Source organism: Pongo abelii, chromosome 20, assembly GCF_028885655.2.
Source record: "Pongo abelii isolate AG06213 chromosome 20, NHGRI_mPonAbe1-v2.0_pri, whole genome shotgun sequence".
Lineage (NCBI taxonomy): Eukaryota > Metazoa > Chordata > Mammalia > Primates > Hominidae > Pongo > Pongo abelii.
Window position 1 is genome coordinate 17,816,953 of NC_072005.2, and position 120,011 is coordinate 17,936,963.

General features: G+C 51.4%; 1 protein-coding gene across 8 annotated transcripts; it reads right to left on the reverse strand.

The window, feature by feature from the left end:
* Window positions 1-5,350: 5,350 nt before the first annotated feature.
* On the reverse strand, window positions 5,351-93,743 carry UNC13A (unc-13 homolog A). 8 transcript variants are annotated; one of them, XM_054538728.2, is made up of 42 exons: window positions 93,554-93,743; window positions 81,393-81,422; window positions 80,043-80,142; window positions 77,781-77,898; window positions 74,061-74,184; window positions 72,634-72,707; window positions 70,244-70,298; window positions 67,118-67,153; window positions 61,662-61,869; window positions 58,509-59,021; window positions 57,900-58,008; window positions 55,285-55,331; window positions 52,172-52,250; window positions 51,576-51,647; window positions 51,095-51,314; window positions 49,672-49,899; window positions 48,399-48,540; window positions 48,103-48,272; window positions 45,272-45,387; window positions 43,818-43,981; window positions 42,940-43,090; window positions 42,271-42,339; window positions 41,867-41,956; window positions 41,514-41,648; window positions 38,728-38,861; window positions 35,811-35,896; window positions 35,488-35,614; window positions 33,398-33,494; window positions 32,888-33,031; window positions 31,988-32,068; window positions 30,671-30,748; window positions 30,316-30,404; window positions 29,430-29,582; window positions 27,764-27,887; window positions 24,771-24,809; window positions 23,639-23,668; window positions 21,863-21,919; window positions 21,379-21,459; window positions 20,663-20,810; window positions 14,713-14,805; window positions 12,888-13,047; window positions 5,351-9,376 (listed from the first exon to the last, which is right to left on the reverse strand). In XM_054538728.2, the coding sequence occupies exons 1-42, from the start codon at window positions 93,573-93,575 to the stop codon at window positions 9,076-9,078; spliced, it is 5,094 nt and encodes a 1,697-aa protein (XP_054394703.2). In that variant the 5' UTR covers window positions 93,576-93,743; the 3' UTR covers window positions 5,351-9,075. The 8 variants fall into 8 exon arrangements, with proteins under 8 accessions (XP_054394703.2, XP_054394702.2, XP_054394705.2 ...); XM_054538727.2 differs by having other exon boundaries at window positions 31,985-32,068; window positions 93,554-93,742; XM_054538730.2 differs by lacking the exon at window positions 67,118-67,153 and having other exon boundaries at window positions 31,985-32,068.
* Between the last annotated feature and the right edge of the window lie 26,268 nt (window positions 93,744-120,011).

The window sequence follows — 120,011 nt, forward strand, 5'->3', positions numbered from 1 at the left end:
CATGCACCCTGTAGCCTTTCTGTCCAAACAACTTGACCTTACTGTTTTAGCCTAGCCCTCATGTGTGCGTGCAGCGGCTGCCACTGCTGTAATACTTTTAGAGGCCCTAAAAATCACAAACTATGCTCAACTCACTCTCTACATTTCTCATAACTTCCAAATCTATTTGCTTCCTCACACCTGACGCATATACTTTCTGCTCCCCGGCTCCTTCAGCTGTACTCACTGTTTGTTAAGTCCCACAATTACCATTGTTCCTGGCCCGGACTTCAATCCGGCCTCCCACATTATTCCTGATACCACACCAGACCCCCATGACTGTATCTCTCTGATCCACCTGACATTCACCCCATTTCTGCATACTTCCTTCTTTCCTGTTCCTCACCCTGATCACGCTTGATTTATTGATGGCAGTTCCACCAGGCCTAATTGCCACACACCAGCAAAAGCAGGCTATGCTATAGTACAAGCCACTAGCCCGCCTTTTAGAACCTATCATTTCCTTTCCACCGTGGAAATCTATCCTCAAGGAAATAACTTCTCAGTGTTCCATCTGCTATAATACTACTCCTCAGGGATTATTCAGGCCCCCTCCCTTCCCTTCACATCAAGCTTGGAGATTTGCCCCTGCCCAGGACTGACAAATTAGCTTTACTTAACATGCGCTGAGTCTGATAACTAAAATACCTCTTAGTCTAGGTAGACACTTTCACTGGATAGGTAGCGACCTTTCCTACAGGGTCTGAGAAGGCCACCGCAGTCATGTCTTCCCTTCTGTCAGACATAATTCCTCAGTTTAGCCTTCCCACCTCCATACAGTCTGATAACAGACCAGCCTTTATTAGTCAAATCAGCCAAGCAGTTTTTCAGGCTCTTAGTATTCAGTGAAACCTTTATATCCCTTATGGTCCTCTGTCTTCAGGAAAAGTAGAACGGACTAAAGGTCTTTTAAAAACACAGCTCACCAAGCTCAGCACCAACTTAAAAAGGACTGGACAATACTTTTACCACTTTCCCTTCTCAGAAGTCAGACGTGTCCTCAGAATGCTACAGGGTACAGCCCATTTGAGCTCCTGTATAGATGCTCCTTTTTCTTCACACGGACGCGCATAAAACCCGGGAGGCGGAGCTTGCAGTGGGCCGAGATTGCGCCACTGCACTCCAGCCTGGGTGACACAGCGAGACTCTATCTCAAAAAAAAAAAAAAAAAAGAATGGCTACTCCATAGACAGAGCAGCCCCGAGGGCTGCTGGTTTCCCATTGTTATGGTTATTTCTTGATGATATGCTAAACGAAGGGTAGATTATTCATGCCTACCCTTTTTAGACCAAATAGGGTAATTGTAAACTGTCATGGTGATGGGGGGGAGTGTAGCAGTGAGGATGACCAGAGGTCACTCTTGTCACCATCTTGGTTTTGGTGGGTTTGGGCCAGCTTCCTTTTTCGTTGTTGTTGTTGAGACAGAGTCTTGCTCTGTCGCCCAGGCTGGAGTGCAGTGGCGCGATCTCGACTCACTGCAAGCTCCGCCTCCTGGGTTCACGCCATTCTCCTGCCTCAATCTCCCGAGTAGCTGGGACTACAGGCGCCCGCCACCTTGCCTGGCTAATTTTTTTGTATTTTTAGTAGACACGGGGTTTCCTTCCTTTTTTTTTTTTTTGAGACGGAGTTTCGCTCTTGTCACCCAGGCTGGAGTGCAATGGCAGGATCTCGGCTCACTGTAACCTCTGCCTCCCAGGTTCAAATGATTCTCCAGCCTCAGCCTCCCGAGTAGCCAGGATTACAGGCACCTGCCACCATGCTCGGCTAATTTTGTATTTTTAGTACAGACAGGGTTTCACCATGTTGGCCAGGCTGGTCTCGAACTCCTGACCTCAGGTGATCCGCTTGCCTCGGCCTCCCAAAGTGCTAGGATTACAGGCGTGAGCCACCATGCCCGGCCGCCTCCTTCCTTTTTTATGGCTGAATCATATTCATTGTATGAATAGACCACATGTTGTGTTTATCCATTCATTTGTTGGTGGACACTTGAGTTGTTTCCACCTTTTGGCTATTGTGAATAGCGCTATTCTGAACACGTCCAAGGGTTTGTTTGAATATATCTGCTTGATTTTCTAAATAAGGTTTTATTGGCATGCAGTCACGCCCATCATTTGCATGTTGTCATGGCTACAATGGCCGAGTTGGTTGCAACAGAGACAGCATGGCACACACAGCAAAGCTATGTACTAGCTTGCCTTTTACAGAAAATTTTGTTGACCCCTGTATTGATCATGACCAAAATGAGTCTGGGAATTGGGTTGGGTTGCAGAAACTTTACATTAGGCCTGGATGACCATTCTCCTCTCCTTCTACCTGTTCAGAACAAAGGGGTTACATTTCCCAGCAAGCAGTCCTGAGCCTCAGTCCCCAAACCCCATGGGTAACACGATGGGTCCCACACACTGAAGGACAAGATCAAAGACTTGAGACCCTTTTGTAGCGAGGGGCAAATAGATCCACATCAGTCACAGTGCATAGCCTATGCACTTGGGTACAGAAACAGCTAATGAGCAGGCGTACTCAAGGACCTGCAGGCTACCTCTGCAGACATCATGTAGACAGCTGTGGTTTGTCCCCTTTTCCCAGCTATATGCTATTCTTTGAGAAGATACCACACCCCCACGTGCAAGTTTCTCAAAGGAGAAAAGTCCCCCAGGAGCGGGATTGCTGCGTGCTGGATAACTCCTGGTGTAAGCCACTTTCTGGACCCCCTTTTAGTCCTGTTGGCTGTTACTTGCAGCCAAAAGTACTCACTGAACCCACTCCTGGTGGTGGATCCCGCAGCCCCCAGTCCTGTCCGCTCAAATGTAGAAATAACCCCAGATATAAGGAGGGGAATTTCGGAATTTACCGAGGAAACTGGGCTGAATGAGATTCCATTTCTGCTTCCTCATGGCATGGAGACTCAAAACAGAAATTAAATTCAGCTGTTGGAAAATGGAGTTTCATTCCTCGCACATCTGAGTTTATGAAATGAGATTCCCAGCTGCTACTTTTGTTTTTCTTTTTTGAGATGGAGTCTCGCTCCATTGCCCAGGCTGGAGTGCAGTGGCACGATCTTGGCTCACTGCAAGCTCTGCCTCCCAGGTTCACACCATTCTCCTGCCTCAGCCTGCCGAGTAGCTGGGGCTACAGGTGCCCGCCACCGCACCCGGCTAATTTTTGGTATTTTTAGTAGAGACGAGGTTTCACTGTGTTAGCCAGGATGGTCTTGATCTCCTGACCTCGTGATCCGCCCACCTCAGCCTCCCAAAGTGCTGGGATTACAGGCATGAGCCACCATGCCTGGCCCCAGCTGCTACATTTAAAACAGACATGGCCAGGCGCGGTGGCTCACGCCTGTAATCCCAGCACTTTGGAGGGCTGAGGCGAGAGGATCGCCTAAAGTGAGGAGTTCGAGACCAGTCTGGGCAACATGGCGACATCCTGTCTCTACAAAAAATACAAAAATTAGCCAGGTGTGGTGGTGCACACTATTCAGGAGGTTGAGGTGGGAGGATGGCCTGAGCCTGGGAGGTTGAGGATGCAGTGAGTTGAGATTGTGACACTGAACTCCATCCTCGGTGACAGAGCAAGACCCTGTCTCAAAAACAAACAGACAAACAAGAAGATCCCAAAAAACCCAATAAAACCAAACAAGCATGGGGGTGTGGGTTGAATTAAGGGCATGTATTACTAGTATTTGTATCTTAACTTCCTTAAGGGCAACAGATGGCCGGGTGCGGTGGCTCACGCCTATAATCCCAGCACTTTGGGAGGCCAAGGGAGTGGATCACCTGAGGTCAGGGGTTCAAGACCAGCCTGGCCAACATGGTGAAATCCTGTCTCTACTAAAAATACAAAAATTAGCCAGGCAAGGTGGCTGGCGCCTGTAATCCCAGCTACTCAGGAGGCTGAGGCAGGAGAATCGCTTGAATCCGGGAGGTGGAGATTGCAGTGAGCTGAGACCGCACCACTGCATTCCAGCCTAGGCAACAAAGACTTCATCTCAAAAAAAAAAAAAAAAAAGGAATGGTTGCAAATGTCCTGAGTTCAAGTCCCAGCTCCATCTCTTCCTGGCTATTGATCCGAGCAAGATCTTGTCTCTCTGTACTTCAGTTTCCTTCTCTGTAAAATGGGGATGACTCCAGTTGCGGATGAGCCGCGTTCATGGGCAAGCAGTGTGTTCTACTGAGTCTGCGCCTACCTAGTAGGTGCTAATCGTATGTGAGGTTTTTGTTTTTGTTTTTGTTTTTTTTTGCTGATAAAGGAATGCAAGCAGGAGGCAACCATGCGTCTGAGGCTGTGTGTGGTTTTTCTTTTTTTAATGTCTGCTGTTAATAAAATATTTTTACAGAGACCAAAAAGTCAGAATAGTGCAAAACACCTCAACACCATGCGTTCATGACCACTTCTCGTTTGTGTTAAACATTTGTTCCAAGTCACGTATTTACAGAGAAATGAAGGCGTCTGTGCAGACACCGGACCAACGGGGTGGAATCAAAACAAAACAAAAAACAAACAACGTTTTGATTTCACATCTGCAATCACATGCTAAGAGAAGTTGTGTGGAGGGAAAGCCTCCCCGGACTGCTTGGCCGGTTTGCGGGGGTCTGAGGGAGCACGAGACAGGGGTGGAGAGGGGTCAAGTCCCCCTGGCTGTGTGGATGGGGATGATCAGGGGACCCTCCGCCTGTGACCTGTGTCTCCAGAGAGCCACTATGGCTGGACGGGGGTAAGGGGTGGGGTGTTACTTGACACAGTCAACTCGATTTTTCTCTAAAACAATAAAAGGCAAAGAGAAAAGCAACACATGTCAGCAAAGACAACTTTGGTCCTCAACGATTCTTAGGAAAGGATTCTGGGGAGCAGACGAGGTTGTGATCCGGGACCAAGGCCCTCCCCCAACTTCCCCAGGGTGGTACAGTTCCGGGAGGCCCCAGGTTGTCCCCATCTGCAAAATTGACAGCACATGGGGTAGGGGTTGGGGACAGAAAGGCTCTGAGATCCCAGCCGAGAGAGGTCCCAAGGATTTCTAGTTGGGTGTTTAGTTTTTTGCATCTCTGATGGGGGCATGGTGAGGTCTCAGGCTCTGGGGCCTGAGAGAGGAATTGGGGGTGTGGACAGGCACCTCCTCATTTTATGCAAATCATTCGAGGACAGACTGGTGAGAGTGAACAGATCTTTCTTCAGGACACCCTCTTTACTTCCCCCGACACCCCCTGCCTTGGTCTCTGCATTTATCTTTCTCTGTATATTTCCACCTCTATGTCTCTCCATCTCTGTCTCTCTCCATCCTCATCGGGGCGTGATCTCACCCTCTGTCTCTGTGTTTTCTACTCTTTCTCTATTCCTCTTGGTCAGGGGACTTTGACTCTGAGGCATCCCTCAATGTCACCCCTTTAACCCCTGCCCTGCCACAGGCCAACCCTCTTGTGCTGTTTCCTTGATTCATGGAAATCTGGGGCCAGCTCCTTGCATAAAGCGAGGTCCAGGGTTCAGAACCCTGGAGGTGTCATCCAAGGCTGGGCTCTGTGTCCACTTGCTGGGTGGCACTGGGGAAAGCCCTGCTCCTCTCTGGGCTTTGTTCTGCCAATACAGGAACTTCCTGATTTCAAAAGGCTTTCAGCCCCCTGGACTCCTTGTCTTTTCTCTGTCCGTGTCTCAGCTGTGTCCACTCTCTGTCCCATGTGTCAGGCTCAGACACCTCCTATGTGCCCAGGTCCGTGTGGAAGGGGAAGGCTGGTACGGACAGACATGGACAGACATGCATGCGGATGTGTATTCTCGCACTGACCCTGCCCCAACACATAATTCCACTAGGCGTAGACTCCCTGCCACCCACTTGTGCCCAGCCTGTGCTAGGTAAAATTGGGGGTCCTGAGAGGCCTCAGACGCTAGTCTGGGAGAAACAGAGCTGGACAGAGAAACCCCCAGTCCCATGGCATCAGGCTGGACTGGAGGAGAGATGGTGGCTGGGAAAGTCCTGAGGGGAAGGAAGGAGGGTTTTCTCCAAGAGGGGTTTCCGTGATGGGTTTTGAAGGACGAATAGGAGTTCTCTGGGGGAAAGAGAAGAGGGTGGAAATTGCAAAAACAGTTCTAGCCTGGGAGTCAGGAAAACTCATTCAACAAATATTCCCTGAAGAAGCTTGTTTCCTTCACATGCCTGTGCCATTGCTGGGGAACCCTAAACACACACACACACACACACACACACACACACGGAGGTCTTGACCAGAAAGACTCCTAAGGAATCTTTCGGGAAATATCTTGGCTCTCTCAGGCAGCTCAACTTCCCCATTTCCAGCCATCCAAAACTCTTCCAGATCACCCTCACCCCAGGTCACAGATCACTTCCCCTTTGGGCTCTGTGGGTTACAACCCTGAATCATCCATCCACCCGACCCCCACCCTCAGCCATGTCATGGTCCGAAATTCACATCTGCTCCTCAGCCCATTTAACAGTCACATAAGCCTATCCCTGGCTACAACTTCCCAATCCTGTATGAGAATTTGCATTTTAACCTTTGGTTCAGAACCTCCAGTTACCTGCACCTGTCTGAATTTAAGGGACACGCAACACCTTCAAGCAAATTAGAAAGTGGCGCCACTTATTCCAGACACTTGGGCCATTCACATGTCGGGAAACCAACGTCATAAACATACAACACTCATTATCTATGATTTGCACGTGGCCTTCTTAGCGATGCCAAACCCTTGGGCACTGTGCAACTGGGACAACTGTACTCAGCAGTCCTGGAGCTCATCTAAGGGCAGGATTTTTTTTTTTTTTTTTTTTTTTTTTTTAGGTAGAGGGGAGGGAATGGAGTATTGTTCTGTTACCCAGGCTGGAGTGCAGTTGTGATCTCAACTCACTGCAACCTCTGCCTCCAGGGTTCAAGCAATTCTCCCGCCTCAGTTTCCTGAGTAGCTGGGACTACAGGCGTGCACCATCGCACCCGGCTAATTTTTGTATTTTTAGCAGAAATGGGGTTTTGCCATGTTGGCCAGGCTGGTCTCAAACTCCTGACCTTAAATGATCTGCCAGCCTCAGTCTCCCAAAATGCTGGGATTATAGTCCTGTCCCCACAGCTATAGGTATCTTTTCAATATAGCCTTCAGAAACTTTCCAATAATCCATTTCAGTGTCCCCAAAGCACCTCCACCTCTCCTCACTGGTTTTAGTCTTCACAAAACAGCTTTTGCAGGCTGGAATCCAGTCTCTCCCCAGCTTAAACAGCTCCTGGAGCTCCCCAACTGTCTTAGAATAAAAGTGAAACTCCTCAGGACTGCGTACAAGATCCTGCCTGGTCTGATGCTTCTGCAGATCTCCCCAACCCCAAGGCTCCTCACGATCCCCCTTGCTGGCTTAGCTCCAGCCGTGCCACTCTTCTCGTTGTTTCAACAGTTCTCCTCTCCTGGCCTTCGCACGTGCTGTTCCCCAGGCCTGGAGCTCTTTTCTCTCTAGTAAGTGGTTCCCTCTCATTCTTCACCTCAGAAAGCCTCCCCATCTGATGTTCTATCCTCCAGAAACCCACCTACTCATCTCACCCCGTTTTCATTTCTCCCTAGCACAGCAAAATCTTGTCCTTCCCAATGCCATACACAGGTGGAAAAGCAGATCCCAGAGCAAACACAGTCCACGCTGAACTTTCCCCTAAGGTCCTATGTGTACGAGGTAACTCCAGCCAGGTCACTGTAACTTTGCTCATTGGAGAAAGAGCTTCCAGCAGGCAAGAAGGCCATCTGAGGTATCCTGTGCCTTGGGTGTTTGAATCAATGAATAGGAGCTTGGAGACTAAGCTCTCACTGTGTCACTGTGTTTCTCTCTCTCTTCTCTCTCCTCTCTCATTCTCTCTCTCTCGCATTCTCTTTCTCTCTCTCTCATTCTCTTTCTCCCCCCTAGAGTTTCTGGTCTCCTTCTGTTCTTTCCTATTTGGAAAATTCTGGAAAAGGAAGAAGGGGTGGAGAAACCTGGGACCAGGGGATCCCAAATTCTCTCTTTTGTGGTGGGAGGCCCTCATGGCATCCCCCATGGAGTCCCAGGAGAAAGGGCTGAGGGCAGAGGTCCTGCTTGGCAGCCAGAGAAGGAAAGGCGAAGTAGGGGTCTTGGCCTGGAACTCCCACCCCTTGGAGGAGGCCCCCGAGGGGGAATTAGCAGCAATAGGGAGCTGTGTCAGGTCATCCCGATCTCAGCTCACCCTTCGATGGGGCACACAGGCCTAAGGGAGGGGAATAGAGGGTATGGCACCTGGAACCTCGGCCAAGTCTCAAGCAGCTCTTTAAGCCTCAGTTTTGCCATCTGTCAAATGGGTGTGTTGAACTCTATGATGAGGACTGGGTTTGTTGGGGGAGAGGGAGAGGCAAACTCCCAGAGGGAAGCAGGGGCAGCGTGGGTTCCCCAGAGCCGTCCCCTCGGCCCCCAGGGTTTGGGCGCCCAAGGGCGCATGTGCTTTTGAAATCCCATCCTCCCCCCTCCCCCCCTTTATTTTTTGCACAAACATCTAAAGGGACTCCGGTATTCCGGGGCCCTCCAACCAGCATCCTGGTCCCTCCAGTCCCCAGGCCACCTAGAGGGGCGCTCCAGAGAGCCCTACCCCTTGCCCAGGGCTCCCCCTCGAGGGAGCTGAGATTTCCATACTTGGCAATTGGTCTGGGATCCCAGGGGTCTGGGTCCCGTCTTATGGCTTTTCCAGGGGACATGAGGTGGTGCCTCCCGGTACCAGAGCCCCGGGATGTGGCCTCCTCCATAGGGACGAGGTTTCCCCCATCCCAGCTCAAAATGCCCCCTAGATGCTGGGGGGTGTGGCCTCAAGTTGGGGATGTGGCTTCTTCCTTCGTCGCGCCCTTGGGCGTGGCCTCCCGAGAGGGCGGGGCATCCTCCATTCCTAATTCCCCAAAAGGGAAAGCTGAGTCAAGGGCGTAGGCGCAGCCCACCCTCGGCGTGGAGCCCCCCGAGCCCCGCCCCCGGGGAGGTCCCACCGAGGCGCAAGCCCCGTCCCTCCCCGCCCAGCGCCCTCCACGCAGGCGCAATGCCGCTCGGCCCACCGCCCCGCGCTAAGGCGCAGGCGCGGCACCGCCCTCCTCGGCGGAGCGCGTGTCCGACTTCAGCTTCACGAACTCCTTGGCCACCTCGTCGTTGCTGCGCTGCGAGAGGATTCGCAGCACCGTGAGGCCCGTGTCGTCCATGTGGATGCGGCGGCCGAGCGGCAGCCAGCAGGCGGCGCTCCCGCGCTGGGCCAGCTCGCGCAGCTGCAGCACGGCCAGCCCCACCGTGCGGTCCTCGCGCGCGAAGCAGTAGTCCTTGACGCACACCTGCAGCTCATAGCACTCGGGGCCCGCGTCGGCGCTCAGCGTGCTGCGGGGGGAGGGGCGGAACGTGAGACAGGCCACACCCACTGTGATGCCCCGCCCCCACCGCATTTGCGGACCACGCCCACACTGGGGTACCCACACTTGTCACCTCCCATGCTACGCTAGCCCCGCCCCTGCCCCGTTACTTGACCTACAACTCCGTGCTTGGCCGCGCCCACAGCAGCTGACCCCGAGCTGGGCCACGCCAACGCCTGTTTGTCCCATTTTTCCACCCACCGAAAAATGACCGCATAGTTTTACATCCAGCTCCCGCCCCTCTAAATAACCCTTTCCTCAGACACCGCCCCGCAAGCCCATGCTCCCACCCTGAGATACCCGCGCCTGTGCCCTCTGCCGGCTGAACTGCTGCCCGCACGGCCCTGCCCCTAATGTCCCACCCAGAAGCTCTTTAACCAAGCTCTCCTCTAGACCCACGACGTGGCCCTTTCCCCAGCCCCCCACACCCCCAGCCCACCCCTCTTACTTCCAAGATGCCCTCCAGACATGAGCCTGCCCTGGTGCCTCACCATGGGTGACACCGCCTCCCGCATGCCCCTCACCTGTGCTCCTGCCCCTAAGCAGTCCCAGTGACCTGACCTGACCCCAGCTGGATAAGAGCCCCGCCTACAGGGCCACGCCCAGTTGCTCCCTCTTGTCCGCCTCCCAGGTTGCACCTCTATCCCTGAAGTACTCCGGCCCACTCTGGCTGACATCTGACCTCCCACTAGACCATGCTTCTCCTCCTGAGTATCCCCTAAAGGGGCCAATCGCCCCAAAACCTTCTGACCAAGAGCCCTGTGCTGACACGACATGGAACTGGCTTCAATCTTGTCCCATAAGAGGTCCCAGACCCCCAGATGACACCAGCTAACCAGCTCTGATTTACCCTTACCCCTGTGCATTTTTATTTATTTTTATTTTTTGAGTGGGCATCTCCCTCTGTCACCCAGGCTGGAGTGCAGTGGCACAATCTCGGCTCACTGCAACCTCTGCCTCCCGGGTTCAAACGATTCTTCTGCCTCAGCCTTCCTAGTAGCTGGGATTACAGGCATGCACCACTACACCGGGCTGATTTTTTGTAGTTTTAGTAGAGATGGGGGTCTCACCATGTTGGCCGGGCTGGTCTGGAACTCCTAACCTCAGGTGATCCACTGCCTTGGCCTCCCAAAGTGTTGGGATTACAAGCGTCAGCCACCGCACCTGGCCCATAGGTTTTTGTTTTTTTAAAGACAGGGTCTCGCTATGTCAGTCACCCAGGCTGGAGTGCAGTAGCACAATCATAGCTCATTGCAGCCTTAAACTCCTGAGCTCAAGCGATCTTCCTGCCCCAGCCTCCCAGGTAGCTGGGACTACTTTCTTCTGCACTTCTGTCCCCTAAGAACATCCAACAACATTGCCCTGCCCCAGTGCTCTGTGAGGCTGACACTCGACCCAAGGATCTACCCCAGATGACCCCAGCTCTACCCCTGCTAACCACCACCATCCATCTACCCCCGTGAACAGACGTTTTTTTTTTTGAGACAGAGTCTTGCTCTGTCACCCAGGCTGGAGTGCCTTGGCACAATCATGGCTCACTGCAACCTGTGCCTCCTGGGTTCAAGCGATTCTCATACCCCTCACCCTCTGGAGTAGCTGCGATTACAAGCGCCTGCCACCACACCCGGCTAATTTCTGTATTTTTTATTTTTTTGAGTCTCACTCTGCAGCCCAGGCTGGAGTGTAGTAGCACCATCTTGGGTCATTGCAGCCTCCACCTCCTGGGTTCAAGCGATTCTCCTGTCTCAGCCTCCCAAGTAGCTGGGATTACAGGCGCCCACCACAACACCCAGCTAATATTTTTTATATATACTATATTATATACAACATATAATATATAATGTATACTTTTATATATAATATATAATTTTATTTATAATATATAATATATAATATAAATATATTTAAATTATATATTATATATAAATATATAATATAAATATATTTAAATTATATATTATATATAAATATATAAAAACATATTTATGATATATATTTATTATATATTTATATATAATACAAATATATATTTTATATATAATTATATAATATATATTTCTTTTAGATGGAGTCTTGCTCTGTCGCCCAGGCTGGAGTGCAGTGGCATGATCTCAGTTCACTGCAAGCTCTGCCTTCCGGGTTCACGCTATTCTCCCGCCTCAGCCTCCCGAGTAGCTGGGACTACAGGCGCCCGCCACCACGCCTGGCTAGGTTTTGTATTTTTAGTGGAGACGGGGTTTCACCATGTTAGTCAGGATGGTCTCGATCTCCTGACCTTGTGATCTGCCCACCTCGGCCTCCCAAAGTGCTGGGATTACAGGTGTGAGCCACCACACCCGGCCATATTTTATATTTTTAATAAAGATGGAGTTTCACCATGTTGGCCAGGCTGGTCTTGAACTCTTGGCCTCAAGTTATCTGCCCACCTTGGCCTCCCAAAGTGTTGAGCTTACAGGCATGAGCCACCATGCTCGGCCAGAGCAGACTTTTTAGACTTTTTTTTTTTATTTTAAGATGGAGTTTCGCTTTTGTTGCCCAGGCTGAAGTGCAATGGCTCGAGCTTGGCTCACTGCACCCTCCGCCTCCCGGATTCAAGCAATTCTTCTGCCTCAGCATCCCAAGTAGCTGGGATCACAGGCGTGCGCCACCACACCTGGCTAATTTTTTTTTTTTTTTTTTTTGTATTTTTAGTAGAGACGGGGTTTCCCCATGTTGGCCAGGCTGGTCTTGAACTCCTGACCTCAGGTGATCTGTCTGCCTCGGCCTCCCAGAGTGCTGGGATGACAGGTGTGAGCCACCACACCCGGCCAGAGCAGACTTTTTTATGCTGTCCGCATCATCAGCATCCTCTAGACCCTATCCTGATACCCGAAGCCTAGGCCCACTCCCAACTCCAAGAACCTCCATCCAATGTGACCCCACCTCCACCCCATGTGACACCCACCCCCATGCCTGGGATCCATCCACACTCCACTCCTGTCCCCAGAGCGGACTCCTCCAGATGGGCTGTCCCAACGGTCCTGACAAGGCTCAATGTGGACTCCAGTAGTCCCCACCCCCATGCAACCTCAGTCCTGTCCCCAGGTCCCTCAGCCCCCCACTCATAAGCCTCATCACTGCCACCCTCATTCCTTCACCAGACAGAGACTCCAGCCCCAGCAATGGCCCTGCCCACCATGCACTTCCTGCCCAGACTTTCCCTCCCCTCCGCAAGTCTTCATCATGAAGTTACCGCACTCTACTCATTGTCTCCCCTGGGATCTGCCGGCCCCCAAAGGTGACGTCCATCCTTGTGTCCCCTCCCTGATGTCATTCCTGCACTACTAAGGGGTCTCCCTTTCCAGCAACCCCACCTAGAATGTGGCCCCTCCCATTCCTGGGCCCAGATTCCAGATCCCTCCTGCCTAGCTGGCTTTGGGGTTCACCTGGTGGATGCCCCCTCCCTTGCCCCCATGCTCTTCAAAGCATCCCAAACTCACAACTGGAAGCTCTCATTGTACTTGGGAGCCCAGCTATTGTTCTTGGATTTGGTCGCAAACTTGCGTTTCTTGTCGCTGAGCTGGGGCCCAATGATGTTGACCTCGATGAACGGCCGGAAGATGCCGGAAGTCTGCCACTTGAGGTCATTGGCAGCCACCACTGTTGGGGGAAGTAGAGGGTAAGACAGGTCAGGTTCTCCCAGCTGGAAAAAGTAGATGTTTGTGGCTCTCAAAACCTGCCCAAGGCTGGGCGCAGTGGCTCACGCTTGTAATCCCAGCACTTCGGGAGGCCAAGGCGGGTGGATCACTTGAGTTTAGGAGTTTGAGACCAGCCTGGGCAACATGGTGAAACCCTGTCTCTACAAAAAATACAAAAAGTAGCTGGGCGTGGTGGCATGTGCCTGTAGTCCCACCTACTTGTGGGTCTAAAGCGGGAGGATTGCTTGAGCCTGGGAGGCGGCAGTTGCAGTGAGCTGAGATTGTGCCACTGCACTCCAGCCTGTGTGACAAAGCAAGATCCTGTCTAAAAAAAATTAAACCCCCCCCCACCCCCGCCAACCGCCAAAAATGCTGTCCGAAATAAAGACTACATTTCCCAGCATTCCCATGAAGCTAAGTGTGGTCATATGACTATGTTTTGGCCAATGAGATGAGAGAAAAAAATCACGTGGACTACTTCTCCACTGTGGCTTAAAAGGCAGGGAGTGAACCCTAAACTTTCTCCTTCCTCTAGCCGCAGTCTGCAATGCTTGTGGGGGCTGAGCTCTTTGTGACCCTATAGTGGAGGAAAAACACATTTGGGTCCAGGTGTGGTGGCTCACGTCTGCAATCCCAGCACTTTGGGAGGCCCAGGTGGGAGGATTGCTTGAGGCCAGGAGTTTGAGACCAGCCTGGATACCATAGTGAGACCCCATCTCTACAAAAATATAATTTAAAAAGTAGCCAGGTGTGATGCTGCATGCCTGCAATCCCAGCGACTCCGGAAGCTGAGGCAGGAGGGTCGCTAGAGCCCAGGAGCACACTGAGGCTGCAGTGTGCTATGATTGCACCACAGTGCTCCAACCTGGGCAACAGAGTGAGACTCTGGCCTCTAAAAGAAACAAACAACAACAACACATTAGGGATGAAAATGCAACAAAAGATGGCAGCACCACAGATCACCAACACTGCGAAGCCTCCATGTCAGCTCGAGGCTGGTTGCTACTTAAACTGTTACCCCACAGAAAAACCAATTCTATCATTTTTGTTTGTTTGTTTGTTTACATGGAGTCTCACTCTGTCACCCAGGCTGGAGTGCAGTGGCGCAATCTCAGCTCACTGCAAACCACCTCCTGGGTTCAAGCGATCCTCCCACCTCAGCCTCCTGAATAGCTGGGATTACAAGCGCATGCCACCACACCCAGCTAATGTTTGAATTTTTAGTAGAAACAGGGTTTCACCATGTTGGCCAGGCTGGTCTCAAACTCCTGGCCTGAAGTGATCCGCCAGCTTCGGCCTCCCAAAGTGCTGGGATTACAGGCATGAGCCACCATGCCTGGCCTAATTCTGTCTTATTTAAGCCATGTCAAAAACAGCCCAATCTGTGTTCTAGTCAACAAAAGCCAAGAAAAGGAAAGCAGGGCTGAGAGATGGAGAAAGTGGGATTCGGTCTTATAAAACTGTTTACACTGCTGGATCCAGCCATGCCTGAAGGTGGTGACCTCTGGACGTTTCCGTTTCATGGACCATTAAACAACAACAACAAAAAAAAGGGTGTTGCTTAAGCCAGTTTGAGTTTGGTTTCTGTTTTAGAACCTAGCAAGTCCCTCCCACCTCAGACACTCACCTTTCACTGTGACCTTGTGTTCCCCAGTTCCCGGATGAGTGAACAGCTCAACGTGGACAGAGACTTCACCCACAGGGTCTTCTACACCCAAGCCTGGGCAGGGCAGGGGAGGATGGTCAGCGCGAGCTCTGTTCTTTCCCACCCACCAGGAGGGACCTTGACGGCCTCCCACCCACCCGTGCTGGCGGCACCAGGTCATCAGCCCTGATAGGGAGGCACTGATGGGGGGCCAGGATGGGAGGTGCTCTTGGGAAGCCAAGAATCCTGGGTTCTGGCCTTTTACTGCCTTGCTGTGTGATCTTGGGTAGATTGCTTAACCTCTCTGAGCCTAATGCAATTCTTTTCTTTTTTCTTATTCCATTGACTGCCATGTTGTCAAAATTCAGTCTTCATGTTACATTACATCTTGGCAGCGTCTGGCACCCTGGCCTCCTGTGGCCATTTGTCCTCTTGGCTGCAATAACGTCACCAACTCCAGATTCTCATCCTACATAGTTGTCACTCCTTCCAACCCCCTTTTGTCATTTTCTCCTCTGTGGGTCCTCAAACTGACCCTGCACCTCAATCTTTGACACTCTTCTTTGTCTTCACTTCCTCCCTAGGTGCCCATAAACTGGAAAATCCTGCCAGCTCTACCTTCAAAATACATACAGAAGCAGAGCCATGTCTTTTACCTGTATCCTACACCTGCCCCCAGCATCCCATGCCTGGACTATTGCAGTAGCCTCCTTACTGGTCTCCCTCCTTCCACTCTTTCATCTACTCTCAATATACCAGCCAGAAAAATCCTATTAAGTCAGATCATGTCGGCAGGGCGCGGTGGCTCACAGCTGTAGTCCCAGCATTTTGGGAGGGTGAGGCAAACTCACTTGAGCCCAGGAGTTTGAGACTAGCCTGGGCAACATGGCAAAACCCCATCTCTACAATAAATACAAAAATTAGTGGCCGTGGTGGCACTCTGGTGGCTGAGGTGTGAGGAAAACTTGAGCTCAGAAGGGTCCAGGCTGCAGTGAGACGAGATTGCACCACTGCACTTCAACCTGGGTGACAGAGCAAGACCCTGTCCCAGAAAATTAAAAAATAAATAAATAAAATTTAAAAGTCAGATCATGTCCCTCCTCTGCTCAAAACTCTTCCATGGGTAGGGCAGTGGTGGTTCATGCCTGCAACCCCAGTACTTTGGGAGGCTCATGCTTGCAATCCCAGCATTTTGGGAGGCTGAGGTGGGCAGATAACTTGAGGTCAAGAGTTCGAGCCCAGCCTGGCCAACATGGCGAAACCCTGTCTCTACTAAAAGTACAAAAATTAGCCGGGCGTGGTAGTAGTGCACGCCTATAATCCCAGCTACTTGGGAAGCTGAGACAGGAGAATCACTTGAACCTGGGAGGCAGAGGTTGCAGTGAGCCGAGATTGCACCACTGCACTCCAGCCTGGGCGACAGAGAGAGACCCTGCCTCAAAAAAAAAAAAAGAGAGAGAAAAGAAAATTAGCCAGGCGTGGTGATGCGTGCACCTGTAGTCCCAGCTATCTGGGAGGCTGAGGCAAGAGGATCGCTTAATCCCAGCTGGTTGAGGCTGCAGTGAGCTATGATCCCACCACTGCACTTCAGCCTGGGTGACAGAGCAAGACTGTCTCAAAAAACAAAACAAAACAAAGCAAAACCAAACTCTTTCATAGCTCCCACCTCACTCTGAAATAATCAAAGTGGTTTTTGTGACCTGCAACACCCCTTCCAATAGTGGCCCTTTCCAATAGGTTACTATTACCTCTCCCCACTCACCCCATTCTTGCCCTTGTTAACTCTGACCCAGCCCCACAGGTCACCTCATTGCATCACCTGGCCCAGAATCCTCATCCCTCCTGATGTGACAGCTCATAGGGGCATCTTTTATTTTCCTTACCCCTATTTCCCTTCTAGTGCAGAATCTTAAGTTTCTTTTGTTTTTTTTTTCTTTTTTTTGAGATGGAGTCTTGCTCTGTCGCCCAGGCTGGAGTGCAATGGTGCAATCTCGGCTCACTGCAACCTCCGCCTCCCAGGTTCAAGCGATTCTCCTGCCTCAGCTTCCTGAGTAGCTGGGACTACAGGCGCACGCCACCACACCCGGCTAATTTTTGTAGTTTTGAGACGGGGTTTCACCATGTTGGCCAGGACGGTCTCGATCTCTTGACCTGGTGATCTGCCCGCCTCGGCCTCCCAAAGTGCTGGGATTACAGGCATGAGCCACCGCACCCGGCCGTCTTTTTTGTTTTTGAGATGGAGTCTTGCTGTGTCACCAGGCTGGAGTGTAATGGCACAATCTCGGCTCACTGCAACCTCTGCCTCCCAGGTTAAAGTGATTCTCCTGCCTCAGCCTCCTGAGTAGCTGGGATTACAGGCATCCACCAACATGCCTGGCTAATTTTTGTATTTTTAGTAGAGATGGGTTTTCACCATGTTGGCCAGGATGGTCTCAAACTCCTGACTTCAAGTGATCCGCCCAACTTGGCCTCCCAAAGTGCTGGGATTACAGGCATGAGTCACTGTGCCCGGCCTCAACCCCTAATTTTTACATTCTGGAGTCAAAAAGTTCCCTCGTCTGCTTGAATCATGGTGTGGTGTGCTTCTGTTTGGGGCCACCGCACGTGTCCTCCATGGTGCCAGTGGGGATCATTGATGGGGCAGCTTAAAAGAATCTCTCCCGGTCCCGCCTTCTGTGACTCGAAAGGGCATCCTGTGGGGCCTGTGGACCTGTAACCGCCAGCACCTCCACCAGCCCCTCCCCACCCCCCACCAGGCAGCTTCCCACCCCTGGACCATCCCATGCACGGGGAGAAGAAGGGGAAAGTCAGAGGTGAGGGTGGGAGGTTGGGTCAGTCAAAGGCTGATTGGGTTACCTCACGCTGGACAGGAAGTGACTGAGGGTTGGGGAGCACAGGGGCCTGGAGACCCCCATCACCCCAGTACTGGGGTGTGTGGCCCCGGTCTTTGCTGCCCACCGCAGGCCGCCTTCCTTGTTGCCTCAGGTTCCCATTCCACCCCCGCCCCGCGGCCCCACCTCCACCCGCCACCAGTCACATGCTCAGCCGCCCCGCCCTCCCCCAGGCTGATGCTTCGTAGCAAGCTCAATCCGGGCCAGACTGGGGTGCCGGGGGTGCCAGGGGGAATTGGACAGTGGTGGGTCAGGTGAGGGGTCAGACCAAGGCCAAAGCTAGTAAGAAGGAGGGAGGGAGGCAGTGCTGGGTGCCCCCATCCCGTGCTTTGCTGGCTCCGAGGGGAAGGGTCTTTCCTGGGCCTCTCAGTGCTTCTTCCAACCCCACTCCCCACTCCCCAAGTCCCGGGACCCCTGCAGGGGAAGGTTCCTCAGACAAGTGGTTGAATCTCCTTTGGCTCTCAGCATCTCATCTGCGGAATGATGTACCCCTCGTGGGGCAGTTAAAGAAATCTATTTCAGATTCCCCAAGAAGGCTAGGCATGGAGGCTCATGCCTGTAATCCCAGCACTTTGGGAGGCCGAGGTGGGAGGATCATTTGAGGCCAGGAGTTCGAGACCAGCCTGGGCAACATAGCCCAGGAGGTGGAGGCTGCAGTGAGCTGAGATTTCGCCATTGCACTCCAGCCTGGGTGACAGCGCCTGCCTCAAATTAAAAACAAAATGGCCAGGTGCTGGGATTACACCTGTCATCGTAGCACTTTGGGAGGCCGAGGCCAAGGTGGGTGGACCACTTGAGGCCAGGAGTTCAAGACCAGCCTGGCCAACATGGCAAAACCCTGTCTCTACTAAAAATACAAAAATTAGCCAGGTGTGGTGGTGCGGGCCTGTAATCCCAGCTACTCAGGAGGCCGAGGCACAATAATCGCTTGAAACCAGGAGGCGGACGGAGGTTGCAGTGAGCTGAGATTTCGCCACTGCATTCCAGCCTGGGCGACAGAGTGAGACTCTGTCTCAAACAACAACAACAACAACAAAACCAAACACAGATTCTTCAAGAAATGCCTGGCACAAGGTCCTGCTCAGCCTTAGAGCCTGATAAGTGTTCACTGAGATCAGCCTGGGCAACAAAGTGAGGCCCCCTCTCTACAAAAAAAATTAAAAATCAGCTAGTCATGGTGATGTGTGCCTGTAGTCCCAGCTCCTCGGGAGTCTGGGGCAGGAGGATCACTTGAGCACAGGAAGGAGGCTGCAGTGAGCAGTGATTGCACCACTGCATTCCAGCCTAGGTGACAGGAGACCTTGTCTCTAAATAATAATAATATCAATAACAATAATCCTATGAAGTAGGGTCCTTGACTGTCCCCATTTTACAGATGAGAAAACTGAGGCTCAGGGAGACAGATTCTTGCCCAAGGTGCCTACCCGTGGAGTGGCTGGGCTGGAATCAGAGCCCAGCTCTTAACCTGACATGTGCCTGTCCCGGGGTCCCAGGATCTGGCTTAAAAAATGTGTCATCTCAGGAGAAATGGATTCTGGGATTCCCACTGGAATCGCTTCTTCCCCATGTAGAACCAGCAAATCGTTCTTCTCCCTCACCCGCCTGGGCCCTCCAAGCCGCTCAGGCCTGGGTGGCGGCCCTGCAGGCCCTTGAGGCAGAAGGACGATCCTTTTACTAGCCCGGGCCAGGAGGGGCGCAGGCACCGGGCACCAGGCGCGGGCGGTGGGCGGGCGGCGGAGGCACGTACCCTTCTCAGGATAAATGTCTTCACTAAGGGTAAACCTAGTACCTTTTCCACCATGGACTAATTGGGGGGGGTGGAAGGGGGAGAGAGACGGGAAGCATGGGGAGCGGGGAGAGACGAGCCAGTGAGAGGTGAGGATGGAGGAGTGTGTGTGGAGGGGGCAGGGGAGGCGCGGAGAGGGGACAACGAGTGAGAGGGAGGAAAAACAAGAGAGAGAGAAACGTCAGCTGCAGACAGAGGGAGAGACAGACAGACAGCCTCCTGCTCCAGGGACACCAGGGACACTAAAAGCAGCCAGGACTGGAAGGGAAGCTGAGCTCAGAGACCCAGCGCCCACGGAGGGCCCTGGGCTGGCTGGATCAGGGGAGAAGGGGGCCGTTGGAGTCCACAGGGCTTTGCTCCCCTCGCCCCAGGCTGGGTGTCGATGGCGATTCTTCCTCCCCCTCCTGAGGTCAAGCCGCCAAACTTCTTCCCCTTGTCGGGACCAATTTTGAAAAGGGGGGGTCCCCAGGGAATCCTGCCCTCCATCCAGCCCCAGCTGCTGTGTGTGTGCGCTCAGAGAGGGACAGGAGACCGAAGCAAAAGACAGAGAGAAAGAGAGAGTTTGAGAAATGGGAACTCCCTCTCCGTCCACCCTCCCCCACCAAGTCGAGGTCCCTCCCGCTCTCGGAGCTGTCAATCATTCCTTAGCCCCATGACATCACAGAGGTCCCTCCTTCGGGGAGTTCAAACACTCTCTGGGACCATGACGTCAAAGGTCCCACCCATGGACCTGCCAATCATTCCTTGACCCCTTGACATCAGAGGTCCTGCCCATCCTGAGCTGTCAATCACTCCTGAAGTCTCCCAGAGCTGTCAACCATTCCCTGGCCGCATGACTGTCCAGGTCCCTCAGGAGCTGACAATCATTCATTGGCCCTGGGACACCATAGATTTTCCCAGGAGATGACAATCACCTTGAGGCCCTACGACGTCACAGGTTCCACACCTAAGAGTTATCAATCCTGCCCTGGTCCTTGATGTCTAAGACATTCCATCCCAGAGCTGTTAATCATTGTCTGGCCCCAGGACATCACAGATTTTCCCAGGAGTTGACAATCACCTCCTGGCCTGTGACGTCAGAGGCCCTGCACCCATGAACCTTTGATCACTCATTGGTCCCTGGACTTGGTGCAGAGATGTCAATTCCGCCGCATCCATGACGTCACAGGGGAGTGAGCCAATGGTAGCCGCTCAGGCTTGGGGCGGGGCTGTCCCCGTGGAGCGGGAAAGGGTGATGGGGTCTGGGCACCCTTACCCTGGGCCGATTGCGTCTGTACAAAGGTCTTGATTAGCAGGTCGGTGGCCTGCGTGTAGAGTGACAGGGCATAGCGCAAGGATTGCAGGTCCGGGCTCTTCTCCAGGAAGGTCTTCTTGAGGCCCACGCCACCCGCGTGGAAATATTGCTGGGAAGGACAGGGTGGGGAGAGGTGAGGATGGTGGGAACCTCTACCCACTCATAGGGCTGGGTAGCCCTGCTGTCACCACTCCTAATTCTTCCCGCTACTACTTTCTCACCTCTTCCTTTGCTTTGCCTAGTGAACTCCTATGCATTCCTCAGAACCCACCTCTCACATGCCCTCTTCCAGGAAGCCCTGGCTTCTCCCACCTTGGGCTCGCCCAGCCCCCATCCTTCCCTCTACTCTTCTACACCTCAAGAAATGCCTGGCACAAGGTCCTTTACATCCTTCCCTCTACACCTTCTCACTCTTTGGGCTCCCCCAGCCCACGTCCTTCCCTCTACCCCAAGCCTAATCTACAAGGCTGAGAATGTCTGTATCCAGCAGTCTTCCCCGACCTGGGGCTCCTTAAGGCTCTGGCATTAGCCAGCCCAGCTCTGGCAGACAGGGGAACGAGGGAGTGTTCTTAAATTGAATGAATTAATGTGGGTCTGAGGCAAACCTAGGTCCATGACCACAGCAGCCACACCCTCTACATCCCCCACCTGGGATGGGGAGGGGTAGGGCCTCTCACCTTGATGGTGTCCAGGGCCAACTCAACAACCGCGCACTGCTTTGGGGTCAAGCTCTTGGCTTCTTCTCGTACCATGTGGTCCTGGATGGATGGGGAGAGGGGCCACGTGGGTGGAGTGGGCTCTGCCTTCGGAATCTGTGTTTGTGGGTCTCATCCCTGTTAAACTTGGAGGAGCTGGACTGAGGGTCTATGTTTTCATCATCCCAGCACCCAGTATGTGACTGGTACACAGCAGGTGCTCAAAAAATATTGGTTGAATAAATGACTTGCCCTCTTGATCAAGCTGTACCTGAAGCTGAACCATTCACATCTTTCCGACACACTGGGGAGCAAATATCTTGTGCTTCAGTGAGTAGAGTTTCTGTCCTTTGAGCCTGTAATGCATGTCATCATCCTGGACCCCTCCCCCAGGATAGTGGCAACCCAGAAGCCACATGAGTTTGGGGGGCAGTCCCTCACCCCATAATCTATCCCCACTCCTCACCTTGAGTTTGGACAGCTGACCCAGCTCCTTGGCTGCATTGAAGATCATCTGGGTTCCCTGCGGGTAACAACAGACAGCTGGGTGAGGGCAGGGGCACTACAGCTGACACTCCAGCCCCAGAGACCATCTTGGTTCTTGCCCAAAGGCTCTGGGCAGGGCAATAATTGTGTCCCAGGGACAGAGGTCTGGAATTCCCCGGGAAGAACTGAGGAGGATGTGGTGACCTTGTCCCTGAAAATCCCAGTCCTGTGAGGATAGTACCCACCCTCTCAGCCCCACCCAGGCTTGTGTAACAGGAGAAACAGACAGGGACCAGACTGTGAGGGGCAGTGGGTTGGGGGAGCCTCAGACGGTGGTGTTTGTGGGTGTGGGCAGGGCTTTCCAGGGAAAGGGAGCTTTGGGAACACAATAGGCCAGGCTGGGGTTTCAGAAAATGGCTCTGGTGAAACACCTCCTCCTCCTCAAGGGAGCATCCCCTCTGCAGGGAAATTTCCCCTGTAATCTGGGAGGACTTTCAGTCTGATTTTTTTTTTTTTTTTTGAGACAGAGTCTCCCTCTGTTGCCCAGGCTGGAGTGCAGTGGCATGATCATAGCTCATTGCAGCCTCAAACTCCTGGGCTCAAGCAATCCTCCCGCCTCCCCAGTAGCTGGGACTACACGTGTGAGCCACCATGTCCAGCTAATTTTTGAAATTGTTTTCATAGAGATGGGGTCTTGCTGTGTTGTCCAAGCTGGTCTTGAATTCCTGGCCTCAACTGATCCTCCTACCTCAGCCTCCTAAAGTGCTGGGATTACAGGCATGAGCCACGTTGCCAGCCAGTCTGACCTTTTAAAGGAAAAATCCTCCCTCTATACAAACACCTCCATATCCGTCCTCCACCCCACCCCCAAACAGACACTAGCAAGATGGTGATGTGGTGATGGCTCTGACAAGCCAGATGGGCCTGGGTTCAAATTGCAGTCCTGCTGTGTGGCCCTGGGCAAGTCACTTAACCTCTCTGAGCCTCAGTTTTCCCATCTAGATGAGGAAAATTATATCCACTTTGTGGCTTAGTCCGGACTAAACATGTCTTTGCTCAGTGTTCACTAATTATCACTTGGTCTCAAAGTCATGGGCAATGCTAAGGGAGACGGGGTCCCAGCCTGGGAGACATGTGTCTAGCCTCTTCTGTCACTGCTGGATGGCCCCAGGCTTGTCCCTGAACCCTCTGAGCCTCAATTCCCACCCTGGCTAACGGGGATACCCATGGTAACTTGGGGGACAGGGTGGGGCTGAGTATTGAGGTAACAAGTCTTGTATTACTGGGTCCTGGGGTGGTCTGGGGATCCTGGGTGAGGCTAGGTGGGGAGGGGGCCCATTTACAGTGGAGATATTTGGAATTATGTTCATAGTCTACCAGCTGGCCACCTGGTCATTCCTACTGGTATTCTTATTATCATCTTGGCGGTTACTATTCTTATTTCGTCTGTGATCCTGAGGTTCTTACAAGGCACAGTTACTCAGGGGTCCAGCGGACTGGACCTCAGTTTCCCCTGCTGCACCCACCTGTAGTCTGGCAGGGCTCAGGGGCCTTCCTGGGTACCCTCTGCCCTACCCACCAACCCCCAACCCACCACCCCCCACGAGCAAGCCAGACAGACAAAGGAGGAAGAGACCAACAGACAGGTTCACAGTACGCCCTCGGACGGCACGAATCACAGAGGTGGAAGGGGGCACGGGGTGGGGTGGGGGGGAGTGGGGTGGGAGCCAGACAGACAGTGAGAGGCCGGTCTTACGTCTGAGTGGCTTGGCAATTTCACCCTGCCCTGTGGAGAGAATCAGGTGGAGGTCAGAGTTCTGGTGACTGCTGGGAGGATACTCAGTGGGACTTCCCTGCCCCCTCAAAGCACAGTCTCACTTCCCAGCCCACGAGCTCCTCCCCAGGTCCTGGGTCTAATGGTGGGCCCCCTCCCCAGCTAGCACCTCCTCTTGTCCCCTAGCAGGGGTTTAGGGGTCAGACTCCTTGACTGCCAGCACACTCTCGGGGTGCCCAGGAGGCTGGAAGCAGCCTCATCCCACAGTCAGCCTGCCCCAGGATGGGGCACCTGGGGAGGTGGGGAGATGAGACAGGGCTAGGAATCTCTCTCCTCCTCCATTCCCTAAGGGGCTGCCCCTATAGCCCAGCACCTGAGTCTACAAAAAACATACTAACATATACTGTAAGTTCACTCAATGCTGAAGAACCCATACACTAAACTACATACGTGCACTCCTAAACACTTGCAGGCATGTACACAATTCTATCACACACAAAAACCCATACACCCTTGACCCCACATGGATTCACATCCACATATAGGGTGCCTGGGACACTGAATGTGCCCGCAAAGGGCTGGCAGAGAGAGTACGGAACCCCTGTGACCCACATTCACAAAGCTAAGACTCCATTTGTATGCACAAAGGTACAACGATATCTTCTGCACAAGTGCACAGCAAGACAGCTGCTTGCGTGTTGCTGTAGCTCCCATCTCCTTAACAACAAACACTCATTAGCACAGCAACAAAAAAAAATCTACATAAAAAAAACACATCTCAATCCAGGGTGGTGATCTAGCGTGTAGGCTCCTCAAGAAGCCACAGAATTTCAGCTGAGCCCAGGGGTCGGATGAGCCCTGTGGGTATTGCTGTGGGAGGATGGGAGCTGTTTGTGCACACACATTAGTTCACATGTGCACACACACTGCACGTTCTGTCCCTGGAGAATCACTTCATCTCTGACTTCTGGTTTTGCGGGACTTGGTTAGGACAGCTATCTCCTACCCACGACCCCCAGCTGCCCTTCCTGCCCAGGTGCACAGATGCACACACATGCACACACATGCCCAGACACCAGAGCTCAGGGCCTCAGTGAGACGAGGCCCTCATTACCTTTTCTAATCCCTTGCCATGTTTTCTCAAGAGGTTCCCCTGCAGAGATAATGTCACAGGGTGATCAACCTGGCAAGTCGTGCAGGGTGGGAACCTGGGATGCTCACAGGAATATTCATGGGGATGGGGGAATCCACACTGCACAGAGTACTGGTGACTGGGTTGCATGGGGATAGTGTGTTTGTGTGTGTGTCTGTGTGTGCGCACGCATGTGCGTGTGCTTTAATGACTCACTCTTAAATGGTGTGAGAGTCAGAGACAGGAAAGAGAGAGAGAAAGATACAGATACAGAGCTAAAGAAAGTCAGAAAGAAGAGAAAAAAGTCACTGCCAAAATATAATCCATTTACATTTACTGTACACATGAGACTCTTGGTACTTGGGTTAACAGGAAAGCAAATGGGCTGCATATTCAGACAGATCTGAATTTGAATCCTGATTCTGGCATATATTTACTATATGACCTTGAACAAGTGACTCCTCTCTGAGCCTCAGCTTTCCTCATCTGCAAAATGGGGATAATAATATCCACCTCACTCAAAGGGTTATCATGAAGGTGAGCTGAAACAGGAGCTATGAGAAGGTCTGGCATATGGGGAGTCATTAAATGCGAATTCCTTTATTCCCCCTGCCTACAAATGCATTGCCTGTGGTTGGGTATGCTGCCACCAAGTGGTTATAGCCAAAGACCCAGGCTGCAGCTACCAGGAAGTAAGAAGAGCACTTGTAAACTTTTGACAAAGTGAAATCTTGTAACAGCCTTGTCTTGCCCACAAAGGGAAAATCTGAAGTTGTTTTGTCTCTGCTCTTATACATGTCTGCATATCACCACCACCACCACCACCACCACCACCATTAGCTCTGCCTCTGGGCCAGTCACTGAGAGTGCAGTGGCGCGATCTCGACTCACTGCAACCTCCGCTTCCTGGGTTCAGGCAATACTGAGATGAGTATTTTAATGCATCATGCCATTTGGTTCTTAGAACTACCCTCAGGGAGGTGATGCAATGAGCCCCATTTTCCAGACAAGGAAACAGAAGCTGGGAGGTCAAGTGACTTCCCAAGGTCACAGAGAGAGACAGTGGCTGGGCCAGGATTTGACCCCAAGTCTACCTGACATCAAAGCCATGACAAAAGTTTCCCACTTGGGCACCTGGGTGTATGTCTGGGATTGGTGTGTGTCGGTGTGGATGGCAGAAGTTGGGTAGACAGGGTGGTGGGGTACCGAAGAATGGTCTGGAGAATGGAATTTCAGAGGAATCAGAAGTAGAGACCCTCATGGTGAGGACCTGCATTCTGGGAAGCTGCTGACAGTTCAGAGCCCAAAGAGGAGGTCAGAGGAATCCTGGGGTTGATCCTCTTTCTAGCTTCAGGGCGTCTGGTGACATCTGGGCACGGGAGCAAGGTTGGATTCTACCTTTAGATGGCAGGTCCGCTGCGAAGGAGGAGCTGGGCTTGGGGTTTGGGAGCGGGCAGCGGGGCTCCTCTGGACTTCAATGGACAGGGAGGGTGGGCGTGGTCTCCCTCCCTCCCAGCCCCGCCCCCTCCCCATGCCCCGCCCCAGACAGACACAGGCACATCTAGGCGGGAGGGAGGATGGTGGGTGAGGAGGGGGCGCTGGGTGGGTGGGGAGAGGGGTGCAGCGACGCGGTGGGCTGAGTCCAGACACAGAGCGGACGGACAGACAGACGGACAGACGGGCCTCTACTTACGATCATCTGTCATCCGTGATGGGGGCGGGGCGAAGGGGGAGGGGGGAATAAGGTACCATGAGTCTCCCGGGAAGGCCAGGGAAGGGGCAGAGATGGCAGCACGGAGGGGCAAGACCCCTGCCCCAGCCCAGCCCAGAGGAGGTGGAAGGATGGGAAGTCCAAGCCTCCCCCACCATCGTCGCCCATCTATGGCCCCCGCGCACCCTCCCCAAGCCTCCGTGGTCCACCTGGGAAAGACCTCCCCACTCCCTGATGTGCCCACAGCCCACATGTCATTGCTGTCCTCAGGTTTTTGACGCCTCCCGGAGGGACCCACGCCCAGCTACATCCCTCTACCCATGTTTGGGTCCCCTTGGTCCCTGGAGATTATGGCCTCTGGTCTATCGGTCCTGGTCTGTGGATGGCCAATGACCTCTGCTTGACCTCTCTGACCTTGGATGACCTCCATGACCTCTCGCTGACTTCCAGGAGCCCCCTGGTCTATTGATCTCCGATCTTTGAAGTCCATGGTGTCACCCCTCTTTGGCTTTTGAATGAGCCCCAAAGCCCTTAGAAAAACCCATTGATGTCTATGCCTTCTTTTTTTTTTTTGACAGGGTCTCATTCTGTTGCCCAGGCTGGAGTGCAGTGGCGCCATCTCAGCTCACTGCAGCCTCTACCTCCTAGGTTCAAACAATTTTCGTGCGTCAGTTTCCCAAGAAGCCAGGATCACAGGCATGTGCCACCACACCCAGCTAATTTTTGCATTTTTAGTAGAGACGACATTTCACCATGTTGCCCAGGCTGGTCTCCAACTCCTGACCTCAAGCAATCTGCCCGCCTCGAGCCTCCCAAAGTGCTGGGATTGCAGGCGTGAGCCACGGTGCCTGGCCAATGTCTATGCCTTCCATGGCTGAAGGATAACCTTGAACCCGAAGCTGACCTGTTTTCTAGATGACCTCTGACCTTTGAATGCTATTTTGACCTACAGGTGACCTCTATGACTTTAGTGGTCTCTTGACTCTACCTGATCTCTTTGACCCTGGAGAAAATACAATGGACTCTGAATGACCTCTTTAACTCTTCAATGATCTTTAACCCCCGTGTGACCTCTCTGACCTCTGAATGGTCCCCCCACTGACCTCTGGTGGCTTCCATGACCCTTGGATGGCCCTTAGGTCTGGATGACCTCTCTGAGACTGGATGCCTTTGTTCTCACCCCCCAGCCTCTAGGCACCAAGTTTTCTGGGCTCTCGCCAGGGAGGTGGCCTAAATGTCCCCTCAGGCCCCCTGCAGGTCTCACCGTCTGGTCGGTGAGGGGCGGCAGGACGATGGTTTTCTCCATGGTGTTCATAACCAGCTTCCACAGCTCCTTCAGCACTCGCTTCAGCACAGTCTTCTCACAGATTTTGGCAAAGAGGGTCAGGCTGGGGACGAGGGGCAGGTCTGAGAGAGGGCCCAGCTGGCCCCAACCCACAGAACACCTTCCCTTAACAGGTGGGCAAGGCATTCCACAGATAGGAAAGAGGGCCCACAGCCTGTACAGGGACCCCTGGGTGGTTTGATGGGGCTATGATATCTGATGCATGAAGAGAAGAGTGAGTGGTGGTTGGACTAGTCAGCAGGGACCAGACAGGAAGGGGCCCCAATGTCTGGGAGGAAGGCTTAGGCCTTATCAGGATGGGGGTAGTAGGGAGCCATGGAGTGCTCAAGAGGAAGACACAGCCAGACTTTCATGTTTGAAAGAACAGTGTGGGGGATGAACCGAAACAGGAAGGATGGAGATCACGGACTATGAGGGAGAAGGCCAAGCCCAAGAGGAACAGGAGGGGAATGGTCAGAGGAGGGCAGACTTGAAAGGGAAAACAGCAAAGAACTGATCCAGTCACCCACCAATCCATCCCTCCTCCAGTGGTCCTTAATTCTCTATTTCTTTTTCTATCCATCCATCCGTCCATCTGTTCCTCCATCCATCCTTCCATGCATCCTTCTACCCATCCATCCACTTACCCATTTATTTATCCATCCACCCGTCCATTCATCCATCTGTCCATCCATCTATGCATCAAAACATTTATTCATCCATCCAAATATTTCTCACCTATTAATCCATCCATCCATTGACCCACTCATCCACCCACCCACCCACCCTTCGTCCACCCATTTATGCATCAAAACATTTATTTATCCATCCAAATATTTATCCACCTGTATCTATCCACCATCCATCCATCTACCCACCCACCCATCCAACCATCCATTTATTCATCCATCCACCCATCTGTCCATCCATTTATGCATCAAAACATTTATTCAATGATCTAAATATCTATTGACCTATCCATCCATCCATCCATCCATCCATCCATCCATCCATCCATCCATCCATCCATCTACCCACCCATCCATTTATTCATCCATCCACCCATCTGTCCATCCATTTATGCATCAAAACGTTTATCCATCCATCCAAATATTTATCCACCTATCCAACCATTTATCCATCCATCCATCCATTCATCCATCCATCGTCCATCCAACCATCCATCAAGCCAGCCTGCCAGACATCCATCCATCTAAGCATCAATCCATCTATGCATCAAAACATTTATTAATCCATCCAAATATTTACCCAACTATCCACCCATCCATCTTTTTAAAACATCTACCCTCCATCTAGCCTTCTAAACATTTATCTTTTAATCCATGCATCCACCCACCTACCCATCCCTCATGTCACCTATTCATCCACCATTCATTCATCCACACAAATATTTACTCATTAATCCTTCCAATTATTTACCCACCCAACTTTCCATCCCCTTCATGCCACCATCTACTCAGCCATCCAACTATCCAGTGACCACCCAGCAAACATTCCCTGCACACCCTCTCCAGCCAGTCCCTGGGTCTCTATGGCCCTGCCCCAGCCCCTCCCTGGCCAGCCCAGTCCACCTGGCCCGGCTCACTTGCTGTCCAGCAGGTCCATGATGGGCTGCAACACATTGTCAGCGTCCTGGGCCACACTGCTGCAGGCACTGGCTGGCACATTGCCTGTGCCCTTAACCTGGCTAAGGATGTCACCCATCTGTTTGACACACTCTTCAATGTGCGGCTGGAAGCTGGGGACACAGAAGGGAAGGGCTCAGACCACAGGAAGGGCTGGATGAGGACACAGATGCTGATCTGTGGTCCTTGAGGTCATATCATTAGCATCACAGCACATAACCGAGCAAGAATGGAGAACAGGCCAGATGCGGTGGCTCACACCTTTAATCCAAGCACTTTGGGAGACCAAGACGGGCGGATCACGAGGTCAAGAGATCGAGACCACTCTGGCCAACATGGTGAAACCCTGTCTCTACTAAAAATACAAAAATTAGCTGGGTGTGGTGGCGTGCACCTGTAGTCCCAGCTACTTGAACCCAGGAATTGGAGGGTGCAGTGAGCTGAGATTGCGCCACTGCACTCCAGCCTGGCGACAGAACGAGACTTCGTCTCAAAAAAATATATATTAAAAAAAAAAGAGTAGAAAATAGTAACAGCAGAACCAGGCAAAGGGATAAGACATTTGCCTGCATTGTTCATTTCATTCTCAAAATCCTACCCAGGTACTATTATTGTCATCACCCCAACTTTACAGGAGAATAAAAAAAAATAAGGCTCAGAGAGGTTAAGTGATTCACCCAAGGCCACACAGCTAGTAAGCAGTAAAGCCAAGATTTGAACTCAGCCTTGTCTAACTCTGAGCCTGCAATCTTCACCTCTACATCTGCTGAGCCTCCAGACGCCCCAGGCTCAGAGGGCTGAAGGCCGTTCCCTCCCCACTGCCTCCAGCCCTGGAGATGCTCCCACCTGGTAGCAAACACCCGGCTGAGCTCGTCCAAGACGTTATTGAGTTTCACCTGAAGCTCCTTCAAGATGTCACTGGCTTCGGCATCCAGCTAAGAAGGGAGAAGGGACACCAGGCCAGGTTCAGTAAGTATCCATATGTACTGGGCATTTTCTCATCTGACCCAGGGAAAGGGATTCCAAGGGGCTGGAGGGGAAACTGAGGCACAGACAGTTATGCTGCAAGCCTGGGTTTAAGAGCATGGTTGAGCTGGAATTCATCCCCAGGCCTGGTGGCATATGAGCTCGGGGGCCTTCAGGGACACAGTGGTGGGGGTGCCCCCATCCCTTCTCCAGCCCTGCCGCGGCCCTGCCTCACCTCCTTTCCTCCCATTGCTTCGAACATCTTCTCCAGCTGAACTCGTAGCTGTTGAGTGTTATTCATGAGGATGCAGGGCTGCGGGTGGGAACAGAGAGGGGAGTCAAGCCTCAGGACCTCTCCCCAGAGCCTCCCCTACCCACCGCCAGGGACCTCGGGATGGTTTCAGGGTCTGGGTTTGGAGGAAGCCAGGGTCCCATGGGGTCACCTGCAAATGGAAGGGAGCGTTTGGGCTCAGGTTCCTGGGCGTGTTGTTGTGGGGGGCATCTCTGGGGACTGATGGGGGCAAGGAGGACTCAAGTAATCCCACAACCCCAGGTCTGGTGGGTCCATGAGAGGGGCTGGGAACTCTGGGGGTAGCAGAGTTTCCAGCAAGAGCCCAAAGCTTTGCAGCTCACACCCTGAAGTCTTCATTTGCAACAGCCAGTGACACACTGAAGGCGTGTACCCTCACCACGAGATATACACACGAGACTCCCCCACAGATACACAACTCAGACATGCACAGCCAGACACAGCCATAGACGCACACTCACACCATGCACATTCAACACCGCCATACCAAACCTGGTGAGACACACCCACCCAGACGTGCACAAACACACATACACACACACTCACACTATATGCAGTTAACTCAGCCAGACAAAACATGATCACACACACCCAGACATTCACAGCTGGACACACACACAAGCATACACACACTCACACTATAACCAGTTAACACAGCTAGATAAAATATGAGACACACACCTAGATGTGTTGTACAGTTGAACACACATACTTACACATACATACACTCACACTACACCCACTTAACACAGATGAAACATGGCTAGACACCCACACTCAGATATGTAGACACACACAGACAGACACACACACTCATGTTATACCCAGTTAACATAGCCAGACGAAACACAATCACACACGCACACTCAGACGTGCACAGTCGGACTCACACACACATTCATGCCATACCCAGTTAACAAAGCCAGACAAAACATGATCAGATACGCACACTCAGATGTGCACAGACTCACACACACACACACACGAGTATACCAGTCAACACAGACAATACACAATCAGACACATGCACTTAGTTTCCATATACTCAGACACACACAACTAGATACACTCTGATCACACACATTCAAACAAGCACCTCTAAACACACAGACAATCCAGTCAGATCACACACAGGTCGACATACATAGCCCCAGGTGTCAGGGCCCTGGGTACAAGGGAGTCCTGGGGATGCTGAATGGGGCTGAGGAGGGGGATAGGTCAGGGGCCCCCTCAGGTCACCACTTTCTCCTTCTCCTTGGAGCAGTAGGAGGCAAAGTCCTTGGAGATGATGTCTGCGTACTGGAGGAGCACATTACTGATGGTCTGGGGAAGACACAGAGTGTGGGTGAGAGGAGAGGCTGGGACCAAGGCAGGCCCCAGTCGTCCCATCAAGGCCACTAGTGAGATCAGCGATGAACCCAAACCCTATTAGCACCTAAGTTGGGCCCTTGGGCTAGGCAAATTCTCCACCCAAGATGACCATCAAGACCTAGAGGAGATACCGCTCGATGAAGATGATCATTTTATGTAGACCCAGCTCTTTTTCAGAGCAACCAAGCATCATATTAACCCAGCCTCAACCACAAGATGACCTGATCTCAAATCAAAAGCCAATTCCTACTTGTAATTCCCAAGGTCAACACATCCTAATGCCAATCAATCAAACCTCAACCCCAATGATCTCAACCCTCAAACTCACCCCGACTCACTCAAATTCTGCATCAATCTCAGCACTCACTCCAACCTCAATTCCAAATCAAGACCCAACCCAGCCTCAAACTCCAACCAAACAGCATTGCCAACTCGCACTAATGACCTCAATTCCAACCCTAATCTCAACACACACCTCAACTCCAACCTTACTCTACACCTCAATTCCAACCCCAATCTCAACTCCAATCTCAATTTAAACCCTAACCCCAACTCCAACCTCCATCCAAACCTCAACTCCAACCTCATCTCAACCTCAACCTCAGCCCAAACTTCAACTCCAACCTCAACCCAAACTCCAACTTCAATCCCAACCTCAATGACATCACCAACCCCAACCTCAACCTCAACCTTAGCCCATCTCCAACTCGGACTTCAATTCCCTAACCCTGACCCTGTCCCCTAGCCCCAACCCTACCCACTCTCCCACACCTTGGCAAAGCGCCTCATGTAGTGCCCCACAATCTGAGGGTCGGGACACTCGAGTTTCTTGATGATTTCAAAGCTCTGGTTGAGTTGGGAGAAGACGTCCACCACGGAGCAGGAGAATAGGGCATGCTCCGAGGTCTGCTGGAACTGCAGGGGGAAGGAGGCCAAGAGGAAGGGGGAGATCAGCACCAGAGAAGCCCCAGAGCCCGACTCTCCCACTCTCCATGGGGAGAGTCAGAGACCAATTTCCCTGGGGTGAGATGGACAGAGGGCGAGGTTGACTTAGAGTCAACTCTAGAGGTGGACGCAGAAGGCTTGGGGTGCCTGGAGGTGTCTGGCTTGACGGAACTCACATTTCGTAGTTGATGAATGAACAAAAGATTTTGAAAATCATGAGCAAGACAAAGATGGCGGACACCTACCAGAGACTGGCCTCATCCCAAGGGCAAATTTCCACCGAAATTGAATCCCAATGGGAAGATTAGGAACTTGGTTGTGGGTTGGCCTTCTTACCCCATCCTTCTTGTCTCGCTCCAGGGCACCGTGCAGGAAATCCCGGGACACCTCCTCATTCTCATCCAGCCACTGGATGACGAAGGGTTCAAACCATCTGGAATGAAGAGCCGGGGTGGGGCTCTGCCACCTCTTGTCCTCCTCAACCTCTGCGCTGCCTGGTTCTGACCCACTAATGAGTGGAGCTACGGCTGCTCCTACTCTGCCTGGAGCTCTCCCTGCAGCCTTGAGTGGCTGCTCCTCTGCTCGCCTCCTGCACTGAACCTCAGTTACTTTGCTCATGAAATAGATTAAGTGGCCCCTTTTATAGCAGGGCCCAGGCCTGTGGGAATCCTAGTTCAGACAAGCTGCCCATGGCATGTGGGTTTATTCTCTGAGTCCTCTCTGAGTCCTCCGTCCATCCTTCCCTCCCTCCCTCCCTCCTTCCTTCCTTCCTTCTTCAGATAAACTGCCCATGGCAAGTGGGTTTATTCTCTGAGCTCTTGTTTCCTCCCTCCCTCCCTCCCTCCCTCCCTCCCTCCCTCCCTTCCTTCCTTCCTTCCTTCCTGGGTCTTGCTCTGTTGCCCAGGCTAAAGTGCAGTGGTGTGATCATAGCTCACTGCAGCCTTGACCTCCTGAGTTCAAGCAATCCTCCCACCTCAGCTTCCCAAGTAGCTGGCACTACAGGCACATGCCACCATGCCCGGCTAATTTTTTTTTTGTCTTCTTTGTAGAGATAGGATTTCCCTATGTTGCCCAGGCAGGCCTTGAACTCCTGGCCTCAAGTGATCCTCCCACCTTGGCCTCCCAAAATGTTGGGATTACAGGAATGAGCCACCACACCCAGCCAGAGCTTTCATTTCTTGTACAACAGAAGACCATCCATCCTCCTGTGCTGCTGGGAGCAGTGAATGACACAGCACAATTCTCAGGAACTGGCGGCACCGTACTATCCTCCAACACAGAGCCCAGGAGTCAGATGTCCCGAGTTCAAATCTCGGGTCTGTCATGTACTGGGAGTCACCGTGGGCAAGGAATGTGGCATTTATTCACTCATTCATTTTATTTTTATATTTATTTATTTTTTGAGATGGAGTCTCACTCTGTCACCCAGGCTGGAGTGCAGTGACATGATTTCCACTTAATGCAGCCTCTGCCTCCTGAGTTCAAGCGATCCTCCTGCTTCAGCCTCCCGAGTAGCTGGGACTACAGGCGTGTGCCATCACACCCAGATAATTTTTTTTTTTTTTTTTTGAGACGGAGTCTCACTTTGTTGCCCCAGCTGGACTCCAGTGGTGCAATCTCAGCTCACTGCAACCTCCGCCTCCTGGGTTCAAGCAATTCTCATGCCTCAGCCTCCCAAGTAGCTGGGATTACAGGCACCTGCCACTACACCCGGCTAATTTTTGTATTTTTAGTAGAGACAGGGTCTCACCATGTTGGCCAGGCTGGTCTCAAACTCCTGACCTCTGGTGATCCACCCACCTTGGCCTCCCAAAGTGCTGAGATTACAGGCATGAGCCACTGCGCCTGGCCAATTTTTGTATTTTTGTAGGGCTGGAGTTTTGCCCTATTGGCTAAGCTGGTCTCGAACTCGTGACCTCAGGTGATCTGCCCGCCTCGGCCTCCCAAAGTCCTGGGATTACAGGCACAAGCCACTGTGCCTGACCCATTCATTCATTTTAGAGATGGGATCTGACTATCTTGTTCAGGTTGGTCTCGAACTCCTGGGCTCAAGCAAGTCCTGCCTCAGTCTCCCAGATTGCCGGGACTACAGGCATGTGCCACCGTGCCTGGCCATTTGGCATGTTTAACTCTCCAATTTCTCCTCCGCAAAATAGGAATTAAAATGATCCCACCTTAACTCATAGAATTGTCAAAAGGATAAAATGAGAAAGTCACATGGTTCCTGTTGCTGTTATGACTATGAATTTTCTGGGCTATAGGAGTCGACTGCTCAATGGCTGAGAGTGGAGAACACTGGATTCAAGCCCCACCTGTGCCCCCGATGCCCACGTAACCCTGAGTAGGTCAGTCCTCCTCTCTGGCTTTCCTTCTAGCTGTCAGTGCTACAGTTCTGGCTTGGGTTGGGCCTGGGGCAGGGGACTTACGCAGGGTACTCAGGCACGCGGTCCTTGAAGGCGGGAAGTTCCGTCACATACTCATTGTAGAGCCATTTCACCTTGAAGTGGAGGTTCATGTAGTCGGCACTCTTGCATAGACGATGCTTGTCGTGCTCTGGCCAGGGACAAAGAGGATGGCACAGCTGGAAGGGTCTGCCACCCTCTGTCTCGGCAGAGAGGCTGCCTACTCTGGCCATCACTGATGTCCAACTCAGGCATGAGGGTATAGGGTGCTCATAGCCTTGGAGGGGACACAGAGGTACAGCCACCTGGTGTGGCCAGGCTGGGGAACACTGGGGTGGGAAACTCACCCTCCATGGCATACTTCATGTCTTGGGCAAACAGATTCCACATCACTTCAGCGCTGATTTTACCCACATTCAGCTCCTGGGGAAACCTGGCAAAGTTGTGGAAGTATAAAACTTTGGCAGGCAGAAGGCAGATGGGATGGGCTGCTTTGTCCTTCCCTGCTCCACAGGGGAGTGTAGGGTAGGGTAGAGGGATTTGGGTTCAGGTTCCCTCATAGCCACTGCTGACTGACTCTGCACTAAGGCTTTGCTTCTCTTTGAGCATCCACCCACTCATTCATTTGTCCCTCCATTCATTCATTCATCCACTCATGCAACTATCCGCCCATACATTCAACAACTCATTTATCTATTCCTCCATCCATCCATTCATCCATCCTTCCATCCATTCATTCACCCACTCATGCAACTGTCCATCCATCCATGTACCCATCTATCTATTCATCCATCCACCCATTATCCACCCATCCAACCATCCCTTCATCAATTCATTCACCCACTCATGCAACTATCTAACCATCCACCTACCCATCTATCTATTCATCCATCCACCCATCCATCCATCCCTCTATCCATTCATTCACCTACTTATGCAACTATCCACCCATTCATTCACCTATCCATCTATCTATTCATCCATCTATCCCTCCATCCACTCATTCACTCATTCATCCAACTATTCATCCATCCACTCAACCACCCATCTACCTGTTCATCCATCTATCCCTCTACCCATTCATCCAACTATCCATCCATCCACCTACCCATCTATCTATTCATCTATCCACCTATCCATCCATCCATCCCTCTTTCCATTCATTCACCTAATTATGCAACCATCCACCCATCCGTTCACCTATCCATCTATCTATTCATCCATCCATCCATCCCTCCATCCATTCATTCACTCATTCATCCAACTATTCATCCATCCACTCAACCACCCATCTACCTGTTCATCCATCTATCCCTCCACCCATTCATCCAACTATCCATCCAGCCACCTACCCATCTATCTCTTCATCCATCCATCTGTCCATCCTTCCATCATCCACCTATTTATCCGTCCCTCCATCCATTCATTTGCCCACTCATACAACTATCCACCCATCCATTAAATGACCCATCTATCTATTCATCCATCTACCTATCCATCCATCCATCCCTCTATCCATTTATTTACTCACTTATGCAGCTCTCCACCCATCCATTTACCCATCCATCTGTCCACCCATCCATCCATTCCTTTTTTTTTTTAGAGACGGAGTCTCACTCTGTCACCCAGGCTGGAGTGTAGTGGTGCGATTTCAGCTCACTGCAACCTCCACCTCCCAGGTTCAAATGATTCTCATGTCTCAGCCTCCCAAGTAGCTGGGACTACAGGCACGAGCCACCATGCCCGGCTAATTTTTTATATTTTTAGTAGAGATGGGGTTTTGCCATGTTGGCCAGGCTGGTCTCAAACTCCTGACCTCAGGTGATCCTCCTGCCTCAGTCTCCCAAAGTGCTGGGATTACAAGCGTGAGCCGCCACACCTGGCCCATCCGTTCCTTTATCCACACAGTCATCCTTCTACCAATCTATCTGTCCATCTGTTATTTACTTATTTATTTAGAGATGGAGTCTCGCTCTGTCACCCCAGGCTGGAGTGCAGTGGCGCAATCTCGACTCACTGCAACCTCTGCCTCCTGGGTTCAAGCAATTCTCCTGCCTCAGCCTCCCAGTAGCTGGGATTACAGGCGTTGTACCACCACGCCTGGTTAATTTTTTTTTTTTTTTTTTTGAGACGGAGCCTCACTCTATTGCCCAGGCTGGAGTGCAGTGGCCAATCTCGGCTCACTGCAAGCTCCACCTCCCGGGTTCATGTCATTCTCCTGCCTCAGCCTCCCGAGTAGCTGGGACTACAGGCGCCCGCCACCACGCCCGGCTAATTTTTGTATTTTTAGTAGAGACAAGGTTTCACCGTGTTAGCCAGGATGGTCTCCATCTCCTGACCTCGTGATCCGCCCGCCTCGGCCTCCCAAAGTGCTGGGATTATAGGCGTGAGCCACCACGTGTGGCCAATTTTTGTATTTTTAGTAAAGACAGGGTTTCCACCATGTTGGCCAGGCTGGTCTCAAACCCCTGACCTCAAATGATCCACCCACCTTGGCCTCCCAAAGTGCTGGGATTACAGGTGTGAGCCACTGTGCCCAACCCCATCTGTTTATTAATCCATCCATTCATCCACCCACCCTTCAATCCATCCAAATCCCTGATCTTAATTCCCTAACCAGGATATGTTAACACCCCAAAGCTAGAGTCCTCTCTAGCACTCATCTGGCAGAGAGATAGAACACAGTAGCTCATTCAGCTAACACAGATGAAAATTCTACAGACATATAAATCCACAATGAAAACTGTGCACATATTCATACACAATACACAATATTGTATATTGTACAATATTGTATGTTGAATTGCATTCAACGATTTTACACATATACAAATTAAACCCAAAACCCATTGACCACAACAATATACAAAATTACTTACATCCATACATATAAAATATAATGCAATTTAAATGTATGATATGTATTAGGGTAGCACATAGTAATACTTGAGCAACACTATTATTAATTAACCTACACACACATAAAAAATTATACACATATGTACACACTGTTATTCACGCAAATGAATACATACAAAATACATATCTGATTATACCAGTGATTGTGAACACACACACAATTTTATGTTTATGTTTGCAAATTGTACCCATATTTGAATTTCACACAGGTATAATCAGACCCACAATTACCCCCAGGTGAACATTTGTGTAATTAGACAAAATCATCTTGACACACAAGACACAAAGTTATATACATACACACGATGACACCCAGATAATTAACTACACAGATACACAACTCACTGGTTGAGGCAGGGAGTGTAGGAATTCTTGTCTTCCTCAATGATGGACACTATGAGGGTAATCAGCTTGGACCAGAAGTCGAGGTTCTTGATGCTGGGCCCCTGTTCCTCTGGGGGAACTTCCCCCTTCTTGGCCTGAAATGGACAGTGGAGACCTCGGTTATAGGGGGTCCAGAGGTTGGTGCCTTGGTCAGTTTATTACTGAAGAACAAGAGGTTGTTGAGGAATGCATCCCATTATCGTGTGTATGGTTCAGGTAAGAAATCTATATAGAGAGGAATTGAACTCATAAACTGGCCCAAAAAGAGCTCATGTCAATGCAGCTTGATAAAGCTCAAGATTTTTAGACTCCACTCTAAAACTGAATGGAAATAAATGAAACCAAATTTAGTTGAACAAACCCAGCTCCACTAAACCAAATGGAAATGAAATGAATGCAAATTAAGCCCACTTAGCTTAACGGAAGTAAGTTCTTCCTCAGAGTTAAATCAATGGAACTGAACTTGGGCCAATTACACTGAATGGAGTGCAATTCAACCTAACTGGATTGAATTAAACTCAAATGAATTCCATTGGATTGAACCTAATCAACTTGTCCAAGATCAACATCAACCCAAATCAAAATAATGGAAATAAATTGACTCGAACTCAACTCTACCCCACTCAACCCAATCCAATTCTACCTATCTAAACCCAACCCAACATACTCAGGGCAATTCAACCCAACTTTTGTTAATCAATGGAAATGAGTGTAATCAGCTGAAATTAGCCCAATTCAACTGAAATCAATTGCATCTAATCCAACAACCCAGCTCATCCTAACTCAAGACAATTTAACCCAGTTGAGAACAACTTGACTTGAATGTAAATGAACTAAAAGGAAATGAATGAATTTGTACTCAACAAAACTCAATGCAATCAACCAACTTGTTCTGCTCACTATTTTTTTTTTCTTTCAAGAGACAGGGTCTCATTCTGTCACCCAGGCTGGAGTGCAGTGGTGCAATCATGGCTCACCATAGACTCGAACTCCTGGGCTCAAGTGATCCTCCCACCTCAGCCTCCAAAGTAGCCAGGACTACAGGTGTGCCACCACACCTGGCTAATTTTTGTATATTTTGCAAAGATAGGGTCTCGTTATGTTGCCCAAACTGGTCTCGAGCTCCTGGCCTCAAGGGATCCTCCTGCCTCAGCCTCCTAAAGTGCTGACATTACAGGTGTGAGCCACTGAGCCCAGCCTGGCTCACTAACTTGTCAAGAACAATTTTTTTTTTTTTTTGAGACGGAGTCTCGCTCTGTTGCCCAGGCTGGAGTGCGGTGATGTGATCTCGGCTCACTGCAAGCTCTGCCTCCCAGGTTCACACCATTCTCCTGCCTCAGCCTCCCAAGTAGCTGAGACTACAGGCACCCGCCACCGCGCCCAGCTAATTTTTTTGTATTTTTAGTAGAGATGGGGTTTCACTGTGTTAGCCAGGATGGTCTCGATCTCCTGACCTCGTGATCTGCCCGCCTCAGCCTCTCAACGTGCTGGGATTACAGGCGTGGGCCACCGTGCCTGGCCGTCAAGAACAATTTTAACTTAAGTCAACCAAATAGAAATAAATATAACTAAACTGATTATGGTTGAACTAAACAATCTAATTTAATCCAGTTCACCTCAACTCAATTCAAATGACAGCGAGACTGATTCCAACTCTAGTCAACTGAATGTAAAGGAACATAATGAAATCAAATTGAACTGAACGCAGCTTATGTGTTATATCCTATCAGAACCTGGGTAGGGGCTGCCTCCAGCTCCCACAGCCTCCTGAGATCCCACTATCTCAATACTAACCATCCCTGTTTGTAAATTTCCAGTTTGTACATCTTTCCCTCATAATAGGCTATAAGCTCCTTACAGGTGGTGGCTCATGCCTATAATCCCAGCACTTTGGGAGGCTGAGGCAGGAGGATCACTTGAGCCCAGGAGATCAGCCTGGGCAACATAGTGAGATGCCATCTCTAAAAAAATACAAAAACTAGCCTGCCATGGTGGTGCATGCCTATAGTCACAGCTACTTGGGAGGCTGAGGTGGGAGGATCACTTGAGCCTGGGAGGTCGAGGCTGCAGTGAGCCATGACTGCATCACTGCACTCCAGCCTGGGCAACAGAGTGAGACCCCATCTCAAAATAAATAAATAAATAAATTCAATTCAAGTCAACATTTACTGAACAGTGACTGTATGCCAGACATAAATTTTTGTGCCAGGCTGGGAGTGGTGGCTCACGCCTATAATCTCAGTACTTTGGGAGGCCGAGGCAGGTGGATCACCTGAGGTCAAGGAGTTCGAGACCAGCCTGGCCAACATGGTGAAACCCCGTTTTTACTAAAAATACAAAAAATTAGCTAGGCGTGGTGGTGGGCACCTGTAATCCCAGCTACTCGGGAGGCTGAGGCAGGAGAATTGTTTAAACCTGGGAGGCGGAGGTTGCAGTGAGCTGAGATCATACCACTGCATTCCAGCCTGGGTAGCAAGAGTGAAACTTCATCTCAAAAAAAAAAAAAATTTTTTTTATGCCAAACTCAACTACGCAACCAAGTGTACTGAGTGCCGACTATATTTTATCTAAACTTACAGCTCATGAACTCTTCTCCCTAATCCTGAGATGTGGGTTAATGACCCCATTTTATAGAAGAAGATACTGAGGTTCAGAAGAGTTAAATCCCTCGGGAAGGGGCAGTGCTGGGACTTAAGCCTGTGTCTAGTTGGCATCACTGTTCCCTTCTGACCCATCTGGAGACTCACCGGGTCTGTCTGGTACTCCCGGCTGTAGAGTTCATGGCAGTTGTTGAAGATGTACTCGTAGGTAGAATTAAGGCAGGCTTTCACACAGTCCTTTACCACCTGGCTGGCTCGGGGTGGGCTCTGGAGTTCTTGTACCTGAAGGGAGGGAGAGAGGCATAGGTGGCCACAGCTGCAACAGGAGGTCCCCAGGAAGTGACTGCGAGTCATTTTGGGTTTAAGGAAATGAAGTGGTGTGAAGGGAGAAGGTTATTGAGAAAGGCTGCCACTCTCCAGGAGGAATGTCACTTGTCCCGGGAGCTGGGAATCCTAGAGAACCCTCCTTGGAGAGCAAAGGCAACTGGATCCTTTCCTACCTTCATCCGAAAGAAGGTGATGCTGGTGAGAAGGTCCACAGTGGATTTGAGGTCCTGGAGTCTCTCCGGGCTGCTGGCTGGGAAGTTATTCTGTTGGGAGCAGGAAGAGAAGTAGGGTTATGGAAGAAGGCTTGGAGAGGATGGGAGACTGCTTTTCAGGGGGATACAAAGGCTCCCCGGTTTCAGGCTGGGGGTTGATTAGAGCACCTCGAAGCAACTAGGGATCTGCTTGGATGCACCAAGCACGTTACGGCAGGTAGTGCCCATGCAGGTGCACACATGCTGGAGGAAAACATCGTACATGCGAAGATGGGTCCTCCCATGCACACACCTGCTGGTAGCTTTCCCCTCCAGGCACACACATGTGCGTGGGGTGAGCAAATCCTCATGCACGCACTTCCTACCCGGTACATGGAGAGATCAATCCGCAGGGAGTTATGCAGCTGGTCCAGGAGTTTCACGAAGCGCTCTTTCTGAGGAGGAAGGGGAGGAGGGAGGATGGACGGAGGCAGGACATGGCCACCATACCAGCTGAGTGCCTACTGTACAGTAAGTATACCTCATCCACCACCCTCATAATGTCCATTTCCATTCTATAGCATTTTTTTTTGTTTTGAGACAGAGTCTTGCTCTGTTGCCCAGGCTGGAGTGTAGTGGCGCAGTCTCAGCTCACTGCAAGCTCCAACTCCTAGGCTCAAGCAATTCTCCTGCCTCAGCCTCCCAAGTAGCTGGGACTACAGGCACAGGTCACCACACCTGGCTAATTTTCTTTTGGATTTTTAGTAGAGACGGGTTTTCACCGTGTTGGCCAGGCTGGTCTCGAACTCCTGGCCTCAAGTGATTCTCCAGCCTCGGCCTCCCAAAGTGCTGGGATTACAGGCATGAGCCACTGCACCCAGCCTCCATTCTATAGCATTCTACAGAGGAATAAATGGAGGCTCAGAGACAGGAAGTGACTGGTGGAAAGTCACACAGCAGTCTGGTCTAGATTGGGGACCCAGGAGTCACATCAGATCTGACTGGCATGAAGTTGGGCTCTTCCTCATTTTCCAGTCCCGGTCCCCAGGACTGACCCCAAAGTTGGAGGCGGCGAAGCGGTCGGAGGCAGACACGTTGGTGGAGGCGGTGGTGTGTGCGTAGTAGGCATTGATGTTGGCGAGCAGGGTGCTCATGACGGCAGGCACCCCCGGGCACATATACTTGGAGGAGAGGCAGGCAAAGTGGCTAGAGAGAGGGAGCAGGAGGCACTGGGCCAGGGGTCCAGCCGGGATGGACCAAGATCCCCTCTAGAACGCCTCCAAGATAGCATCTGTGAGTGGGTCTCCGTCACCTCCTAAACCATCCCCTGCCTGATTCTGTCCTTTGGGTCTCTGCATCTCCTCTCCCCTCCATCTTTATATTCATTTGAGTTGCTCTAACTCTGCTTCTTTTTTTCTTTCTTTCTTTTTTTTTTTTGAGATGGAGTCTCACTCTGTCACCCAGGCTGGAGTTTAGTGGCGCAATCTTGGCTCACTGCAACCTCTGCTCCCCAGGTTCAAGAGATTCTCCCACCCTAACCTCCCAAGTAGCTGGGATTACAGGCCCGCACCACCACACCTGGATAACTTTTGTATTTTTAGTAGAGACAGGGTTTCACCATGTTGGCCAGGCTGGTCTTGAACTCCTGGACCTGGAGTGATCCGCCCACCTCGGCCTCCTAAAGTGCTGGGATTACAGGCTTGAGCCACCGTGCCCAGCCTCTGTCTCTGCTTCTAAGTCTTCCCTCTCTTCCACGTCACTCCAGGTGTCAATCACAGCGCTCTCCTGATCTCCAGGGGAATTACGGAACCCCCCACCACCACGCCCACTTCCTCTCTGGATCTTCCCCCCGAGAATCCCTCCCACCCCAGACCTGCCAGTGACCACTTGGTGACCTCCCTCTTGTTGCCTGCACCCCAGCCTGCAGCCTCACGTCATGGCTTGGTAGATGGACTCGACACCGTAGCGCATGGCAAACTCGTCCACAATCTCCTGGGCTGTCTCATCGTAGTAAACCTTCCAGGCATCATCACCCTTGGCATCCGGGATCTTCACGACCCCATTGTTCTGCACGTCGGTCACAAAGTGGAACAGGTTCTGCCACCATGGGAGAGAAAGTATCATGGAGAGTGCAAGGGGTCGCCGGGGGTCAGAGGTCCCAGGGTCTGGGGCAGCTTACATCATCCATCTGTCTGTTTATTCATTAATTCATTCATCTACTCTTTTATCCATCCACACACCCACCCATCTAACTACCCCAAATTTCACCCAACCACTCTTCCAACCTTTCAGTAATTCAACCACACATCCATCCATCCATCCATCCATCCATCCATCCATCCATCCCATACATTGATCTGCAATTTAATCCACCTATCCAATCATTCATTCTTTCATACAACCAACCATCCATCCACCCATCAATTTATTCAACCATCCATCTATTTTTCATCTGTCCACCAACTACTCACAACCATCCATCTAAATATTCAGAAATTATGAACCCACTTACCAATACTTGCAATAGTTCAACCACACATCCTTCCATTCATCCACCCACCCATTCATCCATTTGTCCATCTGCCTGTACATCCGTCCATCCATCTACCTATCTACCCATCTGACTATCAACAAATTCACCTATCTACTCAATCTTCCTTCTAATAACTCAACCACACTTCCATCCATCCCATCCAATACAACTTAATCTGCTCATCCAACATCTCATCTATCTACCCAGTCAATCATCTATCCAGCAATCTATCTATCCACTCAAGTTATCCATCCATCATTCATCTATACTCATCCATCATCTAACAATTACCCCCAAGTTCACCCATCCATACATCTATACTTTCAATAGTTCAATCATATATCCATCCATCTGTCCATCCATCCACCATCCATCTAGCCATGAATCTACCAACCAACTCATCCATCTATCCATCCATGTACTCACCCATCTCTCCATCCATCCTTTTATCTACTAATCACTCATTCATCTATTCAATCATTCATCCATTCACCAGCATTCATTCAACAAACTAGTTCCTGGGGATAGAGTTCTTTCCAGGAACCCCAGGCAGCTGGAAGAGACATACCCAGACACAAACAGCCCAATCCTGAGTGGTTAGGGCTGGAATAGAAGGAAGAACCTGATGGTGAGTAGTGAGAGTCAACCTGGAGGCCAAGGTGGGCTTCCCAGAGGAGGCGACCCTGAATCTGGACTTTGATGGATAGGGAGGAGTTTTCCAGGTAAAGGGAATGGCATGGCGGGCAGTCTCAGAGGGCCAGGAGAGTGGATAGTGTGGCCAGAAAGAGGAAGAGCTGGGAAGGCAGGAATGGTGAGTGGAAGTGGCATGGGAGGGGCTGAGCAATGACCCTCACCTCGTGCAGACAGGTGTACTGGACATGGTACGGGGCCACCTTCTCCTCGCCTTTGATCTCCACACTGATGTGGAGCCGGATGGCACCCGACACGGCAGATTTGTCAGTTCGCTTGTCTGCAGGGGAGAAAAAGATGTCAGTGTCAGAACTTCCCACTATAGCAGTGGGCAATTTTTTTTTTTTTTTTTTTTTTTTTTTTTGAGATGGAGTCTTGCTCTTGTCACTCAGGCTGGAGTGCAGTGGCATGATCTCAGCTAACTGCAACCTCCACCTCCTGGGTTCAAGCGATTCTCCTGTCTCAGCCTCCCAACTAGCTGGAATTACAGGTGCCTGCCACCGTGCCCAGCTAATTTTTGTACTTTTAGTAGAGACAGGGTTTCACCATGTTGGCCAGGCTGGTCTCGAACTCCTGACCTCAGGTGATCCACCTGCCTCAGCCTCACAAAGTGCTGGGATTACAGGCGTGACTCACCATGCCTGGCCAGCCATGGGCAAATTTTTTTTTTTTTTTTTTTTTGAGATCTGTCGTCCAGGTTGGAGTGCAGTGGCGCCATCTTGGCTCACTGCAATCTCCACCTCCTGGGTTCAAGCAATTGTCTTGCCTCAGCCCCCCGAGTAGCTGGGACTACAGGCGCGTGCCATCACACCCACCTAATTTTTTATTTTTAGTAGAGACGGGGTTTCACCATGTTGGCCAGGCTGGTCTCGAACTCCTGACCTCAGGTGATCCGCCCGCCTCGGCCTCCCAAGGCAATTTTTAACGGATGCATGATTTGGTAGTCTTCCCAGACTTCTGGAAACTAAGGCTTTGGTGTCTCTCTTCTGATTGGCTCCCTAGGCTTGAGTCTCCCTGCTTAGGCTAGAATTCCTTAAGCCCTGTCTCTTCCTTCAAACAAGGATCCAGACCTTGCTTCTTCACTCAGATTAAGTTCCTGGCTATGTGCCTCCCTCCTTAGACTAGCAGCCCTAGGCCCCGCTTCTTTCCCAGTCTGAGCTCCCAGGCCCTGCCTCCCCCATCAGATCACGCTCCCTGGAGACTACACATCTTAGACACAGTTCCTGGGTCTGTGCCTCTCTCCTCAGACTAGGACCCCCTGGTCTTGTCTCCCACCTCCCCCATCAGAATGGGATATCTAGATGTCCTCCAATCTAAGAGATTTCCGGGCTCTGCTCACCTCTCTCAGGCTGGGTTCTTTCTACCCCCTCAGATTAGGCTCATACACCCTGCTTCCTCCATTAGATTGGACTCCCCAGATTCTACTCAACTTCTTTACACAGGGTTCTTTGATCTGTAGCAGCCATCTCAGGTTAGGATTCCCAAACAATACCTCCCTCTTTAGACTGGATTCTTTTCTTGTGGTGGGGGGTCGGGGGGACACAGAGTCTCGCTCTGTCGCCCAGGTTGGAGTGCAGTGGCATGATCATAGTTCACTGTAGCTTCAACCTCCCAGGCACAAATGATGCTTCCACCTCAGCCTCCCAAGTGGCTGGGACTACAGGCACGCATCACCACACCCAGCACTTTTTTTTTTTTTTTTTTTAACGGAGACAAAGGCCTTGCTGTGTTGCCCAGGCTGGTCTCGAACTCCTGGGCTCAAGTGATCCTCCCAGCTCAGCCACCCAACCAATATGTTGGGATAACAGGTGGGAGCCACCATGCCCAGCCTGAATTCCATTTCTTTTTCTTTTTTTTTTTTTTTTTTTTTGAGACAGAGTCTCCCTTTGTTGCCCAGGCTGGAGTGCAGTGGCTTGATCTCACCATGTTGAACAATCTGGTTTCAAACTCCTGACCTCAAGTGATCTGCCTGCCTCAGCCGTCCCAAACTGTTGGGATTATAGGCGTGAGACACTGCACCCAGCAATATTTGTTTTTTGAGAAAGGGTCTCGCTCCGTTCCCTGGGTTGGAGTGCAGCAGTGTGATCACAGCTCACTGCAGCCTTTACCTCTCAGGCTCAGGTGATCCTCCCACCTTAGCCTCCAGAGAAGGTGGGACCACAGGTGAGTGTCACCCTGCCTAGCTAATTTTTGTATCTTTTATAGAGATGGTGTTTCACTATGTTGCCCAGGCTGGTCTTGAACTCCTGGACTCAAGTGATTGGCCTGCCTCAGCCTCCCAAAGTGATAGGATTACAGAAGTAAGCCACTGCCCGGCGCCCCCAGCCTGGATTCTTTTTTCTTTTTGAGTGGGAGTTTTGCTCTTGTTGCCTAGGCTGGAGTGCAGTGGCACAGTCTCAGCTCACTGCAACCTCGACTTCCTGGGTTCAAGCAATTCTCCTGTCTCGGCCTCCCAAGTAGCTGGGACTACAGGCACCCACCACCACGCCTGGCTAATTTTTGTATTTTTAGTAGAGACGGAATTTCACCATGTTAGCCAGGCTGGTCTCAAACTCCTGACCTCATGTGATCCACCTGCCTCAGCCTCCCAAAGTGCTGGGATTACAGGCGTGAGCCACCATGCCTGGCCCCAGCCTGGATTCTTAAAAGCTCAATCTTCTTTCTTAGATTTGGTTCCTAGGTCTCTGTCTCTCCCCTCAGACTAGGATTCCCAGTTCTTGCTTCTTGCCTCCCCCATTAGACTGGAACATGGAGACTCTGTCCCCACCCTCCCTCCTAAGCTGAACTAAGAGGTTCCTGGGCTCTGCTCACCCTCCTGGCCTGGGTGCTTCCTGCTGCCATCAAACTGGGCTCCTAGACCCTACCTCCCCCATCAGATTACGCTCCTGGACCAAACTCCTCCTGAGAACACATCTCTCTGCTCTTCATGGGCTCCATGCTCTGGCTGGATCCCTGGGACCCATCCCCACCCCCTTCAGAACCCAGCTTCTCTCACCCAGGTTGTACCACACGTCCATCTCGCCGCTGAGCGTCCGCACCTCAATGATCGTCTGCCCCAGGAAATCGTCAGATTCCCTCTTGAATCTCTGTTTCACGCGGGATTTGATGTCATCATCCTCGTCCCAGACGCGCACCTTGATGCGGTCGGAGGAATTGTGACATTCACTGTGGCAGGAGGAGGAGGCAGAGGCAGGGGTCAGGCAGCCAGTGTGAGTCCTGTCCTTGCAGCCCTCTTTTGGCTGCCCCAGCAGGGTGCCCCACATGGGGCCAGGGACCCAGCCAGGCACTTACAAGTGGAAATTCTCCTCCCACACCGGGTTGAGGTTCCCATAGATGGTTTTTGTACGTTTCTTGGTCTTCCCGACCTGGACGGTGACATAGGGGTCACTGGATCCCGTCTTGTCCTTTGCCTGCAAGCCCTGGGCACAGACCACTGGAAGACACAGAGGGCATACACAGGTGTGCACTCAAGAAGCGAGGCATGCTGGGGACAGTCACTGCCACACACTGCAGGCTGATAATTGGGGCACCTGCAGCATGGCTGGAGAGCAATGGCAGGGCACGCTGGGCTTGCCAGAGAGGTTTTTGTTTGTTTGTTTTTGAGACAGAGTTTTGCTCGTCACCCAGGCTGGAGTGCAACCTCCGCCTCCCGGGTTCAAGCAATTATGCTGCCTCAGCCTCCCAAGTAGCTGGGATTACCGGCTCGTGCCACCCCATCCGGCTAATCGTTTTGCATTTTTAGTAGAGACGGGGTTTCACCATGTTGGCCAGGTCGGTCTCGAATTCCTGACCTCAGGTGATCCGCCTGCCTCAGCCTCAGCCTCCCAAAGTGTTGGGAAGGAGCCCCCAAACCATGAAGGATGGGAAGGTGCCCCAGCTGCCTTGCGCATGGGTAGGACCTCTCTCAGGTGTAAACTCCCTGAGGTCAGACACTTAGGAGAACCCATTGCCCCAGAGATCTCCTGCTCGTTGGCGCCCCCTGCAGGGTGCCTTCCCTCCCTGACTCACCACCCCAGCTCCGTCCTGGGGTCACTTCCTGGATAACCCACATAACCTGAAACCCTCATCCTCAGGTCTGTTTATGGGGAAACCCACATGAGGCTGGGTGTGGAGAAATGCCAGTATCCTCGCCCCTAAGTGGGGCCACACTGAGCTGCATGCTCGACGTTGTCCCCAGTGGCCCCAGGATGGGTTGAGCCCCTTGCCCACAGCATTGTCTGCTCAACGGCATCTCCTTCAGGACTCCTTCCATCCCTGTCTCAAGTCCTTGCCCCTCACCAGGACTTTCTGGGGTCACTTTCCAGATAAACCATGCACCCTCGATTCCTCTTCTTGGAGTCTCATTCTGGAGGGCACCATCCAAGACGCACCCAGATACAGTGCCATGAACAGGCGTGTGGAGGCACGCATGTCCCCCCATATGCGTGCACACACGCAGATGAGATGGAATGCACAAGACAGAGTGCGCGCTGCAGAGGAGAGGGACCCGGCCATGGGACAGGGCATGAGACAGGTCTCAGAGGGTGGAGAAGGAGGGGCCCTGTGGCGGCCCACGCCCCCTCACCGGTGATGCTGATCTTGGCGGACCACTTGGACGTGCCGTCCAGCACGCTCTGCTTGACCGCCTTCATCTGCTGCGTGTGCGCCGTCTTGGTCACCGCGAAGATCTCCTGAATGAGCTCGAAGATCTCGGGCTTGTTGCGCTCCCGGATCTTCATGCGGTCCTTGAGCACCATGATGATGTTCTGCGTCCGGTCCTCCGCCCCGTGCTTGGAGCTCTTCTCCGCAGCCCCTGAGGACGCCCGAGGCCGGCGCTGACCCCAGCGCGCCCTGCATAGTGGCCCCTCACCAAGGGCGAGAGCCCCGCCCCCACTCATCAACCGAGGGGGACTCAGGTGTCACCCCCTGAAGCCGGTTTCCTACCTCCTCTCTGTAACCCCCACCCAGACCCTTCACCCTTCCACCTCCTCTCGGAGCCATGCTCCTCTGAGTCCCCATGTCCCTGCGTCCTGCCCTTCTCTGCCCCGCACCCCTTGGAGTCACCACAGGTTTTTGGAGCCCCACCCCTCTAAGGCCTCTTCCCTAAGCCCCACCCCTCTGAGTCCCCGCCCCCTCTCTGCGTCCCACCCCTCTGAGTCCCCGCCCCCCGCGTCCCACCCCTCTGAGTCCCCGCCCCCCTCTGCGTCCCACCCCTCTGAGTCTCCGCCCCCTCTCTGAGTCCCACCCCTGTGAGTCTCCGGCCCCTCTCTGAGTTCTCGGCCCCTCTGAGTACCCGCCCCCTCTCAGCACCACCCCTCTGGGTCACCGCCCCTTCCCTGAGCACCACCCCTTTGAGCCCCAGCCCTCTGAGTCCCACCCTTCTGAGTCCCGCTGCCTCTCTGAGCTCCACTCCTCTGAATCCCCTCCCCGTCTCTGATCTCCACCCCTGCGAGTCCCCTCCACATTCCTGAGCCCCTGTGAGTCCCCTCCACATTCCTGAGCTCCTGTGAGTTCCCTCCACATTCCTGAGCCCCTTCCTTCTCTCAGACCCCTCCCTTTCTCTTGGTCCCACCTCCTCTGAGTCCCTTCCCCCTTCCAATCCCCTCCTCCACAGTCCTCTCGCAGCCTGAACCCCCTCCCTCTCTGAGCCCCTCTTCCCCTCAGAGATACCCCTAACTAACCCATTTTATCCAGGGGAGCTGCCTCTTCTCACTAAGCCTGTCCTTTGCACAACCTAGCTAGTCCCTGAGTCCTGCCCCACCCGTCTCTGACACCCTCACAGCTTCTTTCCCCATCCCTCGACCCCCTAGCCCTTCCCCCAGTGAGTCCTGCCCCTTTAACCCCACCCCTCCCTTTCAGCGAGTCCCTCCCCTCCCTCACGACGCCCCGCCCCTTGCCCCGCCCCATGGTGCCCCACCCATCGCCTTGCCCCTTCAGCCTTTCCCCCCATGCAAGCCCCGGGGCTCCCCACGCCAACCCGTGGCCCTGCGCTCAGGCCCTGCGCTCACGCTGCAGGCAGTCGGCGTTGAGCAGGTCCTGGCACTTCTCGTGGCACTTGACACCGCACTCGGTGCAGCGCATGCCCTGCCTCGCGATGCCCCACAGCAGCCCCTCGCACTCGTAGCAGTAGGTGGGCGTGGTGGCCGTCCACACTTCGAAGTTGTGTGGCGTTGTGCACGAGATGGGGTAGATTAAGGCTTGCAGGGTCTTCTTGTAAACGTGGTTTTTCTGCAGGGAGGGATAGGGTGCGGTTTGGGGGGGCCTAACCTGGCGCTGTCCCTGTCCTGCCCCATTCCGCCCCATCACTGAGCACGGTAAAGTCCCATGCCCTCCCCTGCCTCCACGCTGTCGGAATCCACGCTGCCTTCTGCCAGTCTGTGTCACACACACACCCTTCCTCTTCCCGGGGACCCACAGAGGCTTGGACAATTCCAGAAGCTCCTAGCCCAGTCCATCCCTGACCCGGGGAAAAAGAGGTGCCCCACGCACCAGCTCCTCGTTGTTCAACGTGCTGGAGGCCAAGGCCGAGGTGATGCCCGCTTTCCTGGACTGGACCAGGGACTAGGGAGGTCACAGAAGAGGGAGTCGGGGGGTTGACATCCATGAGATCACCACCAGGAGAGTTCACAGCCATGGATGGGGCCAGCAGCCACATTTTGGAGCCACAACCGCAAATTGGAAACAGGTCACCGACAGCATCCGGGCCAGACCCAACAAAGAATTAGGAGGTGACAGAGGCTTTGAGTTAGAAGGGACCCTGAAAAGTGAGCAGCCCCGCACCCCTGACTCACAGCATCCAACACAGTGGGACATGGCAAGGTTCCCCCAGAATCCATGAATTGGGGGCCTGTTAGAAGATCCCAGTGGGGGAATTTGGGGAGAAGATCCCAAGGGGCCCATGTCGCCATCACTCACCATGGCCTGAAGTGTCCACGCAGCACGTAGGGGTAGAAATCAGACTACATTAGTCTCAGAGAATGCCTAGCTGGCCCCCAACACCAGGTTGACCATGGGCAGTTCCACAGGTTGTGCACTGCTTATAGCAGGTCTGCTCTGCTCAGGGAGTAAAGGGCGAGGGTGCTTACCAGGTCGCTCACGAGTGGGATAGGTTTCCTCTTGCGGATGTCTGGCATGCTGTCGATGATGATGAGACCGCCCCCTGGGCTGAAAGACACAGAGGGACATTGAGGGCCCAGATGTCCCTATTCCTCACACAGAGCCCTGGGGAGAACATTCAACCTCCCCAGGTGTTAAGGGGTTGAATTGGGTCCCACAAAAAAAAAAGATACGTTGATGCCCTAACCCCCACTACCTCAGAAGGTGACCTTATTTGGAAACGGGGTTATCACAGATGTAATTAGTTAAGATAAGGTCATACTGGAGTAGGGTAGACACTTAATCTGACTGGTGTCCTTAGAAGAAGAGATACATGGGGAGAAGGTGGCTCTGTGACAGCAGAGGCAGAGAGTGACGTATCTACAAACCAATACTCGGGGACCAAGGAATTCAAGCAAACCAGAAGCTAGGAGAGGCAGGGGAGGAATTATCTTCTACAGATTTCAGAGGGAGCGTGGCCCTACCAATGCCTTGATTTCAGACTTCTGGCCTCCAGAACTGTGAGAGAATACATTGCTGTGGTTTTAAGCCACCCGTCTGTGGTACTTTGTGATAGCAGTCCTAAGAAATGGAGACACCAGGCCTCAACCTCCTCATCTGAAAAATGGGGAGATGATGTAGTTGCCCACCTTCAATGAAAACATGAATTAAGGCAAATCTGAATAATATACTAAAATATAAATGAGGCCGGGAGTGGTGGCTCACGCCTGTAACAATCCCAGCACTTTGGGAGGCCGAGGCGGGCGGATCACCTGAGGATAGGAGTTCGAGACCAGCCTGACCAACATGGTGAAACCCCGTCTCTACTAAAAATACAAAAATTAGCCAGGCATGGTGGTGCACACCTGTAGTCCCAGCTACTCAGGAGGTTGGAGCAGGATAATTGCTTGAACCCTGGAGGCAGAGGTTGCAGTGAGTCGAGATCGCGCCACTGCAATCCAGCCTGGGTGACAGAGCGAGACTCTGTATCAAAAATAAAATAAAATATAAATGAAACCTTTCTTGGCTCACTGCAACCTCTGCCTCCCGGGTTTAAGCGATTCTCCTGCCTCAGCTCCCCAAGTAGCTGGGATTACAGGTGCCCACCACCACGCCTGGCTAATTTTTGTATTTTTAGTAGAAACAAGGTTTCACCATGTTGGCCAGGCTGGTCTCGAACTCCTGACCTCAGGTGATCCGCCCACCTTGGCCTCCCAAAGTGCTGAGATTACAGGCGTGAGCCACCACGCCCAGCCTTCTTTTGAGACAAGATCTCACTCTGCCACCCAGGCTGGAGTGCAGTGGCACAATCACGGCTCACTGTAGCCTCCACCTCCTGGGCTACAGCAATCCTCCCACCTCAGCCTCCTAAGTACCTGGGACCACAGGTGTACACCACCACACCCAGCTAATTTTTTTTTTTTTTTTTGAGACGGAGTCTCGCTCTGTCGCCCAGGCTGGAATGCAATGGCATGATCTTGGCTCACTGCAACCTCTGTCTCCTGGGTTCAAGCAATTCTCCTATCTCAGCTTCCCAAGTAGCTGGGATTACAGGTGCCCACAACCACACCTGGCTAATTTTCTGTATTTTTCGTAGAGATGGGGTTTCACCATGTTGGCCAGGCTGGTCTCAAACTCCTGACCTCAGGTGATCCACCCGCCTCGGCCTCCCAAAGTGCTGGGATTACAGGCATGAGCCACTGCACCCGGCCCACACATAGCTAATTAAAAAAAATTTTTTTTTTTGTAGAGATGGGGGGTCTCGCTATATTGCCCAGGCTGGTCTTGAACTCCTAGCCTCAAGTGATTCTCCCACCTCAGCCTCCCAAATAGCTGGGATTACAAGCATGCACCACCACACCTGGCTAATTTTTGTATATTTTAGTAGAGACGGGATTTTGCCATGTTGGCCAGGCTGGTCTTGAACTCCTGACGTCAGGCGATCCACCTGCTTCAGCTTCCCAAAGTGTTGGGATTACAGGCGTGAGCCACCACACCTGGCCCCAAAAGGTTTTCATTGGCCAGTGAGATAGGTGCCTGCAGCCAATGACTCCAGACAAGCCCTGCAGGGCTATTCAACCTACAAAGCTTTCTGCAGGAGCCAACTGAGGCTTAGAGACTCCTAAACCACATCTTTTCTCGGCAGCCTCCCCTTGTCTGACAGGTTTCTCCTGAGAGCACATTCTTCATCAATCACGTGCACAGGAATCCCCATTTCAGGCCCCGCATCCAAGGCTCTCTAGCTAGGGCACCTGCTCATTTATTTAGGAGTCCCAGCTGCTGTCTCCCTGCCTGTTTGCCAAGGACGTACAAGGAAGGTCACTATCGTGCTGCTATTTTAAAACCTGAGCATATTCTTAAAATATCTTGTGCATCCTCTAACCTGAAAATCCATAACATAAGAGGTTAGATGTGACCACATGCTCCACTGAAGACTAAACAACTATCTTTAATTAAAGAGCCCACAACTGTAGCAATAATTGAAGAGATTTAAAAATAGAATCAAAGCAAAAATTTTGCTCCGGGATTGCAAATATATAGTGTACATTTCCCAATAATGTCTAGTTCCTAATAGTGTCTGCTTTATCTTACATTTATTTATTTATTTGTTTGTTTGTTTTTGAGACAGTGTCCCGCTCTGTCTCCCAGGCTGGAGTGCAGTGGTGCAATCTCAGCTCACTGCAACCTCTGCCTCTCGGGTTCAAGTAATTATCTTGCCTCAGCATCCCAAGTAGCTGGGATTACAGGCACCTGCCACCACGCCCGGCTAATTTTTGTATTTTTAGTAGAGACAGGGTTTCACCATGTTGGCCAGGCTGGTTTCAAACTCCTGACCTCAAATGATCCTCCCGCCTCGGCCTCCAAAAGTGCTAGGATTACAGGCATGAGCCACCGCACCCGGCCCTATCTTCAAAGATTACTGTCTTTTGTGTCTGCGTATGGTTGTGTGCCTTATGAAAGTGACGTATTTTGCCCAAGCTCAATCTGTCCCCTGTCTAAATGGAACCCCTCCCCCTCCTCTCTGGGCTGAGGCTCAGGCGCAAACCAGCCTTGGGCTAGGGGTTCAAATCTTCCTCCCACCGCCCACAGTTCCATTACTTACCCGCCTTTGAACCATAAGGATTTAGACATCTCTCCTTCTCCCCGGGCCTGTAGGACAGACAGATAGATATGGTCAGTGTGGCTGTCCCTCCCCTCCCCAGAGCAGGCTCCACACCCACTTCTGACTCCCCTCTGGGCTGGGAGTCAGATGGCCTGGGTCCTAGTCCTGGTTGAGAGATTTTAGGAAGCTCCCTGGCTACCTCTGGGCCTTAGTTTGTCCATCTGTAAGATGGGCTGGGGGAGAAAGAAGCTCCTCTCTTTCAACCATCTCAATGGGCCTCAGTCTCTTCATTGATTATTCCCTAAGCCCCCTACCGTTTCACTTGTTCATCTGCTCTCTTGCCCCAGGCCCTTTCCAGGAGTTGTGACTTCAGCTTGTACCTCTTCCCACCTTCTACAGCCTTCAGGTCTCAGCATAGACCTGGGGTCCACAGCCCCTACCTTCCCTCCATCTTGTAACTAAAGGGTTAACATGGGGGGGGGTCCTATGAGGAACACAGGCAGCACTCTTCTGTTCTGAAATATGGAGGGGGTGTTTGGTTTTTTTAAAGACAGTGTCTTGTTATATTGCCCAGACTGGTCTTGAACTCCTGGCCTCATGTGATCTTCCTGCTTCAGCCTCCTGAGTAGCTGGGACCACACACATAAGCCACCACACTCAGCTCCTGAAATAAATATATATATATGTCTTTTTGTTTGTTTGTTTGTTTGTTTTGAGACGGAGTTTCCCTTTTATTGCCCAGGCTGGAGTGCAATGGCGCAATCTCAGCTCACTGCAATCTCCACCTCCCGGGTTCAAGCGATTCTCCTGCCTCAGCCTCTCTAGTAGCTGGGATTACAGGTGCCCACCACCACACCCAGTTAATTTTTTGTATTTTTAGTAGAGGTGGGGTTTCACTATGTTGGCCAGGCTGGTCTCGAACTCCTGACCTCAGGAGATCCACCCACCTCTGCCTCCCAAAGTGCTGGGATTACAGGCGTGAGCCACCGCGTCCAGTTCTGAAATATTTTTTATTTTTTTCTTTTAGAGATGAGGTCTCACTATGTTGCCCAGGCTGGTCTCAAACTCCTGAGCGCAAGTGATCCTCCCGCCTCGACCTTCCAAATTGCTGGGATTACAGGCGTGAGCTCCTGAATTATTGTTGAAATAGTTTGGATATCACTTCTCTTTTTTTTTTTTTTTTTTTGAAACGGAGTCTCACTCTGTCGCCCAGGCTGGAGTGCAGTGGCGCGATCTCGGCTCACTGCCAGCTCCACTTCCCAGGTTCATGCCATTCTCCTGCCTCAGCCTCCTGAGTAGCTGGGACTGCAGGTGCCTGCCACCACGCCCGGCTAATTTTTTTGTACTTTTAGTAGAGACGGAGTTTCACCGTGTTAGCCAGGATGGTCTCGATCTCCTGACCTCGTGATCCACCCGCCTCGGCCTCCCAAAGTGCTGGGATTACAGGCTTGAGCCACCGTGCCCAGCCATCACTTCTCCTTAAGTGTCATCTCCTCTAAAGAGTTTTCCTGATTACGTTGGATTAGTTTTACGCTTTTCCTATGAAACCCAGAGAGCCCTCCATGTGTCTTTTTCTTGTCATATTACTTGTTCCATAGTTTGTTTTTCTTGTATATCACGTAGTTCCAATAGTAGCTGCTATTTTTTCAATTTAATTTCTTGACCTAGTGAAAGTTATCCAACAGCCTTTTCACTGTGTACTCTTCCACCTGTCTAATTTAGAACCATATGTATGTACTGCTGAGTCAAAAAATAGATTTCTATTTTAAAACTGTTAAGAAATTTCGTTTGGTAATTTTGTGGCTCTGATATTTGATGGTCTAAACCTCTGGGAGTCTGTTTAGAATCTCCTCCTGTCAATCCCACTGCAGTTTGGGATCCCACCCTGAAGAGCAACATGGCTGTCCCCAGCCCAGGGTGAGCTGAATGAAGGAATAAACGAATGGCCTCCACCCTGCTGCCCATCTAAACAGTCACGTTGACCCTGATGCTAATTCCTTACCTTGATTCTTACTCCCCTACTGACCCGGCCCCAGACCTTTCCCTAACCCTGACAATGACCTCCAATTTGGCCCTGAGCACTGACTCCTTTGCCTAACACCAATTCTAACCCTGACCTCTGATCTTTGATGGCTGAACTAACCCTGACCTTGATCCCTAACCATGACTTCAGCCCGATTTCAGCCCTAGTTTTCTCTCCTTCCTCTTGACCTAGAAACCCCAGGCTGACATTGAGAAGGAGGCTGGGCTGGGGATGTGTGGGGCCAGACTTGGTGTGTGGTTTGGGAGTGAGCATAGCCAGGCTGGTGTGGACGGGCCATAGGGATACCCTGGGCTGTGTGTGTGTGTGGCTAAGGAAGGGTCAGTGTGGGTGGGGCATTGGTGACATTGGGTGAGGCCAGGCTGAGTGAGGGTGGGGCCAGGGAAGGGCTTGAGTGGCTGGGGCATGGGCACAGTGTGGGCACTGCACTGGGCATGCCCAGGCTAGGCTTGGGTACAGGTGGGGTGTTGGGCGTGGCCAATATAGGTGTGGGTGTGGCCAAACAATGTGTGGGCGTGGCATTGGGCGTGGCCTGGTTAAGTGTGGCAGGGGCATGGCTGGGCGTGTCACTCACCTCCTGCAGCTGCATCCGCACCTTGTTGAAGGCACGCAGCCAGTTGGCCTTGGCCCTGGACATGGAGTCCTGCCCCTCCTGGCCTTCCTCGTCCTCTCTCGGCCTGAAACTGAGGCAGAGAACGCTATGAAGCTCTGGGCTGGCTCTCCGTGACCCCTGACCTTCCCTTGACCCTCCAGCTGTGCAAGTGATGCACAGCTCCCCATGGTATCTCTGACCCCTCAGAGACATTGGGACCCACGTGTGTCCCCTGGCCCACCTCGGTGCCCCTCACCCCTTCCCACACACCCAATGCTTCTCTGACCCTTCACTGTTCCCCGGCTTCCTTTTCACCAGCCCAGCCCCTCTGGCCCCCCATTTGCCCAGGATCTTGACCTCTCCGACCCCAGCAACCACTAAGATCACAAACTCTAAGACTCCTTCATGGCCCCCTGAACCCTCTTTGACCTCCCTACTCTGCCCTGTCACCTCTGATCCCTTTAGGAAACCCAAGAGCCTGTGACAACTTCAGCCCCAGCAACTTCCCAGGTCCATGCTGAACCCATCATAGCCCTGCTGACCCCGTGACCTTGTGGCAGCGCCTCTGGCCCCTCGGCCCCGTCCTGTTACCTCTCCTCGTCCTTGGGTGGCTCAGCCTCAGGGATCTCCTCAGCTGTAGGCACCTCGTCGGGCGTGGCTGGCTTGGGGGCCACCTTGGCCATGTCGGGGGCCTCGGTGGGTGCCACTGGGGCCTTGTCCTCCTTCCCCGGGGCAGCTGGCGGGAGGCTGATGCGTTTGAAGTCTTTGGGCTCAGCCACAGCCACCTCTTCACGCTGGGCATAGCTGCCCAAATCGTCAGGCACCTCCTCCTCCTCCTCCAGCTCCTCCTCGTCTTCAGGCAGCTCCTCCTCCTCCAGGAAGTCCTCCAGATCCTCCTCCAGCTCCTCCTCGTCCTGGTCCCAGCGAGGCGAGTCTTTGTGGTAGCTGACCGAGCTGTGGCAGGAGTGGTAGGAGTCCCGGTCCCGCTCGTCTTCCATCTCAGAGCCCTGCAGGCTGTGCTCGTCGGGGTCAAAGTCCTCGCTCAGCTGAGAGCTTCCCTGGCTCAGCTCCCCCGAAGAGGCATAGCGGCTGCTACCCGTGGGGCTGTGGGGATGGAACAGGGTTCAGGGGCGGGGGTACCGAGTCACTGCCCACCTGAGCCCCAGTCACACAGGCATTGATTCATCACTGACTGAGCACCTATTATGTGTCAGGTCCTGCTCTAGGGGCTGGAAAACACAGCCATGATCAGAAAAGACAAAAATCCCCGCTTTTGGCTGGGTGCGGTGGCTCACGCCTGTAATCCCAGCACTTTGGGAGACTGAAGTGGGCAGATCACCTGAGGTCAGGAGTTCAAGACCAGCCTGGCCAACATGGTGAAACCCTGTCTCTACTAAAAATATAAAAAATTAGCTGGGTGTGGTGGCGTATGCCTGTAATCCCAGCTACTCGGGAGGCTGAGGCAGAAGAATCACTTGAACCCGGGAGGCGGAGGTTGCAGTGAGCTGGGATCATGCCATTGTACTCCAGCCTGGGCAACAAGAGTGAAATTCCATCTCAAAAAAAAAAAAAAAAAATTCCTGCTTTTGTGGCATTTGCAGTCTGTGGGGGACAGGCAATTGACTGTGCTGGGAACTCAGGGTCAGCGCCATCACCATCACCACAGCCCCGCAGCAGATCTCCCGGCCTCCACCTTGAAAAAGTATGGGAAATGCATTCACTTCCCTGTACCCTGGGCGCCACCCCAAGCCAGCCTCTGCTGTCTCTACCAGATGCTGTCCCCACAGTTCCTGCTTCCCTTGGAAGCCACGGGGAATCGTAAATCCAATCACCTCCCTCCCCTGCTCTAAATCCTACCTTGGCTCCCTAGTGCCTTGGAATGAAATCTGTGCTAGCCCTGTGTGGCCCATACCCTCCAAACTCCCCCTGCATACCTCCCTCCACTTCTCCCCACCTCCTCCATTGCAGCCACACCGGCCACCTCGTTGTCTCTCCAACACCATAAACCTGTGCACTTGCCGTGGTCTCTTCCTGTCTGCTTTATCTAGCAAACTCCTACCCACCCTCTGGTACCCACTGAAACATCACTTACTTGTGCAAATGCCCCCCACTCTCTGGCCAGGTCAGGCCCTCTGTTATATCCTGCTTATGTGAACCCAGGATCATGCTCAACGTTAACAGGAATATCTGTCTCTGTCTCAGTGCAGGCAGGGGGACATAGGGGCCACCACTCAGCCCTCTTCTAACCATTCACTTAGTCGCTCAACAAACCTTATCATTTCCTGATTAGATACCTCCTCCAATCTTAGTGCCTGAGACCCTCTTCCCTGGCCAGCCTTGGGGATGCTATAGGAATAAAAAGGGGGTCAAGACTAGCCCGGGCAATGGAGTAAGACCCCCATCTCTACAAAAAATAAAAATAAATTAGCTTGGTGTGGCGGCCTATGCCTGTAGTCCCAGCTACTGGGGAGGCTAAGGTAGGAGGATCGCTTGAGCCCAGGAGCTCAATGCTGCGGTGAGTTATGTTGGTGCCACTGCACTCCAGCCTGGGCAACAGAACAAGATCTTGCCTCCAAAAAAATAAAAAATTAAAAAAAAAGAGTCTCACTCTGTCACCCAGGGTGCAGTGCAATGGTGCTACCTTGGCTCACTGCAGCCTCGATCTCCCAGGCTCAAGTGATCCTCCTACTTCAGCCTCATGAGTAGCTGGAACCACAGGTACATGCCACCATACCTGGCTAATTTTTGTATTTTTAGTAGAGACAAAGTGAGAAGGTCTCACTTTGTTGCCCAGGCTGGTCTCGAACTTCTGAACTCAAGCTATCCTCCCACCTCGGCCTCTTAAACTGCTGGGATTACAGGAATGAGCCACCACACCAGGCTGTTTATAGAATTTTCTTTTTTTCTTTCTTTCTTTTTTTGAGACGGAGTCTCGCACATCTGTAGCCAGGCTGGAGTACAGTGGTGCAGTGATGCGATCTCAGCTCACTGCAACCTCCACCTCCCGGATTCAAGCTATTCTCCTGCTTCAGTCTCCTGAGTAGTTGGGATTACAGATGCCCGCCACCACGCTCGGCTAATTTTTGTATTTTTAGTAGAGACAAGGTTTCACCATTTTGGTCAGGTTGGTCTCAAACTCTTGACCTCGTGATCTGCCTGCCTTGGCCTCCCAAAGTGCTGGGATTACAAGTGTTAGCCACCGTGCCCAGCTGTGTAGAATTTTCTTGCAAGCTTTTGGGTAAAGAAAGAGGCTGGGCACAGTGGCTCACTCCTGTAATCCTAGCACTTTGGGAGGCCGAGGCAGGCGGATCACCTGAGGTCAGGAGTTTGAAACTAGCCTGACCAACATGGTGAAACCCTGTCTCTACTAAAAATACAAAAATTAGCCGGGCCTGGTGGTGGCGTGCGCCTGTAATCCCAGCAACTCGCGAGGCTGAGGTAGGAGAATCGCTTCAGCTTGGGTGGCAGAGGTTGCAATGAGCCGAGATGGTGCCACTGCACTCCAGCCTGGGTGACAGAGCAAGACTCCGTCTAAAAAAAAAAAAAGAAAAAGAAAAAAGAAAAGAAAAGAAAAAAAATGGCTAATTCCCACAAGAAAATGTGAATTCTGCCCTCCTGGATGGGTGAATTCTGCCCTTCTGGAACTCTACCTCCAGCTCCGTCCAGCCCCCCCACCCCTCTCTCCACTCCAGGAGACACAGCAGGACCCTCATGCACATGCATGCTGCACTCCACAGCACCTACCTGAGGGCTTGTGGCTCAGAGAACTCCTCGTAACTGTGCATGGAGTCACTGTAGGATTCCCGGGAGCCCAGGGGTGGTGGGCGAACAGAATACTGGTGGACTGAAGCGTTGGGTTGCGACGTGGTATAATAGGGCGGCGGGATGCTGTTGCTCGTTTCACTGCGGTAGTCACTGTCACGATCATCCACTGCACTGTCGGGGTCATCGTCTGGAAGAGAGAGGAGGTATGGGAAGAGGGTGAGGAAGACAGAGTGCACATGATGGGGGCCAATACAATTTCCCAGACTTAGGTTGCTGCTACCGAAGAAGACAATTTTTTACTAGTGTGGATAAAGAATTATGGGTCATGTTAATAGAGATATAGGCTTCAGAACAAGGGAAGTGAAAACACTGCTTTGCTTTATGTGGGTCAAATTGGACCTAGAGTCTAGGGGCTAGGGTACGACCTACAATGTGAAGAAAACAGGGACAAAGTCAGAGGGCATCCTTCAGCTCAAATGTGAGGAACAACTTTGCTGAAGGTCAGGATCTCTGAAAATGAGATGGGATTTTTTCCACTGAGCGGTTAGTTTCCCATAACAGGAGTCACACAAACAGTCAGGGGGATTTGGAAGAAGATCAGGAGTTCAAGGTGGAGGGAACGCTCTTTAACCCTTAGAGATTTCCTGATATCTGAGGGTGACGACCCCAGACCTGAACTTACATGTGCAAGAACCAAGGAGATGCTGAGACATGGTTCTGTCTTTTTCAAAAAGGATTAGATTCTTAGCTTGGCAAAGCCACCACACACTCGGAATCTATTGCTAAAATGGAATGTGGTAGAGTTGCCAAACTTCATGTTTAATAAGAACTAAAAGATATTTTGGTTTAGTTTGGTTTCCTTAGAAAAAAGAACAGTTTGTTTTCTAAATCCTAAAAAAAAATTCCAATTCTAAAAGCAACATGTCTGGGTGGTGGCATAATTGGGGATTGTACATTTTCTTCTTTATTCTTTTCTGTACCTTCTGAAAAAAAAGATTCCAATAATGCAATCTTTTCAATTTTTTAATTAAAAAGAATGATAAAGTTATCTTTATTTTAAAAGTAAAGCAAAGGCCGGGCACAGTGGCTCACACCTGTAATCCCAGCACTTTGGGAGGCTGAGGCGGGCAGATTACTTGAGGCCAGGAGTTCAAGACCAGCCTGGGCAACATACCAAGACCCTGTCTCTACTAAAAATACAAAAATTAGCCAGGTGTGGTGGCATGTGCCTGTAATCCCAGCTCCTTGGGAGGCTGAGGCAGGAGAATCTCTTGAACCCAGGAGATGGAGATTGCTGTGAGCCAAGATCACACCTCTGCACTCCAGGGGCTGGGTGACACAAGACCCTGTCTCCAAAAAATAAAATAAAATAAAAGTAAAGTAAAATGTAGTCCATGGGCCAGGCAAAGTGGCTCACGCCTGTAATCCCAGCACTTTGGGAGGCCAAGGCAGGAGGATCACTTGAGCCCAGGAGTTCAAGATCAGCCTAGGCAACATAGTAAGGCCCCATCTCTTTAAAAAATTTAAAAATTAGCTGGGCGTGGTGGTGGGCGCCTGTAGTCCCAGCTATTTGGGAGGCTATGGCAGGAGCATTGCTTGAGCCCAGGAGGTCGAGGTAGCAGTGAGCTATGATTACGCCACTGCACTGCAGTCTGGGCGTCAGAATGAGATCCTGTATGAAAAAAAAAAAAAAGTAGTCAATGAAGAAAACATGAGAATTACGGGTAAGGGGAAGAGGATGTAAAAAAATGAAAAAACCTCCAGACCCCAAAATCTCAGAGCAATGAGTGAAACCTTCGGACTTTTGCTGTGTTCATCCATTCATTTAGACAGGGTCTCTCTCACTTGGGCTGGAGTGCAGTGGCGCGATCATAACTCACTGAAACCTCGACCTCCTGGGCTCAAGAGATCCTCGCATCTCAGCCTCCACAGTAGCTGGGACCACAGGCACACACCGCCACGACCAGCTAATTTTATTTATTTGTTATTTTGTAGAGATAGGATCTCCCTATATTGCCCAGGCTGATCTTGAACTCCTGGGCTCAAGCGATCCTCCCGCCTCGGCTTCCCAAAGTGCTGGGATTAGCTGTGAGCCACCTCGGCCGGCCAGCATTCTTTCCACCAAATTGTCCTTGACCGGGCTGAGATGTTTCCAGCCAAATTGCATGAGGCTGTGCACATGTTCACCCAGTTGTTTTTTTTTCCTGACAAATTATCTGTTTATGAAGGGTAAATTACTTTGAGTTGGATTTTTTGCTTTTGCCCAGGCTCTGCTTTCTACTAAGTAGCTCTTGACTAAATTGCCTGCTTCTGGCTATTTTCAACCACGTTTGTTTTAACCGAACGGTCTGTTTTCGGCTCAATTGTCTTTCCTTTTTGACCCAATTATCTATCAGCTTTAGCTGCACTGGTGTTTCGTTTTGTTTGTTTTTTGGTTTTTGGTTTTTTTTTTTTGAGACGGAGTCTCGCTCTGTCACCCAGGCTGGAGTGCAATGGTGCGATCTTGGTTCACTGCAGCCTCCACCTCCCAGGTTCAAATGATTCTCCTGCCTCAGCCTCCCGAGTAGCTGGGATTACAGGCACGCACCACCATGCCTGGCTAATTTTTGTATTTTTAGTAGAGACGGGGTTTCGTCACGTTGGCCAGGCTGGTCTCGAACTCCTGACCTCAAGTGATCTGCCTACCTCAGCCTCCCAAAGTGCTGGGATTATGGCGTAAACTGCCGCGCCCGGCCTATCTTTGCTTTTGACCGTACTGTTCGTTTGTGGCAAGTTTGTTATCGAGCTTGCCCTGTCTGCCAAGCATTCTTTTTGGCAAAATTGATTTTATTTATTTATTTATTTATTTTAATCTATTTTTTAGAGACAGGGTCTCACACTGTTGCCTAGGCTGAAGGGTAGCACAATCATGGCTCACTGCAGTCCCAACCTCCTGGGCTCAAGCAATCCTCCCGCCTCAGCCTCCCGAATAGCTGGGACTACAGGGGTGCGCCACCATACCTGGCCTTTTTTTTTTTGTAGAGATGGGGTCTTGCTCTGTTGCCCAGGCTGATTTCAGACTTTGAAGCTCAAGTGTCCCTCCCGCCTCAGCCTCCCAAAGTGTTGGAATTATAGGTGTGAGCCAGTGTGGCCGGCCTAAATTGATTTTTAACCAACTTGTTTTTGATAAATTGTGGTGGACCAAAGTGTTTGTCAGCAGTTTCACTGGTCCTGGAGTTAGGTTTATCCACCAGGATATGAGGAAGGAGTGAAGGACTCCCCAGTTGGTGAAGGAGAGAGAAGGAGGCAGATTTATCCTCGGAATAGAGGACTGGTCAGGCATGGTAGCTCACACCTGTAATCCTAGCACTTTGGGAGGCTGAGGCGGGAGGATTGCTTGAGGTCAGGAGTTCAAGACCAGCCTGGCCAACATGGTGAAACCCTGTCTCTACTAAAAATACAAAAATTAGCCAGGCGTAGTGGCATGCACTTGTAATCCCAGCTACTTGGGAGGCTGAGGCAAGAGAAACGCTTGAACCCCGGAGATGGAGGTTGCAGTGAGCCGTGATTGCACCACTGTACGCCAGTCTGGGTGACAGAGCGAGACTCCATCTCAAAAAAAAGAAAAAAGAAAGAAGGAAAGAAAGAATAGAGGACTGGATTTCTCTAGAAGAGGCAGGGTATGGGAGAAAGGGAGCAGCTCTTTAGGGCATGGATCTGGTCTGTGGCCTGTTAGGAGCTGGGGCGCACAGCAGGAGGTGGGCGGTGGTTGGGTGAGCGAGTGAAGTTTCATCTGTATTTACAGTTGCTCCCCATCACTCACATTACCGCCTGAGTTCCGCCTCCTGTCAGATCAGCGGTGGCATTAGATTCTCATAGGAGGCCGGGCGCAGTGGCTCAAACTTGTAATCCCAGCCCTTTGGGAGGCCAAGGCAGGTGGATCACCTGAAGTCAGGAGTTCACAACCAGCCTGGCCAACATGGTGAAACCCCGTCTCTACTAAAAATACAAAAAATTAGCTGGGCATGGTGCCACGCACCTGTAATCCCAGGTACTTGGAAGGCTGAGGTATGAGAATCACTTGAACCCGGGAGGCAGAGGCTGCAGTGAGCCGAGATCACACCACTGCACTCCATCCAGCCTGGGCAACAGAACGAGACTCTGTTTCAAAAAAAAAAGATACTCACGGAAGCGTGAACCCTACTGTGAACTGTGCATGCCCAGGATCTAGGCTGCATGCTCCTTATGAGAATCTAATGCCTGATGATCTGTCACTGTCCCCCATCACCCCCAGATGGGACTGTCTAGTTGCAGGAAAACAAGCTCAGGGCTCCCACTGCTTCTACATGATGATGAGTTGTATCATTATTTCATTACATACTATAATGTAATAATAATAAAAATAAAGTGCACAACGAATGCAGGGAGCTTGAATCATCCAGAAACCATCCCCCAACCCCAGTCCATAAAAAAATTGTCTTCCATGAAACTGGTCCCTCGTGTCAAAAAGGTTGGGAAGTGCTGTTAGGTAGAAAAATGGACATTTAATTAGGGCCGGGCACGCTGGCTCACGCCTGTAATCCCAGCACTTTGGGAGGCCGAGGTGGGCGGATCACAAGGTCAGGAGATCGAGACCCTCCTGGCTAACACGGTGAAACCCCGTCTCTACTAAAAATACAAAAAATTAGCCAGGCGTGGTGGCGGGCGCCTGTAGTCCCAGCTACTCAGGAGGCTGAGGCAGGAGAATGGCGTGAACCCTGGAGGCAGAGCTTGCAGTGAGCTGAGATCATGCCACTGCACTCCAGCCTGGGCAACAGAGCAAGACTCCGTCTCAAAAAAAAAAAAAAAAAAAAAAAAAAGGAAAAGTAAAATGGACATTTAATTTAGGGAGGGGGTGGCTTGCCTTCTTCGCTGGGAGAGCAAATAAAGATGGAAGGTGAGGTGTGAGTGTGGGTGGACCCCTGGGGGGTGCTGAGGTCCCTGTGTACATCTCCCTGAGGTCCCTGGCCCACCCTTCTGTTGGAGACCCCGCCCACCTACTACCCGCTGAGTGACACTGGACGCATTTCCAAGTGGAGAAGGAAGATAGGAAGACTAAAAGGCAGGGGCTACAGGAGAGGAGGTGAGGTTATACGGGGGAGTGGGGTGCGGGGGTCACAGTACCCAGCTGGAGACAGGCAGGTTGTTGGTCTAAATGTCCACTCCTCCAGGCTAAACCCCCCCAACCCACCCCAATGACAGTGCCCACTCCCCAGCAGACGGCAGGCCTCCCAAGACAGGCACTAATGAACGGGGTACAGGAAAGCTTGAAAGGGGTCTTGCCGAGCCCTCTGGCCCCCACGTGCTCGTCACAGGCTCCCTGCTTCCCTGTGTGGTAGTGGGGAGGGGCCTTGGGATCACTAAGGTGCCCACCTTCCCATGTGCCTCCCAGAACATCAATCAGGCTGAGTACTTACTGTGCTGCTCACCCCAGCCAAAATAATTCCAGTTGCCTACAAAGAGAAGGGGCAGAAATAATAAAAGGAAGCAGACAGAGGGGTGGGTGTAGGAAGGGGGCTCCCCTGCTGTCCTCCTCACTCTCCCCATCTGCTCCCCTCACCCCAAGAGCCCCTCTTGTCCTGAGTACCTTCCCTGAGTATCACTTTCATTGCTGACACTTGCTGTGTCTCTGCTCTCCACCTTGGGAGGAAGGTAGATATCCCTGTTTGTTTATTTATTTATTTTCTTTAATTTTTTTTTTTGAAACGGTCTCACTCTGTCGTCCAGCCTGGAGTGGAGTGGTGCAATCATGGCTCACTGCAGCCTCTAATTTCCAAGTTCAAGTGATCCTCCCACCTCAGCCTCCCGAGTAGCTGGGATTACAGGCACACACCACCATGTTCAGCTAATGTTTTGGTTCTTGGTGGTTTTTCTTTTTGTTTTTTTGTGTAGTGATGGAGTCTTGCTGTGTTGGTCAGGCTGGTCTCAAACACGTGGTCTCAAGTGAGGCCGAGTAGCTGGGATTTACAGGCATGAGCCACTGTGCCTGGCTCAGTTTTCAATGAGAGGAAAGGCTCAGTCAGGAAGTAACAAAATGGGTATTTGGGCCCAGGGTTTTCTGACTATGAAGTCTGGGGTTAGCAGTCTCCCAGTCTCCACCCTTTTCCTCTCCCAGCTCTTGGATAAGGAAAGACACACTAAATTGGAAACCCTAAGGTTTGAAACACCCCTGTTGGGTGGATTTTATCATTCTACTCATTTTACGGGTGAAACTATGGGGCTCAGAGAGATGGAGTGAGCAGCCCAAAGTCACACAGCCTCTGAGCATCAGGGCCAGGGCGAGAACCAGCTGTGCCTATCACGTGCAGTACCTGGCACTTCAGGAAAATGTCCTGGACCAGAATCCTGGCTCCTCTGACCATTGGCTGCTTCCTCTGGGAAACAGGGGTGACAAAATACTCCAAGGGAGGACTTGTGGGTAAATACTAAGTGGTGGTCTCCACTTCCCAAAATGAACCTGCCCCTGGCTCTAGTCCATCTGCCCAGGGGCTCTCTGCCATTGCCTTCCTGCCTCCACACTGCCTGGCCCCGCCCCCATTGCAACCTCTCAATGACCCCATTCACCGAGGAGGGGTCTGTAATTCCTTCCAGGCAGTGATGACCCCTCCCTGGCCAGGGAAGCCGAGGAACTTTCTCAATATCACTCCCCAAGTTAGTGTAGAAATAGGGTACCCCAGCTGGAGTTTCCCAAGCCCTCCTCAACCCTGGCTCCATGACCACTCTCCTGCACACATGGTGAGGGAGACACAGATACAGGGAAAGCTGTGAGAGGGGAGAAAAGGATGATGGAAAAGCAAATGGAAAAGATGCCAGGCACAGTGGCTCACACCTGTAATCCCAGCACTTTGGGAAGCTGAGGTGGGCATATCACATGAGGTAAAAAATTTGAGACCAGCCTGGCCAATATGGCAAAACCCCATCTCTACTAAAAATACAAGAATTAGATGGGCGTGGTGGCATGTGCCAATAATCCCCACTGCTCAAGAGGCTGAGGCACAAGAATCACTCAAATCCGGGAGGCAGAGGCTGCAGTGAGCCAAGATAGTACCATTGCAGGTCAGTCTGGGTGACAGAGTGAGATTCTATCCCCCCCCCCCAAAAAAAAAGAGAGAAGAAGAAAAGAAAGTAAAGGGAAAGGAGAAGGAGGCTAAAGAGTGCAGTGGGGTTTTGGTGTCAGCAGGTGGGAGCTCTGCCCTGAGGCTATATGATTTGCTACTTCCCCTCCACCACAGAGCAATGGGAAGTCATTTTAAGGAGGGAGACAGCTCCTCCATCCATGAAAAGACCTGGTCTGGATGCATCTGAGTGTCCAAAGGCCCAGGAAGATAAAAAATCTTGACAACTGCAGCCTTGATGGAAACAGGAAGAGGAACGTGATCATCATCATCAATAGACAAGGTGCAGTAGAAGGGGAAGCAAAGTTGGAGTCCCTCAGACCTGGGTTCAAATCCTGGCTCTGCCAGTTGCCAGGTGTGTGGCCTTGGGTAAATCTTGGGCCTCAGTTTCTCCATCTAAGAAAATGGGTTAGTGAAACAGCCTTCATCTGTTGTACTTGGGCCCGTTGTACATGTGCTGGCAGGATCTTCTGTCTGTGTCTGTCTGCACCATCTGACATGGGCTGCTCAGGGTTTGTGCTGGCCCCGTGAATAGTTTGTGGAATGAGTTATACGCCCTCATCCAGGATCTGATGAATGGAAGTTAAGCATCTACGAAGTGTTTTTCATGTCTCTAGATGTCCCAGATCCTTCCAACAGCCCTCAGAGTGAGGGGGCTGTCAGATGCGCTATTTCAAAGAGAGGGCCCCTAAATATTGAAGAGGGACACTGGCCTGCCCATGACCACATAGCAGGGTGGGAATCAAGCCCAAGTCTCAGAACTCTCCTTCCTTCCTTCCTTCTTTCCTTCCTTCCTTCCTTTCTTCCTTCCTGTCTTTCTGTCTTTCATCAAGCCCAAGTCTCAGAACTCCTCTCTTTCCTTTCCTTCCTTTCCTTCCCTTCCCTTCCCTCCCTCCCTCCCTTCCTTCCTTTCTTTCTTTCTTCCTTTCCTTTCCCTCCCTCCCTCCCTCGCTCTCTCTCTTTCTTTCTCTCTCTTTCTCTTTCTCTTTCTTTCCTTCCTTCTTTTTTTGAGTCAGAGTCTCGCTTTGTCACCCAGGCTGGAGTGCAGTGGCATGATCTTGGCCCACTGCAGACTCTGCCTCCTGGGTTCAAGCAATTCTCCTGACTTAGCCTCCTGAGTAGCTGGGATTACAGGCATCCACCACCATGCCTGTTCAATTTTTTTGTATTTATAGTAGAGATGGGTTTTTGCCCTGTTGGCCAGGCTGGTCTCAAACCCCTGACCTCGGCCTCCCAAAGTGCTGGGATTACAGTGGTGAGCCACCATGCCCGGCCTCAGAACACTAATTTCTAATACACTGTAAGTGGACACTGCACTCTCAGGATTTCTATCTCCGGACTGGAGGAGCCTTTAGACAGGACAGTCATGGGGTAGGGGAGGGATGAGGGTTTCAGCTGATGCCCAAGGAAGAATCAAGAGGTACTTACAGCACTGGTTGCTGGGGACAGGCAGAGGCTTGTCTTGCTCATCTTGGAACGAATACTGAAGGGGTGGGGGAAGGAGAAAGGGCTTCTCTCAGAGGGGCCAAAGGCCAGGGGACCAGGACAGTCCTCTGTTCTGTCCCATCCCGAATTCCCTCTACCTCCCAAATTCTCTCCTTCTCTATGAGAAGGATACAGGGAGTAAGAGAGAAAAGGAAAGACACACACACACACACACACACACACACACGAGAGAGAGAGACAGAGAGAGAAAGACAGAGACAGAGGCAGAGAAAAAGTGAGAAACGGAGATAGAAAAAATACTAGGGACCAGGTGCAGTGGCTCACACCTGTAATCCCAGCACTTTGGGAGGCCGAGGTGGGCAGATCACTTGAGATCAGGAGTTTGAGACCAGCCTGGCCAACATGGTAAAACTCCTGTCTCTATTAAAAACACAAAAAATTAGCTGGGCGTGGTGGCACGCACCTGTAATCCCAGCTATTTGGGAGGCTGAGGTACGAGAGTCACTTGAACCTGGGAGACAGAGGTTGCAGTGAGCCGAGATTGTGCCATTGCACTCCAGCTTGGACGACAGAGGGAGGCTCTGTCTTGAAAAAACAAACAAACAACTAGGTATATACCCAAAGGAAAAGAAAGTGTCCTACAAAGACACATGCACATGTATGTTCATGGCAGCGCTACTCACAATAGCAAAGACATGGAATCAACTTAGGTGCCCATCAATGGTGGATTGGATTTTTTTTTTTTTTTTTTTTTTTGAGATGGAGTCTCGCTCTGTATCCCTGGCTGGAGTGCAGTGGCATAATCTCAGCTCACTGCAACCTCCTCCCGAGTAGCTGGGATTATAGGTGCATGCCGCCATGCCCAGCTAATTTTTCTATTTTTAGTAGAGACGGTTTCACCATGTTGGCCAGGCTGGTCTTGAACTCCTGACCTCAGGTGATCCTTTCACCTCGGCCTCCCAAAGTGCTGGGATTACAGGCATGAGCCGCCGCACCCAGCTTGGAATTTTTTTTTTTTTTAATGTGGTATCTGTACACCATGGAGAACTACACAACCATAAAAATGAATGAAATCATGTCATTTGCACAAATATGGATGTGGCTGGAGGCCAGTATCCTAGGCGAATCCATCCAAAAACGGAAAACCAAATCCCACATGTTATCGCTTATAAGTGCAACCTAAACATTGGGAGTTCATGGACATAAAGATGGAAACAGTAGGCTGGGTGCCGTGGCTTGCGTCTGTAATCCCAGCACTTTGGGAGGCCGAGGCGGGCAGATCACGAGGTCAAGAGATGGAGACCATCCTGGCTAAACGGTGAAACCCCGTCTCTACTAAAAATATAAAAATTAGCCAGGTGTGGTGGCACACACCTGTAGTCCCAGCTACTCGGGAGGCCGAGGCAGGAGAATCACTTGAACCCGTGAGGTGGAGGTTGCAGTGAGCTGAGATCGTGCCACTGCACTCCAGCCTGGTGACAGAGCGAGACTGCGTCTCAAAAAAGAAAAAAAAAAAAAGATGGGAACAGTAGACATTGGGGACTCCAGAAGAGAGGAAGGAGGGAGCAGGACAAGGGTGAAAAAACTACCTGTTGAGTACTGTGCTTACAATTTGAGTAATGCCACGGAATTCCAAACCCTAGCATCATGCAATATATTCATGTAACAAACCCGCACATGTACCCCACAAATGAAAAATACATTATTTTATTTTATTATTATTATCAATATTATTATTTTGAGACAGAGCCTTGCTCTGTCACCCAGGCTGGAGTGCAGCGGCGAGATCTCGGCTCACCGCAACCTCTGCCTCCCAGATTCAAGTGATTCTCCCACCTCAGCCTCCCAAGGAGCTGGAATGACAGGCGCCCACCACCATGCCTAGCTAATTTTTTGTATTTTTAGTAGAGACGAGGTTTCACCATGTTGGCCAGGCTGGTCTCGAACTCCTGGCCTCAAATGATCTGCCCGCCACGGCCTCCCAAATTGCTGGGATTACAGGTGTGAGCCACTGAGCCTGGCTAATTTTTTTTTTTGTATTTTTTTTTGTATTTTTAGTAGAGACAGGGTTTCACTATGTTGGCCAGGCTGGTCTTAAACTCCTGACCTCAGGTGATCTGCCCACCTTCGCCTCCCAAAGTGCTGGGATTCCAGGCGCGAGCCACTGCGCCTGGCCTCTGCATGTTTCTTGACCCCATCATTGTCTTGAGACTGGGCTACATGGGTCATGGATGCAGTCAGGTTACAAAGAGTTAGAAACAGAGATGCAGGGAAAGACAAGCTCAGAGAGAAACAGCATCTGTAAGTGAAAATCGTGGGGAGACAGAGACAGAAACAAGGAAGCAACAGACCCCTCCCACCCCAACACTCACTTCATCCTGGTCCCGCATAGCATTGAGCTGCTCCAGCTTCTTGGCCCAGTAGCGAGCCTCCTCTTCAGGAATGTCTGTAAGCAGAGCCCTGTCCATGAACCTGGAAGACCCTCCCTGCCCCTCAGCCTCCATCCTCCAGGCCTACTGAGCTCCAGCCGGGCCCTGGCTTCTGGGGTCTTTGGCAAAGCCTCAGAAGTAGGGGTGGGCTGGTCTGCGGTCTCAGGAGGGTGGATGGAGATGAAGGGGAGGTACTGTGGTACCTCTGATGCCCCTCTTCCCAGAGCTGGATGGAGAATAGTTGGAGGATGAGAGGAGATGGTTCCTGGCCTTTATGAGGGTGGGGAAGCCATTGTTTTTATTTAATTTTTTAATTGTTTTTGAGACAGAGTCTCACTCTGTTGCCCAGGCTGGAGTGAAGTGGTACGATCTCAGCTCACTGCAACCTCCGCCTCCTGGGTTCAAGCGATTCTCCTGCCTCAGCCTACAAAGTAGCTGGGATTACAGGTGTGCGCCACCATGCCTAGCTAATTTTTTTGTATTTTGAGTAGAGACAGGGTTTCTCCATGTTGGCCAGGCTGGTCTCAAACTCCTGACATCAGGTGATCCATCTGCCTCGGCCTCTCAAAGTGCTGGGATTATAGGCATGAGCCACCACGCCCAGCCCATTGTTTTTATTTTTATTTTTTTAGAGACAGGGTCTCGCTCTGTCACCCAGGCTGGAGTGCAGTGGCACAATCACAGCTCACTGAAGCCTCAAACTCCTGGGCTTGAGCCATCCTCTTGCCTCAGCCTCCCAGATAGTTGGGACTACAGAAACCCAGCACCATGCCTGGTGAATTTTTAACTTTTTCATAGAGATGGGATCTCACTAGATGGCCCAGGCTGGTCTCAAACCCCTGGCCTCTAATGATCCTCCCCCCTCGGCCTCCCAAAGTGCTGGGATTACAGACATGAGATACTATGCCTGGCCAGCCATGGGTTCTTAGAAGAATGAGGTGGAGAGACTCAAGGTGCTTCCAGGAAAGGAAGAGGGGACTATCTGTTCTCAGCCTCTGTCTACATGTCTCTCTCTGTCTCTCTTTGTCTCTCTGTCTCTGTCTGTCTCTTCTCCTATCCCCAGCTCACTGTTGCAGTCTCAGACATCACCAAGGAACAGCCAGGACAGCTCAACTCTGAACGCCCTGGGTCGTGAAGCACTTGCAGCTCACTGGGAAGCTACGGGGCCCAGGTCATGGCCTGCACCCAGCAGGTTCACATCCCTGTTCTCTGCAACCCAAGAAACTCTCTCTCCTCTGGGGCGAAGGACCCTCATTCTCAGCCTGAAGGGTCAGCTAGACCTACCCAGGCCTGTTCACTCTCCTGGAATAGCTGAGTGACTCCACAAGTGGGGCTGGGGCTGGGTGAAGGTCCCGGGCCTCTGTACTCACCTAAGGGTAGCTCAAAGCGCGTGTCCAGGAGGATGCGGTGGAAGGTGGGGTCCTTGGTGCCACAGATCTCGCTGTCCGCCATGATGACCTGGGAGTCCAGGGTCAGCCACTCTCCAGGGCCCTCCTGGGGGTTGGGGGAGGAGGTGTGTGGGTCAGGAATCTGCTGGTCACTAGTCCCCAGGGCCCCTACTCTCACATGAGACATCCCCCTCACCCCTACCCCAAAACAAAAGTCATGTCTCCTCTCTTTCCTTCCTTCCTTCCCTCCCTCCCTCCCTCCCTGCTTCCTTCCTTCCTTTCTTTCCCTTCCTCCCTTTATTCCTTTCTTTTCCTTCCTTCCTTTCTCTCTCTTTTTTCTTTTCTTTTTTTTTTTTTTTTTGAGACAGAGTCTCGCTCTGTCGCCCAGGCTGGATGGAGTGCAGTGGCCCAATCTCGGCTCACTGCAAGCTCCGCCTCCTGGGTTCACGCCATTCTCCTGCCTCAGCCTCCGGAGTAGCTGGGACTATAGGCGCGTGCCACCACGCCCAGCTAACTTTTTGTATTTTTAGTAGAGATGGGGTTTCACCGTGTTAACCAGGACGGTCTCGATCTCCTGACCTCATGATCCACCCGCCTCAGCCTCCAAAACTGCTGGGATTACAGGCGTGAGCCACTACGCCCGGCCCTTTTCTTTTTTTCTTTTTTTGAGATGGAGCTTCACTCTTGTTGCCCAGGCTGGAGTGCAATGGGGCGATCTTGGCTCACTGCAACCTCTGCCTCCCAGGTACCAGTGATTCTTTCCTTCCTTCCTTTGTTCCTTCCTTCCTTCCCTTCCCTTCCCTTCCTTTCCCCTCCTTCCTTCCTTCCTTCCTTTCCCCTCCTTCCTTCCTTCCCTCCCCCCTCCCTCCCTCCCTCCCTGCCTTCTTTCTTTCTTTCCTTCTTTCTTTCCCTTTCTTTCTTTCTCTCTTTCTTTCTTTCCCTTTCTTTCCTTCCTTCCTTCTTTCTTTCTTCTCCTTCCTTCCCTGCCTCCCTCCCTCTCTCTTTCTTCTTTTCTTTCCCTCCCTTCCTTCCTTCTCTTCCTCTCTTTCTCTCTCTTTCTTTCTTTCTTTTTAGAGATGGGGTGTCACTATGTTGCCCAGGCTCATCTCGAACTCCTGGCTTCAAGTGATCCTTCTGCCTCAGCTTCCAGTAGCTGGGACTACAGGCACATGCCACTGTGCCTGGCTGTGTCCCCATGTTACACATGAGGAAACTGAGACTCAGAGAGGGGAAGGTCTCAGTCCAGGGCCACATGGTGAGTCAAGGGAACCCAGAGCAAAGGACCCAGAGAGGGACCCCCTAGGGGTTATGTAGGGGCAGTCCCAACCTGGAATGGTCATTCCCCACCCCTGATAACATGTTATGAGACTCTGACTTCAGATAAAAGCCCCGGAGCCTCCCATCATCCAGGGAGAAAGTCCTGCAGGAGAGCGAGCCCATTTCCCCTGGTTCAGGAACATGAGCCTTTGAGCAAGTGGGGTCCACCCTGAACCTCAGTCTGTTCATTATTCAAATGGGAATGATCTTCGGTGGAATCCACTTTCTGCTGCCCCAGGTGACCAGGCCTCCCTCACACTTGAAGAAGTGGAAGAAATTCTCTCCATTGAGAGAATTTTGAGTCTCCCTCAAGGCTTCCTTTTATATATTTTAATTTTAATTTAATTTAATTTAATTTTTTTTTTTTTTGAGCCAGAGTCTCACTCTGTCGCCCAGGCTGGAGTACAGTGGTGCGATCTCAGCTCACTGCAAGCTCCGCCTCCCAGGTTCACGCCATTCTCTCACCTCAGCCTCCTGAGCAGCTGGGACTACAGGTGCCTGCCACCACTCCTGGCTAATTTTTTTGTAGGTCAGAAGTTCAAGACCTGCCTGGCCAACATGGTGAAACCCCATCTCTACTAAAAATGCAAAAGTTAGCTGGGTATGGTGGCAGGCGCCTGTAATCCCAGCACTTTGGGAGGCCGAGGTGGGCGGATCACTTGACGTCAGGAGTTCAAGATCAGCCTGGCCAACATGGTGAAACCCCACCTCTACTAAAAATGCAAAAATTAGCTGGGTGTGGTGGCAGTTGCCTGTAATCCCAGCTACTCAGGAGGCTGAGGCAGGAGAATCACTTAAGCCAGGGAGGTGGAGGTTGCAGTGAGCCAAGATCATGCCATTGCACTCCATCCTGGGTGACAGAGCGAGACTCCGTCTCAAAGTAAAATAAAATAAAATAAATAAAATAAAATAAAATAAAATAAAATAAATAAATTAAATTAAATTAAAAATAAAATAAAATAAAATAAAATACGAACAAACAAAAAACAGTCCCCAGTCCCTCCTCTATGCCTGGTTCATACTGGGTGATGCCAGGGTCCCCAAGAGGCTCCAGCCATCATCACCCTGGCCCCTGAGGAGCCCATAGCCCTGGGAAACAGGGCTGGACACAGGCACCCCCAGCCCCATGAGGTCATAGCTAGCCCAGAGGGAGGAAGGAGGGCTAAAGGATCCAGAGGGAAGTCAGAGAGGGCTTCCTGGAGGAGGGCACATGGGAATTTAGAAGGTGATGGAAAGGAGGACACTTGAAGCTCAGGGAACACATTATGCAAAGGTTCAGACGGTAGAATCTGGGAGGGGTGGAGGTTGGAGTGTGGGGAAAGATGAGGCTAGTGGGCAGGTGCCATCTGAAGGGCCTCCTAAGGGAGATGGACAGGGGAGGACAGACCAGAGCTCCAGCTAATAAGACCTTCCTGGGGTCAGCATGGAGGGGTTGAGATTTAAGGTCAGGAGGCCAGGGATTGGGCTGTGGGGACAGATGAATAGACATGACCACGGCCTGGCGTGGTGGCTCTAACCTGTAATATCAGCACTTTGGGAGGCTGAGGTGGGTGGATTGCTTGAGCCCAGGAGTTCGAGACCAGCCTGGGCAACATGGCAAAACCCTGTCTCTATTAAAAATACAAAAAAAAATGAGGGGGGCGTGGTGGCATGCACCTGCAGTCCCAGCTACTCAGGAGGCTGAGGTGGGAGGATCACTTGAGCCTAGGAAGTCGAGGCTGCAGTGGGCCATGATCGTGCCACTGCACTCCAGCCTGGGCAACAGAGTGAGACCCTGTCTCAATAATAAATAATTAAATAAAAAATATACATCACTACTACCTGCTGACCATGATACACAGGCTGAGGGGCCAGGGTTGTTACCTAGCACCTTCTTATGAGCTGGTGTAACCTTCCTGCTGCTGCCCATCTGGGACACAAAATGCTAATTGCGTACATTATCCCTTTTCTCCTTCCAAGGTAATACATTTTTAGCTGTGCCTAGGGTAGCACAGCCTAGGCCTACATTTTCCAGCCTAGGACTACATTTCCCAGAATCCCTTGCAGCAAGGTGTTGGCCACATGTCTAAGTTCTGGCCAATGAGATGTGCATGAACCACCCCCCTCCCCCACCACCAGCACCTTTCCGTGGTTGGAATGAAGATGCAATGGTGAGCCTAAAGCAGCCATTTGGGGCCACAAGGTGGAAGCCACATGGAGAGAGAGGCAGAGCAAGATGGAAGGTGTATAGGCCCTAGTGACTTTGGAAGGTTCGTGGCAATCCCAAGTGTCTATATTGATGTTGTCAGGGGATAGGAGATAAATGCCCATCTTGTTTAGTCCACTGGTCTCTGGGCTTCTGCAAGGCACTCCTCCTTCCTCACCCTCAGGCCACCCACCACTCACCTCATTGGACTGGCGGATGGTCCTCAGTGGGATCCACACAGTGCCCACCATTGTGTCCCAGATGAGACCCTTATTCCACACCTCCACCGTCAGTCCCAAATCCAGACGGTTAATCTCGCTGCGGAAAAAGGAGAGGGGGCATTGAGGGAGCAGGAGGGAGGAAACGGGGCCCAGAGAAGTTAGTTCATTTGCCTGAGAACACACAGCATACTGCAATTCAAACCTAGGCCTGGGAGTGTCCTAGGTGGTAGGGTAACATGGTGGTTCTCATTTTATAGAGGGGAAACTGAGGCCAGTGGGGGAAGTTAAGAGCTCGGGGTATCACAAAAGAACCAGGATTCAAAGCCGGGAAGGACGGTGTGGGCACAGATGTTACACATCGCCTGCACCTTCATCTTTCTGAGCCCTTCCTTGGGCCCTCCAACCCTGACCATGCTGGGTAAGTGAGGAAGAGGCTCAAACACCCTCCATAGCTCCCTTTACCCCCAGGATAAGGACATTCGAGGCACCTCTGTCCTTCCCAGTGTCATCTCCATCTAATGATGTGAGGACATGATCCCACCTCAAAGCACTTTCCCTGCAGGCCCCGCCCTAGACATATGTGGATTCGGGGGAGCAGGAAACTTGGTGAAATGTGAGATTCGCTGAATTTACAGTTCACCAAAGATTTATCTTAAGGAATGTATCTTTAAAACATGGTCGACTGCGGTGGCTCACGCCTGTAATCCCAGCACTTTGGGAGGCCGAGACGGGCGGATCACCTGAGATTGGGAGTTTGAGACTAGCCTGACCAACATGGAGAAACCCTGTCTCCACTAAAAATACAAAATTAGCCGTGCGTTGTGGTGCATGTCTGTAATCCCAGCTATTCGGGAGGCTGAGGCAGGAGAATCACTTGAACCTAGGAGGCGGAGGTTGCGGTAAGCCGAGATCATGCCATTGCACTCCAGCCTGGGCAACAAAAGCAAAACTCAGTCTCAAAAAAAAGGATATATGTATCTGTTGGCTGGGCGTGTTGGCTCACGGCTCACGCCTGTAATCCCAGCACTTTGGGAGGCCAAGGCGGGTGGATCACCTGAGGTTAAAAGTTCAAGACCAGCCCGGCCAACATGGTGAAACCCGGTCTCTACTAAATACACAAAAATTAGCCTGGCATGGTGGCACGCACTTGTAGTCCCAGCTACTCGGGAGGCTAAGGCAGGAGAATAGCTTGAAGCCAGGAGGCAGAGGTTGCAGTGAGTCAAGATTGCACCACTGCACTCCAGCCTCGGCCACAGAGTGAGGCTCTGTCTCAAAACAAAAAAAAAAAGAGGAAAAAAAATCCATTGGCCAGGCGAGGTGGCTCACATCTATAATCCCAGCACCTTGGGAGGCTGAGGTGGGCGGATCACCTGAGTCCAGGTGTTTGAGACTAGCGTGGCCACCATAGTGAAACACCATCTCTACTTAAAACACAAAAATTAGCTGGGTGTGGTGGCACACGCTTGTAATCCCAGCTAGTTGGGAGGCTGAGGCAGGAGGATCACTTGAACCTGGGAGGTGGAGGTTGAAGTGAGCCAAGATTATGCCACTGTACTCCAGCCTGGGCAACAGAGTGAGGCTCTGCCTCAAAACAAGCAAACAAGCAAACAACAAACAAAATTGGTGGCAAGGCCTGGGAAGGCATGATGCCCTGAAATTGTAGCTTGGAGGTGGTGGTCAGGGAGGGCTTCACTGAGGAGGTGACACAAGCTGAGACCTGAAGGAGAAGAGCCAGCTGGGGACAGGAGAGCAAGTGCAAGGGCCCTGGGGCAAAAACAAGCTGGGAAGTGCTGGAGAAAAGGGCAGAGGTGGGTGTGGCTGGAGCAGGTGAGGGACATAGAGCGAGAACCTGGTGGGAACCACGGGGAAGGCTGTGGGTTTTATTGTGAGGTCGATGAGCCACGGACAAGTTTGGAACATGGGAGCGACAGGATGTGATTTGCAGTTTTAAAAATATCCCCCTGGCTGCCTGGAGGAGAACAGATTGCAGGAGGTGGATGGCACAGGAGGCCAGGGCGGAGGCTGGCGGGCAGCAGGGACTTGGCTGGTGGCCACAGAGACCAAGGGAAGTGATTGGATTGGGGATGTGTTTTGGAGGCGAAGGTGATAAGGTGGACACGGGAAGAGGGAGGACAGAGGGGAGTCACCCGGGATTCCCCGGTGTCCAGCTCTGCCCTGGGGGGCCAGTGAGGTGCTGGGCTATGCTGGGGGCTGAGGTCATGCCAGACGCTGCAGACTCACAACATGAAATCCTGCTCCCAGCTGGGCTGGCTGCCCCGCACCGCGATGGTCGTGCTCTTGACATTCTGCACTTTCAGAGTCACGTATGTGTTGAATTTCTCTGTGGCAGTGAGAGTAAGGGTCAGCGCTGGGGCTCAGGGACTCTCCAATGCCCCTTCCCAAGCTCTAGACCATCTGCTGTGATCCCCTCAGGAATTTCTGGGCCACTCACCCCCTAACCCACAACCCCACCCTCAGGGTACAAGGGAGGGGCCTCAGTGCGGGGAGACGTGGAATTTTGGGATACTTCATCCAGCTGCTTCGAAATGACCATGCCATTGGTTTTCAGCTAAAAAGACTGAGGTCCCAGAAAAGGGGAACAAAATTGACTGTAAGAAACCCCCTCTGCAGGCTGGGCGCGGTGGCTCATGCCTATAATCCCAGCACTTTGGGAGGTCAAGGCGGGAGGATTGCTTGAGCCCAGGAGTTCAAGACCAGCCTGGGCCACTTGGCAAAACCCTATCTCTACTAAAAAATACAAAAAAATAATTAGCTGGGTGCAGCGGTGCACGCCTGTGGTCCCAGCTACTTGGGAGGCTCAGGTGGGAGGATTGCTTGAGCCTGGGAGGTTGAGGCTGTAGTAAGACATGATTGCACCACTGCACTCCAGCCTCAAAAAATAAAAATTAAAAAAAAAAAAGCAGGGCACGGTAGCTCACGCCTGTAATCCCAGCACTTTGGGAGGCCGAGGCGGGCGGATCATTTAAGGTCAGAAGTTTGAGGCCAGCCTGGCCAACATGGTGAAACCCCATCTCTACTAAAAATAAAAAAATTAGCCGGGCGTGGTAGAGGGCGCCTGTAATCCCAGCTACTTGGGAGGCTGAGGCAGGAGAATCGCTTGAACCCGGAGGCAGAGGTTGCAGTAAGCCAAGATCACGCCACTGCACTCCAGCCTGGGCAACAGAAGGAGACTCTGTCTCAAAAAAAAAAAAAAAAAAAAAAAAAAACAAGAAAAGAAAGAAACTCCTTTAGCCTCTCTGAGCCTCATTTTTCCCACCTGTAGCCCCATCTAAGAGTCCCCATTCTACCTCTTAGGACCCTGGGAAGAGCCACTGGCTCAGGGCAAGCCCCACCCCTTACAGACTCTCCAAGGATGGCTGGGGAGACCCGGGGACCCCCATACAAACTGCAGGGACCCCAGGCCAATGGCTGCCCCTCCCCCTATTTAATCCTCTGACCCCTCTCCTGATGCTCAGAAGACATAAAGCCCAACTCTAAGTCTGGGCTGGGACTCCCTCCCCAGTCTCTCCAAGAGACAGACAGACAGACAGACAGACAACACAGGACAGGACAGCAAGAGAAGCCACTTACCTTGGGCACCATCAAACTTGGCTTTTTTGACTGTGGAGAGAGACAGAGATAGGGAAGGGAGATGGGGAGAGATGTGGGGAGGAGAGAGGCAGAGATACAGAGAGATTCAGAGACACACCAAGATAGAGACATAAGGGGAGAGACAGGCAAAGATAAAAAGCAAAAGAGACAGATGTTAAAAAAGATAAAGATAGAAGCAATGTCAGAGACAGAGACAAGGGGAGGAGGAGAGGTAGGAAAGAGGAGGCAGGGATGAGAGGGAGAGAGAGAAGCCATCAGACAGATGAGCACAGGCAACCCTAGCATGGAAGGAAATTTGGACCCTGAGAGCATTCCCTGCCCCTTCCTCTCCCTCCATCCCCTGTCCCCATCCAACTCCCCAAGCTCCCAACTAGCTGTGCCTTTACTCACAATTGAACAAGATTAGAAAGAAAGAGCTGGGCAGATGGTGGGAGAGGCCTCGTACAGGAAGCCCTCCAGGATTGCCCCAGAAGAAGAGGGGAAGTTGAGGAGGTGGAGAAGAAGAAGGCGAGGATAAAGACAATCTCTGATGACTCCACCAGCCCCGACAGGTCAGCAAGACCTCTCCCTCGATTGTCCAGCTCAGTCTGCGATGTCAAATGCTCCCAGGGTTTGGGGAAGCCTCAAAGAAGGCTGGGTGAGGTGGGACAAAGCAACCCAGAGAGCTGGCTCTCAAAATGCATGTGGAGGGCGAGGCGCAGTGGCTCACATCTATAACCCCAGCACTTTAGGAGGCTGAAGCAGGCGGATCACATGAGGTCAGGAGTTCGAGACCAGCCTGGCCAACATGGTGAAACCCTGTCTCTACTAAAAATACAAAAATTTGCCAGGTGTGGTGGTGGGCGCCTACAGTCTCAGCTACTTGGGAGTCTGAGGCAGGAGAATCACTTGAACCCAGGAGGCGGAGATTGCAGTGAGCCAAGATCATGCCACTGCACTCCAGCCTGGGCAGCAGAGTGAGACTCTTGTCTCAACAACAACCAAAAGTAATGTACGGGGAGACACTTGGGTCCTGGCTGGAAGGTTGACAGAGATTGTCCAGCCCCACTTGCTTGTGGGAGGTGTAACCTGAATATATGTCAGGCACCCCACTGAGGTTCAGTCTTCTCACATTTCACATAATCCCACAGCCCCAAGACATTCAAAGCCATGTCACCCCCTCCTGGCTCGTCTCAACAGGTATTCAGTTCCATTGCCAACACCTCTCACACCTTGCTTTTGTCCCCCACATCTTTTTCCTCCATTAATTCCCTACTCCCACCCCCAATCTTCTCCCACACTGAGCTCTTCCCTCCCTTTCCTTTCTTTCTTTCTTTTTTTTTTTTTTGAGGGACGGAGTTTTGCTCTATTGCCCAGGCTGGAGTGCAGTGGTGCCATCTCAGCTCACCGCAACTTCTACCTCCCAGGTTCAAGCAATTCTTCTGCCTCAGCTTCCCAAGCAGCTGGGACTACAGCCGTGCACCATCATGCCCAGCTAATTTTTGTATTTTTTAGTAGAGACAGGGTTTCACTATATGTCGGCCAGGCTGGTCTCAAACTCCTGATCTCAGGTGATCCGTCCGCCTTGGCCTCCCAAAGTGCTGGGATGACAGGCGTGAGCCGCCACACCGGCCCCTTTTCTTTCCTCCCTCTTTTCTTCTCCCCTTTTCCTTTTCAAATTAGTGTCTTTGTTTGTGTAGGCAATGCATGCACATGTTGTAAAATCCAAAACAACCAAAAGATGAGACACTGAGAATAAAGCTCTTTCCATCCCAGCCCTTCATCTCCCTCCCAAATGCAATCAACGTTGGCAGTTCCTTGTACCATTGGAGATGGTCCATGCGTCGGCAACCATACCCACGTTCGTTTTGCTTGATTTCCAAGACAAATGGTAGCATTCGACACCCACTGTTCTAATCCTTCATGTTTTTTCAGTATGTCTTGAAGAGCATGTACTAGCGAGTTGAAGGATAAATTCCTAGAAACAGAATTGTGTTTCTATGGGCAGATGTCACAGCCTCCCATCCCGGGTTTGTATCTCTGTCCTCATCGCTTGAATTTCTGTCTCACAAAAGGCACCTGAGTGGAGCCAGTGAAGAGAGAATTCCCGTGAAGACCGGGGGAAGTGCGATGGCCCTAAACACGTCGGTAAAGACTGTCTGTTCCTAGCCAGGCACGGTGGCTCATGCCTGTAATCCCAGCACTTTGGGAGGCCGAGGCGGGTGGATCACTTGACGTCAGGAGTTTGAGACCAGCCTGAACAACATGGGGAAACCTCGTCTCTCCTAAAATAACAAAAATTAGCAGGGCGTGGTGGCACGCACCTGTAATCCCAGCTACTCGGAAGGCTGAGGCAGGAGAATCGCTTGAACCTGGAAGGCAGAGGTTGCAGTGAGCCGAGATTGTGCCACTGCACTGCAGCCCTTGGCTAGGCCTTGAGAGAGGTGAGTGCTGGTTTGAGCCAGGTTCAGATTCCAGAGCTGTGTGACCCTGGGCAAGTGAACCCCTCTCTCTGGGCCTTTGTCTCTGGTTCCATCTCTGCCTTTTTTTTTTTTTTCTAGGTCTGGTTTTTTCTCTCACATCCTCGGCCCCACCCAGCCCCCAGGGAGGGCACCCACCCAGCATCTCACCCCTGGGACTGAAAGAGGCTCAGGAACACTCAGGAATGTACCCAGCAGGAGCTTTGGGCCTGGCTCCTGGAGGAGGTCCAGCCTGCAGGCGTGGGGACTCTCTGTGAAGGGGCTGGGCAGTGGAAGGGGCAAGAGGTAGAATGTGACGGCATCGGGAGTGGAGGGGACGCTGACAGAGGCTGAGAAAGGCACCCACAGCTGGAGGGACTCATACAGGGAGAGGAAGGGAGAGGAGAGAGGAAGAAATGATGGGCCTGAAAGCAAGAGAGGAGAGTCTGGACAGATGGAGAGAAATAGACAGAGACACAAGGAGACAGTGAGAGTGCCAGGCATAGAGGCACATGCCTATAATCTCAGCTACTGGGGAGGCTAAGGCAGGAGGATCCCTTGAGCCCAGGAGTTCAAGACCAGCCTGGCCAATGTAGTAAGAGCCCATGTCTAAAAATAATAATTTAAAAGGGAGAGAGAGGCCAGGCGCAGTAGCCCACACCTGTAATCCCAGCACTTTGAGGCCGAGGTGGGTGGATCACATGAGGTCAGGAGTTCGAGACCAGCCTGACCAACATGGTAAAATTCCGTCTCTGTTAAAAATACAAAAATTAGCTGGGTGTGGTGGTGCACGCCTGTAGTCCCAGCTGCTCGGGAGGCTGAGGCAGGAGAATCGCTTGAACCCGGGAGGCAGAGGTTGCAGTGAGCCAAGATCGCGCCATTGCACTCCAGCCTGGTTGACACAGCAAGACTCCGTCTCAAAATATATATATATATATATATATATAATAATAATAATAATAATAATAATAAAAGAGAGAGAGGGAAAGATTTCCACCAGGGAAGGCAGGCAGGTGGAGGAGACACTGGGGAGAGGAGAGGCAGTTGGGGGAGAAAAGTAGGGATGCATATGGGGGTGGGAAAGTGACAGGCTCTAGAGGGTGATACAAGGGGCTCACTGGGGTCTAGCCTGGGCTGGGCTCACTTGAAGCTCTTCCAACTGTGCCCCGTTTTATAAACCATGGATTTAGGCTCAGCAGGGAGCCCAGTAGCTCCTTGATCTGTTCTGTCTCTCTCTCTCTCTCTCTTTCCCAATCCCTGTCTCTCATCTCCCTCCTCCCTGTTCTATTTCTCTCCACTCTGGTCGTCTTCTTTTGGTCTCTGTTCTCTCCTTCTCTCTCTCACTGTCTCTGCCCTTCTTGTACCCCTCCCTTGGTCAATCCAGCTCCTCTTCCCTAAGCCTCAGCTCCTTCCCGCAGCCTCTCTTGGCTGGAGGGGAATGGTCTCCGTTGGGGTCCTCAGGCAGTTGGGGACCGGCTGGAGGGCTGTACCCTCCGAAAGCTGAAGCCAGGCTCCTGCCCTTAGCCCCCTGCCGAGGTCAAGGGTGAGGACATCCACGATTTTCCATCACTGGGGCTCCGAGTGGGAGAGGGGTCTCAGAGGGAAAAGGGGACAGGAAAGGGGGCCGAGAGTGGGGAGGGGGTTCTCAGGAGGGAATGGGTTTCGCGGTGAGGGAGGGGATTCGGGAAGGTGGATGGGCGCAGAGGGGAGGGTGGTCTCAGGGGGAGAGGCTTGGAGGAGGAAGGGGGCTCAGAGAAGGAACCGAGTCTCTCTCCCTGTCTTCCCCGGTCAGTAAATGGTCCCTGAGTCACCGTCTTCGTCGTCACATCCCGCCACCTCCCCGCCTGTGCCGGGTTGCGGTATCAGGGTCAGCGGGGCGGAAGCGCCACCCTTCCCCAGCGGGCTTCGGGTCACACGCATGAGGCTATTTATAGCGTGGGCGCGCGGAGGGCGTGGGCGGCGCGCCGGCGGGCAGGGGGGCAGGGATGGGGGGGGTGCCCACTGCTGTCCCCAGCGACGAGCGGGTGAAGACACCGCGTCATGCGGCTTCAAAGGTCTTTGGGGCCCCTCAGCAGCGCTGACTGATGAATGTAGTGGCCGTACCCGGGGAGGCTGAGGCAGGAGTTCAGGCTGCGGGACACCCCTGCAGCCTGGCTTCGCGCCTCAGTTTCTGCATCTGGAAAATGGGGAGACGGAGTGACTGATCTCCCTTCCCTCTCCTTTCTCCTCCTCTTCTTCCCTCCTCTTCCTCCCTCACCCCTTCTGCAGAATGATGATTATAGTGTCATTTATACTATTATTATTATTATTACTGGTAGCTTTACTGTTTTTATTATTTGGTTGTGTTGTAAAGGTGTCCCTGGCCTGGATTCTAGGATTTGAATACTCTGGATTCTTTTCTTTTTCTTTCTTTTCTCTTCTTCTTTTTCTTTTTCTTTTTTTTTTTTTTTTTGACAGGGTATCTCTCTGTTGCCCAGGCTCCAGGCTGGAGGGCAGTGGTGTGATCATGGCTCACTGCAGCCTTGACCTCCCAGGTTCAAGTGATCCTCCCCATTCAGCCTCCCGAGTAGCTGAGACTGCAGGTGCGCATCACCATGCTTGGCTATTTTTTTTTTTTTAATAGGGATGGGGTCTTACTATGTTGCCATGGCTGGTTTCAAGGCTCAAGGGATCCCCTCGGCCTCCCAAAGTGTTGGAATTATAGGCATGAACCACATGGCTGACTGACCCTGGATTCTAATTAAGTGGGACTCCAGTCTTGGGGCACTTGCTCCCTGACCTGCCACGTGGGATGGGGTGGGGAGACAGGAGGTGGAGATCCAGCCGTCTAGGGCTTCTGAAAGCCCACCCGCCCCAGGATTAGCTTGGGGGAGGGGAGGAAGCATAGAGAATCCAGAAATAGATTATAGGAGATTTGATCGTTTTGTGTGTGATGTTGGTGGAGGGCATTTCAGCGGGAGATGGATGGGCTTTAGGATAAAAGACCTCAGCTCTGCTGGTTTCGCATCTGGGAGAGACTAAATGAGGACCCTTATCCTCCGTTGACACAAATAGACCAGAGCCAGACTGAGCCTTCAGTGTAAAAAACACCAAGAACCTGGAGTTCCAGAGAGCTTCAGGAATCAGGGATTTCTGTGTGTGTTGTTTACCATGAACCACTTAGAAGTAGGCATTGCCTATAGTAGGTGCTCATTAAATAGTAATTCACGGAAGGAATGACGTCACCTCCTCCATTAATCCTGGGAGGTTGAGCTAAGAGCTGTCCCCCAGCGGCGCGGGCAGGCGCTGTCCACGGTGCTGAATGCTCGGTCCCACCCTTGTACCCTCAATGAACTCGGCTCCCTCCTGCGAGTGGCCCTGGGGACCCCTCTTGGAGCGCTCCTCAGGCCCCAGAATGCAGTGGACTCTCAGAAATGTCCTGCACTCAGAACCGCCTTCCAGAAAGCTTTTAGTCTCCATTAATAAAAACATCATCATTGATTTTTTTTTTTTTTCTTGACGGAGTCTCACTCTGTAGCCCAAGCTGGAGTGCAGTGGCGCGACCTCGGCTCACTGCAACCTCCGCCTTCGGGGCTTAAGCGATTCTCGTGCTTCAGCCCCCTGAGTAGCTGGGACTACAGGCGCGCACCACCATACCCAGCTAATTTTTTTGTATTTTAGTAAAGACAGGGTTTCACCATGTTGCCCAGGGTGGTCTTGAACTCCTGAGCTCAGGAGATCTGCCCGCCTAGGCCTCCCAAAGCGCTGAGATTACAGGCGTGAGCCACCGCGCCCGGCCCATCATTGATTTTTCATGTCTTTTGCTCACGATTATTGGGCCTTCCCATAGGCCAGGAGTCATGCCAAGGGCTCTGCAAGCCTCATTAGAGAGTTCTGGCAAACATAGATGGTGGGTGCTACTCCTGTGCCCATTCCACAGATGAGCACACCAAGGAATGCAGAGGATGTGGGACTTGCCAGGAAGTGGTGGATTTAGGAATTCACACTCAGGCCTGCTGGACCCAGGATGCCCTTATTGGCACCTTGCAGAAGAGGTCCATTGTATGTGGAAGAAAAGTGAGGCCAGGTTAGGGAAAGGGTTAGGCTGCAGCCCTGAAGATGCAACTCTGGAGGGCATCCCATGAGGACGGTAGGAGCTAAGACCTAGATGCAGCTCCTCCTAGCTGGAGGGTATCAGGGACTGAGTAGCCAGGAACGGAGGGATGTGTGAAGGCTTCTTAGGCAAGGGGCACGGGAATAGCCCCGATGAATGGAGAGATTGTGACATGTCTGTTTACTAGATGCATGAAAGAAGAAAGCAATCCTGGCTGGGCACGATGGCTCATGCCTGTAATCCCAGCACTTTGGAAGCCAAAGCAGGTAGATCACTTGGCAGTCAGGAGTTCGAGGCCAGCCTGGCTAGCATGGTGAAACCCCATCTCCACTAAAAATACAAAAAATTAGCTGGGCAGGATGGTGTGCATCTGTAATCCCAGCTACTCAGGAGGCTGAGGCAGGAGAATTGCTTGAACCCAGGAGGCGGAGGTTACAGTGAACTGAAATTTTGCCACTGCACTCCAGCTTGGGCAACAGAGCCAGACTCTGTCTCAAATAAATAAAAAGTAGAAAGAAGAAGGCAATCCCAGGGCAGATCCTCACTCCACAGAAGGGACTTGGCTGTCTCCGAGGTCCTGGGGGCTGAGAGAAGGCTCAACCTTCTCCTGCCAACCCCAGTAGGCTCTGGAGTCAGTCAGCTCCACCTCTGGCTCTGTTACACCAGGCAAGTTGTTAAAGCTCCCTGAGTCTCAGTTTTCGTCATCTGTACAATGGGGCTACTGTGAGAGTTAAAGAGGGCATGGGCATAAAAATCCTTAACATCGTGCCTATGAAATGCTGGGCTGGGCACGGTGGCTCGAGCCTGTAATCTCAGCACATTGGGAGGCCGAGGCAAGAAGATCACTTGAAGTCAGGAGTTCGAGACCAGCCTGGCCACTAGAGATGTATTTGTATTTTTAGTAGAGATGAGAAACCCCATTTCTACTAAAAATACAAAAATTAGCCAGGTGTGGTAGCACGTGCTTGTAATCCCAGCTACTCGGGAGGCTGAGGCAGGAGAATTGCTTGAACTCGGAAGGTGGAGGTTTCAGTGAGCTGAGATCACACCACTACACACTCCAGTCTGGGTGACAGAGTGAGACCGTGTCTCAAAAAAACAAAACAAACAAACAAACAAAAAGGTGGATAAATGGGGTTTGTTGTTGATATTATTGTAAGTTGTGAAGCAAACCCACCCTCACCTAAATTCACTGATTTGTTCATGTCATTTATTCATAAAATGTTTATGGAGCCTTTAAAATATCAGTTGGGCGTGGTGGCTCACACCTGTAATCCTACCACTTTGGGAGGCTGAGGAGGGCAAATCACTTGAGCCCAGGAGTTCAAGATCAGCCTGGGCAACAGGGCAAAACCCTGTTTCTGCAAAAAAATAAAAAAATAAAAACAAAAGTTAGCCGGGTGTGGTGGTGCATGCCTGTAGTCCCAGCTACTTGGGAGGCTGAGCCGGGAGGATCACTTGAGCCTTGGAGGTCAAGGCTGCAGCAAGCTAAGATCATGCCACTGCACTGCAGCCTGAGTAACAGGCTTTGAGTGAGACTCTGTCTCAAAACAAAATGAAACATCAAGTGGCCTGTGCAAAATGCTGTGAGGCACATAGGAAGATCTGGAACCGACCCTTCACACCACCATGTTTTTGCTTATGCTGTTCCCTCCACCCAGACCACCATCTCCCTCATGCTTATCTCCCCCTCATCACATCTTCTGAGACTCAAGTAAATGGTGGTGGTGGAATCAGGGTAGGCTTCCCAGAGGAAGAGAGCCCTGGATACCTCACTCCTCAGCTCCCTTAACCCTCCCTCATCTCTTTCATTCTAACCCCATGGGAGGTGCAGGGGTGGTGGCTAGGAATAGGGCTGGGTCCCCAGAGCCAGGAACAGTGCCTGGTATACAGTAGGTGCTCAATTAATGCTTGTTGAGTAAATAAAATGAGTGACTTCATGAAGGAACCAGGTGGCATTTGCCATTCACAGCCTCAGGATCCTGCCAAGACCTAGTGAGTGGATTAAGATGTTGGGGAGCAGCGGGGCTCCACATGAATAAATAAATGAAGGGGAGCAGAGATAAGGCCCATACACCATACAGGGTGGTCTGCTATGTGTTGGTGCTGGGTGTATACACAAGAGCTTGCATTTGGCTGTACTTGCTTGGGTATTTAGCAGTAGTTGGCTCATCTTACCAGGGCAGGCAGGTGCCTTCCTGTACATGGATATGAGTGTGCATGTGTGCAGAGTATGTGTACCATTTAAGTGCAGGTGGGAGTCTGCTCATGTGTGTCTAGGAGTGGGGTGTCACTACATCAGAGACACACTGGTGTGTGTGAGCTTGTGGGTGATATGTTAGGTGGAAAACACACATATTGATGTTTGCATGTGTACATGGATGCAATTCTGTGGCAGCTGTATTTGTTTATCTGCATACATGTATGCACTTGTGTGCAATGAAATACTCAAATGTGTATTTACTTGTATGCATCATCATCCACTTGTTGAAAGGGGCTGCTTTGAATGTCCAGGCATGTGTTGTCATGTGCATACACACATGGCTTTGACATGCTTATATGAATATATGTGTGCTTCATGGGGTTGGGGACCTTAACAGATATGTATGGGTACATGTCTGAGTGTTAGGACATGAGTGAATCTTTTTTTTTGAGACAGAGTCTCACTCTGTTGCCCAGGCTGGAGTACAGTGGCAGGATCTCAGCTCACTGCAACCTGCACCTCCCATATTCAAGTGATTCTCCTTCCTCAGCCTCCCGAGTGGCTGAGGCTACAGGTGCGCACCACCACACCTGGCCAATTTTTTGTGTTTTTTAGCAGTGACAGAGTTTCACCATGTTGGCCAGGCCGGTCTTGAACTCCTGACCTCAAGTGATCTGCCCACCTTGGCCTCTCAAAATCAAAGTGATGAGATTACAGGCCTGAGCCACCGCGCTCGGCTGGACATGGGTGGATCTTTATGTGACATATATATTGTGAACATTCATCAGACACGTGTATACATCTATATGCGTGCTGGCAGACACACACACTCACACGTGTGTTGCTGGGACTATATCTGTAGCGGCAGACTGTGTCCTATATATACGTGTATGCTTGTGTTCACACAGGCGTTTGAGTACACACGTGTGCCTATGGAATGTGCCTTCCCAGGCACATGGTCTGCGTAGAGCCTACATGCATCCTAAGCATTTGTGTCCACACAGGAACAAGTCTGGGTATGAATGTGTGTAGGGATTGGCAAACTCCTGTGGGTCCCCGGTGGAGGGGAGGGGGGCAGGTATTTCCTCAGCTGAGCTCAGGCAACACGGCAACCCATCTCAGCCTAGCTTCACTCCTGCCAAGCCCACCCCAACATCTCTGGTGCTCAACCATCCCAGCCCCTCCCCTCTCTGAGCACCATCCCACCTCTCCCTGGGAGACTGGCCTCACCCAGCACTTCTCCCTCTCCCCATCCCTCCCTGCCTCCTACTCGTCCTCACTCCAACCTCACACCTCCCTTTACACCTGAGGGCCTTACCTCCCACCCTTGTCAACCTCTTCCCCAGCCTTGCCCCTCCCAGCGATGCCTCTCCACTCAGCCGGGCCCCTCCCTATAAAGACCACAGAATCCAGCACAGTCCTCCCCCAACGTCTCTGTTTCTGGAAGCCTCATCCCTCTTGCCTCCTGCTGCCCCCACCTTAATGCCACCCCCGCAGCCGAGCCTCCTGTTTGCGTCAGAGTTAAGGGTGAGATCCCCGCCCCCCCACTCCACTAGGCAAACCTTCCAGAGAAGCCCAACTTGGAGGATGTGAGGCGGGGTGGGGCGGGATGCTGGGGGGAGAAGAGAGAGGATAGAGGAGTCAGCCAAGAACACCCACGTCGGAACCTCCTCCAGTGCCACCTTTAAGAGCCCGGCTACTTAGAGCAGGGGGAGAGGTCAGTAGTGGGTCTGGACATTCAAATTCTCCTCCCATTCCGTCCTCAGGCCTAGGCGGTGGGGGCCGCCTAGGGGTCTCCTTCACTTCCCTACTCCCCTAACTCCATAGGCCTGGAGGCTAGGTGATGGAGGAGTTGACCTTTGACTCTAGGGACCCTTCTTCCACCACCCCCAGCCCCGTCCAGCAGAAACGAGCTTAGAGAAAGTAGGCCCCTGTCCCTTTAAGAACACCCGCGTCCACGCCGGCCCAGCCCGGCCTGATTTGCACTCGGAAGCTGCCGCGGCGGGGAGCGGGCGGGCGGGGCAGGGTTTGTGAATGAAGCGGCCGAGGGGGAGGGGAGGGAGGAGGAGGGGCGGCGGGGGCGGTTCCCGGCTCCCCGGCCTGCCCACCCTGTGTCCAGGCAGCAGGAGTTCAGCACACACACGCTTCCTGTCTCCCGAGGTCTCCCGAAGCCTGCAGTCTCAGGCTTGGCAGACACACCCCTTCCCCCACCCCAGCCTTCTTGAAATGGGTGGGAGTGACGGGGGGACCCCGGTCCTTAAGAACCAGGGGTTCAGAGCTCTGTAGGCGTGGAACGGCGGTCCACCTCCACCCCTGCCGCCCAAGGCCTCCCAGAGCTTGAGTTCTCAAACGCGAGTGCCCAGAACGCCTGGGTTCGGTTGGGCTGGCTTCCCCACGACCCCAGAGCCATAAAGGTGTGGGGTGGGGGGTCATGCCCCTCCCACGTCTCCCTCCCTCCTCCAACCCCAACGCAGAGCGTGGGCCTGGGCGTGGGCCTCTGTGCAGATGGCGTTCTGGCCCCAAAATAGCTCCCCCCCCACCTCACGTCTCCCTCCCTCCCTCTCTCCAGCGCAAAGTGGGTGAGGTGAGGATGGGCCAGGAGGGGGACCAGGGGACATTGCTCTTCCAAGAAGTAGGCTCCCTGCCGAGAAGGCCCTGAAACGTGTTTGGGAGAACCGGAGGGGGCAGGGAGCGGGAAGACCTTCTGGACATTCCTCCAACCCCCTCACTCGGGAGGCCAAAGAGTTAACTGGAAAAGCGCCCCCAGACCTCTAGTCACAGCCCTCTCTGGACGTTGGGAGGGGTCTCCTGTCTCCACACTCCCCCCACTCCAGTCCTCTTTACACCCAGGGCTGGGAGAGTCCTAGAACTCGTGAATGCCCTGATGGCCAAGCCCCTCTACCTATATCTTACATCCCCACGGCTTGGAGAACCCTCCCACCGCACTCTCCTTCGAATTTCCAGCCGGGTCCGAGTCCATGAGGACCCGCAACCCAGCCCACAACACCAGACCCCTTCCAAGTACCCCTGCAGGCTTCAATCAAACTACCCAATCCAGACCCTTCCTCACTGACCCTCTAAAAACCCGGTCTACACAGACGCCCCAGTCTAGACCGTTTCCGGGTAGAACCCCGGATACCCGTTCACGTCCACACGGGTCTCCGCGTTCAGCCGCGTCCACACGACCCCTCCAGCAGAGGCCACCAGGACCCCCGAGAGCCCTGCCGCGTCTACACGGATCACCCCCTCCGGGGCCCAGCTGCGTCGACAAGGGCTACCCCTCTCAAAAGTCCAGCCGCCTGGACTCGGGTCAACCCCCAAGATCCCCCTAGGAGCCGCATCCACGCGGACCCCGACCCCAGCCCGCGTCCACACGGGTCCCCGGACCCCCAGCCTCGCCTCCTACCTCCAACGCAAAGCAGAGACATGTCTCCGGGCTCGCAGGCGGGCCGGAGGCGGCCGGGCCGGCTCTGTCGGGTCGGGCTCAGCGGCCGCTGGGCTGGGGCATCTCCCGGCTGCAGCCCGCGCTTGGCTCACGCCGGGGCCCGGCCGCCACCGGCCATCTTGGTTCAGCACCGGGGGCGCGGACAGCGCCTGACGTGGCGCTGATGCGGGGCAGGCAGGCGGAGCCCAGGGACGCCTGATGGGGCGGGGGCGCTGCGGGCTGGGGGGGCGTTAAAGGGCCTGGCTCCGGGAAGGGGCGCCCCGCCCCACACCTCCTCGTTGCAGGGGGACAAGGGGCGACGGCGGCCCCCAAGCAGGTTTCCTCCTGTGCAGACCTCCACCTGCACTGAAATGGTGCACGTGCCCCCGCCACCCATGCATGGACATTCCTGCCCTGGTAACCTGGGCAAACGCCTCCCTGCAATACTCAAGCAAGTACAGGCAAATGCAAGCTCTTGTGTGTACGCCCGGCACTAGCACCGGGCAGATCGTCCTGTTCCCTGAGTATCTCTCTTCCTCTGTCTCTACGTCTCTGTCTCTCTGACTCTGCTGCCTTGTCTCTTTCTCTCCCTGGGTCTCTGTTCCTCTGACTCTGTCCACTGCTCTCTCTCAGTCATGTGTCTCTTAGCCTCTCTCTGTAGTCTTTTTGCAGCTCTACTGCATCCTGTCTAGGTCTTTCTATGTCTCTAAGCCATCCAGCCCATGGGTCCTTGCCCACACTCTGAACTCCTTTTCATCCATCCATGTCTTGTCTGAATATCCTCTCCTCCAGGAAGGCTTCCCTGACTGCCCCAAGCTGAGCCTTTGTTTCTCCTCTCTGGACTCCCCCAGCCCCTATCCCTTCCTCTGATTGGGCCCTGACCCCAACGAAACTCTGCCATTCCTCCACACTTTTTTTTTTTAGATGGAGTCTCCCTCTGTAGCCCAGGCTGGAATGCAGTGACGCAATCTTGGCTCACTGCAACCTCTGCCTCCTGGAATCAAGAGATTCTCCTGCCTCAGCCTCCCCGAGTAGCTGGGACTACAGGTGCATGCTACCATGCCCAGTTTGTTTGTTTGTTTGTTTTTTGTATTTTTAGTAGAGACGAGGTTTCACCATGTTGGCCAGCCTGGTCTTGAACACTTGACCTCAGGTGATCCTCCCATCTCGGCCTCCCAAAGTGCTGGGATTCAGACCTGAGCCACTGAGCCTTGCCCCCTCCCCACATATCTAACTGGGCAGCTCCATGTGGGCCCCTTGCCCGGCAACCTGCTCGCTCTATCACCGGCACCTAAACTAGCATGAAAGGCTGAGCCACACAGGGTCTCCTGCCCCCAGCCCACAAGAAAGAGCTTCATAAATGCAGAATGTGCATGGAGTTGAGTGAGGCCATTGTTCAAAAACCCAACTCTGTCTGTCATCACAAGCATGGCCTTGGGCAGGTCTTGTGATCTCCTTGTGCCTCAGTTTCCACTCCTGTAGAATGAATATGATAACAAGTTCTGCCTCACAAGGTTGCTGGAGGTATTACATGAGTTAACATGTGAAACCAGTTGTAATTTTTTTTTTTTTTTTGGAGATGGAGTCTCAACCTGTGGCCCAGGCTGGAGTGCAGTGGCACCATCTCAGCTCACTGCAACCTCAACCTCCAAGTGATCCTCCTGCCTCAGCCTCCTGAGTAGCTGGGATTACAGGCGCTCGCCACCACATCAGGCTAATTTTTTTGTATTTTTTTGTAGAGACTGGGTTTCACCATGTTGGCCAGGCTGGTCTCAAACTCCTGACCTCAAGTGATCCACCCACCGTGGCCTCCCAAAATGCTGGGATTACACGAATAAGCCACCGCTCCTGGCCCCAGTTGTAATCTTAATGCCTAATAGTAACCATGTTTGTATCTGTCACTGCTTTAAATTTTTAAAAAATCAGCACAGCTAATTTTTGTATTTTTTGTAGAGACAGAGTTTCACCATGTTGCACAGGCTGTCTCAAACTCCTGGGCTCAAGTGATCCTCCTGTCTCAGCCTCCCAAAATGTTGGGATTACAGGCTCATGAGCCACCATGCCCGGTCTTAAATTTTTATTAAACATCAATGAGCTGTAGATAAACTATAAGGAGCAGGCTTGGATAAAAAATATTACCATCGGCTGGGTGCGGCGGCTCACGCCTATAATCCCAGCACTTTGGGAGGCCGAGGCAGGGTGATCACGAGGTCAGGAGATCGAGACCATCCTGGCTAACATGGTAAAACCCGTCTCTACTAAAAATACAAAAAATTAGCCGAGTGTGGTGGCAGGCGCCTGTAGTCCCAGCTACTCAGGAGGCTGAGGCAGGAGAATGGTGTGAACCTGGGAGGCGGAGCTTGCAGTGAGCCGATATCACGCCACTGCACTCCAGCCTGGGTGACAGAGCGAGACTCCGTCTCAAAAAAGAAAAAAAAAAATACCATCACAATAAAAGACCCCCATGTGCCTCTCCCCAATCTCATAATCCTTCCCTGCAGATGGAAGAACTATCACAAATTTTGTTTTTCATTTCCTTCCTTTTCCTTATAGTTTACCACATGCTCCTCAGCAAACAATACGTGGTTACCTCTTGCATGTTTCTATTTTTTTGAGACAAGGTCTCATTGTGTCACCCAGGCTGTAGTACAGTGGTGTGAGCTCCTGAGCTCAGGCAATCCTCCTGTCTCAGCCTCCCAAGTACCTGGAACAACAGGCATGCACCACCATGCCTGGCTAATTAGAGATGAGGGTCTCATTATGTTGCCCAGACTTGTCTTGAACTCTGGGGTTCAAACAATCTGCCTGCCTTGGACTCCCAAAGTGCTGAGATTACAGGTGTGAGCCACCTCATTTGACTTTGTTCACATTCTTTACCAATCTGTTTGTTTGTTTGTTTTTTGAAACAGAGCTGTACTCTGTCACCCAGGCTGGTGTGCAGTGGCACGATCTCCGCTCACTGCAACCTCTGCCTCCCAGGTTCAAGCGATTCTCCTACCTCAGCCTCCCAAGTGGCTGGGATTACAGGCGCCCACCACCTCGCCTGGCTAATTTTTTTTTTTTTTTGAGACAGGGTTTCGCTCTTGTTGCCCAAGCTGGAGTGCAATGGCATGATCTCAGCTCACCACAACCTCCGCCTCCCAGGTTCAAGCAATTCTCCTGCCTCACCCTCCTGAGTAGCTGCATGCGCCACCATGCCCAGCTAATTTTTTTGTAATTTTAGTAGAGATGGGGTTTCTTCATGTTGGTCAGGCTGGTCTCGAACTCCTGACCTCACGCGATCTGCCCATCTCAGCCTCCCAAAGTGCTGGGATTACAGGCATGAGCCACCATGCCTGGCCATGAAGGTTGCAGTGACAATTTTTGTATTTTTAGTAGAGACAGGGTTTCACCATGTTGGCCAGGCTGGTCTCAAACTCCTGACCTCAGGTGATCCACCCACCTCAGCCTCCCAAAGTGCTGGGATTACAGGTGTGAGCCACAGCACCTGGACTGCTAATCTGTTTTGTTTGCTGAATGTGATTCTGCTGATATTCATCCATATCGCTGCATGTGGCTGTAAGGCTTGCCTTTTTCACTGCTGCATAGTATTCCTTTGTATGAATCTTCTATTGGCTATTCATCTGTTCTCCAGGTCATGGACTTTTGGGTTGTTTCAAGCTTAGGTTTATTACAAAAAAAAGTTTTTATGACCATCCTCAGACTTCAGACTTGTGTGCTGGCACACACGAGTAAGGATGGCTGGGTCAGAAAATACAGATATGTGGCCAGGCATGGTGGCTCACGCCTGTAATCCCAGCATTTTGGGAAGCTGAGATGGGCAGATCATGAGGTCAAGAGATCAAGACCATCCTGGCCAACATGGTGAAACCCTGTCTCTACTAAAAACACACAAAAAATTAGCCAGGCGTGGCGGCGCACCCCTGTAGTCCCAACTACTCAGGAGGCTGAGGCAGAAGAATTGCTTGAATCCAGGAGGCGGAAGTTGCAGTGAGCCGAGATCACGCCACTGCACTCTAGCCTGGTGACACAGCAAGACTCTGTCTCAAAAAATAAATAAATAAATAAATAAATAAAAGAAAATACACATATGCTCAGCTTCACCTGATAACATCATGTTTTTTATTGGGACTCTGGCAATTTACATCATACCAACACAGTATAATCATCAGTTCCTCTATGTTTTGTTTTTGTTTTGTTATTGGTTTTTGTTTTTTCTTGAGATAGTCTCACTCTGAGGCCCAGGCTGGAGTGCAATGGTGCGATCACAGCTCACTGCAGCCTCCACCTCCTGGGCTCAAGCGATCCTCCTGTCTCAGCTTCCCGAGTAGCTGGGACTACAAGCCTGTGCTACCATGCCTGGCTCATTTTACTTTTTTTAGATGGAGTCTCCCGTGTTGCCCAAACTGTTCTCAAACTCCTGAGCTCCAGCGATCCTCCTGCCTCAGCCTGCCAAAGTGCTGGAATTCCAGGCATGAGGTATCGTGCCTGGCTCTAAGTTCTTGCCAACACTTTGAATTGTCCAAGTTTTTTCACTGGGCCAATGTGGAGGGAGGGAAGGAGTGCCTCATTTGGGTTTTGGTTTGCTTTCTGATTGCTCTTGACGTTGAACTTTTTATGTGATTACTGGTTTCTTTTTATGGTGAAATGCCTGTTCAAGTCTTTTATCCATTTCTTTCTCTTTTTTTTTTTTTTTTTTTTTTTTTTTTTGAGACCGAGTCTCTCTCTATCATCTAGGCTTGAGTGCTTCTACTAATGTTGACATCTTATATATTGTTACAGGGTACATTTTGAGATGGAGTCTTCCTCTGACGCCCAGGCTGGAGTGCAGTGTTGAGATCTCGGCTCACTGTAACCTCTGCCTCGCAGGTTCAAGGGATTGTCCTGCCTCAGCCTCCCGAGTAGCTGGGATTACAGGTACACTCTCTATCATGCCCGGCTAATTTTTGTATTTTTTGTAGTGACAGGGTTTCACCATGTTGGCCAAGCTGGTCTCCAACTCCTGACCTCAAGTGATCCACCCGCCTTGGCCTCCCAAAGTGCTGGGATTACAGGCGTGAGCCACTGCGCTCGGCCTTTTATCCGTTTCTTAAAATTTCACTGTCTTTTTCTATTGATTTATAGTTCCTATGCATATCAGGAACAAATCCTTTGTTAGTTTCATTTGTTGTAAAAATCTCCAATTTTGTAGCTTGTCTTCACTGTATTTACTGTGTCATTTTCTGAACAGAAGCTCTTAATTTTTCTTTTCTTTTTTTGTTTGTTTGTTTGTTTGTTTTAGGCAGGGTCTCACTCTGTCACCCAGGCTGGGTGCAGTGGCGTGATCACAGCTCACTGCAGCCTCCACCTCCTGGGCTCAAGCCATCTTCCCAACTCAACCTCCCTGGTAGCTGGGATTACAGTCACATGCCACCACACCCAGCTAATTTTTTTTTATCTTTTGTAGAGATGGAGTTTCGCCATGTTGCCCAGGCTGATCTGGGACTACTGGGCTCAAGCAATCCTCCTGCCTCAGCCTCCCAAAGTGCTGGGATTATAGGCACGAGCCACTTCACTCAGCCTAAACTTTGTATTTGGGAAACAAAAATTTTAGACATACAGAACAGTTGTTGAGGTATAGAGTTGCATTTTACAGACCATCCTATATACCCTTCACCCAGCTTCTACTAATGTTGACATCTTATATATGGTTACAGGGTACATTTTGAGATGGAGTCTTGCTCTGTTACCCAGGCTGGAGTGCAGTGGCGCAATCTTGGCTCACTGTAACCTCTGCCTCCCAGGTTCAAGGGATTGTCCTGCCTCAGCCTCCCGAGTAGCTGGGATTACAGGTATGCTCTCTACCATGCCCGGCTAATTTCTGTATTTTTAGTACAGACAGCATTTCACCATGTTGGCCAGGCTGGCCTCTAACTCCCGACCTCAGGTGATCTGCCTGCCTTGGCCTCCCTAAGTGCTGGGATTACAGGTGTGAGCCATCACATCCGGCCTATTTATATATTTTTAATGCATTTAGTGGTGGGGGTCTCACTATGTTGCCCAGGCTGGTGTCAAACTCCTAGTCTCAAGCAATCCTCCCACCACAGCCTCTAGCAAAATTTACCATTTCGAACTGGATAATTCAGTGGCATTTCCCACATTCACTGTGTTGCTATGTTGTTGTGCATTCATCACCTCTGTCAAGTTCCAGAACATTTCATTACCCTGAAAGAAAACCCCATCCCCATTAGCAATCACTCCCTTTCCCCCACGCCCAGCCCCAGGCTACCATTAACCTGCTTCCCATCTCTGTGGATTTAAGTTATTCAACTTGCTCAGTCTTTTGCAGTGTAGGACACCATGTCTAACTCATAGCATACTTGCTTGTTTAAGAAATCCTTTCCCGGCCGGGTGCATTGGCTTACACCTATAATCCCAGAACTTTGGGAGGCTAAGGCGGGAGGATCACTTGAACCCAGAAGTTCGAGACCAGACCAAGTGACATAGAGAGACCCCAACTCTACAAAACATACAAAAATTCGCCAGGAGAGGTGGAGCACGCCTGTAGTCCCAGCTACCTGAGAGGCTGAGGTGGGAGGATCACCGGAGCCTGGGAGGTCGAGACTGCAGTCTGCAATGACCTGCGATTGTGCCACTGCACTCCAGCCTGGGTGATAGAGTGAGACCCCATAAAAAAAAAAAAGAAAGAAAGAAAAAGAGGCCGGGTGCGGTGGCTCACGCCTGTAATCCCAGCACTTTGGGAGGCCGAGGCGGGTGGCTCACGAGGTCAGGAGATCAAGACAATCCTGGTGAAACCCTGTCTCTACTAAAAATACAAAAAATTAGCCGGGCATGGTGGCAGGTGCCTGTAGTCCAAGCTACTTGGGAGGCTGAGGCAGGAGAATGGCGTGAACCCAGGAAGCAGAGCTTGCAGTGAGTGGAGATCACGCTACTGCACTCCAGCCGCGGTGACAGAGCGAGACTCCATCTCGAATAAAAAAAAAAAGAAGAGAAAAAGAAAAGAATAGAAAAGAAGGAAGGGAGGGAGGGAGGAAGGAAGGAAGGGAGGGAAAGAGAGAGGGAAAGAAAGAGAGAGAGGGAGAGAGGGAAAGAGGGAGAGAGGGAAAGAGAGAGAGAGGGAAAAAGAGAGAGAGGGAAAGAGAGAAAGAAAGAAAGAGAGACAGAAAGAGAAAAAAGAAAGAAAGAAAAAGAGAGAAAGAAAGGAAAGGAAAGAAACAAAGAAAAAGGAGGGAGGGAGGGAAGGAAGAGAGGGAGGGAGGAAGGAAGGAAGGAAGGGGAAAGAAAGGAAAGAAATCATTTTCTGCCCCAGCGTCATAAAGATCTTCCCATACGTATTCTACATTTTTTGAGTCTTGTCATTTGCAGTCATGTCTTGACTTCTGTTGGAACTGATTTCTGAGTGTGGAGTAAGATAACGTCCAATCGCATATTTTGTCCATGGGGATGATCTATTGTCCCAATATCCTGTAATGAAACTCACAAAGCAAGTTTTCATGCATGTGTGGATTTAACAGCAAGCATAGAACAACCAGAAGTCAAGCAGTGTTTGCTGGATGTCTGCCCACTTGGAAGTCTGTTCTGGGATCTCTCTTCTGTCCCAGAGGCTGATCTATCCCTGGTAGAAGCTTTGTGCTAATCGTTTACATCTGCCAACACCAGTCACTCATCTTGCTCTGCTTCACAAGCATCTGACTTATTCTTTGCCTTCTCAGCTTTTTGGGTTGCATGGAGAAGCTCAGTTGGGACTTAGATTGGAATTGCATTGAATCTATAAACCAAATCAGGAGAATGAGCATCTTTTGTGACTGAATCTTTCGAAGTGAACATACGATGAATCATTCCATTTATCTGTCTTTCAGCAAAGCTTATAACTTTGGGATTTATTTTTAGATGCTTTGGATATTTGGTGCTGTGGATAAGTGGCCTATTTATTTATTTGGGGGACAGGGTCTGACTCTGTCACCATTTCTGGAGTGCAGTGGTGCAATCATAGCTCATTATAGGCCCAACCTCCCTGGCTCAAGTGATCCTCTTGCCTCAGCCACCCCAGTAGCTGGGACTACAGGTGTGTGTTACCATTCTTGACTAATTTTTTATTTTTTGTAGATATGGGGTCTCCCTATGTTGCCCAGGCTGGTCTTGAACCCCTGGGCTCAAGCGATCCTCTTGCCTCATCTCCCAAAGTGCTGGGATTATAGTCGTGAGCCACTGTGACCAGCATCTATCAAGCTTTCTCAACTTTTTGTAAACCCAATAATTAGATGTGCACATTCTTTGGGGGTTTATTGCATATGAGTATGTCATCTGCAAATAAAGACACTCTTTTTTTTTCCTTTTTTCTTTCTTTCTTTTTTTTTTTTTGAGGCAGGGTCTCGCTGTGTCACCCAGGCTGGAGTACAGTGGTGCAATCTTGGCTCACTGCAACCTCTGCCTCCTGGGTTCAAGCGATTCTTGTGTCTCAGCCTCCCACATAGCTGGGATTACCCTCCCCAGGCTAGGTGATCCTCCCACCTTAGCCTCCTGAGTAGCCAGGACCACAGGTACACACCACCATGCCCAGCTAATTTTTTTTTTTTGAGATGGAGTCTCACTCTGTCCCCCAGGCTGGAGTGCAATGGCGCAATCTCGGCTCATTGCAACCTTCACCTCCCTGGTTCAAGCAATTCCCCTGCCTCAGCCTCCCGAGTAGCTGGGATTAGAGAAGGGACAAGAGTGAGTCCAGGTCAGGCAAGCCACCATGCCCGGCTATTTTTTGTATTTTTAGTAGAGATAGGGTTTCATCACATTGGCCAGGCTGGTCTCGAACTCCTGGCCTCAAGTGATCGGTCCGCCTTGGCCTCCCAAAGTGCTGAGATTACAGGCGTGAGCCACTGTGCCAGGACTAAAGACACTCTTAATTCCTCCTTTCCACTCCTCAGAACTTTCATTTCTTGTTTTCTTTAGTAAAATGCCCAGCACCATGTTAACAGGCATTCCTGCCTTGTTCCAATTCTGAAAGAGAACATTTCAACGTTTATCATTGATCATTTGGATCCAATTAATTTTTAAGCCCTGGTGCCTCATTTCATTCCCACCAACAGCATAGCTCGGCTGATTCGAAAGGTATTGATTTGAGCTGTCTCCTCCTCCCTCCAATTAATTATGCCATGCTGCTTCTGTCTTCTCTTGCCCTCTCTTCTCTGTGGACCCCTCTTTTTTTTTTTTTTTTTTTTTTTAAGACGCACTTTTGCTCTTGTCATCCAGGCTAGAGTGCAGTGGCATCATCTCAGCTCACTGCAACCTCCGCCTCCCAGGTTCAAGCGATTTTCCTGCCTTAGCCTCCCAAGTAGCTGGGATTACAGGCATAAGCCACCACACCTGGCTAATTTTGTATATTTAGTAGAGACGGGATTTCACCATGTTGGCCAGGCTGGTCTCGAACTCCTGACCTTAGGTGATCCACCTGCCTTGGCCTCCCAAAGTGCTGAGATTACAGGCGTGAGCGTCCACACCCAGCCGGCCCCCTCTTTTATTTATTTATTTATTTATTTACTTATTTTTGAGACAGTCTTTGTCACCCAGACTGAAGTGCAGTGACAAGATCTCGGCTCACTGCAACCTCCATGTGGCCCCCTCTTAACTTCATTCCCCTCCAGGTGCATCTGATTTGGACCCTTTGCAAACCCTGTCTGACTCTCTGTGTCTTTCCATCTCTCTTCTCTTGGCTTCCAATTTCATGCTTTCTCTCCACCACCTTAGGAAACCCATAAAGAAAAATAATTGAAAGAGAAGTGATCGGAGATAATGTACAGGCTGGTGAAAAGTACAACCCCCCCACCTGCAGAGCGAGGCTCCCACTGCCAGCAAATGCGGACACATCCTTCCTGCCTTGCTGAGCTCCAGGGCCTCCCCAGGGACCCTGCTCTTATCAAAACCTGACCACTCCCGGTGTCAAAAGCAGCAATGAAAACATCTGGGCTTTAGATGAGAAGAGTTTCACTGCACAGCATCTGTCCAGCTCAGTTTTTGAATGGAGAATGAATGGTAAGAGCTTTTTTTTTCTTTTTGTGAGATGGTGTCTCACTCTGTCGCCCAGGCTGGAATGCAATGGCGCAATCTCGGCTCATTGCAACCTCCACCTCCCTGGTTCAAGCAATTCCCCTGCCTCAGCCTCCCGAGTAGCTGGGATTACAGGCGCACGCCACCACACCCAGCTAATTTTTTTGCATTTTTAGTAGAGAAGGGGTTTCACCATGTTGGCCAGGCTGGTCTCAAACTCCTGACCTCAGGCAATCTGCCCCCTTCGGCCTCCCAAAGTGCTGGGATTACAGGTGTGAGCCACCGCACCCAGCCCCAGCTAATTTTTTGTACTTTTTGTAGAGATGGGGTTTCACCAGGTTTCCCAGTCTGCTTTTGAACTCCTGGGCTCCAGCAGTCCTCCCACCTTGGCCTCCCAAAGTGCTGGGATTACAGGCATAAGGTACCCGCACCTGGCTGGACAGAGCTTTTTCTAGCAGCCCCAACCCAAGGCAAACTTGCTTGGTCTTCAAATAAATTCCCAGTCCTTACGGGGTGCATTTGATGTTCCTGGCACTGTTCAAAGCTCCATGGAGTAGACGGATGTTGATGAGACGTCAGTTTGTTCAGCCAGCATTTGCTGGTGCCATCTGGATGCTGGGAACTAAGCTTGTCACCAGGTTCTGCCAGGCGACATGGTCCCTAGCATGGGAAGTGGGAATGAATAAGCAGGCAGAGGAAGTCAAAGACGATTATGAGGCGATGAGAAGGGTCCCGTGATAGAGAGGGATGGAAGGGGCGGGGTAATCTGCTTCCTGGGGGAGGCAACACGAGAGCCAAGATGTAAAAGAGGTGGAGCCAGGCATGGGGAGAGATGAGGGACAGGCATTCACAGGACAGGTGCAAAGGCCCTGAGGTGAGGCTGTGCCTGATGTGTTGGAGAAGCGAAGGCTGGTGTGAATGAGTGAGGGAGAGAGAGGAAAAGAGAGAAAGCGGACCGGGCGTGGTGACTCACTTCTGTAATCCCAGCACTTTGGGAGGCCAAGGCGGGTAGATCACCTGAGGTCAGGAGTTCGAGACCAGCCTGCCCAACATGGTGAAACCCCGTCTCCACTAAAAAATTACAAAAATTAGCCAGGAGTGGTGGTGCATGCCTGTAGTCCCAGGTACTCCAGAAGCTGAGGCAGGAGAATCACTTGAGCCTGGGAGGCAGAAGATGCAGTGAACCGAGATTGTGCCACTGCACTCCAGCCTGGGCAAAAGAGCGACACTCTGTCTCAAAAAAAAAAAAGAAGAGAGAGAAAGGGAACTGCGGGGGAAGGTCGTTCAGGGCCTCAGGGCAGGGGATGGAGAAGGCTCGGAATTTACTCTGAGATGGACAGACAGAGAGATGGAGAGAGAGTTACTGAGAAGGAAGAAGAGATGGGGGTTCAGCTCTGCAAGACAGGGCTGAGACTCCAGCCCAAGCCTAAGTGGCCACTGAGGTCTTGTTCTCACCCAAGTCTCCCCACCCCCAGACCTCTCTCTGATGCCCCCAACTGCACTGGCAGGGAGTGACCACCTTGAGCGGAAAATGGAATCGGAACACTGTGGGCACTCCATAAACATGAGCGAGTCAGTACATGGTGGAGGGAGCGAGGGAGGGATGGAGTCGGGGACGGGGAGGGGGGCAGGTCAGCAGGGATACAGACTATGCCAGGCCTCCTGATCACAGGAAAGAGTGTGGGCTATACTATGAGGGTAATAGGGAGCCACGGGAGGGCTTTGAGCAGAGGAGGGGCGTGATCTGCTTTATGATTTTGTTTTGTTTTTTTTTTGAGATGGAGTCTTGCTCTGTCGCCCGGGCTGGAGTACAGTGGCGCGATCTCGGCTCTCTGCAAGCTCTGCCTCCCGGGTTCATGCCATTCTCCTGCCTTAGCCTCCTGAGTAGCTGGGACTACAGGCGCCCATCACCACACCCGGCTAAATTTTTTGGTATTTTTAGTAGAGACAGGGTTTCACATGTTAGCCAGGATGGTCTCGATCTCCTGATCTCGTGATCCGCCCGCCTCGGCCTCCCAAAGTGCTGGGATTACAGGCGTGAGCCACCACGCCTGGCCTGCTTTATGATTTTAAGAATCCATCTGGGGCTCCATAGGGGAGCAGGGATGGCTGGGGGCAGGAGTGTAGGTGGCAGGGAGCCAGGGCAGCATCCACACAGGATACAGCAGGCCCCTTGGGAGCTCAGGGAGGCTCAGTTTCATTCTGGAGCCTGAGACTGCAGGACCTGCTGATGCACTGGACATCCAGGGTAAGGAAAGAGAAGGGACAAGAGTGAGTCCAGGTCAGGCGCAGTGGCTTATGTCTGCAATCCCAGCACTTTGGGAGATTGAGGCAGGAGGATTGCTTGAGGGAGACCAGGAGTTTGAGATCAGCCTGGGCAACAGAGTGAGACCCCATCTCTACAGAAATTTTTAAATAAGCTGGGCATGGTGGTGTGTGCCTGTAGTCCCAGCTACTCAGGAGGCTGCAGTAGGAAGACTGCCTGAGCCAAGGAGGTGGAGGCTGCAGTGAGCTATGACTGCACTACTGCACTCCAGCCTGGGTCTGGGTGACTCTGTCTCTTTTTTAGTTTGTTTGTTTTGTTTTGTTTGTTTGAGACAGTCTCCCTCTGTTGCCCAGGCTGGAGTGCAGTGGCACAATCTCTGCTCACTGCAACCTCCGCCTCCTGGGTTCAAGCGATTCTCGTGCCTCAGCCGCCTGAGTAGCTGGGATTACAGGCACCCGCCCCACGCCCCGCTAATTTTTTGTATTTTCAGTGGAGACGGGGTCTCACCATGTTGGCCAGGCTGGTTTTGAACTCCTGACCTCAAGTGATCTGCCTGCCTCAGCCTCCCAAGGTGCTAGGATTACAGGCGTGAGCTACCACGCTCGGCTGACCCTGTCTCTTAAAAAAATAAAATAAAGAGGGCCGGGCGCGGTGGCTCACGCCTGTAATCCCAGCACTTTGGGAGGCCAAGGTGGGTGGATCACCTGAGGTCAGGAGCTCCAGACCAGTCTGGTCAACATGGTGAAACCCCGTCTCTACTAAAAACACAAAAAAAATTAGCTAGGTGTGGTGGCGCATGCCTGTAGTCAGTCCCAGCTACTTGGGAGGCTGAGGCAGGAGAATCACTTGAACCTCAGAGGCAGAGGCTGCAGTGAGCTGAGAAGGCTGCAGTGAGCTGAGATCATGCCACTGTACTTCAGCCTGGGTGCAACAGAGTGAGACCCCATCTCAAAATAATAATAATGATGATAATAATATTAATAATGATGAAAGGGGACATTTCAACGTTCACCATTGAGCACTCGGATCCAATTAATTTTTAAGTTCTGGTGCCCCATTTTCTGCCGGCCAACAGCTCAGCTAATTCCAAAGCTATTGATTTGAACCTTCTCATCCCTCCACTTAATTATGCCCGTGCTATCTCTATCTTCTCTTGCCCTTTTTTCTCTGCGGCTCCTTCTTTGACAAGGTCAAGGGTCCAGCGAGCAAGGAGGATCTCGCTCAGCACAGAGAATTGGAGGAAGGACATTCCTGGCCGAGGGCAGGGCGTGTGCAAAGGCTCTGAGATTGGACCTTTTATTGAACTTAATTGTAGCTGTCAGGCCGCCTGGGGCAGAGAAATCGATGAGGGCAAACTTGGCTTATCGCCTATAAAATGAGGTTAAAAAATAATGGTTTCTTCCGGGCGTGGTGGCTCACCTCTGTAATTCCAGCACTTTGGGAGGCCAAGGCGGGCAGATCACCTGAGGTCAGGAGTTCAAAACCAGCCTGGCCAACATGGTGAAACCCTGTCTCTACTAAAAGTTTAAAAATTAGCTGGGCGTGGTGGCGGGCGCCTGTAATCCCAGCTACTCGGAAGGCTGAGGCAGGGGAATCGCTTGAACCCAGGAGCCAGAGGCTGCAGTGAGCCGAGATCGCACTCCAGCCTGGACAACAGAGTGAGACTCTGTCTCAAAAACAACAACAATAACAACGACAACAGATAATAATAATAATAATAACTAATAATAATAATGGTTTCCCAGAGAATTAAATGGGACGAAGGCAACATCAATCTTTTGAAAGTTCCGGGCCCTGCCCTGCAGGGATGTAGGGTAGAAATAACACTAGGCAGCAAAATGACTGGATGGGCCTGGAGTGGTTGGATGGGATTGGATGGATCATAAGCAAAAGTGATTGGATTGGTCAAGAGAAGGAGACGGAGGCGGGAAATAAAGGGAGACGAAGGAACGTAATAGGTTCAGACCCAATGGAGGCGAGGTTCCGGACTCAGAGACGGGGCCTCAGCCCAAAGTTCCCAGAGTGGCCAGCTGGGGGCAGCACTAAGCCATTGGGCGATCCCAGGGCTGGGAGCAGCGGGGAACCAGGGACCCTCTGTGACCCTCTGAGGGAGGTTAACTTATTTAACATGTGCCTGCAGTGTGCCACACATGGAACAGAACTCTACAAGCACTCATTTAATCCCCATAATAGAGTTTGAAGATGGGGAAACTGAGAACAACAACGTTAAGTCGCTCACCCAACGTCACACATCAGGGGAGTGGCAGAGCTTGGATTTGAACTTAGGAAGCCCAGCTGAGGCCCTTAACCTCTGCACTCTACTGGCTCTCTTTTCCCTAAATCTCTTAAAATGACAGTTTAAAACTTTTTTTAAGGTGGCCGGGGGGGGGGGGGGGGCGGGCGGGCACGGGCATGATGGCTCACGCCTGTAATCCCAGCACTTTGGAAGGCCAAGGCAGGCAGATCACTTGAGGTCAGGAGTTCGAGACCCAACCTGGCCAGCGTGTTGAAACCCCATCTCTACTAAAACTACAAAAATTAACCGGGTGTCGTGGCGCCTGTAGTCCCAGCTACTCGGGAATCTGAGGCAGGAGAATCACTTGAACCTGGGAGATGGAGGTTGCAGTGAGCCGAGATCACGCCACTGCTCTCCAGCCTGGGGGACAGAGCGAGAGTTTGTCCCCCACCAGAAAAAGTCAGGCCAGACGTGGTGGCTCACACTTGTAATCCTAGCACTTTGGGAGGCGGAAAGATTGCTTGGACTCAGGAGTTCAAGACCAGCCTGGGCAACAATAGTGAGACCTCATCTCTACTTTATTTATTTATTTATTTTCTGAGTCGGAGTCTCGCTCTGTCACCCAGGCTGGAGTGCAATGGCGCAACCTTTGGCTCACTGCAACCTCTGCCTCCCGAGTTCAAGCAATTCTCCTGCCTCAGCCTCCTGAGTAGCTGGGATTACAGGCGCCTGCCACTGCGCCCAGCTAGTTTTTGTATTTTTGGTAGAAATGAGGTTTCACCATATTGGCCAGGCTGGTCTCTTGGCCAGGCTGGTCTCAAACTCCTGACCTCGTGATCTGCCTGCCTTGGCCTCCCAAAGTGCCAGGATTACAAGAGTGAGCCACCATGCCAGGCCCTCTACTTTAAATACGTATATATTTTTCAAGTCAAAAAAAGCAAGGGCTCCCTCTCAACACTTCTTTCTGTGTGTCTCACTTATATGTCAACTCTGGAAGTAAGTACCATCATTTCCATCTTACAGATGAGGAAACTGAGGCACAAAGGAGTGAGCTGAGGGCCAGGTGGTGTTATGTCCAACGTAAGTATCCTAAGAGCATGTGAAATGCATTTTTGGTTGGGCCTGGCTTGGAAAGGGGCCAGCACGAACCTTGTCTTCTGCAGCCTCCAGTATCTCCGCTGTCACCACCGGATCCAGCCACGTCCCTAGACCCGCCCTAGCTCAGGGCTACACCCGGACTCACTCTGATCCTCCAAGTCCTGTTTCCCCACTCTAGACTGGCTGGAGACCTCGTGGACTCACACCCAACCTAAGAGGCTGAAGTAGGGAGGGGAGAGAACACTCACTGTGGGGCCTCTCTTTCCTTTGACCGGTGAGAAAACCATAGACCAGGGATGCCAAGGCATTTGCCCAAACCACCCAGGTAGTAGGAGACATTGCTGGACCCCAACTCAGGGGTTTGACTTCTCGTATCTATAGGACCACCATAAGGGGACTGTCAGGCAGGCCTATCTCAGACCCTCGGTGCCCGCAGTTGAAAAACACTCTGGGACCCTATGAAAATGCTTTACCGGGCCCGGTGGCTCCCACCTGTAATCCCAGCACTTTGGGAGGCTGAGGTAGGCAGCTCACCTGAGGTTAGGAGTTTGAGACCAGACTGGCCAACATGGCAAAACTCCATCTCTACTGAAAATACAAAAATTAGCAGGGCGTGGTGACATGTGCCTGCAATCTCAGCTACTCTGGAGGCTGAGGCAGGAGGATCGCTAGAGGCAGAGGTTGCAGTGAGCCGAGATAACGCCACTGCACTCCAGCCTAGGGGATAGAGCGAGACTCTGTTTCCAAAAAAAGAAAGAGAAAAAGAAAGAAAGAAAGAAAATGCTTGAGACCCAGAGGCCTGTTCACTTTGGCTCCAAAATGCAAAACGAGAACTGCAAAGTCCAAATGAATCGATGTTTAATTACATTCAGACACAGGATGTCACCTTTATTTGGGTTAAATTCAATGCATCTAGAAACAGCCCCGGGGTTGATTCACACTATCCCTAGGAAGACCTCAGGCAGATTGCTACCAGCTGCCAGAGAGCTACTTGTAGCCAGTAGATTTCCAAAATAAAATGATAAATTACAAGAATTAAGTAAAACACCAGGTATGCAGGGTTACACCCTCGGGCTGTTTTAACTCTTTTAATCCCCACAGCGACCCTACCATTCAATTGATGGCGAAACCTAGGCCCAGGGAGGTCGCACCTCTGGGGAGAGACAGAGCTGAGATTTGAACCCCACCAAGCTTGGTGTCTGTGCCTTTGACTCCTCAACCTCACGTTTTACAATAGGGTCATTAGTAGAAAGGGAGGTGCGGGGACGTTGGTGACCGTTAGACTTGGGGCGGCTCTGGATGTCGAGACATGGTGCTGCTTGGGGGCCCAGACGTGAGCAGGAATTGGAAACTGGGTCTGGACCCAGGTCGGTCACCTCCGCCGGGGTAACAACACTGCGCGCCACTTCGGTAGGTCGCATCCAGCTCGGGATCTGAACCACGTGGCTGGGATGCAGCACAGCCCCTGACCACGCCCCTGTGACTGCCGCTGCCTGGACCACGGCTGGCGACCAATGAGAAGGCGCACATCAAAAGCTCCGCCTACAAGGCCCTTCTTGCTTGCTGATTGGCCATTTCAGCTTCCCATCACCTCTCCCATCCTCTGGCCTACAGCCTCCCTGGAATTTTTCCCACACATCTCCCCCGCAGGCCTTTGCACACGCTGTTCCCACAGCCAGAAATACCCTTTCCCCTCTTCTCCGGGATAAACTGCTTTATCCCCCCGTCTCTGCTGAGATGTCCCCTCCTCCAGGAAGCCTTCCCTGACTCCCAAAAGTGAGTGGAGGAGGTCAGCTGCTCTCATCACATTAGTTTTCTTATTTGCCTCCCAAGCAGGCTATAAGCTTCTTAGAAGCCAGGACTAGGTCTCAGATAGCTTTGTCTCTCCATTGCCTCACATAGTAGGTACTCAAGAAACGTATGTCAAATGGAATAATTAATGAATTAATCTGGTCTCAAAGATTGAGGAGCACTGAGCTAGCAGTTAGGAGCTAGGAAATCCTGAAGGCAGGGCTGGGACACCCGCTGCTGGCTCGGCAGAGTCTAACACACAGTGAGTGCTCAATACATGTGTGTGGAATGGAGGAGGGAAGGGACATGTACGTCATCCCTGAGGACGGCCCACAGTATGTGCTCAATGTTGGCTTACTGAACCATTTCATAGTCCCCCGCAGCCCCAGGGACCTAAGTCAGTCATATCACAGTTCCAGCCTGTCCAGTTGGCCACCTCTTTCCCCATTTGCCCCCCATAGCCAGCCCTGAGGGTGGTGGCGGGAGCATGGTTTCATTCTGTCGCCCAGAGTGGAGTGCAGTGCTGTGATCTCACCTCACTGCAACCTCCACCTCCGGGGTTCAAGCAATTCTCATGCGTCAGCCTCCCAAGTAGTTGGGACTACAGGTGTGCACCACCACACCTGGCTGATTTTTGTATTTTTATTAGAGACAGGGTTTCGCATGGTAGCCAGATTGGTCTCGAACTCCTGACCTCAAGTGATCTGCCTGCCTCAACCTCCCAAAGTGCTGGGATTACAGGAGTGAACCACCAAACCCAGCCCAAGCCATATATTTCAAAGCAAAAATATTCAGCTGGGCCTGGTGGCTCATGCCTGTAGGCCCGGCACTTTAGGAGGCTGAGGCAGGTGGATCACAAGGTCAGGGGTTTGAGACCAGCCTGGCCAACATAGTGAAACCCCATCTCTACTAAAAATACAAAAAATCAGCTGAGTGTGGTAGTGGGCTCCTGTAATCCCAGCTATTTGAGAGGCTGAGGCAGGAGAATTGCTTGAACCAGGGAGGCAGAAGTTGCAGTGAGCCGAGATCATGCCACTGCACTCCAGCCTGGGTGACAGTGCGAGACTCCGTCTCAAAAAAAAATTATATCTATATATAAAATATATATAGTATATATAATATATAAAATATATAATATACTATATAATATATTATATAACATATAATACATAATGTTACATATAATATATAGCATATTATATAATATATTATATATAAATATATAATATATATTCACCATCAACTTCCACTCTGAAAGAATCAATTGCAACCACACCCTCTTCTCCCAAGAGACCCCCTGTGGTCCCCTTCAGAGCCCCCAGTTCCTCTACCCAGGGCACCTCCTGCTCTCACCCCTTCTTCCAGCCCATTCATGATCACCTGGAGAGTCTGTATCTGGTTCTGTCTCCCTGAGCCTGGAGGATCCTTGAGGCCAGGCTGGAGTGAGAGTAGCACAGAGGGTTTGGCTGGTGGTAGTGAGGAGGGGGATGGTTGAGTAAATGAATGCATCATCTGACTGGCAAACTCCCACGTACTCCTCAAAACCCCAGTTGCAAAGTCTCGTTTTTCAGGATAAGTTCCCTGTCTCCCCAGACATAGTCCCCACTTTTCCAGCTCCTGGCTTCACCCTCTATCCCAGCCCTGACATCGCAGAGATGGGAGACATCTGTGTCCAGCTGATCTTCCTCCAGACTGATGTCTCCTTGGGCACCAGGACTGAGACTGCTAGGGTATGCCAGCATCACCCAGCACAGAAAAGTTGTCAGGGAGTGTTTATTGAATGAATGAATGAATGGATGGATGGATCTGTTGCAGGGCCTACAGTCAGTTCCCCTGGGTTCACATCCCAGTCATTGCACAGGTCACTGAATCTGTCCCTTGATGTCTCTGACCCTCACTTTCCAGGCAACTACATGTGTTTACTCAAAGCCCATGCCCCAGGTGGTTGCGAAGATAAACTAACACACAAATCTTGTGACTAAAGGGACGTCAAGCTCCCTGCCATCCCAGAGCAGCAGTGCATTGCACCCAGAACCAGCAGCTGTGTCCTCCCCCTGCCACCCCACAGGTGAATCGCCCCACCACTAGCACCGGCACCCAGAACAGGAATGTTGTCAACACAAGTGCTTAGTGAATGCTGATACACAGGGTTGGCCTGAGGACGAGGCAAGGAGACAAGAAAGGTGACTATTAAAAATCTAACAACCTGAGCTTGGTCCAGTGGCTCACGCCTGTAATCCCAGTGCTTTGGGAGGCCAAGGTGGGAGGACTGCTTGAGCCCAGGAGTTTCAGACCAACCTGGGCAACATAGTGAGACCCTGTCTCTACCAAAAAAAAAAAAATTTTTTTTTTCAAATTACCTGGGCACGTTGCCACACACCTGTAGTCCCAGCTATTCAGGAGACAGAGGCAGGAGGATCACTTGAGCCCAGGAGATCAAGGATGCAGTCAGCCATGATCATGCTCCTGGACTCCAGCCTGGGCAAGAGTGAGGCCTTGCCTCTTATAAAAATAAAAAAATGCGTGGCTGGGTGTGGTGGCTCATGCCTGTAATCCCAGTGCTTTGGGAGGCCAAGGTGGGCCAATCACATGAGGTCAGGAGTTCGAGACCAGCCTGGCCAACATGGTAAACCCCATCTCTACTTATAATACAAAAATTCACTGGGCGTGGTGGCGGGCGCCTGTAATCCCAGCTACTTGGGAGGCTGCCGTGGGAGAATCTCTTGAACCTGGGATGTGGAGATTGTAGTGAGCCGAGATCATGCCACTGCACTCCAGCCTGAGCAACAGGGTGAGACTCTGTCTGGAAAACAAACAAACAAACAAACAAACTAGACCTGCTGTGGTGGCTTACACCTGTAAATCCTAGCCCTTTGGGAGGCCGAGGCAGGTGAATCGCTTGAGCTCAGGAGTTCAAGACAAGCCTAGGCAACATGGCGAAACTCTGTCTCTACTAAAAATATGAAAATTACCCAGGTGTGGTGGCGTGCACCTATAGTTCCAGCTACTTGAGAGGCTGAAGTGAGAGGATCGCTTGAACCTGGAGGAAGAGGCTGCAGTGACCTGAGATGATGCCACTGCACTCCAGCCTGGGTGACAAAGTGAGACCCTGTCTAAAAGAAAAAAACAAAAAGGCCGGGCGTGGTGGCTCACGCCTGTAATCCCAGCACTTTGGGAGGCCAAAGCGGACGGATCACGAGGTCAGGAGATCGAGACCATCCTGGCTAACATGGTGAAACCCCATCTCTACTAAAAATACAAAAAAAAAAAAAAAAAATAGCTGGGCATGGTGGCGGGCGCCTGTAGTCCCAGCTACTTGGGAGGCTGAGGCAGGAGAATGGCGTGAACCCGGAAGGCGGAGCTTGCAGTGAGCTGAGATCGTGCCACTGCCCTCCAGCCTGTGCAACAGAGCAAGACTCCGTCTCCAAAAAAAAAAAAAAAAATCTGACAACTAAAATGTTGGTAGGAAACAGCCTAGATATTTGTTATCCAGCCATTCCAACCCTGGGTACTCACTGCAGACACAGGGGGTATATTCACCAAAAGATATGTATAAAAAGGCTTAAAACAGCTTTTTTCTTTAAAGATTTTTTGAGACACAGGATCTCATTATGTTGCCCAATCTGTTCTCGAACTCCTGGCCTCCAGCAGTCCTCCTGCCTCGGCCTCCCAAAGTGCAGAGATTACAGGCGTGAGCCCCCACGCCTGGCAATCAAAACAACAACTTTATCCACAATTGTCAACACCTTGTTGAGGCTCAGAAAACAAACCCCTAAAATGAAGGGCTCAGAAACACAAGATTTTCTCTGACCTTCTCTGCTGTCTCCAAGGCCTCTTCCCCCTGCCAGGGTTACCATAGAAACTAGAATTCTTTTCCCCAAAGTAGGACAGAGAAACCGGAACCCCTTTTCCCCAAAGCCAGCCATAAGCCCTAAAAATATGACTAACTTGCCCTCTGCCCTTCTGTGTAAAAACTGGCCATAAAGAAATTGGCCAGGCGCGTGGCTCACACCTGTAATCCCAGCACTTTGGGAGGCAGAGGCAGATGGATCATTTGAGGTCAGGAGTTCGAGACCAGCCTGACCAACACGGTGAAACCCCATCTCTACTAAAAGTACAAAAAAAATTAGCTGGGCACAGTGGCAAGCGCCTGTAATTCCAGCTAATTGGGAGGCTGAGGCAGGAGAATCACTTGAATCCGGGAGGCAGACGTTGCAGTGAGCCGAGATCATACCACTGCACTCCAGCCCGGGAGACAAGAGTGAGACTCTGTCACAAAAAAAAAAAAAAAAAGAGAAATGATCTAATTTACCTTGTTTGACTGTACATCAAAAGATCCCCATTCCAGAGAGGGTCTTGCCCTATACCCAGAAGGAAGGAATGCTGCTCAGAGAGGCCAAAAAGAATCTAGACAGACAGGCCTTGCAGGGTTTCCCCACTCTGTCTCTGCACATTGAACCTTTTTTGCCCAATGCTTGTTTTTTGTTTTGTTTTGTGTTTTGTTTTTTGGAGACAGAATCTTGCTCTGTCACCCAGGCTGGAGTGCAGTGGCGTGATCTCAGCTCACTGCAAACTCCTTCTCCTGAATTCAGGTGATTCTCCTGTGTCAGCCCCCCAAGTAGCTGGGATTACAGGCACCCGCCACCATGCCCAGCTAATTTTTGTATTTTTAGTACAGATACGGTTTCACCATGTTGGCCAGGCTGGTCTTGAACTCCTGACCACAGGTGATCCTCCCGACTCAGCCTCCCAAAGTGCTGGGATTACAGGCATGAGCCACCGCGCCCAGCCAGCCCAATCTTATTTCTACATCGCTGCTCATACTTTGTTACACCAAAGCATAAAAACGGACAACTTCCTCGGTGTCTTGGGGGCTTCATTCTGAAGGCTCCTGCATATACACGTTAAATAAACTTCAATGCCTTTTTTCCTAGTAATCAATCAGCCCCGTGGCAATGACTTTTCTGTGAACCTTCAGAGGGTCAAGGAAAACTTAACCCCTTTATCCCTGCAACCTGGAAACCACCCAAATGCCCACCAATGGATAGTGAAAAATTGGTACCCAGTGGTTATGTTTTTTTTTTTTCATCAAGTTTGAGAAATGTAATTTTATTAATAGAAGGGCATGTCTTACCATACACACTGTCCCCAGATAAATAAAATCCCAACATCTTTGAAAGCACACAAACACACAGTTTTACAGGGTACAATACAAAGTGAATTTTGATGGTGTTCTTACTTGCATTTACTAAAAATCTGAGAAAGACTATAATCAGTCTCTAAATAATTATCTTGCATAAAGAGAAAAGTAGAGCACAATATATATATATATCACAAACCAAATCACACTCTCTGTAACATTACAACATGGAATTTACTTAATCAAAAATAAAAGCAAACTGTTTTTTTTTTTTTGAGACGGAGTCTCGCTCTGTCTCCCAGGCTGGAGTGCAGTGGCGCCATCTCGGCTCACTGCAAGCTCCGCCTCCTGGGTTCACGCCATTCTCCTGCCCCTGGGACTACAGGGGACCGCTACTATGCCCGGCTAATTTTTTGTATTTTTAGTAGAGACGGGGTTTCACCGTGTTAGCCGGGATGGTCTCAGTCTCCTGACCTCATGATCATCCCGCCTCGGCCTCCCAAAGTGCTGGGATTAACAGGTGTGAGCCATGGTGCCTGGCCTTTTTTTTTTTTTTTTTTTTTTTTTTTTAAGATAAAGTCTTACTCTGTCACCCAGGTGGGAGTGCAGTGGCATGATCTTGACTCACTGCAACCTCTGCCTCCTGGGTTCAAGTGATTCTCCTGCCTCAGTCTCCCAAGTAGCCAGGATTACAGGTGCCCACCACCAGCCCGGCTCATTTTTGTATTTTTAGTAGCGATGAGGTATCGCCACGTTGGCCAGGCTGGTCTCGAACTCCTGACCTCAAGTGATTGGCCTGCCTTGGCTTCCCAAAGTGTTAGGATTACAGGCATGAGACACCACGCCCCGCCATGATTTTTTTTTTTAATAGGAAAACCCCACCGAAGTGTTGGTGAGGATGTGGGCATATTAGAAGCTCCATACGATGCTGGTGGGAGTGTAAAATAGTGCAGATGTTGTGGAAAACAGTCTAGGTCTGGCAGTTCTACAAAAAGCTAAACCCAGGCCAGGTGCTATGGCTCATACCTATAATCCCAATACTTTGGGAGGCCAAGGTGGGAGGATCACTTGAAGCCCGGAGTTCAAGAGTAGCCTGGGAAGCATAGGAAGTCTTTATCTCTAAAACAACAACAACAACAATAACAACAAAAGTTAAAGGGCTGGGCACGGTGGCTCATGCCTGTAATCCCAGCACTTTGGGAGGCTGAGGTGGGAGGATCACCTGAGGTTGGGAGTTTGAGACCAGCCTGACCAACGTGGCGAAACCTTGTCTCTACTAAAAATACAAAATATTAGCCGGGCGTGGTGGCATGCGCCTGTAGTCGCAGCTACTCGGGCGGCTGAGGCAGGAGAATTGCTTGAACCCGGGAGGCAGAGGTTATAGTGAGCCGAGATCCTGCCACTGCACTCCAGCCTGGGTGACAGAGCAAGACTCCGTCTCAAAAAAAAAAAAGAAAATGTGTATTCAAACGAAAACTTGTACACAAATGTTCATAGCAAAAAATAGCCAAAAGGTGGAATCACAAGAGCCAATAATCATGATAGCGAAAAGGTGGAAACAACCCAAATGTTTATTAACAGATGAATGGATAAAGAAATGTGGCCCGGCCAGGCGCAGTGGCTCACGCCTGTAATCCCAGCACTTTGGGAGGCCGAGGCGGGCGGATCACAAAGTCAGGAGATTGAGACCATCCTGGCTAACATGGTGAAACCCTGTCTCTACTAAAAATACAAAAAATTAGCTGGGCATGGTGGCGGGTGCCTGTAGTCCCAGCTACTTGGGAGGCTGAGGCAGGAGAATGGCGTGAACCTGGAGGCGGAGCTTGCAGTGAGCCGAGATCACGCCACTGCACTCCAGCCTGGGCGACAGAGCAAGACTCCGTCTCAAAAAAAAAACAAAAAACAAAAAAAAGAAATGTGGCCCATCCATATACAGGAATATGATTCAGCCATAAAAAGGGAATAACATACGGACACAGGATACAACGTGGGTGAAGCTGGAAAACATTATGCTGTGTGAAGGAAGCCAGCTGCAAAAGGCCACTTACTGCCTGAAATGCCTAGAGTGGGCAAATCCTTAGCACAGAAAGCTGATTTGTGGTTGTGAGGGACTGCGGGAGGGAGTGCATAATAGGGAGTTACTGCTGTTGAGGATAGCGTTTCTTTTCTTTCTTTTTTTTCAATTTTTATTTAAAAAATTATAGGCTAGGCGCAGTGGCTCATACCTGTAATCCCAGCATTTTGGGAGGCTGAGGTGGGTGGATCACCTGAGGTCAGGAGTTCAAGACCAGCCTGGCCAACATGGCGAAACCCTGTTTCTACTAAAAATAAAAAAAATAGCCAGGCGTGGTGGTGCATGTCTGTAATCCCAGCTACTCAGGAGGCTAAGGCAGGAGAATTGCTTGCACCTGGGAGGCAGAGGTTACAGTGAGCTGAGATGGTGTCACTGCACTGCAGCCTGGGTGACAAAGCAAGACTCCATCGCAAAAAAAAAAAAAAAATTCCAAATAGAGAGATAGGGTTTCCTTATGCTGTCCAGCCTGGTCTCGAATTTCTGGTCTCAAATTCCTGGGCTCAATGGATCTTCCTGCCTCTGCCTCCCAAAGTGCTGGGATTACAGGCATGAGCCACCATGCCTGCCCTAGGACAGAGTTTCTTTTTAAGAGGACGAAAGTACTCTGGAACTAGATATTAGCGAGGGTGGCAGGACGTTGTAAATGCACTAAATGTCACTGATTTGTACAATGTAAAATAGTTAAAATGGAGGCCGGGTGCAGTGGCTCATGCCTGTAATCCCAGCACTTTGGGAGTCTGAGGCAGGTGGATCACCTGAGCTCAGGAGTTTGAGACCAGCCTGGGCACTACAGCAAAATCCCATCTCTACAAAAAATACAAAAATTAGCCAGCAGAGGTGGCCTGCACCTGTAGTCCCAGCTAATCAGGAAGCTGAGGTGGGAGGACTGCTTGAGCCCTGGAGGCAGAGGCTGTAGTGAGCTGAGATTGTGACACTGCACTCCATCCTGGGTAACTTGACCCTGTAATCCCAGCACTTTGGGAGGTCAAAGTGGATCTCTTAAGCCTAGGAGTTTGAGAGCAGCCTGGGCAACAAGGAGATGCCGTCTCTACAAAATATACAAAACATTAGCCAGGCATGGCGGCACACACCTGTATTCCAAGCTACTTGGGAGGCTGAGGTGGGAGGATCGCTTGAGCCCTGAAGGTCAAGGTTGTAGTGCACCTCAAGCCAGTGCACCTCAGCCTGGGTGATAGAATGAGACCCTGCCTTAATATAAAAAAAAAAATAATAAAAGGCCAGGCACGGTGGCTCATGCCTGTAATCCCAGCACTTTGGGAGGCCAAGGCTGGCCTGACATCGGGAGTTCAAGACCAGCCTGGCCAACATGGTGAAATCCCGTCTCCACTAAAAATACAAAACTTCCTGGGCATGGTGGCAGGCGCCTGTAATCCCAGCTACTTGGGAGGTTGGGGCAGGAGAATCACTTGAACCTGGGAGGCAGAGGTTGTAGTGAGTCGAGATCATACCACTGCAGAGAGAGAGAGAGACTCATTCTGTCAAGCAGGCTGGATTGGAGTGCAGTGGCCTGATCTCAGCTCGCTGCACTCTCCACAGCCCAGACTCAAGTGATCCTCCCACCTCAGACTCCTGAATAGCTGGGATTACAGGCGCCCACAACCACACCTGGCTAATTTTTGTATTTTTAGTAGAGACGGAGTTTCACCATGTTGGCCGGGCTGGTCTCAAACTCCTGAACTCAAGTGATCCGCCTGCCTCAGCCTCTCAAAATATTTGGATTACAGGTGTGAGCCACTACACCCAGACTGATCATGTCTATATTAAACCTCAACAAAA

Excerpts from the sequence above, each read along its gene's own strand:
- UNC13A (XM_054538727.2), bottom strand. The coding sequence starts at position 93,575 with ATGTCTCTGCTTTGCGTTGGAG. Across the intron at positions 70,299-72,633 it reads CTATGCGGGACCAGGATGAA|TATTCGTTCCAAGATGAGCA; the intron begins GTGAGTGTTGGG and ends CCACCCCTTCAG. Across the intron at positions 29,583-30,315 it reads AGCCGGGTGTTTGCTACCAG|CTTCCAGCCGCACATTGAAG; the intron begins GTGGGAGCATCT and ends CTGTGTCCCCAG.